Source organism: Pangasianodon hypophthalmus, chromosome 19 (genome assembly GCF_027358585.1).
Source record: "Pangasianodon hypophthalmus isolate fPanHyp1 chromosome 19, fPanHyp1.pri, whole genome shotgun sequence".
NCBI classification, from domain to species: domain Eukaryota; kingdom Metazoa; phylum Chordata; class Actinopteri; order Siluriformes; family Pangasiidae; genus Pangasianodon; species Pangasianodon hypophthalmus.
Window position 1 is genome coordinate 15,674,642 of NC_069728.1, and position 144,179 is coordinate 15,818,820.

General features: G+C 37.2%; 5 protein-coding genes across 7 annotated transcripts; 1 reads left to right on the plus strand and 4 right to left on the minus strand.

The window, feature by feature from the left end:
• Nucleotides 1-4,624: 4,624 nt before the first annotated feature.
• On the minus strand, nt 4,625-6,906 carry LOC113531927 (fatty acid-binding protein, brain-like). The gene is made up of 4 exons (XM_026922912.3): nt 6,780-6,906; nt 6,520-6,692; nt 5,676-5,777; nt 4,625-5,579 (listed from the first exon to the last, which is right to left on the minus strand). The coding sequence occupies exons 1-4, from the start codon at nt 6,847-6,849 to the stop codon at nt 5,529-5,531; spliced, it is 396 nt and encodes a 131-aa protein (XP_026778713.1). The 5' UTR covers nt 6,850-6,906; the 3' UTR covers nt 4,625-5,528.
• Nucleotides 6,907-16,563: 9,657 nt separating this feature from the next.
• LOC117599773 (fatty acid-binding protein, brain-like) lies at nt 16,564-17,671 on the minus strand. The gene is made up of 4 exons (XM_034313825.2): nt 17,514-17,671; nt 17,246-17,418; nt 16,879-16,980; nt 16,564-16,786 (listed from the first exon to the last, which is right to left on the minus strand). Exons 1-4 carry the CDS (start codon nt 17,581-17,583, stop codon nt 16,736-16,738), a joined length of 396 nt encoding a protein of 131 aa, XP_034169716.1. The 5' UTR covers nt 17,584-17,671; the 3' UTR covers nt 16,564-16,735.
• Nucleotides 17,672-31,696: 14,025 nt separating this feature from the next.
• On the minus strand, nt 31,697-65,069 carry LOC113531926 (fatty acid-binding protein, brain). Of its 2 annotated transcripts, XR_008305295.1 has the most exons (6): nt 64,731-65,069; nt 37,380-37,551; nt 33,556-34,835; nt 33,276-33,448; nt 32,336-32,437; nt 31,707-32,242 (listed from the first exon to the last, which is right to left on the minus strand). XR_008305295.1 is itself a non-coding variant. In XM_034313824.2 (4 exons), exons 1-4 carry the CDS (start codon nt 33,623-33,625, stop codon nt 32,192-32,194), a joined length of 396 nt encoding a protein of 131 aa, XP_034169715.1. In that variant the 5' UTR covers nt 33,626-34,750; the 3' UTR covers nt 31,697-32,191. The 2 variants fall into 2 exon arrangements, 1 of the variants encoding a protein (XP_034169715.1); XM_034313824.2 differs by lacking the exons at nt 37,380-37,551; nt 64,731-65,069 and having other exon boundaries at nt 31,697-32,242; nt 33,556-34,750.
• A 10,619-nt stretch (nt 65,070-75,688) lies between these two features.
• On the plus strand, nt 75,689-83,136 carry serinc1 (serine incorporator 1). Its single transcript, XM_026923226.3, has 10 exons — nt 75,689-75,831; nt 79,132-79,293; nt 79,440-79,633; nt 79,923-80,002; nt 80,125-80,262; nt 80,624-80,793; nt 81,324-81,414; nt 81,503-81,644; nt 81,739-81,963; nt 82,097-83,136. Exons 1-10 carry the CDS (start codon nt 75,793-75,795, stop codon nt 82,233-82,235), a joined length of 1,380 nt encoding a protein of 459 aa, XP_026779027.1. The 5' UTR covers nt 75,689-75,792; the 3' UTR covers nt 82,236-83,136.
• Nucleotides 83,137-84,531: 1,395 nt separating this feature from the next.
• Nucleotides 84,532-95,500, minus strand: hsf2 (heat shock transcription factor 2). 2 transcript variants are annotated; one of them, XM_026923586.3, is made up of 13 exons: nt 95,284-95,500; nt 92,872-92,980; nt 92,643-92,770; nt 91,467-91,591; nt 91,263-91,338; nt 91,097-91,158; nt 90,831-90,909; nt 90,378-90,493; nt 89,207-89,464; nt 87,672-87,774; nt 87,514-87,569; nt 87,291-87,351; nt 85,109-85,272 (listed from the first exon to the last, which is right to left on the minus strand). In XM_026923586.3, exons 1-13 carry the CDS (start codon nt 95,374-95,376, stop codon nt 85,261-85,263), a joined length of 1,278 nt encoding a protein of 425 aa, XP_026779387.2. In that variant the 5' UTR covers nt 95,377-95,500; the 3' UTR covers nt 85,109-85,260. The 2 variants fall into 2 exon arrangements, with proteins under 2 accessions (XP_026779386.2, XP_026779387.2); XM_026923585.3 differs by lacking the exon at nt 87,514-87,569 and having other exon boundaries at nt 84,532-85,272; nt 95,284-95,499.
• Nucleotides 95,501-144,179: the final 48,679 nt, after the last annotated feature.

A 144,179-nucleotide genomic window follows, 5' to 3' on the forward strand; every position in this document is an offset into this window, starting at 1 on the left:
CTCTCTTATACTGACTTGTTTATGTTTTAAAATCTATAATAAGATAAGACTTTATTCATCCCCGTGGGAAATTTCTTGCCAACAGTTACTCTATTTACAGTATATATATATGTATACTCATATACTGTATATACTTCTCCACAGTACTCAATATATATTATATATATATATATATATATATATATATATATATATATATATATAGATAGATAGATAGATAGATAGATAGATAGATAGATAAATAGATAGATAGCTACAAAGATAATCGTGGACTTGCAACCTGAAGGTGAACCTGAAGGTTGTGGGTTTGAGTCTCAGGTCCAGCAGGGATTGGAGGTGGGGGGAGTGAATGACCAGCGCTCTCTCCCACCCTCAATACCACGACTGAGGTGAGACCCTTGAGCAAGGCACCGAACCCCCAACTGCTCCCCGGGCGCTGCAGCACTGCTCTGTGTGTGTGTTCGCTACTGTGTGTGTGCACTTGGATGGGTTAAATGCAGAGCACAAATTCTGAGTATGGGTCACTGTACTTGGCCACAATTCATTTCACTTTATATATATATATATATATATATGTACTGTATATTTACAGTATTGTGCAAACATCTTAGGCACATGCAAAGAAATGCTGTAGAGCAAAGATGCCTTCAAAAATAATGAAATTAAATGTTTCTACATTAAAACAAAATAATATAAAGAGCAGGAAACAGTAATAAATGAAACAAAGTCAATATCTGGTGTGACAATCCTTCACTTTTTTTTTTTTTTAAATAGTAGTCTCAGGTACAATGTGTGCAGTTTTTTAAGGAAATGAGCTGTAAGTGTTACTGAGCATCTTGCAGAAGCAGCCACAGTTCTTCTGGAGACTGTCGACTCGCTTCTTATTTTTGCAGCAAAACCCAGCAGACTTCATTATGTTTTTTTATCTGAAAACTGTCTCTTATGTAATATGCTGCTTTCTTTACTGACATACAAACATTTTTCTGTAACATTTAATTTTGTGCTGGAAAACTAATGTTTGGAAATCTAAAATGTCAATAATGGAAAAGTCATAAAATAAAAATCTATAACAAATTTTGTACTAAAAAATGAGTTCTATATAGTTACAAACAGAAGAACCAGAAAATTACTACAAACAGAAACAAATCAACAAATCTAGAAAATAAAAAAAATAAAAAAATGAATAAAAATGGCAATAATAAAGACAAGACAAAGTAAATAAAATAATAATAATAAAAATGTATTGATAAGAAATCTAGTGTTATTATACTAATTTCAAAGCTATAAATTTAATAGTGACAAGAGTAAAGTGCACCTTGCAGATTTTAGTGTTGTCTCTACTTCCAACACATCTGATTCAAGTAATCAGCTAATTAACAGTGCTCCCTGAGTGAAAGTGGGTGTGTTAGAGAGGGAAATGCTAAAATTTTAGAACAGAGGGTGCTCCAGGACCAGGGTTGGTCAAGTCGGTCAAGTCAAGTGTGATAGCCTCTCCGCTTAATTCTGTTTGATGCTATGTCTTTATTAATGTTGTTCTGCCTCACTAAAATGTATAGTCACAAGCCAGTGACGCTATAGTATTGAGTATAGATTGTGCTTGAGAACAGACTGTTCTTACTGACCATCTGCTCATGTCCTGCACTGACATTTTCAGTCACCTGAAGAACAATAGATCTTCTGTTCTTCCCTTACATACCACGCTAATGAGCATCATGGTCATTGTCTGTGCGCTTTTCCATAATTTCCAACCCTGTTTACTGATAACCCTAGATCTATATGCAGATGTCACTTTAGACGCTGTTCATATTGAAACACAGCCGGTTCAGGTGTGTTTGTGACTGAAGTTCCTGGCATGCATTCCCCATGCGAAATTTGCATACGTGACAATTACCCACAACTATATTATAACTGATGTGCCAAATGATCCACAGTGTGCCAGTCATATCAGTCAAACCAATTAACATAGATCTGAAACATTTGCAAGCTGGAACTGAGAACGAAAAAAGACTACTTTGGATTAATTGTTTTGATTTACATAGTATCCGTGCTTAAGGGATAAGCCACACAAGGATAAAGAAGGGCACTGAAACCGTTCTGAGTAATCAATAAATAACTGGACTCTGACTTAACTAAATCTATTCAAATACAATCATTAAAAAGGACCATAATATAGTAGTGTACTTGACTTAAGGTGTAGGAAGTATGTATTAGAGCTGTAGCTGGAGAGGGAGGATGGTTGAACTTTTTATGACAGTTCCAAATGCTTCTTTTGGTTGGTTAATATAACACACATACAGAGCAGCTGGATATATATGGTTATATATTCATCAATTAATAGTGTTGGCACAGTAAAAATGGTATAATAATAGTCATAATAGGTCTATGAAGCCATCATTCTATATTTAATGAACGCTGACATCAAATGAATACATCCATTAGTTTATTAAATCATATTTTACAAGGTGCGGTGGTGAGAAACATGATTAACCAATCAGGATCATGCATTTTCCCATTTCTGTTGGAAAGATACTAGCCAGCTAGTTATAGCGTCATCAAGGTGATTACTGATGTACTGGAGGTCTACTGCAAGAGGAGGAAAAAGAAGGGTAGATCTAGTTTTATAAAGTAAAAACCTTCTCTCTTTTTGCATTCAACCCCAACTGCTGTCATAAATAGCTCTTTGTGAAAACAATACCAGCCTGGTTCCATTTGGTTATCTAGGGCAATGGTAAATTAGGGAGTCCACAGTATGCTCATGGGTGTAAAAAGATTGCAACTCAAAAGTTTGAAAAGAAACATCTCCCGATTACTGCAGGAGAAAGACTATCTTTTTATCTGTCTGCTGCCATTCCTCCTGCGTCCTATGCTTGCTTGAGGTCTGTTCATCCACTGGTCTTGTAATTTCATTTTTAAATTCTACTTATTGTTTGTGTTTTTGATTTCTTCTTTGTATTGTGTAATAAACATTAATGGATTTCTCCCTTAAGCAGTCTGTTGACTTTTTTATATAAGACATTGAACAAATGCCCAGGCAGAGTTGAGTATAATGTGCTGCTAGACATGTTTAATGGTCCTTTCCAGGACAATTCATATAGTTTAACTCCTGATCCTGTGGCCATGTCCATACATCCCTTCCCCTCAAAATCATTTCATTAGCTTCTTTTGGGATCCATGAGCTTCTCATGGATCACTTGGAGAAATTAAGTTTTGCTGAAAGCACCCTCTTGAGTCAGAAGGTTGAATTTACAGGTAGGGTTGAATGAATGAGTCTTACGAATCCTCTGATAATTAATTGATCATTCACGTTGTCAATAATGTCACTCCAAAAAGGACACAAATGACCCTAACACCCTACTTTCAGTACCACATTCAAGTTTGAGCTTTCATGCTTCTACTCTCAGTTGGCTGTCTGTCTGTCTGGCTGTGTTTAACTTCAATATAAATTGTTTTCCATACCGCCTCCTCCAGGTACTAGCAGTGGCAGTAACACGGGCCTAACCTGTCCAACAACCAGATGGTACCCCAGACAATATACTATATGCACCAGGATCCTTTTTAACCTCTAATTAATAAATTTATCCTGGACTTTAGATGTGCATGGTAAAATGGAAATAGGCCTATAATTTGGATCAGTTTGATCACCACCTTTAAGAAAGGGATGGACAATGCCTACTTTCCAACCAGCATCTGTGCAGTACAGATTGATGCAATAAAAAGATTTTTTATAGGACCTGCATTGGATTAAGAAATATATCTAACACATCTGATGCAGCTGGCATTTTAGGGTCTAACTTCAGAAGACTTCATCTTTAAAGATGACCAAAAAGGGGCTGTAAGTGAGCTGAAATATGAGCGTGAGTGTAAGAGACTTAAAGATGTCTAGACTTCATGAAGTGTTGATTGAAAATGTCGACAATATGATCACTATTAGTAACCAAAACATCATCCAGTCTGACTGACAAAGGTGTAGTTGAAGATTTGTTTTCTAATGTTTTTTCTAATAGTCTTGTTTTCTAATAGAGTTCCAAAACTTCTGTGGATCAGAATCACAGAGTGTTAACCACTTTTTCAAGTAAGTAGCTTTAGATTAATGTGCTTCCAGGGATTTACAACAAGCCATTTCTTTATACCTTCATTGGTTTGTTGTAACCCTGACCCCAAGTAATGAGGGAAGCAGAGACTTGTTGTGGTTCTTCTTCTTCCGACTGCTCCCGTTAGGGGTCGCCACAGCAGCTGGCATATTTGATTTGACACAGTTTTTACACCGGATGCCCTTCCTGATGTAACCCTCCCCAATTTTATCCAGGCTTGGGTCGTGTGCAGCCCCAGTGGCTGGGGTCGGGTCCCTGGCCAGGAATCAAACCTGGGCTGTGGCGGTGAGAGCGACGTGGCCTAACTACTAGTCTACCCATGAGAGACCTAGAGACTAATGCATTTTTATTCATCTTAAATGGTGCATGCTTATTAACAGTTCATTATTACATGTTATTACATTAATAACAGAATATAAATACATGGTCTTCTGAGCATCATTCACAGTGGGGACCAATGTGTCATTTGACTTCAACCAGGTCATGTATATATATAAAAAAAAGCCTGATTACTCAAGGTTTTTTTTTTTCAATACTTTACTGATTATACCATATAGTTTTATAAAATGGCTTTTGCAAATACATGCTACAAACAATGGTGAGATCATTACAAAATGCATTAGAATAATATATATGGAGTTTGTAAACACCAATCAGAGTAGCCTCAGGGGCATTGATATAATTTGCTGAAGATTCAAAGAGTCAACTTTTTAGTTACTTTCTCAGACGGTTTAAGCATATCACAATTACGTTTACCTAATAAAACAAGCTGATGGAAGGCTGGTACCCAGCTACTGACAAAAAAAAAGAATTAATAAAATACTATTAAGAAGCATTAACTCAAACTGTTTGGGAATGGACTTTGCTAGAACAACTGAGCACTGAAGATGTTCTTTAAGGAAAAAAAACAGCCACCTCTCCACCCTTAGACAACCTATCTTCCTGAAACTGCATTATATACATGAGTCTAAGCAACAGATTTATGCAACCATTGATGTTTCTTTGACCATAACAACCTCCGGATTAGAATTTCAACCCATAATTTACACTCGTCCATTTTAGGATAAGGCTCTTGTACTGATACATAAAAACCTCAGTATTTGTGACACCAGCAGTGAAAGGACCAGAGTGGACATAAACAAAATCAGAGAGCATAAGCAATAAAGCAAAAGAACAGATGGAACACTAGATTGTGGTTTAATAATAATTTCTGCAAAAGCCAGTGGGAATTGTAGTCATTTGTCATTACATAGAAACAGACACATTTTTTAAAAATCTGATGTGGCCTTTATTTTTTTCTTGGTCTGTGATGGAATAAATTTAGCTATAATTGTACTAATAACACCTCTCATCTCTATATTTGGAAACAATCTCATTTTTAGGACAATTGGATATTTGCATTAAAACATGCTTCTAGACTGGTTAGTGGTCCATTGTTTATACCTTCTTATAGGTGAGGGTGGATACAGTGTTCTCAAAGCTCACTGTCTGCAAAATACAAAGAAAAATATATTACTACATGCTACTGAACAGCCTATTACACTCTCCGCCAGCTCCACAAATGTGAATTCAACACATTCTTACCATGACCATGTCTGCACCCTTGATCTCACGAACAAATGTCATTTGTTTACCGTCCCACTTCTGGACCTGTACAAGTTTGCTTCCGTCCAGGGTTATGACATTCTAGAAAATAGTTAGGCTTGTGTTTATCTTATGGAGACATTTAAAGCACTGATTATTTTACTATACACTGCCTTGCATATAAGTATTAATCCCCCTTGAACATTTCCACATTTTATAGTGTTACAACCTGGAACTGTAAAGGATTTAATTGAGATTATGTCATTAATCTACAGTCCCTTCTCTGATTAATGCCTGCTTTACTCAGTCACTGACTTTTGCTGGATGATCTCCTCCAGACACCCTAAACCCTTATTGATACCCTGACTTTTTTGATAGCTCCTTGGTATTAATGATGTTGTAGACTTCATTCAACTAATTATGTGACTTCAACTGATTGCACCAGAACTGGTTTACGGACAGGTACAACTGAGCAGTCTTGGTGATGCTTGGATTTGAATTCACTGCCCCAATGAAGGGGAATACTTATGCAGTCACAACTATTGCATTTTTTAATTATAATAATTTAGATAACTATATTGATTTTATGTTGTGATGATTCATGACATATAATCCCAGTTAAGTCCATTTCAGTTCCAGCTTGTAACACTTGAAAATGTGGAAAAGTTCAAGGGGGAGTGAATACTAATGCAAGGCAATGTTCAATTATTTATGGAAGTTTAATGAGTTAAAACTCCTATTCTTAATATGACAAATGCACAAAATGTCCCAGATAATTATCTAATGACTAACAATTTGGAAATTAATTTTTAATTTTTATTAAAAATTAATAATTAATTTTTACCTTGCATTGTCTGCCATCCTTGGTTACCTCAAAGTACTCTTCACCCAGCCTGAACCAGACTTCTCCAGTATGAATGCTGGTCTCTGTTTTAAGAACTATAAATTCCCCATCTTTGTAAAAGGTTACAGTTGGTTTAATTATTTGGGCAACATTGATCTCTTCCTCTCCAACACCTGTGAAAGCAAGACGTAATTCTGCATAAAAAACTGTGGATGTGAAAACATTTGATTGGTTTAAGAATCCGATTTAAAAACCCTTACCAAGTGCTGTCAAGTATTCACTGAAATTTTCAGTTTTGACAAGTTTCCAACTTCCAAAGAATCCATCCATTCTGGTATTATATTGTTTTTTGTTTTTTTTATCAAAGGGGCACAGAAATTATGTGACTATCCTCTGAATTTTTTTACAGTCATGACTGATTATTTATACAGTATGTAATGGGAGGAGACTGTACCTTTAATAGCTGTTAGATAATTCCCAGACACCTTATTTGTTTTTATTTGTTTTAAATTGTGTAAATTTAAATGAGTCATTACAATTAAGTAATCTCAATGGGTGTCAACACGTACTGATGATCTCTGGAAAAAAAATTTTTATAAAAAAATAACCACAAAATAACATAATAGTAGAAAATAATCATGAGTTGGTCAAGTTGGCATACAGTATGTCTCTATTCATAGTTTGTATTACACATCGATCTAATACGACTTCAATTATGACTTAATTAAGTGAAACCTTGAAGCCTTCTTTATCTTGTTAAAATTCCCAGTCAGTCTATTTCTGTAGTAAAAAGGAAAAAAAGAATGGCTGATATTTGATATGTGAACCACTAAACCACTAGTAATAGGCCTATGTCATCACATTCAATATTAATTTTAAGTGAAAGCTTAAACAACTTATACTTGCTTTCTGCTTCATACCTAACCTCTATCACAGGACTTCTCAAAATATTTACAGCCAGAGACCCCTTTAACAGTAAAAAAATAAATAAAAAAAAACAATCATGTCCCCCCATACAGATTTGTTTTACAGACAGTGAAAATAAATGGAAACCATTTTTATTAAAATTATCATTAGACTCCAGTTGACATTATTTATAAGCATAATTACTTTGAGAATAGGGGGTGTGGTTTCCACCACTAGCAAAATTAGAAAATCATGGCCCCGGACTCCACTTTGAGAACCCTAAGCCATATATATATATATATATATATATATATATATATATATATATATATATATATATATATATATATATATATATATATGTGTGTGTGTGTATATATATACATATAGATTGGGTTTTAATAAAACACACAGGGATTAAAGAGAAAAAAAGCTTTATGATCAACTCTGTGTGACCTTTTCACTGATATTAATTTATTGCACACAACAGTCTATGGCTACAGACTGTTTCGAAATACTGATGAGATATACAATATGAAAGTGTGGCAGGGGATGGCATGGTTTAGCATGAATCTGCTTTGAGAAGGAGGTGTTTGATTGACCGCTTAGACGAGGGGAGTCTGCTTTATGCCCAAGTTATTTTTTCCCCAAGCAGCTCCTGGATATTGACACCACACAGTAGACTGTGGGTAAGAAAGCAGGTGAGGTTTTTTTTGTGTGTGTGCTTGTGGCCTTGGCACGGTAGTCAGACAGTAACGTCAAATGATTTGCAAAACAAATAACCTTGGCGCTTTCCAGTTCACTTGCCGTTTATTCTGCTTGGTCTCAGGTTTGCTCTGCTCACAACCACAGACAAACATGAATATCCATGAGACAACGGCTCAGATGTGCCACTTTACTCATTACACCTCTAGGTTGTCACCAGTGCAGACCCATGCTAAACCATGACCCCTACCTGCTACAGAAAGCAAAGAATGTAAAAAGCTGTCAGTAAGATTATTTCTAAAAGTCCTACTTAGGCTAAAAATTAACTCTTAAAAAAATTATTAATTATGCTAAATTTGAGACCACAGTTGTCTCCATGGTGTCACTGCCAACAACAGCTTTGCAACAAAGTACGAATGTTGGTAATTTTGGGTGTCTGAATACATTTTTTCCAATCAATTATGCTTATGAATACATACCTTTTTATTAATATTTATACAGTCAGTACACCCTCACTGTAAGTATTATTTTACATTGCATTCAATGTATGTGAATAAGGCCCAATGTTTTTCTTAATATGCTTTTAGCCCACATCCTGTCACAACTTCCACATGTTGTGCTGGGTACTAGAGCTTTGAAGTGGGTGTCGAGAAAGTAGGTCATGTTTAGGTGGAGCTCCATATCTATGCTTGTGTTGTTTTCCTGTAATTATGTCATCAGTGATGATTTTTAGGTATTGCTTCGTGAATGGGTCCAGTTTGGCAGGCTGTTTTGAGTAATCTATATAATGCCACAGCCCTGCATATAATTTATGCAGTACTGGTCCTGACAGAAATGATTGATCTATCTAATCTATTTATCTATCTATACAAACTTGCACATAAACTGGTGCTTTTGCACACCAGCCTTCTTTGTGCTTTCTTGTATTTTCTAAGTCTGAAGAGATTAAATTATATAAGAGGAACCACACTGGCTCTTCCAGTGTTGAACAACAGTTCTTCCTTAATAAAAAAATTAATTCTCCTTATTGTTTTCATTTTATATCTGCTAAGATGTGAGCACTTGGCAACCCATTGACCATGTACCACCATATTCAAGTTCAAAACCCTTCACCGCCTGGTTAAAGAAATACTTTCACTATCTAGATGAAGCACATTATTCTTCCCTATATTTTAATCTCAGATATGATTATTAATGACCTGTAAAAGCAGCACAGTTCATGTGCAACTATAAGTAGATGCATTATAAGCTCTACTGACATACAGAAAGAAAAGCAGGAAATTGCATCATATCCTGCCCATATTATGGACTGAACATTAAATTACTTAAAGCTCAAGTCTATTCTATAATAAAAACGCAATACACTTTCAAAAATTCGTCATTTGATGTTGCTTTCATTAACTGTTTATTTCTTATTTGCCATTACAGTGTTGTCAATCTAAACAGCTTTAGATGCTACAAAGGTCTATATTTTTTGACTACTAGGGACCTCTAGTGTACACTTGAAGCCTTAAGAAATAAATTATTCCACACAGTTGGCTGGAAAGGTTCTAAGCTTCATAAAACCTGTGTGAATTCCAACTAGGAAAAACAAAATAACAATGCCTCCTGTACTTAGTATTCCTACTTGGAAATTCAGGAAGGTGTCCTCAACTCCCATTTTAGCACATGACTCTATAACAACATGTCTGCTCACACCATAAAATATAAATTCTCTACTTTTAAATTATAAGATTACGATAGTGTTTGCTTACAATCTACAACATGCTTTCTGTCTCTACTGGATTATCTGTGCTCTTCAGGAAGTAGAAGGTCTTGGGATGTTAAATCCAATATGGCCAAAATGTTGTATGGCACGTGTTTTTGTTTGGAAATCTTTGCTGATTTTGAAAAGGTAATGATAGGAATAACATTTGTATTGTCACTCTTATTTCAAAACAAATATTAATGTCTGGAGGGAACTAAGTATTGCTTAATATTTAATTTTTTTATTTATGTTTTTTTGTGTGTAGTAAATTGTATTGAAAATGTATCAAATCATTATAGTTATGCTGAAATTGGCATTGAACTACATTACCCATCAGCCCCAGCATGTCACATGACCATGTCACATGTTTTTAATCACTCACACCTGTGTCTTGTTTCACACTGATTAGCACCATTATATAAGTTCCTGTGTTTTAGTATCTCATGGATGTCATGTTCATGTGTTGTTGTGTGTTCCACAGTCTCATTTATTGCCTGGACTTTTTGCCTAGTATTCTCTGTTCTAGTTACAGTTCTTGTTTTCATGGTCTTGGTTATCTGGCCACTCTTTATTTAAATAAAATCTGCACTTTATAAAATATGCAGCAGGTATGTAAGTAATTTATAAAGTAAATCTCAATTGCTGTATTCCATTTCAAGATTTATTGAGGTGTTATTCTGACCACAATAAAAATACAGAGTGTTTATCATTAAATTAAATGAATTTAAGATTGAAATATTATTTTAATGAGATCTATTAGGGGTAGAAACTGTTATAGTTATAAGCTTTTTTATTAAACAGCATGCGCTATCCTTAATTATTTTGTTCTTATAATTATATTTTATTGTTGCCAATGTATACTCATGCATGTATTCTCTAAATTAATATATTTTGGGGTATATTTTTAGATAGTAAGAAAGTACAATGTTCAGGATGATGTGAAAATCTTTATGGATGGTAAGACAAGTGACATGGAGCAGTTAGGGGAAGGATGATGAGGAATGGAATATATTGAAGCAGGCTCAGGTTGTGATGCTGAGGATGAATTGCAAGATAAAAGCATAGAGCAAGCAAGGGGAGAAGTAGAGAGCCCAACAACACAGGGCACTGCAAAGCAGTCAGCAAGAGTCAAAGTGCAAAGAACATGCGAAGAACGACGAATTGTGGAAACTCGTTCCATGGTTACAAAAACTAAGGGAAGGGTTACTTCGAATACATCCTGAGAAACATCAGACAGTGGGGGGGATTTTGACATTTGTCAAGGGGCAGAAAATCCAAACAAAGAAAATTTGATGTTGGTATAAGTGGAGACGTTGTCCTAAAAATGACAGTACTCTTCCAGCAGGAAAACATCACAAGTTTTTTGCAGATAACTGTTTTACCTCAGTTCTACTAGCAGAACACTTAAAAGAAAGAGGAATCTACTACATTAGAACAGTAAGAATGAACAGGATAAAAGATTGCACCATGATCTATTTAGGTGGTGTGACAACAAAGCTGTGTATCTACTTTCCTCTTTTGTTTGCATCAATCCAGTGCGCACTGTGTGATGGTGGGACTGGAAATCCCCAGGCCAACTATTGTGGGAACCTACGGCAAGTTCCTGGGAGGTGTAGACCCCCTTGATATGATCTCTTCACTTCTCAAGTTCCAAAAGCTTCAAATCCCAAAAAATGATACATATACATTTGGTGGCACACCGTGACTGTGGCAGTCATAAATGCTTGGATCCTCTAGAGAAGAGACCAGAAGAAAGTGGAGCCCCAGAAGAATGCCATGCACCTGAGAAGGTTTCAGGCTGCTGTTGGCACTTCACAAGTGCAGGAAAGGTCAACATCAAGTGTGGCAGACCACTATCCTCTCCAGAACAGGCAACAACTGGTCCCCAGCTAAAGGCCCACCTCCAGTGTGCCACCTGATTTGAGAAATGATAGGTTCGATCATTTCCCAATATGGGAAACCCAGAAGAGATCCAAGCATTACACAGGCAATCACTTCTCACATGCCTGTTGTGGGGAATGTCAAGTCCACCTGTGCCTAAACAAAGACTAAAAAACGTTGCAAATAGGTTCCTGGAGGAATTTACAATAATTAAACCATTAGAAATGCTACAGAATATCTAAATGGAAGGCAAAAAATACATTTTTGTTTCTAAAACTATAATATGTTCTGATTTATAAATGACTATAAATACCCGATCTATCAACTTTTTTCATATTTTATCAAAAGGTTCAATAAACATTGCAAATTTTAAAAAATCAGAATTTTCTGTGTATTATTTCATGTGTCAGGCTTTACAGGTTTAGGTCTAGTTTTTACAGGTTTACAATTATCCGGCAGAAAAAAAAACCAGTATAATTTTATTATTCTTTTTGAACAAGTTTCCAGGTCAGTGAAAGAGAAGGGACAAATGAGAAGGTAGGTTGTCTGAATTTCAAGCCTTCTCAAAAGGTTGCACTGCCACAGCATCCTGATGTGTTAGTGTCTGTAATGTATAATGAAAAGTATATTACAAAATAATTTAAAATATTTTAAATCACACCCAGAAGCAACTTTAAACACATTCTCACCTTTATCATCTTTCCCATCTCGTAGATAGTCATTGATTCAGGATCACCAAACTTTGACACTTCCATGAGTTTGTCTTCTTTTACATTCACAACCACCTAGCAAACAGGCTTCTGGTTATCTTATGCTAAACAAGTTTCATATTAATGATCAGTTCTGCCTCAATGGCACAGTTAAGTGTGCTGAACATTTCCATCATACCAGGTTTATAGGATTTCGAAGGCTATTGGTGATCCTCAATTGCCTAATTAGCTTTGTTTTATGCTGCCAACTATAGAATCATACCAACTAAAAATTGCACACTTATAAGGTTAGTTAATAAATACTAAATTTGTAATTAATTCTAGGTTCTTACTTTGCAATCTCTGCCATACATTGTCCTGAAGACTCCCCCATATTGGAAAACTTGCTGATCATTACAAAGCACTGACAATGGAGATAAATAAATAAATAACATAAATAAATAACCATATCTTTGCAGATAGCGTAACCATTTCAACAATTTTGGTTAAAAGTCTTTGTATTTTTCCTGTTAGAGCTCTGTTGTGAAATGCCTTTATTTTTATTTTTATTTTTTATAATGGAGCGGGGGCTTGCCACCTGAATTCAGGTGTGAGTAACTGATAAAATGACTATATGCAAGCAGTCATTAAACTGAAATGTGAACATCTCACACCTCATTCTTCTTCAGTGGTGAGAGGCAATTGTTTCTGCAAAACTGTTAGATTTTGTGGAACACTATAACACCAACCCAGGACACTACACACTACCCTGCCAGAAGAGGGAGGGAGAGATCTCTGGAATTCTAATGCTACATTTAAGGTGAGGTTGCAACTTGTAATTCTTTGCCTCCAACCAGTAAAAGCCACAGAAAACTTTAAATTTCAACTCGTCACCTTGTCACTTGTTATCACTCATATAACTAATGTTAGCCGGCTGGCTTGCCCAATAGCCACTCATGCCTGTAACTGTAAAAGTGCAGTTAAAGTAGAATTTTATGAGCTTTATGAGCTCTGACAAAGAAAACAAAAGAAGCCATCCATGTTTTTCCCACATTGAACATACTGAGGTGGGAAATGACGTCATTACCACTTGCAAATTACTTACACTTACACTTATAAGGCACTTACAATGCAGCATAAACACACCTCTCCATTCCACTTCTGCTTCACTTCCTGACTCTGTAGTACATAAACATGCAAAAGAACATTCATTTACTCATTGCAAAGTCTTGCTAACTTTGTGTTAATTCTAGTTTATATTCTACATAATGTTTTCTTCAAATAGCTTTAAAATTCTTAGCAGTTGGTGTATGCCTCCCAAATTTTTATATGATATCACATCCAAAGCACTAGTTATCTTCTATATCTCTGTAATATTTAAATGTATACCTTACTGTTGAATATTGCTTGGAATTCTCTCTAAGAGGTACAACATCATTCTGTGTCCCTGGTATGTTATGTATGAGCTTTTCTTATTTCAGGTTAATAAGACTATAATTACCTGGTTTCCTCCCACTATCCAAAAACATGCATGGAGGTGGACAGACTAGGGAAAAATGCCTCTAGCTGTATATGAGTGTGTGAATGTGTGAACGAATGTTGCTGGATCAACTGCGATGCTGACCAGGACAAACAGTTACTGAATGAATGAATGAATGAACACACAGTACCTTTCTTGAGGAATGGTGATAGTTGTTTAAACTGCAAGCAACACTTTTTAATTCAACTTTAACCTTTGTGAAGTGTTTGGTTACTGTCATTAGAGGGCAGTGTACTCATTTCAGTCATTTGCATGTACTCATTTGGCAGATGCATTTAACCAAAGAGACTTACATTTGGGTTGAGCAGCTAAAGGGCCAAGCTCAAGGGCCCAACAGTGGCAGCTTGCCATTGCCAGGATTTGAGCTTACATCCTTCTGATCATTCACCCAAAGCCTTAAACCACAGGCATATACAACATTATATAGGATCAGCAACACATTGTAACACAAGCAAATATTACATTTTCTTTAAGAATTTATAATTGCTCACATTGCAACGATATTTGAATATTAATTTAGTTTTTATTAATTCATTCATTAATTAGTTAATTTATTCATTTATATATATGAATTGAAAGTTCTCAAAATTTTCAAAAATTGGTCTACATGAGTTTGATTATCTGACCATGACTGAAAGAGATAAAAAAAAAAGTGCACCAGATTGCTCCATTAAAAAAAAAAAAAAAAAAAAAAAATGGGGAGGGGGCCCTGGGACCCACCATTAAATGTTCTGAATTGACCAATCACAGTACTGGTAAGAAATACATAAAGATATCCATCAAGCGCTAAAGATATCCTTTAGATGTACAACACACTGAAACATTAATGCAATGAATTTACTTGATTGAAATGTGTACATCATTTCTGCAGTACCAAAAAATTAAACATATTACATCAACACATTTTTAGCTTTCAGTTTGCTTGGCTGTAATAGTTTATTGATGTGGAAATTATGTATACATTTTGCAGTGAATTTTATTTTATTTTATTTTATTCATAGGCAATGTCCTTCCTGGCCCAAAAGCGGAAAAATTATGACCATGATAGCATGATGAATCCAGCCTTGATATGCTTCAGCAACTGTATCACCACCACATGCTTCTTCCATTGCTTGTAGAAGGGGTATGCACTCATAATGACTGCATTTATATACCATCCAAGGTAAAAAACCAAAAAAAAAAAAATGGATGCAGTCAATGACAGTATTCTTTGACAATTCTTTGACTCTTTCTGAGTTTCTCTCGATTAGCACCCTGTAGATGGTTTCACGTCAATATAATATAATATAATATAATATAATATAATATAATATAATGGTCAATATTTTGAAATATACATTGATCCTCTATAATTTCACTTTGTATTTGCTTTATTGTTATTGTTTGCTATAATCATTTTGACTATTTTAGTCTCTACTGTTAAGTGGATACTGTAATTATTAAAATAATTGAGTAACAGTACTGTACATTGACAAAGTAGGAATATAGAATTTCATACAAACACGAATACAAACGTTGCTCTGCCTGTCTCTGTAAATTTGGCATCCGTTGGCCCCTTTTTACTGCTAAAGCTATAATTGCTAATTGTAAAGCGAGATGTGCTAGCCCATGTGAGAAGCTCATGGTGTAACTGCTGGTTTAAGTTTATCATTCTGAATGGCAGTGTTTTCCACAGTGTAAACACAATAGATTTTATCAATGTAGATTATGCCAAATGTAGAGAATTGTGTGTAGTGTTTTGCAAAAAGTGTGGTTTAGAATTGCAAAATGAGTGAGAAGCAGGAGCTTCACATTTCAGGTTTTGGTAATTGTATCTCAAGTACAAGTGTTATTGTGCAAACAATTAAGAAAAACTGTAATTAGGTAAATTCACTGCGGGTGGTGCAGTGGGTAGGATTGTCACCTCACAGCTCCAGGGTCCTAGGTTCGAACCCGTCACTTTCACATTACTGTTCACATGTTCTCCCAGTGTTTGCGTGGGTTTCCTGGGTTCTCAGGTTTTCTCCCACCTTCTAAAAACATGCCAGTAAGTGGACTGGCTAAAATAAATTGCCTATGTGTGTGAATCTGGCTGTGCATGGTGAATTTGCAATTGACTGCCATCCCATCCATGGTATATTCTTGCTTTGCCCAGAGTAGACTCTGGATCCATTGCAACCCTGACAAGGATAAAGCACATAATGAAAGTGAGTGAGTAAATTCAGTGTATCACTTTCAGGGTCAAAAGAGAGCAGGGTCAGCCATGATATGGCACCCCTGGAGCAGAGAAGGTTAAGGGCCTTGCTCAAGGGCCCAACAGTGGCAGTTTGGTGGTGCTGGGGCTTGAAGCTCTGATCTTCTGATCAGTAACCCAGAGCCTTAACCACAGAGCCTTAACCTTTTGTTTGTTTCCTTGTTTAAAATGTGATTTTGCATGCATTTGAAAATTTTGTTTGGTTTTTAACTTATATTGAGTAATTTTGAAAACATTACGTAAGCAGGAAAAAGTGGACACAGTATTGATAAATGCATGTAACTAATTGTTATAAAGAGTAAATTAATAGACATGAGCAGTTATTGAGCACGTTGCATGATAATGCTATATTTTCCCCACTTCTTTATTAAGTCTTGGTTTTGCAGGTGTACAATTATTCTCCAGAGAGAAAAAAAACAATACAATAATCTTTCTTCTTATTCTTTTTGAACGAGTTTCCAGACTGCAGCTTAGTGAAAGAGAAGGGGCAAATGAGAAGGTAGGTTGTCTGTATTTCAAGCCTTCTCAAAGGTGCGCACTGCCACAGCATCCTGATGAGTTAATGTCTGCAATATTTAATGAAAAGTATGTTACAAAATGCTATAGTTGATCACACCTTAGAGCAACTTTAAAAGAGTGATAAAAGAGTGATTCTCACCTTGATCAGTTGCCCATCCTTGATCTCATAGAGAGTGCTAGACTCAGTATCATCCCACTTTGACACCTCAATGAGTTTGTCTCCATCTAGGCTCACAACCACCTAGCAAACAGGCTTCTGGTTATCTCATGGTAATCTTTAATGCTGAAAAAGTTCCCTATTTATTTATCAATGCTGGATAAATGGCACGATTAAGAGTGCTGAACATTTCCTTCATACCAAGATTTCTAAGGCTATTAGTGATCTACAATTGCTGAATTAGCTCTGTTTTGTCCTGCCAACTATAGAATTATACCAGCTACAAATTACACACTTTATAATGTTAGCTAATAAATAATCTTTTTAAATATTAATTCAAGATTCTTACTTTGCAATCTCTGCCATCCGTTGTCTTCATATGGAACTCCTCACCCAGTTTGAAGGAGCCATTTCGGCTACCGATAATGGTCTGTAAATTAATGACCACCGTGTCACCCTCTTGGGAAATGGTGAGGCTTGGATTAATAGCATGTGCAACAGCTCTCATTTCATCTGTAATACCTGTGATAGTATAAAAAAAATTGTCAGTAAAAATATATATTTGAATCATATGCATAAGTGTCACCAAAGCAAAACCGAAGGAGAGCAGAACTTACCGACTGCCTGCATGTAGTCTTCCAAGTTTTCTGAACCAACATGCTTCCAAGAGCCGATGAATTTATCCATTTTTATCCAAGGCCTATTTCTATTTGATGGGCACAAAAACAGTGTATTTGCTCTTGCAAGCTATCCTTACTTCTTCCGTACGTACAGTTGAATAAGATTATTTATACACTATCTGAGGGGAGGAGATTTGCTATTAGGCAAGTTTCAGAAAACTAATTTGTTTGTAAGATTATGTTAACAGAAATGTCACATAATCACAATGGGTGATTATGGGGATTCTTGCTGAGATGTTATTGAAACTATTACTGTATTAAGTAGCTATTCAGTTAACAACTATTAGCTGTAAGTACTGTGAGTACAGGAGCACTGGCAGTACATCTTCAACTTCAACAAATGATCTACTTTCAGCGCAATTATATACGTGTATTATTAAAATGTACAGTATGTCTGAACAACGAAACACTGATTATCCTCTTTAGTTGACATGACAAAAACATGCAGCATACTAATACCTATGCCTGCTTTGTGATCGAAGGAATAAAATACTGATAGGTGCAAAACTGAAATTTAATGCAAAGGAGACTTAGCAAAATTGCCCAAATTGCGCTATTATAGATTTTGACCTTTTTAAGAAAGCTTCTTCAAATTAATTAATTTCTTGTCTGCAGAAATTTCTGGCCCAGAAAAAGTTTGACATGAAGAGTTCATCTGACATGAAGAGCTCATTTTTTTGCTCATCTGTTTGCATTTTTGGAATTTCCTGCTTACTGCTTCCTGTTTCCAATTGAACAGGAAAACCTTGATAACATTAATTGGAATTGATTTGATAGATGAAATATAATTTAACAGCACATCTAATATTGCCAAAAGCAAAGCTGTATTGTCTGTGTGTTGATAATAGCTAGTTGAAGCCATGGGATGAAATGATTTAATTAATTGCTTAAATTTAACCAAAATGCATCAAGCCTCATTGGAAAAAAACAGTTTGCCAATAGGCAATAATGCTAAAACATAATGGTCAAGGGCCAAAAAAGAGGAATGCTCTTGACTGTCCTCTGGAGTTGAAGTTATCTACACTAAGTTCCAGCATAATATTGTGATTGGGAATTTTGGAATAACATCATTCTCACAGTTCTTACAGCTGTGTATATGCAAAATATACAAAGTGCATGAAAAGTGGTAAAGAAATAAATTAAGTATCAACAGCAAGGAACCCTGGGGTTACCCAGCATTCACTGCACCACAGTGACAGATGAACATTATTGGGTTCACTTGTTCCCTTTGAACATTTGAACCAGCGAAAGAGCCCAAAATTCTCACAGAGAGGACCGGTCTTGTGTGTTGCACTGCAGCATATGCAGCAGGTTGGTACTTTGAATTGAATCACAGAAGGGCACTGAAACTTGCATCCCATACCTAAGTGCTAGTGGTACTAATAGTTGGGTTTGTCATTTTAGTTGGGTTCACATATTGCACATAACACATATATTGCATTTCTCATAATTAGTATAAAACCTAGTATACACCAAAAGAGCATCATTGCCCATGCTTGTAGGGGCGTGGAGCGTTCAACTCTTCAACTCTTCATTTTCTGCACTGATTTAATAAATATAACATTCAAATATCTTTAAATATGGTAGCATTCATTACAACTGTATATGATCACAAAGTTCAAATGAGATTTTCAATTTTATACTATGTGGCAGTTAGAATTTTCAAGATTTAAACTCACACCTGAGCATACACAGCTGCAGTAGGCTACAGACTGAAATACTGCCCTCATGATGATCGACATTAGGGATGTAACCAAATGCAAATACATTATTCAGAATGAATACATAATGTCTTTTGTGGTAGGTGTGGGTGTGTTTTTATTTATTTTTTACATTTTATTTTACTTTTTTTTTTTTTTTTTAGTCCGAGCAATGCCAGTGGACCTTTGTGATTGTTAAAGTGGCTGTCTGTGGGGGGCCCACTGTTTCACTCCCCTAATGTTGCAGACATTTGTGTTGCAGACTGATGCATCAGACAGAGGACTGTAGGCCATTCTGTCCCCGGTGGTGGAGGTTGGAGGATCTCCCAGTGCAGTGAAGGTAGAGCAACAAGAAGAAAGAAAGTCTAGCTATCATGTGGATGGTCCTCACTTTGCAGATTTAGCCCCCCTTTGCTGTTATAATAACTTATAATATCTTATATATATATTATGTATCTATATAATAACTTCCACTCATCTGAGAAGGCTTTCCACTAGATTCTGGAATGTGGCTGTGGGGATTTTCCCATTCTCCCATAAGAGCATTAGTGAGGTCAGGCGCTGATGTAGGGTGAAGAGGCCTGGGGCGCAGTCAACGTTTCAGTTCATACCAAAGGTGTTCAGTGGGGTTGAGGTCATGGCTCTGTGCAGATCACTCAAGTTCTTCCACATCGACTTTGGCAAACCATGACTTCATGGAGTTCGCTTTGTGCACAGGGGCATTGTCATGCTGGAACAGGTTTGGGCCTCTTAGTTCCAGAGAAGTGAAACTGTAATGCTGCCACATGCAAAAACAGTCTAGACAATTGTGTGCTTCCACTGTTGTAGCAACAATTTCTGGAAGACCCACTTGTGTGTGATTGTCAGGTGTCTACATACTTTTGGCTATATAGTGTATCTTAGGCTGATCCAGAGAAAAATAATAAGGGTGGGCAGTATTGGGATTTTAAAAAAAACAGTCAGGAAACACCCCCCTACACAAATGAACACCTACAGTATGGGAGATTTTGGACCAACTTTTTAGATGCTCTCCGCCACCATCATCAACGCGCCAACACAACACGATGTTCCACCAAGACCAGTAAAGTTCCACAGACTTGTAGAATCTATGGATTTTAGTACATTGGTACTTTTCCTCCTAAAACACACACATGCAAAGATTTTCCTCAATCTAAGCAAATGCATTCCACATGCAAATCTCAAATGAACTGTTTACATGAATTCTAAAGTTGCCAACTGAGGATACTACTGTTGTGGGTCTCATCAGCAATAATGATGAGTCAGCTCACAGGGAGGAGGTGGAGCAGCTTGCAGAATGGTGCAGAAACAACGGTCTATCTCTGAGCATCAATAAAACCAAAAAGATGATTGTTGACTTCAAGAGGACATGAAGCAGCATCTTCACTTCCTGCGGAGGTCAAAGAGAGCTAACCTCTGTCTCAATTTCTAGCATGGGAACTACATACTCTCAGACTGCAAAACCCTACTTACTAAAATACTACAACAGTAGCATTTCCATAGCCTAATAGCTAATGCCATTATGCCAGTAGGGCAGACTCTGTAACTGCCTGTTGCTCATTTTAAGATTTTTTAGATTTTACAACAAGGCACAACCTACATATAAGAAATAATGTAAGAATAAAATAAAGATAAAATGAAAATATAAAAATGCATGCATACCATAGATGTAATATACTGTAAATAGTAAACCAATATATTATGCATCATATACATCTATAGCTATACTAAGGTGCAAGAAGTACAGTATATTCTGTTGCAGTTCTATACAGTGTTGTAGTTATGTATACAGTATTACCCACAGATGAGGTATTATCCACAGATGTGGTATTATCAACAGATGAGGGAGTTACAGTTGCCATATTGTGTCCAGTGCAGGTAATTCATAGATGTACAATGATGCATGGATATAAAGATGGATTAGGGTGCAGAGTTGTACAGTCTGATGGCTGCAGGGAGTTGTTCAGGTCCCAAACAACTTGGGAATTCATTATGTCCTTTGTCCAACTCCAGTTGAGCTTGGCAAAACCTGCCCTGAATTACACAAAAGATTGGGTTAGTTGACATTTCAACAGTTCACACTGTTAAATATCAATTTAAACAACAGGCCACATGTTCAGCAACACAGTTGATCATGGCAAAATTAGGAATAAATCAATGTTAGAAATACCATCACCTACAGTGCACCTCAACACACTCTTTGTCTATAGTGCAAAATTGAACAATAAAAAGATTAACAAAAAAGGATTAGAGCACTACACTCAACGTCTTGAATCAATTTAATGAATTCCTTGACAAAGATGAGAATGGGAAAGAGGATGAGGGTGACAAAACAGAGACCTTTTTGGCTGAAAAATATGGTCATGATCACAAGGTGAAAACATTGCTATTACCATTTGTACCATGGAAACAAGCAAATGGGAAAACTCCACTCATTTCAAAGGAATGAAAGTAAGTAGAACATATTTTCTACCGGCCACTTTAATGGGAACATCTGTAAACATGCTCATTCATACAATTATCCAATCAGCCAATGATGTGTCAGCAGTGCAATGAAAAATAAATAAAATCATGATAAAATCATTAAGACACAGGTCAAGGGCTTCAACAAACAGCAAACATCAGAATGGGGAAAAATGTAATCTCAGTGACTTTGACCGTGGCATGGCTGTTGGTGCCAAACTGCCTGGTTTGAGTATTTCAGAAACTGCTGGACTCCTGGGATTTTTATGCACAGCAATCGCTAGAGCTTACAAAGAATGCTGGGAAAAACAAATGAACAACAGCAACAAAAAAAAGCATCCAGTGAGAATCAGTTCTGCAGGCATGCCAAACGTTGAGGAGGATGGGCTATTGAGGAGGATGGGGACTTTGGGTTTCACTCCTGTCAGCCAAGAACGGGAATCTGAGGCTACAGTGGGGACAGGATCACTCAAACAGGACAGTTGAAGATGAAGAAAAACAACATCTGGGGTCTTATTTATCAGCTGTACATATGCGTGGTTTTGTGGGTAAAGCATATACAGTACATGCATGTTTCTATGCATAGAATGTGATTTATCAAGTTTTGCTTGTGCATGAGGATGTGCATATATTTCAGCACACTCCTGACCATGCCTATGCAGGAAGCTGTAATGGTAGAAAAGTGTAATGGGGTAAACTGATTATGAGGAGCTTCCATTCCACTTACTGTCAATAATATGAGCATACTTGAGAGAGTAATTACTGATTTCGATGCTCATAAGATGCAGACAGATGACACAGCTGGAATGTAAAGTAAAATCGTATAAAAGACATATCATTTATATCTTAAAAGATATAAAAGACCTAAAAGATAAACGATCATAAAAGACAGTTTTGGTATGATGGCTTAGGACTGCAATTCCCACAAACAGTTTTGCACTCAAGTCTCCATCAGTTGATAACTGAACAGTTGATAACTTCAACACAATAGACTTCATGTTAAAACTGTAATGAATTTTTCTGTTTACACAACATTTACACAACATTGCATTTTTTGATCATATAGTACAATAGATATACAGTATATCTGTTGTCACCCAGATGAGGATGGGTTCCCTTCTGAGTCTGATTCCTCTCAAGTTTTCTTCCTCATATAGTCTCAGTCACCACCGTCACCTCTGGCTTGCTCGATAGGGAAAAATTCATATATTTAAAATTTATATCCTGAATTTATATATTTCTGGAAAGCTGCTTTGTGACAATGTCCATTGTTAAAAATATTTTTTTCCTTTAAAAATAAAATTGAATTGAATTGGAATTTGAATATCTAAATATAAAAGATTGATTATTACAGATTTCTACTTCTCTCTTCATTAAACTTCTTGCCCAGTTTGAAACAGGTTTCTTTGCTACCGATGCTGGTCTGTGAGGTAATGAACACATTGTCACCGTTTTGGAAAATGGTACAGCTGAGTCATGTCAGTAATCTGCGGATCTGTACCAGACAATAAAACATAACTTTTCAAATGCTTTGAAGTATTCTGCCAGGTTCTCTCTACTGACATTGTGTAATTGCTCTTCCAAGTAGACCTGCTTCGATTTTACAGTTAAAGTATAAGGTTATTTATACATTTAGGGAGGAGACATCGTTTGTATTTGCTGTCGGGCAATAGCTGATTTGTTTTTTTGTAACTAAATAGTACAGTTCCTGCAGAAACTATGAGCATGTTGTGACTCAAACCTTCACAGTTGGCCAATTGTTTTACACACACACACACACACACACACACAATAATTCTTCACTTATATTTTTAATATTTTAAATAGCATATTTATATTCAGATTTGCGGCTTTTACAATTAATGTGGTTTTTTTTAGGCTTTTGGGGCAATTAGCAGTCAGAAGGGTATTTATGTTTGAGGTTAGGGCAAATAGAGGTCCCTAGTGTATTTATTTTTTGGTTTTGGGGAAATTAGCAGGCAGAGGTCATACAGGAATTTATTTTTGGAATTTGCAGCAATTATCAGTCAGGGTGGTATTTATATTTTATTTGGGGCAATTAGAGGTTATGGGGCTTTTATTTTTGGTTTGGGCAATTTAGCATTTGGGAGTGTATTTATTTTGGGTTTTGGGTGTATTTTGCAAGTATAGTATTTATTAGGTTTAATGGTATTTAGCAGTCATTGGGGTATTTATATTTGGGATTTGGGGAAATTAGCAGTGGGGGGTATTTATTTTTGGGCTTTGGGGCATTTAATAGTCAGCAGGTGTTTATTTTTGTATTTCGGGCAAAAAGCAGACAGGTGGCATTTAAATTTGGGTTTGGGACAAACAGAAAATTAGGTGGAATACTATTACTACTACTACTACTACTACTACTAATAATAATAATAATAAAAACAAATAAACAAATAAGTAAAATCAGAACAATAAATCAACAATAAAATCAGAACAATAATTAATAACTGTGTTTTTCTTATTTCCTGTACAGAAAACATACATTTCAACATCATAAATTTGATTGATTATATGACCAATACAGTATGTTGGTGGCATGTAAGTATTAAACACATTAACAAGCCAGAAATGCAACAGCAAAGCTGAAAACACAACAGCATTAAATCAAAACAAAAGTATGTCTTTATACGTCCATACTCATTGCTGCAGCCTGCATCAGTCTGGTAGACAGTCTGAACACACACAAATACACATTAACACACTTGAACCTTTTTTTTTTTTTTTTAAATAATAACCAGTTTGGGTATGGGAGATATATACTCACTTGCCACTTTATTTGTTTATTTTATTACTTATACAGATCTGGTTCCTGGGGAAGCCACTGAAGTACACTAATCACATTGTCATGTTCATGCATCCAGATTGATATGGATTGTGCTTTGTGACGTGGCACATTGTCATGCTGAAGTCATTATAAGACTTGAGGGTAAAGTGATGCACATGGTCAGCAACAATAATCAGATTGGCTGTGATATTCAAACAATGGTAAGGGCCCCAATGTGTGCCAAGAAAATATTCCCCACCTTATTTATATTTGGATTTACATTTATGGAATTTGGCAGATGCCCTTATCCAGAGTGATTTACAGAAGTGCTTTAAAGTCTCTATCAAGAAATACAGCCTGATACTGGTTCACTAGGTCAGACACTAGCAGTACTATCAGTCTTAAAAACTCTGTTAACCACCAGCCTGCCATGTATTCATGCTGTTGATACCAAATTCTGACCCTACCATCCACATGTCACAGCAAAAATCAAGATTCATCAGACCAGGTGATGCTTTCCCAACCTTCAGCTAAAAATATCCAGTATTTGGTATTGGACAAAAAGTAAATACACCACTTTTATTTAAACCACAAATTAAAAATTTCTCAAATAAATACAAACAAACAGCAGACAAAAACTTTCATAATACAAAAATAATAATAATTCAAAACCCCAGATTGATTTAGTAACATACACAAATAAACCCAATGGAGCAAATTGAGATATAATGTTTATGGGCCTTTTAAGTAAGTTGGTTCAAATCATTCAGTGGACAAGGACAAGAGGTTCTGCCCCACACCAATTTTTTTTTTTTTTTTTTTTTTGACCATTTGATAAATTAAGTTTCATTTCATAAAATGTTTTGAAAAAGTTAATTAGATAGGCCTATCATGAAACATAATTCAAAAAATATATACAACAATGGATACTACTCAACTTTTAATGTATTTGTGTATCAGATTCAAATCCCTTTGCTATGAATATTCAGAAGATTTTTTTAAACTAAAATTTGTAATTTACTTGAATTATGATTTATATATAAACATCACTATACTATTAAATTGAATTGATTTTTTTTTTTTTTGCCTATTATAAGTATAAAGTGGGGTTTTACAGTGTGTATAGCATGCAAGCTAAAAATAAGGCTTTGCATTTATTTTCACATGCTTTGTGTTTTGCAAATCAGCAATGGTTGGAGCACTGAGAGAACACCAATGTCCCAAAATTGCAACATTCATGTGTCAGTTTAGTCATAAGTATTTTCTTATATCCAAATGATCCATGAAGACAAAACATTGCAACTTTTTGGGATGAACTAATATACTGTGCTAAAATCAGTTTATTATATTTATAACCTTTAACTCTTCTCTTATATCTAATAAAATCTCAAAGTAAGCAGTTTCATCAGTGAAATATTGGTCATTTTGACTCAGTAGTTTCATAGGACAGATATTAGACAGGCAGGCAGGCAGGGAAGCAGATATACAGACAGACATTAGATAAACAGATTTGCAGGCAGGCAGACATTGAAAAGCAAGAAATGAAAATAATAAAATGAAATATGACCTTTATGAAGTATTCAAAACATTTACTATGACACATTTGCTTTGAGATTTCCATCAATCATTCATAAGATGTTTCTAAAATTTGAGTAGTGTTCAGTTATAATAAATTCAGGTAACTGGACATGATTTATAGGTCTATATAAAGCCCCACAGCTGCTAAAGGGACTGGTCATAGATCTCCAGAATTATGTCAAGGCATAGATGTGAGGAAGACTACTGAAAAAGCTTTGAAGACCCCAAATAACACAGTGGCTTCCATCCTTCATAAAAAGCAGACCCTCAGAACCACCAAGACTCTTCTCCACCAAAGCAAACAACCAAACTGTGAAGAATGGCTTCAGTCAGGGAGGTGACCAAGAATGCAGAAAGATGGGAGAACTTGTCAGAAAAACATCTATCTCTACAGCATAACACTACTCAGGTCTTTATGGTAGACTAGCTACATTTATTCTAGCTCAGAAAGTAATGTCATACATTCCATATTACACATGGTTGTATGTTATAATGTATAGTCTCCTCCAAAAGTATTGGAATGGCAAGGCCAATTCCTTTGTTTTTGCTGTACTCTGAAGACATTCGGGTTTGAGATCAAAAGCTGAACATGAGAGGATAGATCAGAATATGTAATCAGATGTAAATATCAGGGGGGCATGGTAGCTTAGCACATTTGCCTCGTACCTCCGGGGTTCAGGGTTTGAATCCTGCCTCTGGCCTATGTGCGCGGAGTTTGCATGCTCTCCCTGTGCTTCATGGGTTTCCTCCCCTACTCCAAACACATGCGTTGTAGGCTGATTGGCACTTCCAAATTGTCTGTAGTGTGTGAATGTGTGTGCGATTGTGCCTTGCAATGGGTTGGCACCCTGTCCAGGGTGTCCCTCGTCTTGTGCCCCGAGTTCCCTGAGATAGACTCCAGGCTCCCCTGCGACCCTGTGTAGGATGAGTGGTATGGAAAATGGATGGATGGGTGGACGTAAATAAAAAGAAATGGAAGCTGAAATTCTGATCTACCGTAAGTATCCCTTTACTACTTGTACACACCCTGGCTTCATATGGCAATATACTATTACTTACTTACTGAAGCCACATAGTAAAAAACACAAACTCATTGGGACTTTGCTAAAAGGCAAAAAAAGGTATGTGATCTTCAGAAATCTGTTATCTTGTTTAACCAGTTATTGTATACAAAAATCTTTGTCTGCAACTTACTAGGTTACAACTCCAGTTATTCACTAAACAACCTTGACTCAGAAAAAGTGTACAATGCAATTTCAGGAAAAGGAAAAAAAAATCAAATAAATTACAATTTTAAGCTTGAAACTAACTGTATTTATATTACCAAATGGACTAATATACTGTGCTAAAATCAGTTTATTATATTTATAACCTTTAACTCTTCTCTTATATCTAATAAAATCTCAAAGTAAGCAGTTTCATCAGTGAAATATTGGTCATTTTGACTCAGTAGTTTCATAGGACAGATATTAGACAGGCAGGCAGGCAGGGAAGCAGATATACAGACAGACATTAGATAAACAGATTTGCAGGCAGGCAGACATTGAAAAGCAAGAAATGAAAATAATAAAATGAAATATGACCTTTATGAAGTATTCAAAACATTTACTATGACACATTTGCTTTGAGATTTCCATCAATCATTCATAAGATGTTTCTAAAATTTGAGTAGTGTTCAGTTATAATAAATTCAGGTAACTGGACATGATTTATAGGTCTATATAAAGCCCCACAGCTGCTAAAGGGACTGGTCATAGACCTCCAGAATTATGTCAAGGCATAGATGTGAGGAAGACTACTGAAAAAGCTTTGAAGACCCCAAATAACACAGTGGCTTCCATCCTTCATAAAAAGCAGACCCTCAGAACCACCAAGACTCTTCTCCACCAAAGCAAACAACCAAACTGTGAAGAATGGCTTCAGTCAGGGAGGTGACCAAGAATGCAGAAAGATGGGAGAACTTGTCGGAAAGACATCTATCTCTACAGCATAACACTACTCAGGTCTTTATGGTAGACTAGCTACATTTATTCTAGCTCAAAAAGTAATGTCATACATTCCATATTACACATGGTTGTATGTTATAATGTATAGTCTCCTCCAAAAGTATTGGAATGGCAAGGCCAATTCCTTTGTTTTTGCTATACTCTGAAGACATTCAGGTTTGAGATCAAAAGCTGAACATGAGAGGATAGATCAGAATATGTAATCAGATGTAAATATCAGGGGGGCACGGTAGCTTAGCACATTTGCCTCGTACCTCCGGGGTTCAGGGTTTGAATCCTGCCTCTGGCCTATGTGCGCGGAGTTTGCATGTTCTCCCTGTGCTTCATGGGTTTCCTCCCCTACTCCAAACACATGCGTTGTAGGCTGATTGGCACTTCCAAATTGTCTGTAGTGTGTGAATGTGTGTGCGATTGTGCCTTGCAATGGGTTGGCACCCTGTCCAGGGTGTCCCTCGTCTTGTGCCCCGAATTCCCTGAGATAGACTCCAGGCTCCCCTGCGACCCTGTGTAGGATGAGTGGTATGGAAAATGGATGGATGGGTGGACGTAAATAAAAAGAAATGGAAGCTGAAATTCTGATCTACCGTAAGTATCCCTTTACTACTTGTACACACCCTGGCTTTATATGGCAATATACTATTACTTACTTACTGAAGCCACATAGTAAAAAACACAAACTCATTGGGACTTTGCTAAAAGGCAAAAAAAGGTATGTGATCTTCAGAAATCTATGTTATCTTGTTTAACCAGTTATTGTATACAAAAATCTTTGTCTGCAACTTACTAGGTTACAACTCCAGTTATTCACTAAACAACCTTGACTCAGAAAAAGTGTACAATGCAATTTCAGGAAAAGGAAAAAAAATCAAATAAATTACAATTTTAAGCTTTAAACTAACTGTATTTATATTACCAAATGGAAGGTTTTTATTTTTATTGTGATAACAGCATAGATAAGATACTTTCTGGCAACTGCTTTTTTTCACTGATAATGCACTCATACTGTATATTGTATATGAAGATGGGTGTTAGAACATTCTATTCTAGGAAAAAGATTTCAATGTTTCATACTGTAATTCTTAACAAACTGTTGTACTTTTTATCCTGTATAAACTATGATGTTATATCTAATAAATCTAATATGATCTTCAGGTGATGCTGATCTGATGATGGTTCATTTGTGTCTAACTATCCTAACTCCACCACAGTCTCCTAGTGTGACATTGTGTAATAGCATCTGCTAACACTGTAATTTATACAAGTGTATCTAATAGTATTTTTAATTAATGAATGGCATGAGAACAACATATTTTACATAATTCTTTATTGAGTATGGTTTCAAAGGGTTTATAATGGACCTATAATGGATCTTGAAGTGCAAGATATTGAAGGTGTTTCCTCTTTTAGAAACGTTTCCAGTCTGCTATTGAAAAAAAAAAGGTCCTAGCAAAATAGATGAGAGGTCATCCAAATTTTACACCCTCGTAAAGGTTTGCACTGCTGTGATGTCCTTAAAAGGTATTGTCTGTAAGATTTTAATGCAAATATATGTTATTATTATCTTTCAAATAGCTGATCACATATGACTTTTAAAGAGGTGAATTCAGCCTGTTCTCACCTTGATCAGTTTCCCATCCTTAGAGATAGACGTAGTTTCATTATCGTCCCACTCGTCCACCTCTACGTGTTGGTTTCCTTCCAGATAGCTCCTGTTATCACTTATATTATAGCAGCTGTAAAGAGTTAGTCCCATAACCAGTCTCTCTTTTTTTCTGATAAAATAGCAGTGTATAACTTAAAGGTTCAAAGTAAACTCTGGCAGTTATAAAGAGCTCACAGTTGAGACTCCTTCCAAAAATGTTAAATAAACATTTCACAATATCAATGATTATATGTATATGTATATATATATATATATATATATATATATATATATATATATATATATATATATATATATATATATGTATATATATATATATATATATATATATATATATATATATATATATATATATTTTTTTTTTTTTTTTAAATTTGTTTATGTAGTACATCTATCATACAAATCCCTGTGTAAGTTGTTACTGTAGAAATGTTAACTTATTAGACCAAGCGATACATTATCATACATAATACATATATTATTATACATTATCTAGGGGGAGGAGATTTTTACAGCCTGTTAGGCAATTCTCACATATCTGATTTGCTTGCAACTAAAAAAAAAAAGAAAAAAAAAACATTTTTGTAATCACATTGGGGGTACATCTATACCGACTGATTCTCTTGGATGAATGAAGCGAAACCTTTTACAGCAATGGCGACAAAAACTAAGTACAGAGTTTATTTTACAGAATGCCAGCATTTGGTACATTGGTGCCACAGACAACAATGTGGTTTAAAAAAATACATTTGATTTTGCAAAGCATAATGAGAGTAAAAGATTCATTCAAACTTACCATCTCCATGAATGTGTTTTCTTTTGATTTGCTTTTAGAGCACAGAGGAAAAAAAAATAAAGAAAAGTCGTGACACCCCCACATCAGTGAAAACTGATGCCTACAGTGCTTGCAATACTATGACATGAAGTGTAACATTCAACAACTGTTGATAAGGACAATATCAAGCCAAGATACATAAATGACAGTTCCATATTTACTCATTTCAACTTTGACAAAAAGTTATATCTAATAAATCTAATATGATCTTCAGTTGATGCTGATCTGATGATGGTTCATTTGTGTCATCTACACGTTGCACGATTTATACTCATCCACATCAGTAGAAGTCTTTAGATTTTCAGTTATAGTGAATTATCCTAACTCCACCACAGTCTCCTAGTAAAAAAAAAACACTCAGAAAAAGTGCACAATATATATTCATAGAAAATAAAAATCACTTAATAGGTGCTCAACCACATTCTTATGGTTTAAATTATACTTACAAACCAAATGTAGTTTAATTAGAAAAATAAATCAAGTGGTCCCTTTTTAAACTAGAAAAATAATGTCATATGGTTCTCTCTAAGACATACAGAAGCCATTATTCTTTGTGCCACATGAACATCACTAAGGTGGGTAATTTATTGATTCTGTCAAAACAGAAGGATTTCCAAGAGATGATGAGTGTGCTGCTCCATCAGCCTACATCAGAGTAATATCTTCCAGTTTTTCAAAGAAAAAAGAAAATAGATAATAAATCACAATTTTAAGCTTTAAACTAACTGTATTTATATTACCAAATGGAAGGTTTTTATTTTTATCGTGATAACAAAGATACTTTCTGGCAACTGCTTTTTTTCACTGACAATGCACTCATACTGTAAATTGTACATGAAGATGGGTGAAGACTCTAGTCTTGGAAAAAGATGTCAAAGTTTCATACAATATTTCCTAAGAAAATGTGGTTTCTACTACTATACGGGTTTCTATACCTAAACCCTGTATATACTGTATGTGCAAAAACCCATCAATCCTTTCCAAGTTACCAAGGTATGGACCTCTGTGTCTTCATATATATATATATATATATATAGTTACAACCTTACTTTGTAGCACATTCTTGTTTAACTGATTCCTTTGTTGTTTGAATTCTGTAACTTAATAATTTAATTCACCTGTTGTACGTTTTATCCTGTATAAACTGTGACGTTATATGTAATAAATCTAATATGATCTTCAGGTGATGCTGAGCTGATGATGGTTCATTTGTGTCATCTACATGTTGCACGATTTATACTCATCCACATCAGTAGACGTCTTTAGATTTTCAGTTATAGTGAATTATCCTAACTCCACCACAGTCTCCTAGTGTGACATTGTGTAATAGCATCTGCTAACACTGTAATTTATACAAGTGTATCTAATAGCATTTTTAATTAATGAATGGCATGAGAAGAACATATTTTACATAATTCTTTATTGAGTATTGTTTCAAATGGTTTATAATGGATATTTGGACACATGAAGTGCAAGATATTGAAGGTGTTTCCTCTTTTAGAAACGTTTCCAGTCTGCTATTGAAAAAAAAAAAAGGTCCTAGCAAAATAGATGGGAGGTCATCCAACTTTTACACCCTCGTAAAGGTTTGCACTGCTGTGATGTCCTTAAATGTCATTGTCTGTAAGATTTAATGCAAATATATGCTATTATTATCTTTCAAATAGCTGATCACATACATCTTTAAAAAAAAGTGAATTCAGCCTGTTCTCACCTTGATCAGTTTCCCATCCTTGACCTCATAGATAGACGTAGATTCTTTATTGTCCCACTTGTCCACCTGTATGAGTTGGTTTCCTTCCAGATCTACAACAACCTAGCAAATGAGCTTGTGGTTATCTCATGCAATTTTTTAAAAATGACTCAAGTTCCAAATTTATAGGGAAATAATGGCTAAATGAGACAAGTAAGAAATAAAACATTTGGTGGTGTGCTATTATAGAAAATAATCAATGATGGGGTGCTGTGATGTGTCTCCACACAAGTTCTTGCTACCACCCTGAAGCTGATTATATTCCTATAAGCAGCACATCCTGAAGTGTTTAATTTGTCTTATACTACAATTACATTATAATTTTCAGATTATAATTTTTATTTTAGCAATGAACGACACATCATTTTATCCATTTATAGTTACATTTAATGCTGTGAATCACCCATGAAATAAGTTAGCTCCTGTTGTCACTTATGTTATAGCAGCTGTAAAGAGTTAGTCCCCTAGCCAGTCTCTCTTTTTTCTGACAAAATAGCAGTGGAAAACTTAAAGGTTTAAAGTAAACTCTGGCAGTTACAAAGAGCTCACAGTGGAGACTCCTTCCAAAAATGTTATATAAACATCTCCACACAGAAGCCTTCACTATATCATTGATTACATTTTTTTTGATTATGTGGAGCATCTGCCATACAACCCCATGTGTAAGTTGTTACTATAGAAATGTTAACTTATTAGACCAAGCACGCTTATTGCCTAGAAGTTTCTAAACATGGTCCATGACCTACTGTGCTGAATGTAGCATCTTAACAATGCAAAATGCACAAACTTTTCTATTATTCATTAATTTATCTACATTAACCAGTTTATCCTGGTCAGGGTTGTGATGGAACCTAGGTAGGCTAAAATATAACAATTTCTAAAATGGATTATAGGTTCTTACTTTGCAGTATCTGCAGTCAATTTTCTTAAGGTAGAAAGCTCTACCCAGTTTGAATGAGAGCTCTTCAGTACCAATGCTGCTCTGTATTTTAATGACCACAATGTCATCTTCTTGGGAAACTGTAACAACTGGTTTAAGTACATCTGAAACAGCAATCACTTCTTCCTCAGCACCTGTGACATTATACAATCAATGCATGAAATATTTTTGTAAAAAATAGTTTCTAAATGATATGAGTATGTGCCAACAGAGTAAAGAAAACTAATAAAAAAAGATTTACCGATTGCTCTCAGGTACTTATGGTAGTTCTCATCTTGGATAAGTTTCCAAGTACCGATGAAAGCCTCCATTTTTTATTATTAAGCTATTTTATTTTGAAGGGAACAGAAATGGTGAAGCAGACTTTACCTGTTTAATCTGTGCAGCTGTACACCATTATTTATACATTATCTAGGGGGAGGAGATTTTTACAGCCTGTTAGGCAATTCTCACATACTGTATCTGATTTGCTTGTATGATTGTGTGGTTAAGCTAAAAAAAAATACAAAACAGTTTTATAATCACAATGGGAGTACATCTATACCGATTGATTCTCTTGGATGAAAGAAGCAAAAGCTTTTACAGAAACAGCCACAAAAACTAAGTACAGAGTTTATTTTACAGAATGCCAGCATTTGGTACATTGGTGCAACAGACAACAATGTGGTTAAAATAATACATTTAATTTTGCAAAGCATAATGATATTGAAAGATTAATTCGAATGTACCATCTTCATGAATGGATTTTCTTTTGATTTGCTTTTGAGAGCACAGAGGAAAAAATAAAGTCGTCATCACCACATCAGTGAAAATTGATGCCTACAGTACTTGCAATACAATGACATGAAGTGTAACATTCAACAGCCGTTGATAAGGACAATAAAAAGCCAAGATACATAAATGACAGTTCCATATTTACTCATTTTGACTTTGACAAAAAGCACTCAGAAAAAGTGTACAATATATATTCATAGAAAATAAAAATCACATAATAGATGACCAACCACATTCTTACGGTTTAAATTATACTTACATAACCAAATGGAATGCTATTTTTGTATATAAACTAGACATTCTTTTAGTTTAGTGACAATTAAAAAAAATAAACCAAGTGGTCCTTTTTTAAACTAGGAAAATAATGTCATATGGTTCTCTCTACGACATACAGAAGCCATTATTCTTTGTGCCACATGAACATCACAAAGGTGGGTAATTTATTGACTCTGTCAAAACAGAAGGATTTCCAAGAGAAGCTGGGTGTGCTGCTCCATCAGCCTACATCAGAGTAATACCTTCCAGTGAAGCTGATCTTGCATAGCACAGACTGCAACCATAACAGTAGTTTGGTCATGGAGGCAAAAGGAGAGATTGTTTGTGGTGCTGTCTCTGTTAACTTTGCTGTTCAGTTTGGTTCAGGCTGTAATGGGTTAAGTTATGTTCCCTCTGCCTGGTCCTTTCCCCCTGCAGTGTCCTTGGCCGTGTCAGTGGAGGATGAGCCTTCTCCTCCTTGCTCAGCATCATCTGTGAAACGTATACCATGGGCAGATATGTAACACTGTAACAAAACTGTAACATGTCTTTGCACAATGATATAAGCTGGTGGTGAAAACTTTAGCAGAGGTGCAAACACCTCTAAAACACGTCGGGCCACATTACACCAATGCCGTGTTGATTATTTTCCAAGAACAGCATGCCTTGGTATGCACACACACCCTATACAATCAGACAGGCCCCAGCCTGTGGACCACCTAGAACTTAAACGGCTGAACTGCAAGTTACCAACTAGTGATCGGCGCATTGGCACCCTTCATGCAGTGGAGCCATTAGAACAGGGCGTAGTCCGAAGTTTGAAGGCCTGTCCCAACATATAGTATCAGAGGGTGATGACTGCCCATTTGATGGCTAGATACTCCTTTTCGATCATGCTCTTTATCCATGCTGTCACTCACTGCATCCCAGAACACTCATAAGCCAATTTCTGCACAGGTGTGTAATCCTTAACACTCTAACACTTTACTTGAATAAAAGCCTGCTGGCACGACTCTGTCCACTGGACTGGATCTGGCAAGTGGAAGCCCAGGTACCATACTTCTTTGGTTTTGCTGTGAGTCTCAGAGATCTCAGGACATTTCAGGCAAATTTACACACTGCATTGATTTTCTAAAGTCCACACACAACCAGACAGAGCCATCTGACTTGGGAACCAAGACCACCGGACTGGACCAGTCACTGTGGGACTCTCTGATTACACCCATACTGAGCATGGCCATGAGCTCCTCCCGAACGACCTGTTTTTTGTGCTCGGGCAAATGATAGAGGCAGCTGTGTACCACCACCCCTGGGGGTGTCTCAATGTGGTGTTCTATAAGATTAGTGCAACCAGGTAGAGGCGAGAACATAGCGAAAAACCCCACCTGCAACTTGGCAACCTCCATGGCTAGTAATGGGTTATGGTGGTGAGAGGTGATCTCCACAAGGGACCAGGGTGAATTAAGCCACCATTTTTAGATTTACCTCCAGTCCTAGCTCCTACCTATCCGGAACAACCATCTGTAAATCTGCCGTGTGACCTCGAAGGGTCCTTGCCACTTGGCAAGTAATTTGGAGCTCGATGTGGGTTATAATACAAGCACTTTATCTCCCTGGGAAATTTTCCATAGCTGAGTACCCCTGCCATACAGTTGGGACTGATGCAAATTATCCTGTGTTAGGTGACTCAATGTGTGGAGTTTTGTCCTCAGGTCCAGAACATATTGAATTTCATTGTTACTGTTAGAAGGCCCCTCCTCCCAATTTTCCCTAATGACATCTAGGACGCTGTGAGGCTTTCGCCCGTACAATAATTCAAATGGGGAAAACGCCATGGAAGCTTGTGGGACCTCTTGAACTGCAAATAACAGGGGCTCTAGCCACTTATCCCAATTCCAAATCATACATCACAAATCATAAAACCTACAAATCATATTCTTAAGCGTTTGATTAAACCGTTCGACCAGTCCATCCGTCTGAGGATGGTAAATGCTGGTGTGAATCGGTTTAATCCCCAAGATATCATAGAGAGGGAGGGAAAACACGTGTTTGGGGAACTGGCTTCAGGGGAAATGGTCCCCGTTTCCATGGTGCAGGGACAGGGGAGGGAGGGGAGAAAGAGGGGAAGTACGAGAGTGAGAGATAGAGATGGAGGGGGGACGGAGCGACTTGCCTGCCCCCAGATACACCGCTAAGTCGTCTTCTGCCAGCTGGACCACCTAGTCTAGCAATGCCAGACGGTGGCACTGGACCCTTCCGCTGTCCATACCGGTAGTCAGGTGGCAAACTGCTCCAGCATCACGAGATCGACTACTTCTTCGGTGCCTTCTTCCTCTGCCAGCATCCACCTTCGACAGGTGTCTCAGAGCTGTTGGGCAAATGTGAACATGCCGCCAAGCTCGCTGAGCATCAGCAAGTGGAAGGGTGCAGCCGACCCTTTGCAATATTGCCTGCTTCAGGTCTGGGTACTCCAGCAGGTTCTGAACCGGAAACTGTTGGGCTGCTATTGTCTGGGCTTCCCCCAATAATAGCGGCAGCAGGTGGGCCGCCTACTGAGAGTCGGGCCTGCCCCATGCTTCTGCGGCACGCTTGAAAAGTTCCACAAACTCATCCATCTTCTCCATTGTGATATGGGGCATGGCCACGGCCTGCTGGTCCTCCACCTGGACCCAGAGCAGGGCTTGGTAGCACTGTGGCCAGTGGTGAGGACTCCATGACAGCGGATCTTCCTAAGTCGTTGTCCTCAGGTTTTGGCACTGACAACTTTTTAGCTGGGGACAACTCAAAAGGGCTCTTTATTCTCTTTCACATTTACTTTTGCTTTTCAGTGAACATATTTTACTTTGTAAAGACACACACAAAAAATTTCTGCCATATTGACTGTATGGTCTGGTACCCTACATTGCAGACAGCCCCATAATAAGAGATAACAATGAAAAACAAAACCACTCTCTGCAAATTGTATCTCTAATATCTTTATCTGTCTTTATCTCTCTAACTTTCAGAAACATTAGTGTGACAACAGTAGTAAAGTACCTCCAACAGCAAGATCAGCTAATTTGTTTGGAAGGTCTGCCGCTTCGGTTCCTGCGTTGGAACCTAAAATATCTGGCATGGCGTTTCGTCGGCCAGTCCTTCCTGTGGCAGCGAAGTCAGTGACAACAGTCTCCACATCAGTCATCTCTGCTCTTGCATTTCACATTATCATCTGCAAGATATAAGACAGTATTTCGTTTATTCTTTCATGGAATGCTTTCATATATGTATATATATATATATATATATATATATATATATATATATATATATATATATATATATGACAAATAATCCTATATAGTACATAGGCAGTAATACACAGTACTGTAATTAGTCAGAGGTGCCAACATCTATAGCATTTACGATTTTTGACTCTTTGCTATGGCCATCTGGTAGACACCTGAAATTTTTGAGATTTCTCAGGTAAAGTGGCAGTCATATCTACTGTGAATAAAAATCACCTGGCAGAAAAGCCAATTAACTGAAAGTGAATTGACATGGGATGTAAAGATGAATTAGCTTCTGGTTATGGTTACTTTTGCTTTTTGTGCCCATTTTATCTAGTTGAACTTTGACCTGTGAATTCACAAGGCTCGGTCTTGTGAGCCAAATGAAAACAAGTGGGCATGGTCTGTTTGGTGGATAAAAATGGAGGATCTGCTAATTATTAAGTAGCAGACCCACTGGATATTTGCCTCACTGTTTTCTTAATGTTGCTTGGCTCACATCTGGAAAAAAAATAACTATTATACTCCAGGGTTTTTGTTTTATCTCTCTGCCTCATAGGATTTTCTTATCAATGCTCGCACATCTGATTAGTAGAGCTGTAGTCAAGACCGCCATATTTGATTCCAAGCCAAGTCTAAATCCAGGACTAGCTGAGCTCAAGTCAAGACTGAGTCTTACTGTAAGTTGTCAAGACCAGTACTACTATCTATCTATCTATCTATCTATTAATACTACTCTTTTAAAGACAAATTCTTCTCAAAAATATATATGTATTGACACCCCAAGGAATATATTAAATAAATATAAACAAATTGTCATTCTTGAAAAAAAAAACATTATTTTTCATTTGCTTTCAGTCCCCAGGAACTATTTAGCCGTGAGTTGTTTCTCTAGGGAATAAATATGAGGTTGCGCACATGTAAAATTGCATTGCCATTCATTACCATGGGAAAAGCAAAGAACTATTAACACAGAAGAGACCTTAACAAGTCAGGTAATGGATATAAAAATACAATTTTAACACAATTAGGGCCATAACAAAAAGTTCCAAATGTCTGAAAGAGTTTGGACTCATAAGCACACTGTCACCCCACACACTGGTGAAGATGATGAAGGAAGGTTTAAAAAAAAATAAAAAGATCCCAGATATCACAGTTTTATAATTGCACACTTTAGTTCATTCTTGTCTTTGTACAGATCCTAAATGAACTGTTAAACACCACTTTTATAATAACAAGCTGTTTGGAAGTGTTGCAAGAAAGAAGCTCTTCCTGAGCGAATCTCACAAAACAGTGGCAATAGCACTGTCATTAATTTAATTAGCATCATGTTGTGGTCAGATGAGACCAAAATCAAACTGTTTGCTCATGCATTATCAGCATGTTTGGCAACACACTGCACAATATGGTGGTGGGTCATTGATGCTTTGGGGCTATAAGTACCAGGATATTTCAACCCAAAACCTTGTTGCCTCTGCCAGGAGGTTCAGACCTGCCCATAGATAGAGTTTTCAGCAAGATGGTCAGCCAAATATACTTCCAAATCAACCCAGAAATGGTCAATAAAATTAGTGTTTTTCAAAGACTATCTCAGTTTCTGGATTTGCTGAAACCCTGTGGTCCATCTGCACAAATCTAAGAATATATAACAGTTTAAAATGTTCTTCATGGAGGAGTGGACCAGAATCTCCAGCCTTGTTAGTCATTACTGGAAGAGACTCAGTGCTGTTTTTCTTTCCAGGTCAGGAATCACAAAATGTTAACTGTAAACGTGCAGATAATTTTTAAACCAGTGTTTTGTAGAAAAAAAAAATCAATACTTTTAAATGAAACTCTTGTCTCTGTATGTCTCTGTATGTCTGAGCTCTCAAAATATAAATTATTGCATGTTATTATTTTTATGTATTAATTTTTGTGCATTTTCATGAAGGGTGCCAATAATTCTGGAAGGCACTGTAAGTAGAAGGTCACACTGGATAAAAATTTAAGAATTTCAGTTTAATGTAAATGAGACATTACTGCCAGTGAAACGATAGAGGTGTGAAATGTGATCCTACTAACAAAATACTAAGAATGAATGAAAACTCCCTCCATGTTGGGGAAAAAGGATGAGTGCGAGTTGTTTTCCAACAGAGTATCACTATGCTGCAAGATATAATGATTAGTAGCTTATTAAAGCAATGTTATGTGTATATAAACAGATCTATCATTTTGAATGTATTACATCTTTATATTTTAGGAAGCTGTACGAGATAGGTATACAGAAGTACATCTACTAGAATCCATTTTTTAATTAAAACATGTCTAAAGTTAGAAAGTTCTGTTAATGCATGTACAATATACAAAATAAAGCAATTAAAACAATTATTCAATTCATTTTTATCTGTATAGTGCTTTTAACAGTAGACGTTGTCACAAAGCGGATGTAGATTTAGATCCCTATTGAGCAAGCCAGAGGCAACAGTGGTGAGGAAAAAACTCCCTGAGATGACTTGAGGAAGAAACCTTACGAGGAACCAGACTCAAAATGGAACCCATCCATAATTATAAGTGATATTTTCCAGAGAATACATTTTGTGGACTGGGGTCTGAAGACTATTCATACACTCATCTTCAGTAACCCCTATATCTTGGTCAGGGTCACGGTGGATCCTGGGAACACCTGACATAAGGAGAGAATACATCCTGGATGGGATGGAAGTCTATTACAGAGCACCATGAACATACACATTCACACACCACGGTTTTGTGAACATGTGAAACTCGGCATAACTGGTAACCTGAGCTCAGGATCAAACCAAGGATCTTGAATCTGTGCCACCATGCTGAATACTAGACATTCCTTTTTTACTCAAACAGCCATTACAAGTGCGGGATAGCAAGGAGCTGTCGGTTAGCAAGGAGCTAATGGAGTCAGATGAAAGGGGCACATTATTAGTGAAGATGATTGACAGATAGATAGACAGGAAGACAGATTTGTAGATTCATTTTCAGTTTGCTGGTTTTTCGTAGTGCATTTGTGTGAGAAACCTGATGTGGCAAACGTTCCACAGTCTTCCAAATTTCCCAGAGGCACTTTTCTAATCAAATAAATTTAGATTTACATGTATTTGTTTGGCAGACAATTTATTCAAAGTGAGGCAGAATTCACTCCAGCCTCCTAGCTGTTAAATGTATCACTATTAAACATTCTGCTCCACTTCCTTTTCAAGACTGCTCCAGTCACACTTCGGCCCAAGAAGCCCAATTATATTGCTAAGTACAGACCTGTTTCCCTCCATCCATTTCATCTGGATACAAGGCAAGTGGTCTACAGACCCCAGTCACTAAGGCGCTATTCTATGAAATATTTGGAAAACTCTGTCCTCAATGTCCTTAGATTTTTGACTTGCTAGCTGCCTTTGCTACTGCGAATCATTAGATACTTGATTCTCACACTGAGAGCTAAGCATTCATCTGTTTTCACCATGTCTATATTATTATTCAATTCAATTCAATTTCTTTGTATAGTACATTTGTTAAAAGACATTGTCACAAAGCAGCTTTACAGGATGTAATGGATGTAGGCTTAGATCCCCAATAAACAAGCAATAGTAGCAAGGAAAAACTCCAGGAACAAGAAACAAAAGGGAACTCATCTTCTTCTGGATGACACCGGATAATGGGAATATAAATCATTACTCTTCCACAAAGGTACAGTACTGTGCAAAAGTCTTAGGCACCCCATTTTTTTAGTACAAACTTTATTGTATGACTTCTACATTTATCCAGTCAGCACAAAAACATTTTAGATTGTCAAACATTAGTTTTCCAGCACAAAATTAAATGTTACAGAAAAATGTTTGCATGTCAGTAAAGAAAAAAACATAATGAAGGCTGCTGGGTTTTGCTGCAAAAATAATGAAGCAAGTGCGACAGTCAAAGTCAGAAGATCTGTGGCTTGTTCTGCAAGATGCTCACAAATTTCTTCAAACCAGTATCAACAAATACAACCATTTCTAACTAGTGAACCTGCGCAAATGCTCATACAGGCTCTAATTATCCCCAGACATCTCTATTTGTCTCTCTATTTGCAACTCTCTATTTGTCTTCCTTTGTCTGTTTATCTGTTCAATGACAAGATTTAGAGTGTTGCGGCTTGCCTGGTTCATGACCTTCAAACATTTTCTCTTGTGTTTTCTCCAGTGAGATCATTTAATCATCTTTCTTTTAAAGAAAAAAAAATCTCTTTTGCAGTAAAATTCTAAACTCTTGTCCTTGCATTCCAGACTTAAAAACTCTGCACCACATTATCTACATACCACCTGTACACCAACTCAGTTTTTTTATTTATTCTTTTCAAGAGCATGGAGGAGATACCGGGAGATGGGCCGTTACATGAGGAGAGCTGGACAGGGCCGTAGAAGGGCAACAACCCAGCAGCAGGACTGGTATCTGCTCCTTTGTGCAAACAGGAACAGGAGGAGCACTGCCAGAACCCTACAAAATGACCTCCAGCAGGCTACTGGTGTGCATGTTTCTGGCCAAACTGTCAGAAACAGACTCCATGAGGGTGGCATGAGGGCCCAATGTCCTGGGACCTGTGCTCACAGCCCAGCACCGTGCAGCTAGATTGGCATTTGCCAGAGAACACCAGAATTGGCAGGTCCGCCATTTGTACCCCGTTCTCTTCACGGATGAGAGCAGGTTCACACTGAGCATATGTGACAGACGTGAAAGAGTCTGGAAATGCCGTGGGAAATGTTATGCTGACTGCAGCATCATCCAGCATGACCGGTTTGGCGGTGGGTCAGTGATGGTCTGGGGAGGAATATCCTTGGAGGTTCGCACAGACCTCCACGTGCTAACAAACAGTACCCTTACTGCTGTTAGGTACCAGGATGAAATCCTCAGAGCCATTGTCAGACCTCATGCTGGTGCAGTGGGCCCTGGGGTCCTCCTAGTGCATGACAATGCCCGGCCTCATGTGGCCAGTGTGTGTAGGCAGTTTCTGGATGACGAAGGCATTGATGCCATTGACTGGCCCTCACGTTCCCCAGACCTGAATCCAATTGAGGACCTATGGGACGTTATGTATTAAGCCACCAAGTAGTACCACTGACTGTCCAGGAGCTCACTGATGCCCTGATCCAGGTCTGGCAGGAGATCCACCAGGACACCCTCTGCCATCTCATCAGGAGCATGCCCAGACATTGTCAGGAGTGCATACAGGCACGTGGGGGCCATACACCCCACTGACTTACATTATGATTTGCCATGATAAAATTCATGCAAGTTGGATCAGCCTGTAATTTCAATTTTTTACTTTGATTTTCGGTGTGATTTTGAATCCAGCCCTCAGTGTGCTGATGACTTTGGCTTCCACTGATCATTGTGACATTATTTTGTTCTCAACAAATTACACAATGTATATAAGTAAAGATTTTCAACTTGAATATTTTGTTCATCAAGATCCAATGTGTGACTTTCGTGTGAATTTTTTTGAGCAGTATACTTCAGGGCACTTGATATCTGCTTCTGCTCATGAGGCAAGATTTTACGTTCTGAATGGCCTTGTGTCTCCTTTCCTACTGAAACAGTTCATATAATGTACAGGAGTATAGCACTTCTTTGTATTTCTCTGCACTGGCCTTTATTGGTAACACATTTATGTACTGTATTTAGGTGCTTCTTTAGGTGTTGAGGCTATGCTTTTCATTTGTACAAACCAGCATTAAAATTGAATCTTTCATGTTATGAATCCAGGTTTTCCAAGTATTTTGCATCTCAATGCCTTTAGTGTTATTGTAAATTGCACAGGAAGAGTTGTGTATATGTATCAGATGGTATTAATCACATAATATACCATATGTGGTTACATAAATATTCTTTTCATTGAAATAATCAAGTTTGGTTAAATTCTAAGTTTGATTTTAAAGCAAATGCATAACTTTATCTAAAATAAGTACCCTTCAAAAGGGCTGATTCTAGTTATATTCATGTTGCCGTGAATTAAGTGATCACGTCTGAGGCTATGATTTGACTGACAAATAATTTCTTTGGGAAACAATTATTTTTTATGGAAAATATTAGTGTATTTGGTCTACAACCCATTAAACATTTTTTAAGGGCTTTTTGTTTTAAGTCTTCACTTCCAGGGTCTCATTTATCAAAGCGTGAATAGAATAAGTTCTAAATTTTTGTGCAAGAACCACCAGTACACACAAGAAAATTGGTATTTATCGCATGTGCATACACACAGCTGTACGTAATGGCTGCTGAGAAATCCCAAACATTTGAAATTGATGTGCTCATGCATAGCCACAGTCATCTGCATAAAGAAAAGCTGCAAATTGCCATGTATATTAGACATGTTCCCTTTAGAAGCCAAGCAATCAGCTCATGGCACTGCTTGTTACGGATGACATTGAGCATGCCAAACAGTAAGAAGATGAACTTCACAGACAATGAAGCAGAGATACTGTTGCACGAAGTAGAACAAAATAGAAATTGTTTATTTGGCTGTTTTACTAGTAGTTTGTCTAATAAAAAAATAAATGTGATTTTAAAATTTTTTATGAGTACACGTGCATTTTATTGCCTCAATTACATTTAGAAACTCTGCAATGGTGTGAAAATTCTTCATTTTTGCAGTCTTTTCTGCTGCTGGTTTTGGAAATGCAATGTATTGAAGGTAAGGTAAGACATGTCATTATTTAACTCGTATTTGATTCAGAAATGCCAGACCTCCAATTTCTCTTTGAAACCTGCCCATAGCTAAAACCTGTAGAATACAGCTAAAATAAAACTGCACTGGGCAAACACTACTGCACTTTTTTACCACTAGGTGTTTGCAAAAATATATGCACATCCTCATGCACAAGTAAAACTCGGCACATCACATTTTGTGCATAACAACATGCGCATGCACAGTTTACACACAAAACTATCCGTATGGCAGTTTATAACTGAGACCCCAGTTAAGGAAAGTTTATTCAGTCAGTTTCAGATTGGGTAACCAATTTGGCCAGTCATAAAAATTGGCCTTGAAACATGTGATAGCAGTATTGGGTTCTGCAGCAAGATGTATCACCATGTACTTGGTATTAAGATGTGGTTTGATCTAAGAAATTGAAATGCATCTGGACCCTTCAGAATCCATTTGTACTTACTTTTGGGTCAAACACTAATACGGTATTTTGTTCTCTTCCAAGTTATTGCTAAGCTCACCTAATGTTTTGCCACATATACTGACTGTCTCTCTGACAAGTGTGGTTATTTCTCTTATGCATAAACTGATCATGTAGCAAACACAGAAAGTAAGAAACTATCATTTTCCAAAAAGTTTCATCAAGGTTAACCCAAACTCAACATATTCCTTTAATTTCTATCATAGTTTGCTTTTAATTTTAGTGTGCTAGAGTACAGAGCCAATATCACAAAACAGCTTGAGGCACTGCAGTTTTAAAATAATTAGTCAGGAAATCTAATACAGATCAAGATAAACAAAAAACTTGTATATAAAAATAGTTGTATACTGTATATTCTCTGAAATTTGTATATATTGTTTTGCAGTATATTCTGCTTTGGTCATTTGATTGGTATCTAAGTAAGAATGTGTGCTATCTGCCTCAGCTACTGTAAATCTTAAATCAATTTACTGTATCTGACTTCAGGTAGCAAACCAAATTAAATTCAATACTTTTTTGTTGTACAATGTACAAAAGATGTCAAAGAGATGGCTTTTACTGCATCACTGCACCCACCCAAGATTTCCAAAGAGCAGAATAACAACAGTATACATTTACAAAAAGCACAATATGTACAAAATATATTTATAATATTTTTATATTATTTTTTAAAAATATTTTTATAGTTATTTGAATACAGAAGCTCATCTCACCTGCCCCTGAGACACAGTCTGGTAAAGTCTATAATAATAATAACAATAATAATAATAATAATAGTAGTAGTAGTAATGATAATAGTAGTCGTATTAGTAGTGGTAGTAGTTGTGGCAGTAATAGTATGTAGTGTGTTATTATTCTGAAGCTTAGAGAATTTGGAACAGGAATCGGTCTTCCATACTGTCATGAAAGCCCTGGGGTCGGAACAATTCAGGCATCAATCTGAGATGGGACAGACCATTGTAACAGCAGAAAACAAATATGCCTATGTAACCGTTTTTCTGCTGTAATACAGTAATCTCCACTAAAAAGCCACTAGATTATAATACATACTTACAAAACATCTCTCTGTCTACAACAGGACTCGTGTGTGCATGGCATTAGTATTAATATCTGTATTAGCTGGGAGTGAAAACTTGTTAATCATTCAACAGATGGTTCTTCATCCCAAGCATATAATCACCTCCTGGAAGGAGAAAAATCTAGAATTTAATCAAGGCTCATCAGTTAAGCAGAGCTATATTGAGAGAGCCAGAGCTATTTCTGGAAGACCTCCACTAAATGCATGAGTTAATGGCGCCAGCATTACACCACTCAGGTTTAACTCTGCGCCCCTGCAGGGATCATATGGCATTAAAATCAACGTGCACCCTAATTTAGAATGACTTAACAAAGTCTATTGGTATGTCCCTAAGCTCTGAAACACTATCATGTAACAAAGCTCCTGAAACTAATCAATCCTGACATATCTCAGCTTGTGCTCCTGTACACTAAAGAAGAGCTCTTTAAAGGCTCAGCGTAGGCTTTACTGGGAGCTACGCACTCTTCATTGTTTTTCAGGGAGAATCATCCTGCCTGCCTCATCTTCATTCATTACCTGCAGGTCCAGCAATTTCTCTCTCTTTCTCTTTCTCTTTCTCCCTGTGTGTGTGTGTGTGTGTGTGAGTGTGTCTGTAACCAGAGCACATGTCAAAAACAGCACTGCTGACACAGGAAACCTGCACTCATATTTTGTCAGGCATCATTTAATAAGTTTACTAAAAAACCTCAGACACATGAATGTTGAAAAAGCTGATTTAGGTGTATAAAGTGCATTTATCTGTACTGTTACAGAACCTGACAACCTTTACGCGGGACCATAGAAGCTCCGCGTAAGTAGACAACATGTAGATAGATTGTGGATAAAATGTGACTTGACTATCTATTACTATTATTCAAAAAGAATAGATAGATCAAAAGAATCACAATAGCCTAACTGCACTTAATGCTGATTTAGAAAGCAATATTTATGCTAATTTTCCTAATGAGGCACCACTTCAAGACCATGAGTGCTCACTGAATGTATATTAAAAGGATATTTTGATATGAAACAAAGTAGCAAAGAGAACAATCTATCATTATTAAGATGAAAATTAGGCCCTTATGCTTTTTTTAGCATTTGTGTAGACTGGGAAGGATAAAAAAGGCAGTGCTCAGTGAATCATCTCCACTCTGAGGACCAAGTAGGAGATCTTGGTCATCTCTTTCAGCCAATAGATACCAAAAAAAAAAAAAAATCTAGAAGCCCCCAATCATTCAAATCTAATCTTGTACATTGTATGTCTCTTTCCCGCTTTGCTGCCCTTAAAGTTACAGAGGAAAACCTTGGGTCTTAATAGCTCTCACTATTACATGAAAAAGCTGCTCATGAAAAAGTAGCCATCAAAATAGTACCTTAAGTGGTGCCTATTTTTTCCTTTCTTTTCATTTTGGTTTGTATGCCAAGTTCAAAAGGAAGGTTTAAGCCATGATGCTGTGTAAATGTCACCCTAACACTGAGAACCTGAGCTGTTCAAATCACTAGTCCCATGAGTGCGGACCATGAGGCACACAGAGATAGATCAGTGGAGGGAGCTTGCATACATTGCAGACATCGCTTCTTGTCTTAAATTCAAATTCAAATTTTATTGGTCACACACACAACCATACACAGTACAACGTGTAGTGAAAAGCTTTTTTACAGCTGTCCATGACATAAAATAGAATTTACAGTATTTGTCTGTTTGTAACAGGTTTTTTAGTGTGATTAATGTTGCCGAAAGTCATTAATAAAAGCAGTCTTTTGAAAGGTCGAGCATTACAAAGATAATCTGCAAAGCATATCTAATCTGTCTATATCTGATATTTATAAATCTCACCTGGTCCCTAATTCCTGAAGCAAAATCGGTCAAGAATGGCAAGAGATTTGCGGTCATTTCATGTAGACTATTCCTATGTGTATTTAGCTGATTTTGTACTTGTTTCTTTTGCAATTTAGTCCATTAGTCTCCTAATTTTATTTATTGCCATTTCCTAATCCTGTACTAGCATACAACAGCTACCATTCAGTGAAAATTCAAACACACAATAGTCAGACCAGAATTTTTTTTTTTTTTTTTTTTAAATGCTGCTCATGCAATTTCAAAAGGCAACTAAACACAAAGAACCACAGTTTAATATCTAGTGTAAAGAACTAGACAAATCTTTAAACATTGCTCTAATTAACTTGACATAATTCTAAATCAGCCATTTTCAACCACAAGGTGTCAGGGTAACAAAGATGATCCAGAATAAGCAACTCAAGTTTGCTGGAATTCCAAACCAGTACTTCATTATTATTATTATTATTTTCTAATTGGTAGTGTAATTTGAATATTTATTACTATTTGTGCTTGGATGTTCAATTTAATCGGGCCACGGTGCAGTTAATGGCCCAAAATGCATTTGTATCCAACATTTGATATTAAAGGTGTTTTAAAAATGCACATTCTTTCCTTTGCGTACACAGAAAAGCTATAATCAGAAAGATTTTCTGAATTTATAATTATGCCACATTACCATATGAAATGTAATTAACGTTTGCAGCCCAGATTCACCTGAGCAGAAGTGAGCTTGGATATTGCTAATAAGCAGTTGGTTTAGCTCCAGCTCCAGAACTTTGTTGAAGAGGATGATAATTGTAGCTCCTGTCATACTTCGACATATGATGATTTCAGTGTCCAGAGTTAATCCATCTGCAATGCAATGCAAATCTGTCTTCATGTGTTCTATACTGTAATTAACATACAGAAATAGAGACAACTGGTGCATTTATGCATCTGCTAGATGGGATGAGTCGAAGCTGTGAACCATGGGGTGTATTCAGGGATCTTAAGGCTAAATGTATCTCCTAACTGACCAATTTAGAGGAAACTCTTAATCCCAATATTAAGACTTCAAATTTTTTCTGTAATTCACAAAACATATTAGCACCAAAAGCATACTGTATACTAAACCAGCGAAAACCTATAGGTACTCCATAGTCCATACCTAGGGGTAGTCCATAGAAGAAGACGAAATCCTTTATTTGTCACGTATACATTATAGTACAGTGAAATAAGATTTAAAGTTGGAGTCATTTTAGCGTGTTCAAAATTTTGTTTGCCTATTGGAAGCTGGTGCACTATGTGCACATAAGTGGAAGTGCTGACGGCCAATCAGCGTACAACCTTGTGAGCAGGATACATAGACACTCTTTGGATTGCAGGTGGAGCTTTGTCTACAAAAACAAAGTAGAAAATTGGGTCAGATAATGCACCACACTCCTGTGGTAATAACTGGTGGAAGCACCTTTTGTTTGAATTACGGCCACCATAATTTGCAGCGTGTTTGAGGTCATTGTCATATTAAATTTTTCTCCATGCATCTTCTCTTCCATCCCAGTGCCCATATGAAAAGTAGCGTGTCTAGGGAAATGAAGAGACTAAAACAGAAAGATAGCACGAATAGTTTTTAATCTTCTTGTTTTGGGTGATGTGGCTTTTTTTAGAAGCTGTCAAGCAGGCCAGATTTGTGGAGAACTTAAGAATGTTGTTGCAATTGTATTCTTTGCATTTGTAGTCTTTGCCATTTAGACCTACAGCTTCTTTAAAGTTGCAATCAGCCATTTTGTCAGTCATTCTCATCAGACTACTTCTTGCTTGGTTTTTAGGGATGATCATGTCTAGAACATGAATGGTTAATATAACCAATTTCCAAAATCTGAAAAATAATGATATTTATATTTCATGGTGTACACATTTATAGGAATGTGTAGGGTTTCTCAGTGATGTGGCCTTTTCTTAATTGTCATTCATTCCTTTATAATCTCAATTTCCTCCTCGTCAAACAATACCCTCACTTGATGACTGATGGCGGACAGTTGGGAACAGGAAGTCCACCAGTAATTCAATATAAGCATACCTAACATCTACTTTTGTCAAAGATAAAACACATTTGGTTGTGATGCATACCTAGACCGTAATCCCACCCCCTCCATGATTTACAGTGGCCTGAGTGCTTAAGCTCTTCTTCTAGCATTCTCCTCACATAGACTCGACCATGAATTCTATGGTGAAGAAAGTTGGATTCATCACTAATCCAGGCAAAAAAGTTTTCTGGCAAAATATTTTCTAGCTTGTTTGTTTGCTGCTTAAGCTTTGGTTTCCCTCTTGACTTGCGATCATCCTGTCCTCTCTCAATTTTCTGACCAAAAAAGACTGTTCTGTCTTGTAGTGGTCTTTCTTTTCCCTCCAGGAATATCTTTGTTCTTCACTGACTCACTCTCTGTTTGTTTCTTCAGCATGCCACTCACAGTCCTCTGACTAAAACCATCACAATTCAATACAAGCAATTTCTCATTGTGAATCTCCTTCCTCTGCCAACACAACAATTTACAAAGTAATTTTATCATGATTTTCTAGACTTATTCTTGGTTTTCCATTTTGTCACTTCTGCTCAGCACCAAATCAATGTTAAAACTGTTTCTTAACACCTAACAACTGTACTTTCAGACCTCATGTTGTACTCTGCAATGAGCAAACCATCACTCAGTGATCATGGCACCATGAAATCATTTCATGGCTATTAAGCATAGAGTGTATCCTACCAATGCAACCTATAAAAAGACCCTGGCAACCCCAATAATAACAACTACCTGACAACCAAACAACACTCTTCAAACAAACATAAACCAGTCTCTATTGCTGTGATTTTTCTCCTTTACGGCTGCACATTACCAGATGACACAGATCCATTTTTCTGCCTGAATGTGACACAGATCTGAATTTTTCAGGACTGTGTGGACACGAAAATCTGATCTGTTCAAATCAAACCTGAACCACTTTCATATGTGGTCCTAAATCAGATACATATCTGGTCGTCAGCATCCAACATCAGAAGTGTGGCAAAACAACAATGTATGACAACAACAGTGGTGATTTTAGTGGAGATTGTTGATTTACTTGATATTTGAGGAATTGATACGAGCAAAACTGAAAAACTGGAATCTATTCAAATCGAGTAAAGTTCAAAACAGTTGCCTAAGAAATCAATGTGTACAATATGTGCACAGCGGTTCAAGGGACCCAAGCATTCAATTTAAAAGCAGATATGGGTTACTTTTAGTTAGGTTCAACTGTATTGTTATTGTGCAGAGTACAAGTATAGAGCCAATGAAATACAGTTTTTTGCACATCCCAGCTTGCTAGGAAGCTGGAGTAAGAGCACAGGGTCAGCCATGATACAGTAACCCTAGAGCAGATGTGGTTAAGGGCCTTGCTCGAATGTCCAACAGCAGCAGCAGCAGCAGCATTTAACCATTCAGCCACCACTGCCGCCAGTAGACCCATACTGCAGGACCTTAATGTGCAAGCTGCGGTGCAAGTGTTCAAAAGCTCAGACAGATACAGGGAGGCAGATTATGTAGTGATATAAATTTAAGAAGGAATTGTGTACCTGATAGAGAATGACATAATGTAAGCCAAGCACTTCGTGTGACTGAGGGCCCAGCATCTGAACCTTAGTTGTTGAGCTCCAGGGTAGAGTAACAATTTAGCATTCTCCATATCATCAAGATCTCAAGTTCAAATACCAACAGTGCCATAGACATCAATGGCCAGTGGCCCAAGAGAGCAAACCTTGCTGTGGAATTCCTCTATCCTGTCAACGACATTGCAGGAGTCTGTGAGTTGGGTATATGAAAGTCATTAGTCATTAGTTCTCTCTTCCAAGCATGATTAGCTATGACATTGCATAAGCAGCAAAAAAGAAAATGCAGAGGCTGGCAGCATATGTTAGCCCTCACCCTCCCTGGATGATAGCTGTTGTGTGATAGGGAGGAGAAATGGGGTAAAAATAATAATTAAAAAAGAAACGGTTGAGTTTTTTTTAGTGTTTTTTAGTGTTTTTAGTGTACATCACAATAAAGAACATGTAGCCACAATATGTAATTGAGGGGGAGAATACACTCAAATATATATATATAAGGGACCAGTAACTGAGCCTTGAGGGATGCCTTGAGGGATTCTTTGTGTGACAAGTATGGTATGTGACAAATGCCATAAATGTAAATGTAGCACATTTATATTTATCAATAGGTCCATTGAACTGGAGTCTCTCCAAGAGACATTAGTTAACTATCAAAGAGAAAAGAGTTCAATCCCATTGGAAGAAAGAACAGACAAGAATCAGACTGCAGAAAGGTCCAATAGAATAAGAATACTAAGGGCACCAGAGTCAAACAGAAGAGGCTAATTAGTAACCCTTTCAACTCTCAGTGCTGTACTGCAGAGACTATAGAAAGACTCCCAAATGAAGGTTATAAAAGAAATAGATCTACCATTACAGAAATCAGAGGATTTAAACCAAGTTTCTTAAGAACCGGTGTGACCAGAGCAGGTTTAAGGAGTACAGGAACATAATCAGAATAAGGGGACTGTGACGAAGTGGGAGATGTGATGTGAGATAACAGATGAGCTGACCTTGATGAGGAAGGTTGGGGCAGGACCCATCTGGCAGGTGGAGGAATTAGATTTAAAAATAAGTACAGGGTATGATCCAGGGGGTACAATGTGAGTCAAGAGTGCAGAAAGATTCAAGCAAAACAGAAGATTGAGGGGACTGACGAGAAACATAAAAGAATTCGACACCAATTTTTTCATTGAAGAATCTAAGGAAAACTTGAAATTGTTTCACAGAATTAAAAGCAATTATAATAGATTGCTTAAGAAGTTTAATTATAATGTCAAAGAGGGTTTGGGGCTCACCACTGCCTTACAATAAGATGATGGAGCAACATTTAAAAATGCATGTCTGTATTGGTCAAGGTCACGGTTGGACATGAAATTGGAGATGAAAATGAATGAAATTCACCGAGCAGTGGTGTGAGTGGATTGGACTATTCATGTCTTAAGAGTCACAAAGTCATTGAAAGTGCTAGAACGAGTATAGGAAGACTACATAACAAAGAGATTTAAGAGATTAGTTATACCAGTAAAGGGGAAGGCAGTAGTGCTGCCCGGAAGGGGAAAGGGTCAATGGATTAAGTGTTACAAAAAGATGAATGTTTTCTTGCAAGGTGAGGATAGAGGAAAGCTGAGATTAAGCTCAATGAGGTGATCAGTAATACTAGCATGAGATCTAAAAATAGAAAACCCTGCCTTGACAAGCTCTACAAATGATGCTTAGTGTGTGTCTGTGTGTAAAAGTGTTCAAATACAGAACTGAATTCACTGCCAAGCAGATATTAGGATTAAACATGTATGTTAAAATCCTTAGATAACAGCAGTGCTAGCATATGTGGCTCAGAGCGTTCAGTGATAACAAGCTCAGGTTCCATGGTAGAGGTCAGATTAATGCTAGAAAGAGTGGAGAATTTGGAAGTGGAACAATTTTTAGTGGAGCGGAACAATTTTTAGGGCTAAATATTTAAAAGATGTACCATATCCCTGCAACTGCAGTTAGCTACGTGACTGAAGCCAACAGATTGTCACTGAGTCACTACGAAGTCTCTGTGAGGAGGTTCATGATGAGGTTGTTCTCAGTAATGAAACAATAATAATTCACAATAATAATAATAATACAATAATAGTAATAATAATAATAATAATAATAATAATAATTTAACAGGCGGACATTGTTGGTTATAGAATGGTACAAATACATATTGCCATGTAATGGTGTAGAATGTCTAGATCTGTTGGTGCTGTGAGTGTAATTCCTTTGTCATAAGTAAGAGAAATCTGGATAATGGTTATTGATTATAGAGAATGGCCTGTTTCATGAGACTAAACTAGTGGGCAAAGTAATAAACAGCCAGGTAGAGTAATGTAGATGCCAGGGATACCAAGGTAGAGTATTCATAAATGGTTTAAAAAAATAATAATAATAATAAAGAGATTATAACAGATGAACAGTCGCACAAACTATGGATGCAGCAAATAGATACCTTTATATTACACATTCCCACCTTATGCCCAGTGATCCCAAGATAGGCTCAGGTTCAACTGCAACCCTTAAAGCCGTTATTAAGTATGAGTGAATGATTGAATCTTAGATGGCACCAAAAATGTGTTATATCTTCTTTCAGTTTATTTTGCTGGCATTAAAACAGTTTCTGCACAGTGGATGATCTCACAGGAATACTGTAGATTTGTACCTAAGAACTGTTGCTGTAATCACAAAGACTGACCTGTGCTCATTCCAGGACTCATATTGAAAATCCTTTCAACACACTTAGTACTGTACTCCCTACTCAAGGTAGGGAGTTTCTCCTTGCCATTGTTGTCTTTAGCTTGTTCATTAGGGATCTAAATCTACATCCATATTTCTGTAAAGTTGCTATGTGACAATGTCTATTGTTAAAAACAATATTAATAAAATTTAAATAAACTGTTATGATCACTTCCTTTAATAAAGCTCTATACACAGGCTACAGTCACCCACAAAGAACAGGTCACATAAACTCCATTTACCTTTGCCTCAAAACTAAGCAAAATTTGGTGTGTGTTGTGGCAGAGACATTGCCATTTTAAAAGAATTGACTAAAATAATCTGATAACCAGCACCACAGCATAGCACAGAGTTGTTAAATAGAAACATCAATGAAAATGACTTGTCTTGAGAAAACCTGTCATGACTAGTATACACAACACAATCAATGAAACACTCGTACTCGACTCCTACACATTATTATTAGTACTAAGAGAGTGGCTCAATCTCTTGACTCAGAGAGTATGACTTGCAGTGGTGCTTGATTGGTTTAATTACCCTGTTGAAAGAACTCAATGTTTTCATTTTTTTCTATATGCTTTATGTATGTGATCAGAAAAGTCACTGCATTGTTCAGTTAAAAAAAATGACTTGACACTCAAATTTTTCACTCATTCATTCTTCAGTAACTGCTTTATCGTGGTCAGGGTCATGGTGGATCTGGAGCCTATCCTGGGAACACTGGGGACAAGGTGGGAATACACTCTGTAGGGGGCACAAGTCTATTACCAGTCTATTCACATACTTATTCACACCTAGGGGCAATTAACTAATGTTTTTGTGAGGAGAGATGAAACCAGAGAACCAAGAGGAGGAAAACCATGAAGACGTTCGGAGAAGATGCAAAACTCCATACATACAGTAACCTGAGCTCAGGACTGAACTGAGGATTTGAGAGCTGTCAAGCAGAAATGATACCCACCATGCCACCCACATTTTCAATTACCCCTAGCCCTATTCATATATTACAAGTATGTTTTTTTGATTGTTTTTTTATGTTTTTTTGATGATTTCATAGATTTCTCACTCCTTTTATTACAGTGAACGTGAGAAATGATAATTCAGTCAGTTACTGGGGCTGTCAGTCACTCATTTACCTTACATTTGTTTATTTTGTCATGTGATGTGTAGTGGGCAGAGCTCTAAAGTCTTTAGGCAAGCTACAACCAGTGCACATGTACATGTGTATTTGTGCATGGTAAACAGAACCAATTAGTTTAGCATTGTGATACTGGCTTAGGCTATCTCTATAATTAGGTGATAAGTGATTCACTGCATCAGCACTTAAAATAACTGGACACTGAGTACATACACAGAGAGAGAAACACAAACATATTTAGAGAGTGGAAAATTAAGCTGAACCACATGTTGGTCAGATGAAAAATAAACCCTTTAATTTATGACCATTTATTGCAGTTGCTAATAGCTTAGAAGCAATGGTATACAGCCCATACTGTACATGCAGGTTAAGTGTACAATGCACAGATGACATATGATTTGCTGTTGAGTGCTTTTGAGTGCTTGTATTATGTGTACTATGCACTGGAAAAGTAAAATAAGATGAATGTAAGTCTGCCAAAGGACCATTCAAAGTGAATCCATGATAACAGTGTTGAGAACGTAACGTGATGGTTTAGGGAGCTTTTCTGTACACCTATTTGTCTGTTTGTAGAGTTTGCTGTTAGGTTAGGTTTTACAGCAGAGGGCCGTATAGGGCCGAAAACATACTTTTTTTACATAAAAAAAAAACATAAATTTTTTCATTCATTGCTCAGAAATGTGGAAATGGAAAACGGTAACAAAACCTTTACCAAATGTGTACAGAGATCACAAAAAAATCACCTGTACACTGAGAATATGGAGCTAGCAGTCAAATTATTAAATTATGATATAAATAGCTAGTATAAACAATTTTTGTATCACATCGAGCGTTTATTTCCTCTTTTGTTCATCAGTCCAAATGTCCAGAACACAGCTCTGTCCTTTGAGTCAGGTTGTGCCACACAGCTCACTTTAGCAGTTCACTTCCTGTAGTCGGGATGATTCAGAATTTAATTGCTCTCTCACTGTGATGGGATTGCACTAGAATTTGACTGGAAAAGGTACTAAACCATCTGAGTGGTCTGGTTCAAACTGAACTCTGTTTTGGTCTACACCCGATTGTGATTGCTGTGTTCTCACCTAGCTAAAGGGTTAAATTCAAACAGACTAAAGCACCTTTACTGTTACACCCTTCACGTCAGGCATGACGGCCACCAAGTTGAATGAGCAGATGTGCAAGTACAGTGCCTGGATTGCAAACAATACCAGAGGCTCAAAGCACCAGCTACTGACAAACAAAAGCGATCCACCAAGACTACAAGACCAGACAAACTACAAGAAATCATCTAACTCGAGATGCTAACAGTCTTCATCAATATCAATACTAGCTGGCAAGGACAAACATAGCATACATTTTTCATATTTTCATTAATTCCCTCAGCCAGATCATAAAAGTGGTTACAGATGGAAGATCAGAGCTACCATTATTCTCCTTCACATGGATATACTCTCTATTGTCCTCTGGCTAGCTTGTTGCTAAACAACTCACTATTGCTCGCTGTTTATGCTGCACTGCAATTTCAGTCCAAAATGCATGAATGTTCAAAGTTCACTATAGTAGAACAGAACCAGTAGCCAATCAGGCCTTTTTATGAGCTTTATGTGCTCTGACAGAGCAAACAAGCAACACGCTTTTAGGGAGGTCTCCATGTTTTTTTTCCCTACTTTTTCATGCCGAATGTGCCAAGGTTTTAAATGATATTAGTAAAACTTGCAAATTATCACTTACAAGGCACCACAAACACAGCATAAATCCCATTGTAAAAATATCAGCAGGTAGGCATTGTGGGTAATGTAGGAAACCCAAAACACAAACAAAACCAGGGAAAATAGACTAACTATTTCCATGAAAATAGTTTACCTAAAAAAGTCAATTCTGAATTTCATTGCAAAATAAATCTGAAGATCATGTTAATTATAAAGATTGATATGTAAATGATTCAGGTTTGATTTTTGTCCTTGAAGGCAGCATTATGCTGATTAGTGTCCAGTGCCCATGTTTTTTATAAAACCCCAAATACTGACATAGCTGTATTTCCTTACATGTTTAACACCTCCACAACATGTACAGTAAATAACACCTACAACCTCCTACATTTAATATTAAAATGGTCAAAAATATCTAAAACAGCAACATCTCCCCATAAGCATACTAAATCTTAAGTACACATTGCAATTCCTTTGAGAGGTATTGATCCACCGCTCATCATTACTACAACACCATCTGAGAATGCAGTCTAGGTGATCTGTGTTTACAAAGCATTTGTATGATACCTCCTGCCTCAATTTTCCCCAAAAAAACTAATAAATTATTCACCCCTTTAGCCAGAGAGAACTCCAGGATCAGATCGATCGTGAGCTTTTTGTGAGCGCTGCACCTACCCATTTATTGCCCCGTCCATCCTGTCAAAGACAGTTATCAATGTAAACAGAGGCACTGCTGGACAAAAACTGAGAGTTGTAAAACGTCATTGTTACCTCTGTTTACTCAACGTCTGTGGATGTGAACATAGACAATAAATGATAGCATGCTATGTCATGGGTCAATTCTTGTACAAAATGTCTTATTGATAGAGATAGGTTTATTTTTAGCTTCAGTGAGGGCTTGCTCGGATCTGGAGATTTATGACGGCACAGCAGGTTGCTTGGCACTGTCATCTCTGAGACTTCGACCTTAAACAAGCTCCAGTATGGTAGCTTATGATCTGGCTTTATCCTTCTTGTACTGTGTGGTCTTTAAGGCATCCACACACTCTGAAAGAAATCAGAACAATGCTCATGCCCAACGGTGAGGACTATAAAAAGCAATGCATATTTATCAGTGTGCACCTCTGCAAAAAAACAGCCGCCAGCTGGTAGGTCCAGGTGGTGTAAACAATAAAATTACACATGATAAGCCCTCATAGACAGATAAGGCTAGGTTTAGACACATACAGTACAGATTACAGTGGATATGCATGATGCCTTGTTGGGGTTTCATTTCTGATCTTTTGCCTCTGTGAGGTTCGGTATGCAGTATGATCCGTATGTTGCACAACACTACGAAAGAACCATTCTGGCAGATCAGGTAAATTCTGAACGGGAGGGTTGAGAAGCACTTCTGGAACTCTGTCAGCAAACTAACAGCAGAGAACTTGTGAAACATTCATTAACAAGTCATCAAGTTTGCATTATCAGACTGAACCTCAGTTTATCAAGGTCAGATTTTCATTTTTAAATTGTTAAATGTTGTTAGTGGGGCATGGTGGCTTGGTGGCATGTTTGCCTCATACCCCCAGGGTCGGGGGTTGGATTCCTGCTTCCCCCCTGTGTGCGTGGTGTTTGCACGCTCTCCCCATGCTTTGGGGGCTTCCTCTAGGTACCCTAGTTTCCTCCCTCAGTCCAAAGACATGTGTTGTAGGCCAATTGGCATCTCTAAATTGCTGGTAGTGACTGAATATGTGTGTGGTTGTGCCCTGTGATGGGTTGGCACCCTGTCCAAGGTGCCTTGTGCCCTAAGGCCCCTGGGATAGGCTCCAGGCTCCCTGCAACCCTGTGCAGGATAAGCGGTACAGAAAATGGAGGGAAGGAAATATTGTTAGCTCACATCATTTAATAAAGGCCAGTTTAAGCTGCATTCACACTCGCAAGCAGCAGCCGACCATTCATTTTCTGTGTAAGTGCAACATGGAGACATTTGAACTGAGATTTTGACTTTTTTTGCAAATTAGCTCTGATGTGGTAAAGTAACTAATCCTACAGCAAAAATGATCCACTGTCCCCAAAAATCTCTCATTTTACAACTTCCTACCTGTGTCTTCCCTCCATTCAACCACATTTGACAATCCAAAATAGAAGAAAAAAAACATAGTTTCATATTTCTCTGGATTAAACTATAAAATACTAAACTGTAAAAATAAAAGCACTGTAAATAAAACACAGGGGAATATGTTATAAAAAAATATAATTAACAACAGAGTGGTGTGATGTGGCCCAGTGCGAATGCACAACATCTTCTATCCTGAAAACATCTGTGTGGCAGAAAACTTACCTATTGTTAAAAAGCACTGACACTAGAGACTCCTTCCGTAAATGTTAAAAAAAAAAAAAGGTTCCTAACAGAAAGCCATATTGAGAATTATGGATAAATTATACTCAAAATATCCAGCCAACACTGGCCATGTGGTCAGTAATGAAGGGTAAAGGAAGATATTCCTATAAGGTGGACTAACAAGGTGTCTAATAAGGTGCAGTAAGTGTACACCATATTTAAAAGAAAAAAAGCAAACATGGTGAACCTGATCCCATTTTACCAGCACCACAGACACTGCCATGTCAGTCATGTCACTGATGGATGGGATAGAGGAGGGCTGACAAACTGTGCATAGCAACAGATTTTAGACCTACAAAAAGTGACCTATATGGCAGGTTTGCCTCATTAACCATCCACTGAGTATAATAATACTGTGTAAAGATCACAATTGAAGTAGCTGCAGCGAACTTTGCACTTCTGCTTGTTAAAAGCTTTTCACCCAAACTATAAATGAAACATCACGAGCTGTTGATGGCACCAGGTACGTGATAATGTGTTATGCAAAGGAGATTTTGGAATATAATGAGCTAGGAAACCAACTGTGCACAGAGAAATATTGCACAGCACTAATGACTATGTCAAGTATATGTGAATGTAGGAACAATAAATTGGGCCTTTTGCTACAGTTTAGCCCTTTGGGTATAATTACACTTTCTAGCAGGTGCACACAGTTTCTGTGATAATCAACAAGGCCAATTAAAAGCTGACTTCCATTGGAAGCAGCAGGAATGGCCCGGCATTTAGAAACCCATATTAATCTAAGACTGATGTGGTCATCATTTTTGAAGGTATCTGCTTTATGAATAAGGCTGGGCAATACGATAATATAATATAAGTATCATTATAAATTATGTGACAATATGCTTTTCTGAGATATCCTAGATATCGTGATATCTTTTTTTTTTTTTTTTTTTAATTTCAAACTGACTGGAAGCAACTGATTTAGTGTTAAAAATGTGGACTTAATCTTAAACATTTTTAAATTTTAAATTTTATCTGATTTTGTTTTTTTCTCCCTTTCAGGGTTTTTTTTAATAAAGAATATATAAAATATTCTAAATATAAAAAATGCATTCATATAAATTATTGAACATCGGATTAAAATATGCAACACTATATTATACTGTATTACTGGCAGTTCGTGAGCAATATCATGAGGCATATCATGTACCATAGAAACCATAGAGAAGATATTTTTTCCAATGGCCTACTCATATTCATGACCTACCAGTATTAGTTCGAATACAGTATAAGACCCAGTATTAGTTGGGAGAAGATATATCACTAAGATAATACACAGTGATAAGAAATTAGTGATGTATTTAACTTTATACTATACCAGTACAGATGGTGACACCATAAGAGTTATTTGCAGGTTTGCAGTCTGTTTTTTTAAAGAAAAATCATACCAGGCAAAAATTGTGCTTTTATAGGAAAATAATCAACAATGGAGTGGTGTGATACAAAGCAGGTACAATGCTGAGACTGGAGACTCCTTCCATAAATAAAATGTCTCCTCACAGAAAAACTTCACCATATCAACAATTAAACATTTCTTTGATAAATACCAGCAAATTTTCTAATTCTTTCTGCCCAATCAGAATCAAGACACTGTGCCATATAAGACAAGGCATAATATCCACAGAAATCTATACCATAATAGTACAATAACTGTGATATTTGACATTAAAATGAGCTTACTATTCATGTCATTAATACTGAAATCAAATCATTTAAGAGTAGTTACGTATTAGTATGATCATTGCTATTTAAGTAAAGTTCATCCAGTTAAATTTCAAGAAATGCAAAAAAAAATCTTATAAAAATAAAAATAACAATTTCTTTCTGCCTTGGAAATTCCCCAAGATATATAAAAACTCTTTATGAAACCTTATGAAAAGAAAGTGTTGTTTTATGACATGCAAAAGCCATTTTTCTTCAGTGTGTGTCAATATATATAAAAAATACTGCAGTAAAATAGGATTTTATATGGTGATTTTTCTGCCTATTATGCAAGAGGATAAAGGCTAATTTCATGTCTCATTCAACCCTTTTCTGGACCATCCATTACTGCAGTAAAATTAAAGGCCATTTTTAAAATGTCTCTTCACTGACATTAAAAAAATCCTCCCAAATTCTCCCTGGAGTATTCTAATGCTGGTGACAAATCATTAATAATGGTCAGAATGAAATGTTCTCTCTATAATGCAATGCATTTTATTTACCAAAAAATACCTTTCCTGAGAGGCTACAGGAGAAACGCAAGGGCAATGAATGTATTTGTGTAAAAGCTGCCCAGAGAAAATGGAGCGAGCTGCTATAACACCCTCAACAACTTGAACTGCCATTTTCCATTTATGTTACCATCTCATTTGCTTTTCCCTGATGTGCACAGGCATTTCTGCAGAGCTTATGTTTCTGATTAAACACTGTAACATAGAGAACAAATGTCAAGCATGGTCCTAGTGAAGAAGTACAATGTTTATCACACTGTGTAAGAGGACAGTTCTTGAACATTTGCCCATCAGTAATATTAAAACCAGTTTATTCATTTTCTCTTTGCATTGAGCCACAATGGTAAGACGTGATACAGCACTCATGACCAGTTATTCAAAGTAGAATTGCATGATATCGTAGGACTGCAGGAAAAAAACATATAAAAGTCCTGAGCTCCTTTCGCTTCCTTTATTTGCTTTGGCCAATGAACAAACTCTTTGTACTACATGACGTGCCACATACCCCTGAAGTATGGCGAGTCTACAGAAGAAAAGCAACATGGGAATGCTGAGATGGAATTTATTTCTGTATTATTATTATTTTAAAATGTCCCAAATGCCTGCTTGTAGTGAGAAAGAATAATATTATACAGTATGTTTAATACTATGTACCGAATGTTAAATTCACAGTTACTACACAAACAATGATTTAACATATGAAATGACTGAATGGGGCGAGTGATTCATGGCTGCACACACATCTCACTCAACACTAGCCAGTGACGCATTACACGTGGAGGAATTAAGTCTAAATGTTACACAGGGAAAGTTACGCACATTAGGAGTCAGGTTACATGCATGCTTAAATCGATTTTCTGGGTGTGCTGTTCAGGTTATGGAAAGTACCTGCATTTTTCTTGAGTAGAAGCATCAAGATTACAGCCTTTAAATGCATGCACTTGCCTTTAATCCCTAAAAAAATCAGGGATAAAAAATTTGGACTGAAAAAGGAAGCTTTTTCTTTTGTCAATACTCACTCGAGCCAATATCACACAAGAAAAAAGGTCTTAAAGTAACGTCAGAATCATACGCAACTGAGACATACCTCTATTTTAGGCAAACTCCATCCCCTGTGTGTAACTCTCACATACTGCATAAGTCTGTAGTTATACATTATATGTCCAAAAGTTTGTGGACACCTGACCGTCACACCTATATGTGCTTGGTGAATATCCCATTCCAGATTTAGCCCCACTTTGCTGCCGTAATAACCTCCACTCTTCTGGGAAGGGTTTCCACTAGATTTTGGAGCGTGGCTGTGGGGATTTGTGATCATTCAGCTACAAGAGCATTAGTGAGATCAGGCACTGACGTTGGGTGAGGAAGCGTGGTGCAGTCAGTGTTCCAGTTCATCCCAAAGGTGTTCAGTGGGGTTGAGGTCAGGGCTCTGTGCAGGACACTCGAGTTCTTCCACTCCAACCTTAACACACCATGTCTTCATGGAGCTCGCTTTGTGCACAGAAGCATTGTCATGCTGGAACAGGTTTGGGCTTCTTAGTTCCAGTGAAGGGAAAATGTAATGCTACAGCATACAAAGACATTCTAGACAATTGCGTGGGTGTGATGGTCAGGTGTCCACATACACCCACAAGCACATATGGGTTGGATAGTCAGGTGTCCACAAACTTGTGGTCATGTAGTATATACAGTATATATTGTTCCTTACAAAATTGGTAAGTAAGAATTATGATCTCAGATAAAATCAATTTAAATTTATAATCATGTAGCTCTATGGTACAGACAAAATGTCATACTGCAGTTATATTTAGTACATATGCCTGCAATATGCCTAGTACAGAACTCTAAACTGCAAGTTATTTCAACTTAATATTTCATAATGTTAACTTAATAGTGCATTATTTAAAGGTTTTATGTTGTTATTTCAACTTAATATCTCATTATTCCGTCTTAACAATTTATTTTGAGTTGTTATCTTCTGTTATTTTAACATAAACATAAGCATGACTACAAGCTTATAAGTCTTATTCTGTAGAATTCCTAAGTAAGCCATACACTGCTGTAGTGGAATTCAGTTGACCTATATACATGTAATGATTGGAAATTCACTTAAACGCGTTCAGGGTTGGATCAGTTTTTAACACTTATGCTGACGAAATTTCCATAATGTTCATAGCGCTCATTTTGACCATTTGCATTTGACAGGCATAGATATATTTATTTTATGATGCCAGATATAATTGTGTAGACCATTCTCAGCTCAGCAGTGACATTTTTTCATAATATGTATTCTTATTATACATGTCTACCTCGGTCCACTTTGCACCATGGGGCTGAGAAATTGTGCATAGCAACAGATGGACTACATTCAGTAACTGCATACCTACAAAATGCACCTGTATAGTAGGTGAACATGAATCCTTGCTGTAACACCGTTCTGATTTTTTTTTTCCTCTGGATTGATTTAAAATGCAAACACTAATCTGGACTAATCTGATATATGTACTGATTTCTTACAAGGCTTGTTCACTATATTCAGACCAGCGCTGTGGTGCATTATTAAATGATTATATATCTACTGGATAGTACCAATCCCTCAATAAGCATAAATAGACCTAAAACAATATGTTTTCAGTGCACAACACCTCAAGGTCAATAGGATGCATATGTTGTTTTTTTTTTCCCTGCCACAAATAGAATCTAGGTTACATCCATTAAGCACATTATGTCTATTTATAGCTGAGGTCAAGCTTGGCTTTCTGTACTGACAAAATAAAGCTGGATTTATTCTAGGATCAAATGTAGACTTTTTTTTTTTTGGTCATCATTATATTCTGTGAATTTTATTTTTGTTATTCCTGTCCAGAAAAAAATCAGCTTTTTGTCGAAGAACCTTTAAAATTAAAATGGTGTGAGATGTGAATTATAACAATGCTCTTTTTGCCTGTCTGTGTATCGCATGTCACGTGCTGTCGGTCTGCACCCGAAATGAACGGGTAAGGCGCGCGCGCGCAACGAGAAGGAACAATGCCACTAATACATGCTTAGGAAATCTGGGACGCTGATAAACTTGTGAGGCGTGTCTAGTGTATTTTTCCATGACTGTAGTGGCTCATCGTGGTCTGTTATTATTTTTTTCTGTTATTTTCTCTATAATCTATTGTGTGTACGACAACAATAACCGTCGCTGAACGAGGAACTTTAAACACAAAGCCGCAGCTGAGAGAAACGTCTGAACTTACCGAGCAGGCTACACGAAAGGTTTTTCCATCAGCAGAGGGAAAAGTCCGTGCATTCAGAGCATCCTTCCTGCTCGGGATTGTCTCTCGGTCTCTCGCGCGCTCGGACAGTTAACGTTAATTCCAGTCCGCGTGCATCTGCTGCGACGTCACGCATTCGCGCTTCATTGGAAACGGTAACCAGGAAACACTGAATTACTTGTCGATTCGATACCCAGCGATACCAGGGCTAGCATTCCGATACCGATACTGAAACCGATACCGATATCGATAGAGGAGACTGGGGTCAGTTGTAGCACCGTTAGGTTCTCCAATCAGCAACAACATAAATACAGCATACTACTGTACATGATCAGTAGTATTCTTCGTGTGCTCTGCACCCGCGTCCTGTTTCCCACTTGGACAGTCATCATGATCAACATGATCGATAATTTGTATTCAAGTGAGCAGATCAGGTTAGCTATCTACTTTGCAATCTTCCCAAACCTAAAGAATAAAATAATAATTAAGAAGCAAGTAAGAATAAAAAATGAAAAGCAAATTTTGTTTTTTTCCACTTGCAACACAATCAGGTAAAATGTCAGGTATGTTTTGGGGAACCACAGGTGTCTGTTATTGAAATGTACACCGATCAGCCATGACATTAAATCCACTGACAGGTGAAGTAAATAACATCGTCTATCTCGTTACAGTGGCACCTGTAAAGGGGTGGGATATATTAGGCAGCAAGTGAACAGTCAGTTCTCGAAGTTGATGTATTGGAAGCAGGAAAATAGGCAAGCGTAAGGATCTGAGTGACTTTGACAAGGGCCAATTTTGATGGCTAAATGACTGGGTCAGAGCATCTCCAAAACTGCAGGTCTTGTGGGGTGTTCCCGGTATGCAGTGGTTAGTACCTACCAAGAGTGGTCCAAGGAAGGACCTTGGAAGAAGGCGAGCAAGCGGAGGCAGTGTGATGCTCTGGACAAAGTTATGCTGGGAAACCTTGGGTCCTGGCATTCATGTGGATGTTAATTTGACCTTTCACCACCTAATTAAACATTGTTGCAGACCAAGTACACCCCTTCATGGCAACGGTGTTCCCTAATGGCAGTGGCCTCTTTCAGCAGGATAATGCGCCCTGCCACACTGCAGAAATTGTTCAGGAATGGTTTGAGGAACATGACTCCAAATTCCCCAGATCTCAATCAGATCGAACATCTGTGGGATGTGCTGGACAAACAAGTCCGATCCATGGAGGCTCCACCTCACAACTTGCAGGACTCAAAGGATCTGCTGCTAACGTCTTGGTGCCAGATGCCACAGCACACCTTCAGAGGTCTTGTGGAGTCCATGCCTCAAGGGTCAGAGCTGTTTTGGTGGCACAAGGGGGACCTACACAATATTAGGCAGGTGGTTTTAATGTTATGGCTGATTGGTGAAAGTTTTGTTTGTGTTCTGTTTTGTCTGTTGCTCTTTATCTGTTTAATTCTCAGTCTCTCCTCATGAGTAAGAGCATCAAAAGACAGATCCAAAATCAGGTGGTCTCTGCCATTTTGCACTAAAACGCAGCTAAGCTGCTAACTAGTTAGCTAAATTTCACTGATGAAAAAAGGTAGTGACAGCTACCTAGACCTATAAGCAAAATATTTCCAAAAAACAAATACCAAGCAAAAAACTCCATGTGAGGTTTGAGCACACAAACACAAACACATACACACCATAAGGAGCTCAAAAGTTGGCTAGAGAAGCCAGAAAATTACCAAGTTGTACCAGAGAAGAGTGTGCCCTAAAGTGTTGCACACCCAAAAGCAAAGCAAGACTGTCTCAAGACTGAGCACTGAGTGACCGGAGAGCTCTGCTTACACAGACCCAGGCACAGGTTGGGCTGATTGCCACTGATTATAATTAAGAATATGCTCTCCGGCTCTCCCTGTTAGCAGGAGATGGTCTGGCAATGTTTCTGGTTGCTCTCTGCCTCCCTCTAATGATGGAACAAAAAATAACTTCTTACGATGGGCCTCATTCATCAAGCTGGATACGATGCGTAAATTGTTCGTGCAATCGATTACACAAGAAATTTGATATTCGTGAAAAGCCTGTAAATTCAGAACAATGTTCGTATCTCACTCATGCTCCTGAGGGTGTGTAAATTTACACAAAAGACTAACTAATGTAAATCTCAACTTTATTGAGGTTCAACTTCAAAATTTAAAGTGAAGTTTATATTCAAATCCAATTATTTTCATGGATTGCTGCACTTTTATATCTGGAAACTACTGTTGAGTTTAAATTATTTATTTTTATTACGTTTACAGCATCTAGCAGATGCCCTTATCCAGAGCGACTTGCAGAAGTGCTTTGGAGTCTCTATCAGAAACACACCCTCATGCTCGTTCACTAGCTCAGGGAATAAGAGTACCATCCAGAATATTTTGTGAAAAGCAAAATTAAAGAATATAAAAAATTAAGGAAGTGAGCCAACACAAACCCCTAAATTAAGAGAATAAAACCTAATCATTCACTTATGACAAAAGAAATGCCACGACAGGGACAGGGCTGTTTCTTGCTATAAGCTATATAAGCGGTCATGGTTCAGTAAATATGAATTCTAAATTTTTTTTTAAAAAAAAAGAACATTATTATAATTACTTGCTTAATCACTTAATTGTACTAAATTAATTCACATAAATATAAGGCTAAAACCTAAAGTGTGTATTTTACTTACTTTAATGGGTTAAATTTAAACTAGAACTAGAAGCATTTAATTGAACCAATTGCATACTGACCTGAAGGGGTGTTTTTTTTTTTTTTTGGCATTTGCAGAACTTTAAACTGATTTAATTTTGAGTGTAATGGACAGGTTATTTTCAGTATTTCTTGTTTTGCGTTGGCTTTAAGACCCAAGGCTATTGTATTCTGAAATGTACTGAAAGATGACGCATTGAAAGAATGTATTGAAAGATAAAGTTTTCTTGGTTCACCCTCTTTGTGTTTCTCAGCCAGGTGTGTGTTCTCTGTTCACAATTCAGTTAAGTAAACATCCTGAGTTCTGCCAGATCAGGCTTTATGAAGGCTGTTGTAAGTGCAGTTTCCCATTTGAGTGCTAATTCTGGTTGAACCAATTTAAGGTGGTAATGGCCTTTAAGTAGTAATGATAACTTTTAAAAGATGTAGAACAGATGAAAATGTAAGCGCAGAAATTAAAGATAATTTAAAAAAAAAAACATTTTAATTTACAAGCCGACACAGGTAAAAATCTCTCAGCAAATGTTTCGAAAACAGGAAATATGTCACAGGAAACCATCAGTGTCAGCCTGTCGGTCTTGCCCTCAGCCATCGAATTTCCTGTGTAATACAAATAAACAAATAAACAACAAATAAATAACAAATAAAACAAATAAATTATTTTGCATCTATTTTGTTAAATGTCCCATTGTTCCACTGACTGGAAATACAGAAAGGGCCGTATTAGCATACAACCAGGCGTAAGCATTGCAGGCCACTCATTAGCAAGCGCAAGATGGTGGTCAATAACACTATTAGTTTAATACTGTGCTCCATCCTTAGGCACTCATGTGAATATATTGATGAATAAGCCTAAGTAAAGCATAAAGCCACCAAATTACGCTCCGGATTTTATCAACAGAAAATTGTCAAAATTGTATCTACTGTACTGTATCATCTAATGCACAGATATTTGTGCATTACAAACAGATAAACACATACACTTTCTGGAAAAAAAAATGAGGCACTACTTCAAAAGGGTTGATTCACAGAAGCAAACATCAGGATCAATAGTTTAGTATTGATTCACTTGTCCCAGAAGGGAAAACACGAAGAGACGATTTTCACATCAGTCCTACTTCATACAATATTTTGTATTCAAATGGAACTAAAGTTACAGCATCCTACATCATCCTTCTGTGATGGACTTCGAATTCCTTTTGTGATGGATTGCCCTCATTTTTTCATACATATGTCCTTTTATGTCCGTGCAATGTCTGCGTATCTGTATCTATGAGAAGTCCTGATCACCTCTATCCAAAGATTTTAGTGTTTAGACCTAAAATCAGTTCTCATTAAGATTCATTGTTTTGAGTGCTTTTTTTCCTTTCTTTACTCATACAGTGTTGATGAAGAAGCCTTTATTGTTACATACTGTATAAATATGTGAAATTATTCCCATATCATAGCCTGTCTGAAAGCTGGGGTCAGTGCATAGGGTCAGCACCCTGAAGCAGAAAGGGCCTTGCTCCAGAGACGAACATTGGGGCTTGAACTCATGACCTTCTTATCAATAACCCAGAACCTACATTTTAACCCTTATGTTAAAAGAGAACCTTTGCATTACTAGGAATATGTCCCTTTAGTTAACCCTGCTTGCTGGTGGCAGGTGGATGATTTTAATTGGCCTTTATAAATATCCTGTTCCTAGACATGCTCAGATGCAAGATAGAGCCATTAGAGCTTATCATTTCTCTGCATTTTTTAAACATTTCTTGTGTTGTTGTTGTGAAACTGTTAGCTTTGTCTATGTGGCAAGCATAAAGCCTAAGGACAGAGTATGAGCTAAAAACAACACAAGATGCATTTTTTGTTCACAAATAATATCACACCTCTCTAGATACAGTATAGATACAGTATATTTCTCTCAATTAAATACGTCACTTTGCATTCGTAAACAGCCACGCTAATGAGCACCTCAGTTCTTTGGTCATTCTTCCACTTGACCCACTGCATGTTTGGATATCTCCTTGGCCAATAATAGATAATTTTTGCAATTTTGTTCATTGACTCTATGTTTAAGATTTCCCATGTCCCAGGTCTGTGACCCTGCTGTCACTGCTGTGATTTTATATCATGTAAAGAAGAGCATATATTATTTATATACATTTAGCCTGTTCTGTGTGATATATTCTGTGTAGCATTTTGTAATGTGATTTATGTATTAATCTAATATAGCAGGTGACCAGTCAAACAGGCTAATCACGATAAGACGTCAATAATAAATATAATAATGGTGGTTTGTTTCCATTGCTGTAACAAATTTTTTTTTTAAATCACAGACCCCCCCCAGGTATACTTCATAGACCCCATTTTGAGAACCATTGATCTAAGAGACAAAGATAACTCCTCTTATACAAATTGTTAAAAATTACCACCTGTGACGTTACATTTGGTGGTTGCTCCAGTATGAAATGGCATCCAGTGGTCTTGATCTTGACAGGCAGAAGCTTGCTTTTATCCCAGTTAACTTGTATCCTGAAATTTACTAAAGCCTTCAATCCCATTAGAGTGTGTAGGTTGTATTAAAAAGAGCATGACATTATAAATGTAGAGAGATATTTTATGAATTTAATGCAAATAGTAAAGGAGATGAGAGACATTTCTGTCGCATACCCTAGTAAACAGGAAGAGCTCTGGATAGCACACCATTTGTGTACTATTTGTAACATTATCACATGTGTTTTGATGGAATAAATTTGGAAATGTTTCATACCCTTAAACGATATGGCCAAAAATTGGACATGTTCTCTGGAAGGGATGGCATACTCTGTCCCCCCATCAATCACAGCAACACTAGTCAATCGTGGGGGTCCGTGAGCTCATGTATGTGGAAGAGCATAGATAGCGCTTTCATCCAAGTGTGTTACACTTCCCTGTGACACAGCATGAGCAGCAGTTCAAACAGATGTGGTTGGCTGGCTTGATGTGTCTCAGAGGAAGCACATATTTAAAAGAAAAAACTATGCCCCGGCTACTCCATTAAATACCTTCTCAGCATTTATCGGAACAGCAATTAATGTCTGTGTGGGTTGCTTCTAAAAAAAAGACAATTGTTAGACCTTCTGTTCCTGATAAATCTTGTCTGATCAACATTAATTAATGAGTAGAGAATTTTCTCAAACCTAATGGCAGGAACCTTCTTTAGTATCTCTACATCAATGTTAATTAAAGAGGGGAGGCCTCAGTAAGGAGGACTTTGCCTGGTATAAAGGATATCACAGCTTCATGGAGGGTTGCATGTATCTCAGGTTTTCCAATAGCACACTGTTACATGATTATTAATATGCCAATCAATTCTTCAATCAATGCTTTGAGGAATTTTACTGTATAACCGTCTAAACCTGAAGCCTTGCCTTTATTGACAGCCATCTTTATACCACAGTGCTGTTGAATTCTCAAATCCAATTGGTCAGATGATGATGATTAATTTTCTATGACAGCAGCTCTGACAGTAATTCTGGCTACAAGACAAATCACAGGTTTATATTAATGTACGTTAATGTGCTTGTAATACATTATCATTTCTATAGTAACAGCTAATTCACAAGAAACTTATGTGGTGGACACCACATAATCTCAGTCTAATAATAAAAGCATAAAAAAAAGTTATTTAACAAAGAAATTGCCGACATGTTAATATTTTCAGATAGGAGAGCTTTATTTAACAGTTATGGAAGGAGTCTCCAGTGTCAGTGGTAAAAGAGAGGTTAATGAAGGAACTACTGTTTATAGCTGCTATAGTAAGTGATAAGAGGAACTGTTCACGGACATTCCACAACATTAAATGTACTGATATAGGAAAATAATAAACTTCAAGGTGGGAACAGTAAAGGTGTTGATTATTTTCTTATAACAGCATGTCCCAAAGTGTTTTATTCCAAACATACTTTTTTTTCAGCAAATTAAGTAGAGTTTCAGATTTTATTACTACATTTTACTCAGATGTATATAATTGTTTATAGAATTTTCTGAAACAGTTATTCATCTCTTAGCATTTTTAAAAACCTTGTTTTAAAAAGTTGTTATTTACTCGCAATTTGTGAGCTTTATCGCCCTGTTTATACTATAGCTGTATACTCGATAGGTCTTTCCTGATGTGTTTGATATGAGTGTTCTGTTCACCTGTAGATAAAGTTCTATTGTGTTCCTTTTCTAATTGCATAAGATAACATGCTTTACATATGTTGGAGTTCTATGTTATCTTTGAGACATTTTTTGTCCTCACAGCTATGCTTTTAGAGCCATTATCTGTCCTCTGGCATAGGCTTTTAGTTGGTCTCAAAGTATCATTAGAGTTGTTTTTTTGCTATTACACGCAGTGAAACCATGGCAAGCAGAGAGGTGAGGTATGAGCACTGAACATGGCAGAGAAAACTGACAAGAAGCAGGAAGCTTAATGGGTGATGGTGAGCACCTGGCTAGGAGGGATAAATGTTTTTCCATTAAATCCTGTTTGTATGTTGGGCAATAAGGGCTTCAGCTTGAGATGATGGAGACAATGGGTGAGAGGGTGGGAAATCTGAGAGCGGTAAGCATTCTGAGTTTGACAGAAGTCTAAAGTAAAAGTACTCACAAGTGACATTTTTCTTTGTCGTTTTTTGGCCCTGGGTTGTTATTAAGTAATGATTTCTCAATAAACACACTCAGCTGCTTTTTGCACAATTGGTCCCAAGGACCAAACTACTGTGGTGCCAAAAGCAAGCAATCATTCGGCCAGTGGTCATGGAAACCTTACTTTTGCACTTACTTAATGACCCACAAGAAAGATGAAATTAAGCCTAGATGCAAAATCCATTAGAGGAGCTCGCCAGAGTGCAAGTGAAGCATCAACCTGTATGGGCCTCCTTCTGGAAACATGGGCCAGATAACCGCCAGAATGATCTATAAGTGTTTATCAACCTCTTTGAATGGACTGATGGCCTGTGAGTGGCCCAACAAATTTGACCACTTTTCTCAATTACTCTTTTGTCAGGGGAACTCAACTGGCCATGCAGAGTGCATTCCTTCTTGTAGACAGCCATTATGCAGAGAGTTGGCTCACACTGAAAGGACACTTCAGAGAACTCTGGTAACAAGATGTAGACTGGCTGTTCTTGTTTATGCAGCAGCTTTTTGAATCTTGCAGGAAGTGTCTATGACCCAACATGAAGCCAACAGACCCAGTTCATTGTCAGCCTCCTGAGCATCAAAGCAGCAAATGACCAAGATTCCTTTGGCTGTTTGTCAAGAAACAAGGAGATCCTGACTCCCCCTTGCACCAAGACCCAACACTCAGTAAATCCCCAACCCTGAAATTCCCAACTCCTTTAACACTATATTGACTAACAAATTCACTTCATCTTCCTGCCAGCAAGGATCCACAGTGAGAGCAACAAAGAGACTGAATTATTATAGGTGACATTATTATAGTGATTGTTATAAGATTATAGTTATTATAAACTGGATGTTTAGTCAGAACTGGCCTGATATACTAACTTTACCTATACATAGGCTTTACATATACATACTCGTTTAGAATATGTCAGTTCAAATGCAACAGTGAGACAGAATTCAATACAAGCATAGAGCTGTATATTCGTGATAGTAAGATCCTTGCCTAATAGCCCAGGAATGTCTCTCTGGCAGTCTTGAGATTTGAACAAGTGAACTGAATAATTTCCAGTCTCCAGTACAGAACCCTAACTACTAAACTACCAGGGGTCTCTTCCAGAAAGAGAGATTGAAAACTCTAAACTCACTTTCAAATTCTGAATTAATCAAATGCTGAAACAGCTGATTTGACGGTTTGAGGGGGGAAAAAATATATATATATCTATATATATATATTACAGTTAGCTAACGTAACCCTGTATTGGCTGAATCAGGATTGTTTGCGTTCCATAGCTTTCCCATAAGATTCAATAAGTATAAAATTTACAAAAGCTACAACATTAAAAATAGTTCAGTATGCCTTATTTAGATAATATTTTGGAATACTGTATTAGTATTCAGTACCTTTTTAAAGTGTAACTCAGTTAATCTCTATGTCTGTACAGTGTTCAATAAAATGGCAGGATATTTATAACCATTTACAGAGCTGAAAGTCTCAGTATAGAGTATGTTTACTCTATACTGAGACTTTCAGCTCTGTAAATGGTTTAGTTGCAGTTAGGCTTAACTCTGCTAAACCTGCTATTTTCCAGGATAGGTTTCGAGCGTATGTTACCCTGGTAACTGTGTCTTGAATTTGAGTAATCATTCTCTCTGGAATGTAAAGAAAATATGGATTTTCTTCGACTTTGACTTAAATTATAAGGCTAATTCACAACTCCAACTTTCTGGAATGGGCTAATAAAATCTAGGATTATTTGAACATTGTTATAACCTTGGTTTAATTAACACTAATACAATCCAGGGGCAACATGATCCCACTAATTCATGACTACCTGCAGTAAGCAAGGCTCATGAGCATGTACATGACATTTAAACAGCCATAAAAACTGAGAGAAATAGCAAAGTGTCAGTTCTAGACTGCAAAGAAAGAGCTTTTCTCTTCTCTGTCAAGAAATTGTTAATTAATCTTTACATTAAACTCAACAAGATATAATTATGAAAAAGGAAACCCACTGAGTATTTAACTGAGCCTTTAGGACAGAAACAGATATTACATTTTGGAAATGATCCGAATAGGGTCAAGGTCACAGCAAGGTCAAATGTCTGAATAGCTTCCTTCCTGTTTGAAGTACACTTTTAGGTTATTTCAAATGTACAACTTAGTAACTAGTAGAACTAGACTTGTTGGTGATGGAAGCTTCCCTGTCGATGCTGTTGGTATCAAGTTCTACTTTTCTTTAAGAGCACTGGTGATGCTGTTGCACTTGGGTTCAGAAAAGTCCAAAATAATCCACTTTAAGACATTTGTTAACAGCAAATAATCTGGTGTGGATGCCAAAAATGATTTTATATAGATTTTTTTGTATATCTTTGGAAGACTGAAGGGCTTAGCCCTGTTAGGCCATTTACACCAACTTCCCCTCCCTGCTATACGAAAACAAAACAAAACAAAACAAAAAAAAAAAACAGAAAATCACAGAAATTCTAATGGTTTCCACTACTAATACCATTACAAACCATCAGCTAACCATTTAAACCATTACCATTATCTTAATGGTATCCAGTAATCCAGTAGACATAACATGCCGCTAATAGGCAACGAATTACCAGTATATACTGTGAATGTGTGTGTGTGTGTGTGTGTGTGTGTGTGTGTGTGTATGTATATATATATATATATATATATATATATATATATATAGTGAAGTGATATATATATATATATATATATATATATATATATGTAGAGAGAGAGAGAGAGCCGAACCAAAAGTAATTTTTTAATGTCTCAGTTTTGTGCCCCACTAAAATACACAAAGCAGATGTCAACATTTAGTCTTTTACTTTGAAATGCTGATACTGTGCTGTTTTTGGCACAGAAGGCAACAAGTACAGTTTCCATTAAAACCAATACAACTCCCATTATAGCCGTTAAAATCATTACAAATTCTGTGAGGGTTTTTTTTTCCAGCAGGGCTGTCTAGCAGTAATGAAATAAGCAGGGCCAAGAGCCAAGAATAATTTTTTAATGTCTCATTTTTGTTCCCACTGACATACACAGAGCAGACGGCAACATTTAGACTTTTACTTTGAAATGCTGATAGTGCGCCGTTTGTGCTCTGTAAACACTCCGCATCCATCTTCAGTATTTGGACTTTAGTAGACTTTTATTTTGAAATGCTTATAGTGCGCCGTTTGTGCTCTTTAAACACTCCGCAGCCATCTTCAGTAGTTGGACTTTAGTAGACTTTTATTTTGAAATGCTGATAGCGCTCTGTTTGTGGTCCGCAAACACACCGCAGCCATTTTCAGTATTTGGACTTTTATTTTGAAATGCCCATGTGCGATGTTTGTGCTCTGTAAACACACCGCAGCCATCTTCAGTATTTAGACTTTTATTTTGAAATGCCCATAGTGCGATGTTTGTGCTCCGTAAACACACCGCAGCCATCTTCAGTTTTTAGACTTTTATTTTGAAATGCCCATGTGCGATGATTGTGCTCTGTGTACACACCGCAGCCATCTTCATTATTTAGACTTTTATTTTGAAATGCTATAGTGCGATGTTTGTGGTTTGTAAACACACTGCAGCCATCTTCAGTAGTAGGACTTTTATTTTGAAATGCCTATAGTGCGATGTTAGTGGTCCGTAAACACACCGCAGCCAGCTTCAGTATTCTGCGTCAGACTCCGCAGTGGAAAGATGGGGTCTGTGCTCGGGCTTTGTTCTATGGCGAGTTGGGTACGTTTTCATATTTTAATCCGGATTAATGACATCCAGAAAATAGGGATGCATAACAATAAATCCTTCGTATCACTGGAAAACGAATGATCTTTATATAAAATAATTAAAAAAATAACAATAACAGTAATAATAGCAGTGTAAAATGGTGACTTTGTTCATCGTGACTTGCATTTAAACTACATTTGTACACTTTTAAACGCCTTGGCGATTTAAAAACACTTTCAAATAATTGTATTCTTTCCATTTTGTCCATCTTTTTACTACATTATAGCAAATCTGCGGCTGTCAGTCTCCGTTAGTGACAGGTTTATGTGTTTACTGGGTGGTTCCTCGGGCCTGAGAACATCATCAGCTAAAGTTATTAACCTTTAAACTGTCACAAATGAACACAAATAACAAGCTGATATTTAAACTGTATCATATTTAATCATGTCATTTCATATTTAACCATGTAATTTCAAATGTAGTTATGTAATTAGGTGTGTAACCCGAGCTAACCCGTGTTGTTATTGTGATTACGCCACTCTTAGCTTAGCTTAGCTTAGCCTAAATTAGCTTAGCTTAGCTTGTTTTGCTGAAGTTGGAAGTGTTGCGCCACAGCAGTCAAAACAAATATCAAGTGTCAGGTGTGAATAAGAGATAAACAACCACAAATATCTCGTGCACAAGTAAAGAAAAGAAAATGTGCTTGTTTTTAGTTTCACTTTAGCGAATATTTATGTTCATTTATTCCGGTTTTAAAGGCGACATTTCCGGTTATTTGTACCATGACGTCATGTTGATAGCTGCACATGTGATAATGATTTATTTCAATATTATGGGAACAGTTTGGTTATTTTAGAAAGATTAAATGTTTAGAATAATTTGTATTAGTCAGCAGAATGAGAGGAACGCTTGCTTGTTATGTGATGTGTTTTTATGGCTGGATTATAAACAGATTTATTTATTTATTTATTTATTTACTGGTTAAAGAATGCATTTCTGCAGACAGAAATCACAGAAATCACAGTTTGATTTACAGTCTACTTTGCTAGACAACCTGATACCCCTCATGTGTCCTGAATAATGATGCACTAGTCTGATGAGTAGCAGTAGTCCAGCAGGCTTAAAGCTCTGGATCCATTTCAAGATTTGACATTTGGCATAAAATATGATATAACACATCTCATCTTACGCTACTTCCACATTGTTATAATGTCACATTTTCACAGTTAATCACTGCGTCACCTCATTGTTGGTTTTTTTCAAAATGCTGATTAAAACCTATTTGCGTCTATGACCGTCTGCTTGATGATTTTCCTTACCAGTGTTTTTTTAATGAATATATTATAGTTTTAAAGATTTAATACAAACTTTTAACATCAAAAAAGTTGTTTCCGGTCAGAGTTTTCTTAAAATAAATAAATAAAAATGTGGCATATATCGTACGACAAATCGATAACATAATTATCGTGAAAAAGTTACAATGTTATCTACAATAATAGATAGATAGATAGATAGATAGATAGGTAGATGGATAGGTGAAAGTTGGGTGCCACATCAGCAAAGGACATTGATGTACAGACGAAGTTATAACATTTAACATTTATTAACAATGAACACAGTGCAAAGACAAGCAGCAGTTTGGTGCAATAAGCTGAGATGCAGAAGTTCAGCATCAGAAAAACAGAATATTGTGGGTGGTTAAGACGTTGGACTTCTGATCCGAAGATCCTGAGTTCAGACCCCAACATCGCCAAGCTGCCACTGCTGGGCCCTTGAGCACGGCCCTTAACCCTCAGCTGCTCAGGTGTATAAATGAGATAAATGTAAGTCGCTCTGGATAAGAGCATCTGCCACATACTGTAAATGTAAACGAATAGGTGCAACAGCAGCAGACATTCACAAAAACCACCACAAGCAGTGGTGAACCTGTACATGCGTGTGTGTGTATGAATACATTCTGTCCAGTTATTTACTCATTCTGAGGAGCATCCTGGTGGAAGGAGATGTTGTAGAACCTGGTGACAGCCGGTAGAAATGACCCCCAATAGCGCTTCCTAGTTTCTGTTGTGGCGGAATAGAGTGCTGCAGGAATGAGTCCTGAAACCAGAACCATCAGAACCATCTATCTCAGTTTCAACCCTCACAACTCTTTGACATTGTTTCAGATATGAAGTCCACAAACTGTCCTACAGATGTTCTGCCTTCAGATATTTTTAAAGAGGCTTTCCCAGCTTTAAGTCTGGTTGTTACAGCTATTATTAATAGCTCCCTGGAAAATGGAGTTGCACCGGCCACTTTTAAACATGCTGTAGTCCAGCCGTTCTTAAAAAGGCATAATCTCAATCAACATGCTCTGAATAATTACAGACCGATCTCCAAGCTATCTTATATTCCAGAAGTCTTGGAAAAAGTTGTTTATTCTCAAATCTCTTTAAACTTGAGTACTTTCAACATTTTTGATGCATTTCAGTCTGGTTTTAACGAACTCCACAGTACTGAATCTGCTTCGTTAAAGGTCACCGATGATATTTTACTCTCTCGTGACTCTGGCTTCTGCTGTCTTTTAATCCTGCTTGATCTAAGTGCAGGTTTTGACACAGTAGACCATGAGATCCTTTTAAAAAGACTGAATCTTGTCGTTGGGTTTCAGGGATCTGTGTTGAAGTGGTTTGCCTCTTACCTTAAGGGGAGAGCCTTTTCAGTTAATATAGGGAATTGTTCTCACCTCCAAATATCTTGTGGTGATCCCCAGGGTTCCATTTTGGGACCTCTTCTGTTTGCTCTATATATGCTTCCCCTTGGCTGCATTATCCAGAAGCATAACTTATCCTATCATTGTTATGCTGACGACACGCAGCTTTATTTTCCTGTTAGGTTCCAGATCTATTTGAATGTCTTAATGACATAAAATGCTGGATGGACATGAATTTTTCGCAGCTAAATAGTGATAAAACTGAAATAATCATCTTTGGTCCACCAGTCTCATCCGCTGGTATTGTTAATCAGTTAGTTACGCTGTTTTCCAATGTGCGTGATTGCGTCAAAAACCTTGGTGTTACTCTAGATCCTTCAGTGTGTTTTGATAAGCAGATTAATGCTGTTGTCAAAAGCAGCTTCTTTCAGTTGAGATCTATTGCTAAAATCAAGAAGATGCTATCTAAGCAGGATCTGGAAACTGTTATTCACGCATTTATAACATCAGGTTTGGACAACCGAGTGCTAGAACAGCCCCAGTAGTCTGCTAGTTTATCACAGTATCGATATTATATCATCATATTGCCCTGCCCTAAACTCTGAAATTTTTCTCTTTAGATCCCCTGCCTTTGTGGCAGTGCTCCTTGCCTTCTGTGCAGATGTTGCCCCAGTGGAAACAACTCCACGGTCACGCGGCTCATCTATTCCTTCTTCCTGCTTCTGGGAGTGGGCATCGCCTGCATCATGCTGATGCCCGGCATGGAGGGGCAGCTCAAGAAGGTGTCCACCCTGTATTATTATTATTTTTTTTAATGTATTATATGTTTATTAATGTTATAAAAATCATTTGCATCTGATCCAACTGTACTGTCCACCGAGAAAGAGTTCATTAGTAAATATTGAGAATGTGTTGTGATTGACTGCAGATTCCAGGCTTTTGCGAAGGAGGAATGGGAACCTCAATCCCAGGCGTAAAGGGTCACGTGAACTGCGACGTGCTGGTGGGCTACAAGGCCGTGTACCGTGTGTGCTTCGGCATGGCCATGTTCTTCCTCTTGTTCTCTCTCCTCATGATCAAGGTTAAGAGCAGCCAAGATCCACGAGCTTCTGTGCATAACGGGTATGTGAGCTACCTAGCACATGAGCCTGTAAATAATGATGTAATTCCTACACCTTTCATCCAATTCAGATTTAAATACTTTCAAATCAAAACTGAGCTCATATTCATTCTTTAATTTCAACTCCACTGTAATGGGGTAGACAGTTAAATTAATAACCAAAGATTTATGGACCTGACTATAGATCAGAATGTCCAAGAAAATATATATATATACATATATATATATATATAATATAATACTTTCGTAAGTAAAAGCCTATCTGATCATTTTCTTTCCAATTCCTTACAGGTTTTGGTTCTTCAAGTTTGCCGCTGCTACTGCTATTACTGTTGGAGCATTCTTCATTCCTGAGGGCCCTTTTACAACCGGTAATTTCAGAGTATTTCAGTCACGATGTTCATAATTACATAATCATTGCAACATTTGCAGGAAGACCTGTTTTCTCCAGTGTACCGGGAAACTAACACTGTTTCTTGTGCTCATCATTTAGTGTGGTTCTACGTTGGCATGGCTGGCGCTTTCTGTTTCATTCTTATTCAGCTGGTGCTCCTGATTGACTTTGCTCACTCCTGGAATGAGTCCTGGGTGGAGAAGATGGAGGAGGGAAACTCCCGCTGCTGGTATGCAGGTAAGCACGAGAAGCCTCTTTTGACTCGTGGTCGTCTGACGTGAGAATGCAGTACGTTTGGAGAAGTACTAAAAGAATTTTTTGAATGTGGGTGCAGTCCAGGAAAATGATTTCTGGCCCACTTGAAAACAATGAGCTGATATTGAGCTTTGGGTGAAAGCATTCCACTGTGTCAAAGAGGAAAATAAAAGTGCTGTTAGATATATGAAAGAAAAATCAAATCAAACACAAGTGTTTATAAATTAGAAACACTAGAATTTTATGTAATGATTTATTATTTTGTACAACATTAAAGCTGTTGCAGTGAGTTGTGGTAACTAATGCTATTTTTTGTTCTGTTTTTGTTACGTGTGCTCTGTAGCTCTTCTTACTGCCACAACCTTGAACTACATCCTGTCCTTGGTCTCTCTGGTGATGTTCTACGTGTACTACACCCACACTGACGGCTGCACTGAGAACAAGGCCTTCATCAGTGTCAACATGTTGCTGTGTGTGGGAGCCTCCGTCATGTCCATCTTGCCCAAAATTCAGGTAACCGACTTGGATTAAACGAACAGGAAGTCATTGCTTTGTATTTAGTTGGTGCAGTAGTCTCACTGGCTGCTTATTTGCAAGGTGTGAGAACAACACTGTTCACTGAGAATTATTAATAGTAGTTTCGTGAAGCTGGAAATTTGGAAAACAAGTCTTTATAATATCTGTTTATAATATCTGTGTATAGTTGATAAGCCCTATCACTTTTCCCTAAACAACTCTTCACAAGGGTGTTTCTCATTTCTTTAATTTTGTTTGCTTGTTTCATTTCCTTGTTTCCCTTTGCTTGCTGTTCAACTCCTCCCTCTGAGGATGCGAGGAAACTAAACAGGAAGACAAAAAAGAGAAAAAGCGTAATGGCCAAATTAGAGTTCCAGGAAGCACCCTTTGTTTCAACAGATATGGTGGGGTCAACTGGGAGGAAGGAGAAAGATTGTTAATCTTTTTTGTTGCATTTGAATTTCACCTTGAAAGCAAACAAAGAACACTAAAAAAAATCAAGTTCTGTCTTTTTCTTTTTCATTTAGGAGTCACAGCCCAGGTCTGGTCTCCTGCAGTCCTCCGTCGTCACCCTGTACACTATGTATCTGACCTGGTCTGCTATGACCAATGAGCCTGGTAATGTTCCTGTGATATTTTATTACAAAGCCATTTGCCACTTGTTTTTAAAAATATACTGAATAAATATGGCTTGCTTTGTTTTTAGACCGCAAATGCAACCCGAGTCTTCTGGGCATTATTGGCCTGAACAGCACCACCCCGGCTAGCCAAGGCCATGTGGTTCAGTGGTGGGATGCCCAGGGCATTGTGGGATTGATCCTGTTCCTGATGTGTGTTTTGTATTCCAGGTAAGTCACTGTTTGTTTCTAGCATCAGAAGCCACACTCACTTTTGCTGAAACATACATGACCGTTTTGCTTATCAGTGCTTATGTCTTTTCAGCATCCGCAATTCCAGCAACGCTCAAGTCAACAAGTTGACGCTGACTAGCGACGAGTCTGCTCTGATCGAGGATGGTCCAGCGCCAGAGAATTTCGATGAGGGAGACAATTCAAACCGGGCCATTGACAATGAGAAGGATGGCGTCACATACAGCTACTCTTTCTTCCACTTCATGCTCTTCCTGGCCTCTCTTTACATCATGATGACTTTGACCAACTGGTACAGGTATGCCAGAGGTCTAATATAGTTTTCACTGGCTCTGTTTGTATATTTCCATTTGCCACTGACAAGACAATAACTACTAAACTTTCTGTGAACTTTGGTTTAAATTTCATCTGCAAACTGTAAATATTTTCAGCCCCGACTCCAACTATGAGGCGATGACCAGCAAGTGGCCATCGGTGTGGGTGAAGATCTCATCCAGCTGGATCTGTATCTCGCTATACGTCTGGACCCTGGTGGCTCCGCTCGTTCTTACCAACCGCGACTTCGACTGATGAGGCAGAAGAAAGAAATCTTTAAGCAAACCCTGTCCTTCATCATTGTGAATATCCGCCTGTAAACGAAGTGCAAGTTGGTTCATAATTGTAAATAGCTGAAGCTGGTGCATTCCTGTGTGGTTAACCCTCAGTTATGGTTTAACTGTTGCATGTAATGTAGTGGTATTTATTTGTGCTGTATGTTACAAGGAGGTCAAAACAATTAGACAGACTTGTTTTTAAGTACAGGATTATTTACGGATACAAGATCAGGAGCGATTCTTGGAAAACCTTGTAAAATTATGATTTAAGTAGCTTGGGCTTGACAGTACTGTTGAAACATTTGTCGTAAGTTATTCATGGAGCTGTAAGAACAAAACACATCATTTTATTAAAATTTCCTGTAGAATGGGCATAAGAGTTCAGTATTGCAGATTTAGCAAGTATCATTGCTAAGCAGTGTAACTAAGTTTAGATTTGCTGTGTTTTTTTCATTCCAGATAATTTGCATCAAAACATGACATTTAAGATATGATTTACGAAACATAGCTCATGTGAAATACTGTTTTATTAACATATTAATTACAAGTGTTGGCAGTTTGGTGCATGTTAATGAATTTCCAGGCTTTTAGTTAGGACTGTAAAATGCCGCAGTGCTAATCCTTTTGCAGCTTGCACAGGTTAGTCGAGTTCTGAGGTTTTATTGTGTTTGAAATGTTTTTGCACTGATTCATTGCTTTACAAACTCATGTTAGGATGATATAAATTCATACGTGTACTTTGCTTCTATGCTGGAGGTAATAGTCTAGTAGCTGCTGTCAAGTAAAATTACAAGCGTTGATACCTTAGTGTATTTTTTGTCCTTTTGACATGTGCATTGTAATCTATCTTGTCCTAATCATTAAAGGTTTAAAGCCCCCATCACTGTCCTGTGATTATCATAGGCTGTTTATTGTAACTGTTTCAATGACATTTCGATTTGGACACAGCAGTAGAAAAATGTGGGATGACTTAATAACGTAGGCCCCGTGTCTTTTACTTCCTCTTTCAGTAAATAATACTACCTCGGCTCAGAGAAAACACCCAAACAGTATTGTGATCAACTAACTGCACAAGAGTCCAAAGACAAACAAGTCCAAATATTGTTGACCAACACAATGAATATCAATGACCACTGTATTTATCTATTGCACACACTGGAATAGTGTGTACAGATGTGTGCATCTGTACTGGGATCCCAGGACAAAAATAGGGCTGTTTTTACTCTAAACCATGTGGGAACGGGTGGTCCGATAATGAAGGTTATGGGAAAAACAGAAGCCAGGTTTATTAACATGGATGAGTGTAGTGTACCTTCAAGGCTATTACTGCATTCATTCATCTTCAGTATCTGCTTTAACCTTTTTAGGGTTACAGTGGGTTACTAATTTGTTTATATTTTGGTAAACAGAATAATCTTAGTAAGTTTATCAGAAAATATTGCAGGTGTAAACAATAACCAGGGGATGGAGTGAGATTGCTCAGACTTTCTGCAGGAGCAGGAAGGATGGTCAAGAGTGTCTGCCAGAGAGGGCAAGATTGGTCAAGAGTATCTGTAGGAGCAGACGGGATATTCAAGAGTGCCTGCAGGAGCAGGTGGGATTGGTCAAGAGTGTGTAGGAGTGGGCAGGATGGTAAACGTAAGAGTGTCTACGGAAGAGGGTGGGATGGTCAAGTGTGTACGGAAGAGGGCAAGACTGGTCAACAGTGTCTGCAGGAGCAAGTGGGATTGGTCAAGAGTGTGTAGGAGTGGGCAGGATGGTAAACTTAAGAGTGTCGACGGAAGAGGGTGAGATGGTCAAGAGTGTCTGCAGGAGCAAGTGGGATGATCAAGAGTTTGCATATGAGGGCAATGAATGGTCAAAATTATTTGCGTGTCTGTGGAAGATGGCTGGCTGGTCAAGAGTGTGCGGAATTTAGCGGGATGGTTAAGAGAGTGTCTGCGTAAGATTGCGAGATTGGCCAAGAGTGTCTGCGGGAGCAAGCAGAATGGTTAAGAGTACCTGAGGAAGAGGACAGGATTGGTCAAGGGAGTCTGCGGGAAGAGGAGTGGTCAAGAGTGTTTGTGGTACATGTTATATTTACAATAATGACAGCCCCAGTTTCAGTGAGTGATGGCTGCTCCTATCAGGTAGCTTTCAGAAGCTTTCAGATAATACAGCCACCAAATCATACGAACTGACTCTAATGCAAGTCAGTTTAGGTCTGTGACTTTACAAACAGTTTTCTGATTTTAGGATTTGCACAACAACACAGCAATGATGATAGGCTTGAATTCTTTGCAATTTTTTTAATATCATTGACAAGCTTGGGATACTGACAAAGCATAAAGAGAAAGGCAAATCACTGTACTTTCAGAACATTATTGAACTAATAAGAGTACTGTTATGTACAGAGATCTGAGCGCAGGCACTTCTATACCATGTCACATGACTAACCCAAACCAATCTCGAAGTCACAGAATTCAATATAAAAAAGGACAAAGAAAACACAAAATAAGAAAAGCTACAATCTCATGTAACAAACTTGCTGCAATGTAACCCTTGTTTATTTATTAACAGTGAACAAGATCAAAAAGCAGATGTGACATAATGGAATGTCATAATTCAAGGTGACAAGAAATGTACCAAAAATTGCATCAAATAAATAGATCATCATTTTGATGAATATGTACAAAAAAAAAACATCATCTGGTCCTTTTTGCTTCTTTCCCTTCATTAGACGTCGAGTTGGGGCGGGTCAGCAGGAGGCAGGTCTGAGTCCAGTTCACACAGATAGAAGAGTGTGGCTTCACTGGCCTCTGCCTCAGTGAGGGGCTCTAGGCGGATCATTGAGCTGCGAGGAGCCTCTTCTGTCTGCAGGGATGACTGCAGGAGGTCCACAGTGTCTTCTGTGTTCTGCCTCACTGAAGCCTGGTCTAGACCTTCAGGCTGTGGTTCTGCAACCGAGGGGAGAGGACTGCAACCATCCAGGAAGGCCAGCAGGGGACAGCTGGTGTACTGAATCAACTGTTTATCTGAAACAGGAGCAATTACGTTTAAGGTTCTATGCTGATCATCATCAGGTTATGAGTTAAAATTCCAGCACTGCCTAAAGATCACTTTTGGCCGTTAAAGTGATATTTTGGCCAAAATGAAAATGTACATATTTTCTTTAAAATGTAGTCAGTCAGCCAAGATGTGTTTACTGCCTGACGTTTTGCCTTGGAGCTATTAGGCTTCTAGCAACCAAGTGAAACAAATCCTCATACACTTGCCTCATATGGTGTTGCTTATCTGGTTTCTGACAATGGGCCTCATTTATCAATAGTTTATCAATAGTGTGCACAAGCCAAAGTCACCCAATCACCCACAAATTAGCAGGCACGTGTACAGCACAGCTGATCTGTATTTGGTGAAACCTACAGAACTCCCTAAAAGGCAAAGTTCACACAGCCAAAATGAAGTTAAGAGGAAAAAAAAAAAAAAAAAGACTTTCTCAGAGGAATAAATGAAAATTATTTTGACTTACATCTACACACCTGAAATGGCCAAAATCTGAAGCCGAATTATAGAAATTAAAGATGAATTAGATGTGAATTAAGTGAATTCCTTAGTTGACATAAAACTAAGGAAAAACCTAGCATACCCAGGTGATCGTGGACGCCAAGCACATAACGCAGGGAAACCACTTCTTTTTTTTTTTTATTGAAAGTAAAGTATCTTGGAGGCTGAAGGCCAGAATGCGCCGATGAGCCCTCCCCAGTGCCGCGTTGGGCATGTGAGTGTCATAGGAAGCCTTGTGATGGCACACTAGGGGACATGCGGCACACTACAGCTTGAGACGTACCATATCACATCATTGTCCACTTAGTGTTGGCTCTAATAAAGTGCTGCACAGCATTAAAAGAAGATGCCGTGGAAAACAGAACAGACTTACACACCGCCCGAGTCTTTGCCACCTGCCCTCCTTTTATACAGCACATTCTTAACTGAATGACTCGTCTTATTTGTATTAATTTATGAATTTATGTTTGCTTGCATTCAGTACTTTTTTTATATTTAATATTACCTGAATGAAAAGACTGGGTTTCATAAAATATTCATTAGATGTGTGTTAATTAAAATTCATAAGCTATATAAACTTGACAGCTTAAAATCCCTATAACAGCTTAAACCCAGCTTTATATGATTTGAAGTCAGTCAATCAAGGTTTACATTAGTTAACCATAGGACACAAACGTTTTTCCTAAATTACTAGATTTTCATGAATACCAAATTTCTTCTGTAAATGCTTACATGAACAGTATACGAATAAATTCAGTTGTATCCAGCTTCATAAATGAGGCCCAATGTCTCAGGATGTCGTGAGAAATGATTTTGGAAATAATTCAACTAATGCATTTACAATAGTGATGGGAATTCTGACTCTTTATAATGAGTCAAATCATTTGGCTCAATTTACCAATAAGAGCCGACTCTTTCAGCTTTAAATGGCAAGTGATATTTTGCAATATTTTGACAATTGATTGTTCTTATTTGCTTAAATATGGCAGAAATCTGGCTCTACCTTCTAATGAAATTTTTTTTACATCAGACTAGAGCTAAAGTAAAGTAAAATCATCCAAGTAACTACTCGAGTACAGGTAGTTATATAAGATTTTATTTATTTTTTTTTTAAAGAATAACAATGTAGGTCCAATGCACAAATAAAAGCAACATTTAGACACCCAACATGTCTAAGGGGGTGTAAATTTAATTTTGGCCCAGTGATCACTTTAATCCCAGACTGTTCAGCTCTATACTTGCACTGTATTATGTCTCATTTTGTATGTCGCTTACAAGAAAAAGTGTCTGTTGAATGAACAATTGTAAATACAAATGCAGGTTCTGAAAGGCCACAGCACTGCAGATTTAAATATTTTATGCTGCACCAGCCTTTCCAGTTTAAATTCATGACACAGTTCATTCGTGATGAGTTGATTTGAAAAATAATATGAAAGATAACAGCCTTTGGCCAGAGAAGGCTCCAGATGAGGAATATGTTAACAATTACCTGCATTGTAATTCTCAGTCTTGGTCTTAGCAGAAACATTTCCACCTTTTGAGCTGGTTTCCTGTAGCAAAGATCACAAGCAGATGATAAAGATGAATCGGTAAGGTCATGACATCAGAAGCACACAGTGACTCATCAGAAGCACACATCACTCAAATTAAAGTTTGGTTTTTTTTTCATGCTGGACTTCGGTTATATGAAAAGCCTAATGGACAGGACTCACTGTATCAGAGCAGGCGACGAAATCATGAGATCTGTACACAATATGAAACTGTGACACTAAGGAAAATGAAAATGAACAGAGAGGTGCTTCTAACGGAAGTGCAACATAAGAGATGATTGGACAGATATCAGCTCATAAGCACCATCACAAACACAAACCTCTAGAATGCCGGAGTCAATGGAGAACTGCTTTCCATACAGCATGGCCTGAAAGTCTTCCAAGCTGCAGTCAATACTGTCTAGGTAGTCCATCAGCTCCACTCTGTTCAAGAGATCATATCGTTTTATAAACAATGCTATACTTACTGCAACTTAGCATTTGGATTCAAGTTAAATTGGTAAATTATGTTCTACAAGCCTGAAGTAAAAAACTCCTTCACTCTTATCTGTTTGAATTGGGAGAGAAAAACACCTTAACATGTGTCAATGTAAGAATCTAATAAGTCAGGTGTTTTCTACTGACATCTTTACCAACAAGTCGACTGGCTCCTCTTCTATTGAGGTGCGGGACCTATGCTATGCAGGCATCATGCTGAGAGTTACACGCTGCCCCATTCATATTTTACATAGTTGCCCGTCTCTACTCATTTTGGGCTTCATTTATCAATTAGTGAAGTTGCATGTAAATGTTTGCATAAGCCAAACCAGAGTAAAATTTTGTGCCGGATTTAACAAAAGTTTTGGAAATGCTGATGTCCTTCTTTTTCACGTGAGTATGTTGATCACCTGTAAAGTGCAAAGCACATTCCTGACACAGCTCATCTGAATGTAGTGACGCCCACAAATCTCCATAAAAGTGCCCAGACAGCTGGCAGCACAAAATGAACAATTAGGGTAAAGGCAGAAGTGGACGTTATTTTGACTCACTTCTATGCCAAAAATATACTTAATAATATATAATATTAATATTAATAATAATAATAAGCAAGAACTGAATCTTCCATCAACTGACGCATTTGTTTACAGCTTATGGCTACACGCGGACAGACTGGCCTGTCCTCCGTTTATACAATTGTTATAATTGAATGATTAGATTTATTTGTCTTAATTTCTGGCTTGCTTTCTTTAGTTTTCATTTTCCTTAATTAATGCCAATATAAAATAACTGCTTTTTTCAAAATTTGATTGATGGTACTCTTAGTCCCTGACCCAGTGAACTAGCATGAGGATGTGTTTTTGATAGAGACTCCAAAGCACTTCCACAAGTCATTCTGGATAAGGGCATCTGCTAAATGCTGTAAAAGTCATAAAAATAAGTAATTTAATTTAAACATATATAAAAGTGCAGCAATCCATGCAAATTATATGATTTGAATTTGATAACGTGGAGGTACATGAGTTATTCTTCTTATGTGTAAATTTTACACACACTCAGGAGCATGAACAGATTTCCGAATTTATGGGATTTTTTCATGAATAACAAATTTGTTTGTATATGCTTGTACAAACGAATACATCTGTTCGTATCCAGCTTGATAAATGAGGCCCATTGTCTCTGGTATGCTTTAGAAATCTTCCACATCTGATTGATGTGATGTGTGATGGTTTGGCTCTCAGAATGGCGGGGCAGGTACTACTGGGTTGAGAACCAAACCGTTAAACAGGTTCACTAGTTTTCTGAACAAGCCCTGGCTCTGGCACAGGCGAAGGTGTATAAAGCTATCTGTAATGGATAAAGTCTATTTCTGACTTACTTGCCCAAAAGGTTAATGTTCTGAGAAATGGTGCCGCTCTCATTGAGGATGGAGTCCATCATCTTCACAGGGTCCTCCTGACTCAGAGCTGAACAATGGTTTAACTGCAACGCGCTGCAGGTTGGTTGGATGCCGACCGAGCTTCTGGATGTTTCACCTTCAGTTTGAAGAGTATTGTCTGTTGATATTTGTCCATTTGTGCTCACCTTTTCCGTGGTCTCGCTGTTGTCACAGTCTACCTCAACTATTTCAGCATCCCTACAGAAAAAAAAAAAAATTATATGTATATATATATATATATATATATATATAATTACGCATTTGTAAGTGACAATGTGACAAACTGACACTTATTTTTTTAACGCAACACAGAGCTGCGATTATGATGACTGTCACAACTAAAATTTGAATTGAGATTTTTTTCAACTTTATGTAGGTATGACAATGAGTAGTAGCTTCATTTCTAACCTCTCATTTTAAACAAAGTAAAACATCTACACTCCTGGGCAGAAAAAAAAAATGGGCCAAGCCCAAAATGGCAAAATATTAAGCTTTTAATGGTCTTAACAACAAATCATTGATCAGGAAATTAGCAAGAATGAAACAAATAGATAAAGGAAGTTAGTATGGGAAGCTTTTCCCTTTGATTTCTTTAAATGTTTAAGCCTTGTGGCTCTGGATGAGCTGCATCAGTCGTGGCAGGTAACCAAATAATGACTAATCTTTTAAAGAAAAAAGAAAAAAAAAGAAGATATTTTTTGGAACATTTTGTACAGCTAGACGTGTGTTAGTGTGAATTTTACATCAAACATTTCAATCATTATCCTGACGTTACCTTTGCGTACAAGAAAACTATATAAGTGAATTTCCCTGTTTCTAGCTTTTCCACAAACAGTTCACTGCAGCAAAAGTAACACAGGAGCAAATAGTAGCACAGAAGGTCTCAGGAGTGCATCCGTTTAATTCTTGATTTATTATCATTTTCTGACCAATGATTTGTTGTTAAAACCATCAGACTCTGAGGATATGTTTTTGATGGAGACGACTTCTGTAAGTCGAGATAAAGTTGTCTGCCAAACACAGTAAATGTAAAAAGATAAAGAGCTGCATTTTGATTTGGAATAAACTCAAAATACACACACAAAGACACGCACAAACACCCACAGCTTACCCCTCATCTACCACTCTCGTTGTGTCCACTGTGACTTCTGCGTCTCCGTTCGTGATATCACAGATGATGACGTCATCGGCAACGTCAGTGTTGTTCGTCAGACCACTCACTGCAGACTGATAGAGAGAGAGAGAGAGAGAGAGAGAGAGAGAGAGAGAGAGAGAGAGAGATGATAATAACTCTCGCCACTTAAGTCTTATGCAGGTACAAGTCAGAAATCTGAAAGTGTACAATAGGGTTTATTATAGGGTTTATTAAACTCTTTAGGGTTTTATATTAAGGCTAATTGTTATTTTGCATTTGCAGAGCCAATTCGTTCCTTCAGCATCCTGGAAAAGTCTCCAGTCCTCATGACATAGTGTTTTACACAGTTAAAATCATTATCAAAACTTGTGCCACTTCAACTGCATGATGTGAACGCAGCACAAGACAGTTTGGTGGAAGGATACATACGTTGCCGTGGTCCACTGGTTCCTCGTAGATCTGCGAAATGAATTTTGACTTCTTTCCATTGCTGCTCAATAGCAGAGGCCTGGTTGTGACAGCGAGAAAAAAAGAGAAATAAACCAGGAGTCTAGACAGAATACACTAAAAAAACATGTATAAAAGGTCTAACTTTCTTGGTAGCAGGCAGAATTAAGCTATAAAAGAAACAAAATGATATAAAATGATATAAAAGGATATAACAGGATATAAAAGGATGTAAAATCTAAAGCTACCTCTTGCGTTTCAAGTTTAGCACACGGTTATTCTGGACCAGCGTGAGGATGAACTGCACAAGCTAACATAAAGAAAAAGAAAAACATGATAGTCTGAACATCATGCACTTCATCCAATCATACATTTTTTAACAATTTCCAACAATTCTGATTGTACTTGATGTACCTCTTTTATAGCATGTTGCTGTTGCGCATGCTTCTGCCTGAGATCTGACATCTCCCTCCACAGAGCCTCGTTCTCACTGAACAAAACGATGACACGAAATAATAAGAGACACGCTCATGATGATTATTATTATATCATGGTACGCTTATGCAATAATACATGGAATTGCATGGAGAGATTCATTATTACAAAAAGTTTATTTACCGTTTCAAAGTGGCAAGCCTGGCGTCCATGTTTTCCTGTTTGTCGTGCACAGTTTGAACACTAGACAGAATTTTGGACAGATCCTCTTGCCTCAGTTTGCTGTCTTCTGGCCTGGTATTGGACACCTAATACATGGATGCAATGTTTGGACACAGAGTAAGTGCACAGACTGTAAAACCTACATAACACAGTTTACTTTGTCCTCAGCTTAATCTCAGAAGCATATGAATGAACCACTCTCTGAGATGCATTTAACTGAGTTTTGCATACGTAAATTAATTCCTTGCATCAATGAAAAAAAACAGTACAAGGACCTTCATATTTCCTAGCATTTAAAAACATCAATACGACTATGGAGGGGGGAATGAGAGGCTAAGACAGCAAAAGCAAACAATATTCAGCAAATAAGGTCATTTATGGAATCCAGTTTCAGTGCATGTAAAATGCAGATTTAATGCTGTAACTTTGAATTTTCCAACATGGAAAAGTGCTCAGGATTGCGACGTTGGGCTTTGCAGTTATTCTGTAACATGACAAGCTGTGTTTTTTGTCTTGAACCTCAACAGTGAGAAAAGAGAAGAGGCTGGTGAGTGATAAACTGTTCATAGCTGCTCTAACGTAGGCAACAACAGGAACTAACTTGTTTTGAGAAGGTTCCATAACTTTAAATGTAGTTATAAATGTATAAGTATGATGCGTTATTCTTTAATAGATCAAAAATGTGAACTGTTGGCAAACGTCTGTGTTGGAAGAGGAGTAAAACACTTTGAGATGTGCTGTTATAGGAAAATAATCAACTGTGAGTGGTACCACTAGCTTTGTTCTATGTTGGACCACTTTACATCCTGTTGGTGATTACTTTCCTGTAACGGCAGTCCTCTAAGTGTTTTATTTTTGGTAGTACTTGGTAGAAAGAGAACTGATCAAATCTGCATATTTCTACACATTCTGAACATTTCATAGAAATTTTTTGTTCTCTCTGTCAGTCACCTCAGGTTTTATTGGGACTAATACTGCAACTATAACTAAACTGGCTACTAATCAAGAACCTACTATAATCCATTTTCATACGTTAGATATGCCGAATCAATCTCAAGCATCACCGGAGATAGCTTGTAAATTAATATTAACTCGCTTATAACTTCCATGAATTCAACTCTAACACTCCTAACCAACCTTTCTCTTTATGTTCTCCAGTAAATCGTCTCGGCCGTTCTGAAAGTAAGGATGCTGGAATTCAACCGGTCCATCCCGTTCTTGCTTCACTATGCCGGTGTCAATGTGCATCACCTTGCGAAAGCCGTCTGTGGAAAGAAATCAAACTTAATGTTTTTTATTTTGCCTGAATTACAGACAACACAAATGGATAACATAATTACAGTGCACACTAAGAGAGTTCCCTTACACATGTTCAGCTGTCGGACAAAACTGGCCATGTTATTGTGCTTAAAAAACTTTGGCAGGATTTCTTTCGCGAACCGTTGCTCATCCAGCACGAGGAAACTGTTACCCTCCTGTAAGAAAGGAAGATCACGTCTATTAGTAAGCAAAGCAAATCTACACACCCTGGTCAGCACTTCAATTACAGTTTCACCCGAATGAAGTTTAACAAACCCACACTTGCTTAATGCACTTCCTATGAATTTCAGCAGTAACTTAAATATGTCCTGATACCTGTTTTAGTGAAATAAAGCATGATGCCACCACTACACTCCGAGATTCGTTCATGTATTTGCTTTAAGCCTGTTTAACTGTCATTGTCCGATTACAGTGACTTTTAAGATAATTACTCAGCACACTGTACAAAATGTACGTTTTTACGATAATCTTCTAACGTTAAACCTGAGATTAAAGGTGATTACTAATTTTGCTTATGTCATCAATCAGCCTGATCTGGTATCATGCAGAAATCGGACTCGCGTAAACAAAAACATTATTCAAAGTGAGCTTGATGATACTATTCTTTCCATCAACACATTTTTTTTTAAGTTTCATCACTACCATTACAGTATTTGTAGCTGTCCCATGAGTTTTTCAATTCAATTCAATTCAATTTTACCTGTATAGCACTTTTAACAATGGACATTGTCACAAAGCAGCTTTACACAAATAAACAGATTCAAATTAAATTAAACCAAAGTTTAAATCAAAATTGTAAATATGTGAATTTATCCCTAATAAGCAAGCCAGAGGCGATGGTGGTGAGGAAAAACTCCCTGAAACGATACGAGGAAGAAACCTTGAGAGGAACCAGACCCAGAATGGGAACCCATCCTCATCTGGGTGCTAACGGATAGTGCAATTATAAATAAATCCCTTCTAACTGCGTACTATAGTGACAAATAGTGCAATTATGCAACCAGTAAATTCATCACAGTTTTCACGAGAAGTCCAGTTTGTAAAACCTATCCACTGTCCACTGATGGAGTCCTGAGTACAAAACTGCTCGTGGCAACCGCAGCCTCAAAGCCACCACAGCAATCGCAGCAATCGTCATCCCATGCAGTCTTCCTATTGGAGGATTTGTTTCGAGTGTTATAGCTGAGCTCACACACAGAGAGATTAATAAAACTATTTCACACTGCCGGAACTTTGCCATCGGCAGTCTCTGGGTGCAGTGCCACTGAATCACCTGCTGGTGAGCACGTCACATTATACGTTCTGAAACTATTCGTTTCAACTCTTTTCCATGGAATTCTTTTATGACGTGTAATTGTTGTCTGCATCAGAACTGGCATCCATGCAAAAGATTGCTTCACGACAGTCAAAAAGAAAAGAAAAAAAAAACTGTATAGGGTACAAAGTCAACAAAAGTGAACAAGCTGTAATGAGTAAATAAGGTCATGTTACTTATTAATAAATGATAAGAATGAGCAGAAAGTTAAGTTACTGAGTTACGTATAGTAGAAATGTTGAAATCACACTGCTCTTGGCTGTTATATCAGGATAATGATAACGATCCACGAATAAGCCATTATTAATATTTATGATTGACTGTATTTCCGAGTGCGTTCACACATGCAGTATTTCAATTCATTCAATTCTATTTATATATAACACTATATAATATACGTTATATACATATATTATATAGCATATAACGCTATATGTTATATACACTATATAACACTTTTAACAATGTCCATTTTCACAAAGCAGCTTTACAGAAGTATATAAATAAACACTAATCTGGAAATCTGGATCTAAGTTTTATACTTATAAATACATAAATTTATCCCTAGAATTTAATCAGATTTTATAAACAACCGTCTGAGGGAGGTTGTCTCAATCCCAAACTTTCCTATTTCTAATATTTTCTATTTAGATAAAGCTCAATTTTATTCAATTCAAAGTGTTTTCATGTAACAAGTTATGATATGCAAATGAGCCACTGAATATGTAAATTAGTTTATTGCGTAACTAGTTTCTTAGCTAGGTAGATAGCTAGGTAATTCATTTCCCTTGTAATGCAAAAACTATGACTTGGTAAGCTATAAAACAGCAAAATAAACTGAATAAGTTAAAAAAAAATAATCATAATAATCATAATAATAATAAGAGGATACATTAGGCACTTTATTCTGTGTATACCGTTAGCTAGCTGGCCTGTTAGCTAGCGCAATACAAACAAACATCATGTAAATAATCGTTACTAGCTAAACGAGCTAAGAGAAAAAGAAATTCGCAGCATGCAGTGGATTATTGATCCGTAGATAACTGATGTTAGTAGATAAATATGTGGTATGGCTTAGCTAGCAGCTAGCAATGCTATAGCTAACGGTGAAGTTGCTCTCCTCAGAGAGCTGTTTAATCTAACCTGACTCCAGCAAATGAATTCATTAGTGTCGGAATCTTCCACCAGAGTCCACAGCTTGGTGAGAAATGCAGGAACATTAGAGTTATGTTTCATTTTGTTCCCTGAACAGACCCAAAAAATCCCGTGTTTTTGTTAGCAGGCTAGCTCTTTTTTTTTAAGGACAAAAACACTAGCAGCAGTGAAAATAACGACGCACACATTGACACCACTTCCTGTTCAGATTTGGAGGCGATGTGATTGGTTATCCGCGGAGTGACGTCACGGACGCGTGCATTCCACACGTGTAGGTTGTGCAACTGGGCTTGACTCTGCAATGATGTGTGGTGAAGGTGCAAGTCACAGAGACAGACACACACATAACACACACATATTTCATCAATATTTTATTCTTTTAATAGCTAAATTCCATATCCATAAGGAAAGAAACCATGATTTTCAGTGTTTAAAAAGGAAGTGATACATTATGTTGAATCAATCTGGCTCTCAAAAAAACAAAAAATAAAAAATAGAAAAAATCAGAAAGCTACTCAGACTGTTCAGGCATGTACTTTTTTCATGTCTTTGTGTAATAATATTTATTACCCTTAACAATTGTATTTGTTAAACTGTTTATACATCCTTATACTGTTTATGTACATGTTACTCAATTTTTTAAAAATGGAGTCGGGTGAAGTCGAGTGATTCAGCAGCTTTCAACAAATCCTATAAAACTTTATATAATTAATGTCATAAAATGTGTTTTTATTAAATCAGGTCTTCTCTGTGATTCTGTGGATTTTACAGTGTTTATGGCGTACAGTTTGTGAGTGGTGGCCTGGGAAAACCAAGATGAAATTTTGACTTTTTTTTAATTTACTTTTTTTTTTTTGCAATATATAGTTCTGAAAACTACAGACTTTGCTGAAATACCTCTCTCATTTGCATATATTACAATGAAAAACCCAGTTGAAATTTTGCTGACTGTGCTGAAATACCTTTCTCTTTTGCATATATCATAGTCAAAGTGAAGGTTTGAATATTTTAGTGAAAAGGAGAAAACCACTTTTAAAGGTTTCCACTGAAAGACACTGTGCCCACCTTTATACGTTTATAACCTCATCTATTTACAGAGAAACAAATTTTAAACAATTATAAGTTTGCAATAGGAAATGAGTCTCATTTTGATCATCAGCATGCACATCATTCTCACATCAGCCAAATAATCATCTCTTCACCGGATCGATCTCTATCCATGCTCACATCGGTGGGGAACCAATCACTGAGTTGTATTGGCTAAATTTCTTGTTATTAATCTCTTTTTATTAGATCATGTAATCATTTTAAAACTTTTCGACACTTTTCTGTTTTGGTGATGATGTGACAGTGCAGGAGCATCACTGACAGTTTGACAGCTGTTACCTGATTATAACTAGAATTATGTCCATTCACTACAGCACATTTTTGTTTGTTTGTTTTGGTGGGGTCATAGAATCACCTGATCAGCAAGAAGAGCGGAAAGGTTAGGGCCAAGGCCCAGAGCCAGCATGCAGTTCCCGGTAGTTCACAGACTCCTGTGTAGAGGCTTGTACGCTGAGCACACTGGCACCAATGCTCTCATCTACTTGACCACCACACTGTAAGGGGGGATTAGCTCAAGTGGTAGAGCGCTCGCTTCGCATGCGAGAGGTAGTGGGATCAATGCCCCCATCCTCCAACTAACCTTCAAGAAGTTTCCTTCTTGGTTGAAAAAAGTGCCATCTTAGCTATCTAACAACCAGATCAAAGCATGATAGTCATTGTGTCAAAACAAAAACTGCACTTAGCAGCCTTGTTTTAGACATTTTTACACAGACTGCCTTTTTATCGCTGTTTTTGGCCATTCTCAGCAAATTTCAGTCTCAGTGACATGACTTGTTTGGTTGCTCCTAGCTTCTGTAACATCACTTCAAATTATTGGTGGCTTAACTTTCATTGTGATGTACAGAAAAATGTTCATACTGTGTTGTCTGTGCCTAAGCTAGGACCATCGCTAGTCAGTTAGTGCAGAGTATAGGCTAGATTACAAAAACAGTGTGAGGAATGTGAAGAGCCAAAGATGGTTAGTTTGGAAGCTCAAGCTCAGCTCAGTTAGTAAAGCATGGGTCTCTTGATCCTAGGCTCATGGGCCCATGGTGGGTGCCAACCCCAGCCAGTGGGGGTGCATATGCAGTGCTGTTCTCAAGCCTGGGTAAATGGGGAGGGTTGTATCTGGAAGGTACATCCAGCATAAAACCTGTCACAATGGAAGGTGATCTGCTGTGGCAACCCCTAATGGGAGCAGCTGAAAGGATAATGCTGCCATTTTGATTACCCTTTTAAGGGAAAGTTGATAATCATGAAACCCACTATATAACTGTATTGTGAAGCATTAAAGGGCAGCATGGTAGCGCACCAGGAAGCCCTGCCATCTCACAGCTCACTGGATTCCAGTTTGATCTTGAGCTCAGGGCCCTGACCAGGTTAAAGTGGTCATTGAAGAATAATGGATGAATGGACGTATGCAGCAAGCTGTGTCACATGATATGAATGAATGCTTAGACTTGTTGGTATATTTTACTGACAGATAGCTTTTTGTTAACAGCTATGTTTATGGGTCTGCACCTTACATCCTTATTTTCACACCTACTGCAGCACTGTGAAAGCGTCATTACATAAAAGTAACACTAGAGGACAGCATTGGATAATATACTTTCTCAATAAGCAACCATCTTCAACTGTATATCAGTTTATCAAGAGTCAAGAGTCATTTATTTGTCATTTGCACAGTTACACTGGGTACACTGGGCATTGAACTGCTCGACGAGACTCAGATTCAGACATTGACAGTACAAGCACTTATTAGACATGAACAAGCACACATTTAGACATGAATGGTTGAGATGATGTTGTAATAACGTAAATGAAAACTGGTGGACAATGGCAGAGTGAGGTACTGAATGAAGTTGGGGTATTTACCAATTCTAGAGAGTAATGGCGCAGAACTACTGCTTATCTGCTAATTCTCTCTTTGAAATTGAATACATTTAATAAATTGTTACTTCGATAATACAGCAATCATTTACTTTTACTTTAGATGCATAAGCACATAAACTGTATGTGTAATTTTTATAGACTTAATACCCATGCAGATGCCCCAGAGTTGCCATGTATGTTTGTCTTTATATATTTACGCCATCCAGATAACTTTAAGAACCAGAGATATTTCTATGAAAAACCTAAAGTCTAGTCCACTGGTTAAATGCTGTGCCTTTACTTTCCTTTACTTTAAATCACTCTTTCATTCATCCCCAGTAAGCACTTTATCCTGGTCCTTTTCTGGGCACCATAAACACATTTACAGGTAAAGGGCAATTATCATAACTCATTCACCTACTGTCATGTTTTCTGGGAGGTGGAAGAAAAGTGGAGACCCCATGGAGTAAACTCCATGTAAACATGGAGAGAACATAGGGGTCAGACCAGGGACCCTGGAGCTGTGAAGCAACAATTCTACCTGCTGTGCCATGGCACTGCCCACTTTACTTTGAACAGCAGGTGAATCTTTAGCATGTAATCCTATGGGAAGTGGCTGCAATTAAATAAGCTCTGCTTCCTGAGTCTTTGCTGCCTGAGTTTTGCCCCCTTCCAATCAGGTTGCAAGTCAGGAGCCAAGCAAGAAAAATAAACCAGGAGGACAAAGTGCCCGTGAAAAGTTAGTCTTGTTAGTGAGCAAATATGAGGAGATTTATCGCGTTGAAACTGAAATAGAAAATATTTCATTGCCAATATTACAACGTTGTAATATAAGTATCTGTATTACTGATAATAATTCATCTAATCTACAGGGTGTCCCAAAAGTCTCCATACATAGGGGACGATGTACGCCAGCACCACATCGGTCGTGCTTTTGTCAGTGGCTTTTCATGGATGTCCACTTCCCGGTTGGTCTGCAACATTTCCAGTCTTTTTGAATGTGTTAATAAGTTCAGCAACAGTGTCGTGTGTGATGTGCTTGCCATGTTTCCTGTTAAAGTCCATCACAACCTTCACCACCCAGCCATGAGAATGATTTCAATACGTTCTTCTTTTGTCAAAGGCATTCTTAAAGACATCTGAAAAACATATATAAACTAAGTATGAAAATTTTTGAAGACATTTTGCTAAAAAGTGTTAATTCCCCCTATGTATGGAGACTTTTGGGACACCCTGTAGATAGCAAAGCTAGTTAGTTAGCTGATATTAGCTAGGATCGGTTGTTATGGTTACAGTGGCCGTGTTGCATGAGCCTTTTTTTTCATGTGAACTCAAAGGCACTCTGACCAACACTTTTTTTCTGGGCAAAAAAAAAAAAAAGGCAAGTGTGAAAGCAGCCTTAATAATCGAGGCCTCCATGAACTGCCTTTGCTGTGTTAGAAGAAAGAAACACACAAATCTCTGTAGGTTCTCTCTGGAGTTTGACACCCCAGTCCTAAAACAGCCCTCTTAAAAAAAAAAAAAAAAAACAGAAAGATATTTTGTTCAGACTAACCCCTTCCCAGAAAGAGGTATCCACATGTCCACAGAGAACTCACTATTTACCTAATTTAATAAAGCTTAACTCAATTTAACAAAGCTTAAAGAAGAGAACTGCGAGACCATTAGCCACTATGCTCGTCTGTACCGTTTAAATGTGTGTGAGGAAAATGAGGTTGACAAGTGCACAGCTAATCAGGACAGACGGTAATATTACATCAAAAGATGTCACCGAGTCCTTTTTAAATGGCTGTAATTAGGATGTTCTTAGATTCTCAGGCAGAGAGATTATGGACACGAGGATTTCAGTGAATTTGGATGGGAGAGGGGAATTTCCAGGTAAAAAGAAAGGTGCTATTCTTCAGTTGACTTTTTTCAACTATTCTCTAAGACAGTGGATGAGAAAAATATTTGCTTTCTAACAATTAACTGAAAGGCCCTTTGTTGCTGGAGTACTACAAAGCATATATAGATGTGAAGCACCACATGGACCTGTATTTCTGTCTAACTAAATGAGTCTCTTACTGATTCATTCCTCACTCATCCACTCATTCATTCTCTCTCATTTAGTCACTGACTCGCTCACTGAATCAGTGATTTGTTCATTCACTCACTCACTCATTTACTCTCATTTACTCAATGAGTCAGTCACTGACTCAATCACTCAATCACTGACTTGCTGATTCACTCATCTACTCATGCTTTCACTTCAGCTTACTCAGTGAGCCACTCACTGACTCACTCACTAACTCACTCACTGAATCACTGACTTTCACTCACTCATCCATTCATTCATGCACTCTAATTTACTCACTGACTAATTTACTGAATTACTGACTTTCTGAATTAGTTATTCACTCATTCACTCTCATTTACTCAGTGAGCCACTCACTGACTCACTCACTAAATCACTGAAGTTCTCATTCACTCACTGTCTCACTCACTGACTCACTCACTGAATCCCTGATTTGCTGATTCACTCACTGTCTCACTCACTGACTCACTCACTAAATCACTGACGTTCTGTTTCACTCACTGACTCACTCACTGACTCACTCACTGACTCACTCACTGACTCACTCACTGAATCCCTGACTTGCTGATTCACTCACTGTCTCACTCACTGACTCACTCACTGAATTACTGGCTTTCTAAAAATTTGTCATTCACTTATCCAATCACTCCCTGAGTCACTGACTTGCTGATTCATGCACTCACTAACTCATCTATTCACTTATTCACTTTCATTTACCCAATGAGTCACTCACCGACTCACTCATTGAGTCACTAACTTGCTGATTCACTCACCCATTAATGCAGTTTCAAATTAAGTTAATTTCTCAAACATTTTCAACCCACAACGAAATGCCGTTAATACAAAATGGCATGCTGGACATGCACAGTGAGTGCTTAACCTATGACCTGTACATACTTTTTTGCCATTTTCATTTCTTTTGACATCATGAACATAAACAACATCACAACAAGTCCTGCCCTTTTGGAATTATGGTAACCACGTCAATCATACCTGAGCAATTATCTACACAACGGTGGTCATAAATGACAGAAAAATAACTGTTACAAACCACTGACACTGGAGACTCCTTCTATAAATGTTAAATATATGACTCCTCACAGACAAATTCACCATACCAACAATTATAGGATTTTTCTTTGTTAAAAAAACAACACAAAATCTGTTTATTATTAAACGTAGATTACAAGCCACAGTTGTGTATAGGTCTCTGTGAATTGGCTGCTGATATAGAAATCATAATGATAATGATTAGAACAAGCACATTAATATAAACCTGTGATTTAAATTACAGCTGTTATAGAAAATTAAGCTGACCAATCAGAATCGAGAATTCAGCAGCCCTGTGCTATAAAAGGGTTTATGTGAAGTAACATTTAGTGGTTTTAAAGCAGGGGTCATCAGGTTCAAGTCTGATTATAAATCAAACCTGCTCATTTACTAGTGAGCTGAATCGAGTGTCTTTGAGAGGGAAACTCACTAAACTATGCTGACCAGCTGGCACCGGAAATGCTGACTCCTGCTTTAAACACTTCAAACCCCAGATTCCTCTCACTGCTGCTGTAAACAATTCTTGGTTACTTTTTCTAGAATGGTGCCATTTCCATCAAACAACAATGTGATTCCTTTTTAGATTTCTTTTAGCAGTGTCTTAGACTCACTTCTCACAACTCAGTATGGTTCAGTAGTCAGAAGCATGTTTCCATACACCCATACAGAATGTGGACTAATACTAATTCACTAATATGTGTAAAATAAGTTGCACTGTAGACTGATTTTGGTATCTTTGCCGCAGTAAAGCTTTTACTGAAACATTCTTTAATAATGCCTACTCCTTGGTTCCAGTGTGTTTAGGTATTGGTTGCAGAGCTGCATACTCACTTTCTGACTCACTAGCAAACCCTAGCAAAAAAAAAAAAAAAAAAAAAAAAAAAGGCTGGAATGAATCGATATTTTCCATTGGATGCAGAACTTGGACACTCGTTTTATTGTTGTTGTTCACTCTCATTATTTGATTAATCTTGAGGTCTAAGACCAAGACCAAAGAAATATATATTATTTATTAAAAATATATTGCTGCTGAGCTGAGCATTATTATTATTATTATTATTATTATTATTATTATTATTATTATTGTTGTTATTATTGTTATTAATTTCATTTCAGAATTTCATTTTATTGTGTTCAGAAACATTTAGATGAGGAATGCTGGTGCAGATGGCATGTATTCGCCCAAAGGAGAGAGTTTCTAATACCGCTTCAAACATCTCTGATTAAGTAAAACTGAAGAAGCTGAATGGGCCTGTATTAACATGATTAGCATTTCTATATTACTAATAAAAAATGATCTAATCAAAGAAGAAACTGCAACACTGTTACATTTGGATGTAAAAGACAAATATTCAAATGCATTTGTTTCCTTTAGTTCAAGGAAGTTTTTTTTTTTTTTTTTTTTAATCCACTTCTTCTCCTTCAGCTTGGTGAGACTTGGAAACAACTAGAGACAACACACAAGCCAAAATCTATAAAAGATGTGTGTGCCCATTTACGCTCATGTTAAAGAGCCTAGAGCTTGAGAAAACGGAGTGCCATGTGAACAAGCACCCGAGATCAAATTCTGAGGAGGTTGAAGGATAAGGTTGTCAGGGCAATGGAGTAATTCTTTCCTTTGGGAAAGTTAATACATGCGAAAAAAAAAAAAACCTCATAGCTGTCTGATTATTAAGATTGAACAAGAGGTATGATATTCAGATTTGCTTGAGGATTTAATTCATAGCACAGTGTTGCTGAATTCTCAATTCTGATTGGTCAGAAGCTTCTGGTTTGTATTAACACGACAAACTGTATTAACTTCATGAGGAAGAAAAAAGAGAGGCTGGTGAAGGAACGTCTGTTTATAGCTCCTATAACAGTGATAACAGGAATTAACTTGTCTGAGAGGTGTTCCACAATAAATAGTCAACAGCATGGCATGTCATTCAATAATAAATTAAAAATTGTAATCATTGGTAAATTGCTGTGGTGTAAGAGGAATAAAACACTTTGGAACATGCTGTTATAAGAAATAATCAACTTCGAGGTGCTAACAGCAACTCTGCTGAGTAACATCACACTATGCTGTCCTTGATTACTTTCCTATAACAACAGACTCCCAAGTGTTTTCTTTTTTACTCACAGAAGATCTACTGAAAAATAAATTTTCTCATCAACTTTGTCAGCTACAGTGTTGATTGTACTTAAAGGAAAATTTTGTTGTTCAAAGGCAATTTCTTTGATATATTACACAATGTAAAGGAATGGTTTGGCCAGAAATGCACCTAAGTGTACCTAAGAACTGCTGCTTTAATCATAAACACTGTCCTGTGCTCATTCCAGGACTGTTATTCACAATATGGACATCCTTTCAACACATTTAGTATTGTTTGTCCTTACTCTTTACACCGAATGATATATAATCCCACTATCCAGTGTCACCCAGAAGAGGACGGGTTCTGTTTTGAATCTGGTTCCTCTCAGTGGAGTTAAGGGTTAAAAGTGCAGCCATGTTAGGGTTGCTTTTACACTGTGATTTTTTCCCCCCCCAAATGTTCATGCCATTGCTCAGCTCATCTATGTGGCAAAATGTTGACTCTAGAAGTTACTGAAGCAACATTGGGCCTCATTAAAATGTTTAAAATGTTTTAATTTTATATTGCAGCCAAAGAGCTTTATATCAAATTATAATCTGTAAATCTGTAAACATGCAAGGAATAATGGTTATAATATAAACACGAGACCCAAATTGCTTTCAGGTGCTAGGTGCTTGCATACGACTTGGCTTGCTAGTTTAAGTGTTGGTAGTTATTGCAGTTTGCTAATGAGCATAGAGAGTTGTTCTTTAATAGGATCTATCCTATTAAGGGTTTACGGTTTCTATCAAAAATGGTATTTGTTCGCAGAACTGAGACAGACACTGCTACAGGTGAGCATCTGGTTTGTATTTATGTTATTAGCAAGTCCGTTCAGGGGGGTATCTGCATGCTCTCCCACAGTGTGAAGCCAAAACAGTGATTTGTTCTCGATGACACCAGGCTTGGAAAGCTGATATCATTCCTGAGATACTGTATCTTGTAACACCTGCTCTGTCTGAAACCTCGTTAAAGCATAACGCAGGATTGCAGTGTGATATTCACATGTAACCGTTTCAGTTTCAGACGGGTGAATTACTGCGTATTGCACACGCACACGGTGCATATGATCTATATGTCTGAAAATTTCCCTCTGCAGCTTGTTTCAAGTTTCTCACAAATTTCTTCCCTTCAGCGACTAAACAAAGAGGCAAATCAGCCTGCTTGTACTTTGCTTCAGTCCATAGTAAGGCCTGCATCCCAGCATGCCAAGTATAATAAAAGTAAATAAAGAAATAATGCAGCCAAGCTTTCAGCACCACCTGGAATATATGTTAATGTGCTCTTGGATCAGTTTTTTCCTTGTGTTTTATGGCTTAGAAAACACTTAGTGGTGTCACTAGGCCACAGGGACATGCTGCTTAACACTGTTACATGACTCCAGTGTAATAGAAATGGGGGGGAAAAAGAAGAAGAAGAAAAAGAAAAATAAGCTGTTTTTTTTGCCACATGCCTTTCTGGTGATAAAAATTCCATGAAAAAAAAGAGTTTTTGGAAGGATGAAGAGCAGCCCCTCACACACACACACACACACACACACAAGAAGAAGTGGAGAACAGAGTTACAAGACTTTACCTTTGCCAGGTGGTTCTCATTGTGGTTATAGGGAAGTAATATGCATCTCCTCTCCATTCAAAGATGCAGTACAAAGAGCGGATTCAGAAGCAGGCATTTGGTGATGCCAGGTTTAAGACTCCCGTCGTGTCTTGATGCAAATTCAGCACTTAGCCATAAACACAGGGGTTGTAAATACACAGGAATGGCCAACCGACTACAGGCTATAATGACGAAAACGTCTATGGGAGACCGCAAACCGAGAGCCGTGTGTGCTGAGTATTGCATTAAGTATTTGTGCAGGTAGATATGATGAAGGTTTCAGACTTCTTATTAATCTTAGTAAAGTGTAGACAGTTCTTAGAGTAGAGTAATCGTAAAGTAATCTTAAAGGTCGATCTTACAGTAATCATATAGGTCGATGCCTTTTTTGCATAGTTTGCATAGTTTTATATTTGGGTAGGGCTAGGTGATTTTTTTTTTCAAGGGTGTCAGCTGATTGTATAATAAACTAAAATTAAAAAGTTAAAAAAAAATTAAATTAAAAAAATTCTAGATGAAATTTTGACTTATCCGTCATCCAAGGAAATTGGACAGCAAATAAATAAAAATGCAAAAGCTCAGTAGAGTGCTTGTTTATACTCTTGAAAAAATAGGAAAAATATTTTTACTGTGATAATATGAGTGGTTTATTTCCTTTTTTCCCCCCAGAACGCCAGCCATGAGTCTCTGCAACAAGACAGAACATAAAGAAAAGTTTCTTGCCAAACAATTTATGTAAGTTATTCATTAATAAGTTATTCATTTTCTATAACAGCAGCTCTAACAACAGTTTCAGCTGTTCATTTAAATCACAGGTTTATATTAATGCACTCATTCTGATATGTTATCATTTTTATAGTAACATCTAATTCACAGGGACTTGTATGGCAGACATGCTACATAATTTGAGCATAATAATAAAGATTAAAAACTGTTCTTTGCAAAAAAAAAAACAAAAAAAAAACCCAAAATGTAATCATAGTTATGGTGAAGTTTTCAATGAGTTATTTATATAGCATTTATGGAAGGCATGTCAGCATTAAGTCAGCACTTTGTAAGGCTATAACTTTTGGTTTTCCACCACAGGAAAGTCTTCAAGACAGAGGGCTTTGCACAGCTTCTCAGTTACATGACATGCTGTGTCTTATTGAAAAAGAGAGGCTGGTTAGGGAGCAACTGCTTATAGCTGCTATAATGTAAGTGATAACAGGAACTAACTTGATTTGTGGAGTTCTACAATGTAACTAAAAAAGGATAGAAAATAATAATAAAAAAAAAAATTAAATCCTGCGGCATTAGAGGAATAACACACTTTGGAATATGCTGTTATAGGAAAATAATCAACTTCAGAGTAGTAACAGTAACTCTGCTTCGCACATAACACTACACTGTCACTTTCCCTATAACAGTACATCCTCGAGTGTTTTATTTCTTACTTTATAATATTTAAACTTTGTATTTTAGATACAGTGTTTATCTCAAATATTCATTTACCTGTATATGAAGGCTACACCTCTTTGTGAGTATTTGCAGAGAAATGTGACATTCTACATATTCTTTTTATCATTGGTTGAAATGTTTTATGTCATATGGTGCTTGGCCCCCTGAGTTGCTCCTCATATCTGCCACTACAACTTTAATCCACCCAGAGTTGCATGCCCTGGCCTGCTCAGGGAAGAAGAGACTCACATTTTCACATAATCTCACTCATTCTAACATGCAGCAATATACCTCCAGCTCACATGGATATCAATAGGGGAAAGATGATGATATGTTTTGCTTAGTTTGTCTTACAGTGAACATAAACCCACAAGAGATTTCTGTAGAGTTACTCCAATTGTTAAAAAACAAAACAAAACAAAACAAAACAAAACAAAACAAAAAAACATGCCAATTAATGTATTTTTAATATTAGAATATATGACGCCTGTTCAATGGGAATGTATGAAGTACTAGCAACCACTTGAAACTGCTTCCACATTGTGGATTTATGTTCTATAGCAAGCTGTTTTTAAAACTGTCTTTTTGACATCCAACTCCCTTAGGGTGTTCTGCTTTCTCCAATAAAAACCTGTTTTAGGTGCTCACATCCACTTGGGTGTCCTCCAGCTTTAGAGGAGGAAACTCAGCCACTGTTGAGCATCAGGATATAAAACTGTCCACACAGTTTTACACACCAGGGCCATACATCTGGGAGGAGAGAGTGTTGTAAAGCAGCATCAAAAGAAACCCTTTTCCTTAAATAAAACGTCTCTAGTCAGTATCATTCAACATCACATGATTTGCCAGGGTCACTGTAATATCTGATTATGTTAATTAAACCTTGTAGCTCTCTGAAGTGGGCCTTATTATGTCAATCTCAACACCATTAGAGAGAATATTGATTTATGAAACACCTTCTTTAGGTCAGTAATAATAAAAAGGCTTAAATTATTTTTACACAGCTAAAGTGTGTCCATTCTTGTTATACTACGTCTCCACATCATTTCCTTACGTATAACCTGGTAATTTATTTAACCAGTAACTACATGATGAGATACAGTAATTACTGTAATTACACGTGTGACAAAATTAGTCAAGTTTATTTATAATGATGTTTAAAAAAGAGCAGACGTTGTCCAATGAGGTTGAATTAATTTAAGCTAAAAACAAAAAGGACTTGGACTGAAAATGAAAAGGACAAAAACGACAATGAACCAAAAATGAACTACTTCAAAAGCACCACTTACAATAAAAGATGGGACACTATAAAAGCACAAAAACAACCCAAAGCACAATAAAAGACTGCACAGGAATAAAATAAATGAGTTAAAAAGACATCGCACCACAGAAGACCAGTATTTATATGTAGAATTAAAGGAGTAGAATAAAATGAGACTGAAGGCAGGGTTTGAAAGTGTCAAGATCTGATCCTGTAAAAGGATAAACTATTCCACAGCCGTGTGTCTATAATGCACAAAAAGCACAACTGCAATTTTGCCATGAGTGCGGAAAAGAGAGGACAAACTGTTTTAATGCCCAATGAGGCCCAGAATTTTTTTTTGTATAAGTTGTCTTTAGCCATATTTAAACAGGATTAGTTTTACAAAGGAAGTTGTTATAATTATTGTGTTAATTATTAGTATTGTATGTCTGGGATATGACTGTATGTCACAGACTGTGCCTTTGTGCCTTTCTGCATCGGGAAAGATTACATTGTCATTTACTTGCTATAAAATAGAAATAACCCCAGGTAATATATATATATATATATATATATATATATATATATATATATATATATATATATATATATACAGTATATATATACATACATCGATAGATAGATAGACAGATATAGAGATATATACTGACAAGTTGGTCAATATGTAGCAAAAGATTCTGCCATGTCCTACAGGAAAAGAGACTTTGAGCTTTTTTATATATAAAGACAATCCAAGAATAAAGACACTCCAGGAAATGATGTTTTCTATCACCTCTCACTAAAACCAAACCAAACCAAAAAGACAGGAGGCCAATGAGGGTTTACTATTCTGTTGTTAGAAATAATTGAATTACAAACTTAAATTTACAGTACTATACTAAAGTGCTAGTAACACAATTTTTTTAATATATATAATTTGTCTTAAATCCTCTTCTGAATTGATCAGTTTTACATGGGAAGGTGGTGTAATGTAATTATTAACAGTGCATATATGGGATTTTAATCTTGTCCATACTTCTGTACAAATAACACCAGTAATATAATATATCCATTTGAATTTTTGGTAAAAATTCCATTATATCCCATGGGCACAGAGGCTTTACTCTTTTTCATCAGTATAAATACACTCTACATCTGTCATCTCCTACTGAAACCAAACCAAAACCAAGTAGTGTCCGAGTTTAAAATGCAGCTCAATAAACTGTAGACGATGTTTAAAAGGACCTGTTAGAAAAGCGACACTTCTGGGGCTTTTAGGTAGGTTATTGAGTCTTAGCACAGGTTTAGGCTACGTTAATGTTATGGTCATGTGACCTACTAATGATCAAATGCTATTTGTGCAGCCATAAGACCTAAACAAACACAACCCTTGGTGTAACAATGATGTGTTCATTGAGATTTTACATAGACCACTTATCTCATGCAAAACAATTGAGTGACACTTTACAATAACAGTACATGCATAATCATGCACTAATACCTGAATTAATACTTACTTAAATATGAACTAATGATGAGTTAAGGCAATTAATACATTAACTAACAAACATATACTAACGTGCTTTAGGTGGTTGTTATTCATGCATGAATTCATAAGACTCACATCGTAGTTAAGGTTAGCTCTTCATTAGTTCAGTTCATGATTAGTACATGCCTTAACTCATCATTAGTTCATATTTAAGTAAGTATTAATTCAGGTATTAGTGCATGATTATGCATGTACTGCTACTGTAAAGTGTTACCAACAATTGTAATAACTACAGATGTCCTCTGGCAACAACAGACACGTGTCCTTAAAACATATCCCATGTGAATAGTACTTTAGATGTGTATTTTCTTTCTATTAGTTTTTGTGAAGTCTTGCCAACTCTTGAGCTTTGTCTCTAGTGACAATATTAATAAATATTGTAGTGACTTACACACAGTAATTATACAGTGATTGTTATATATTAATACAATATATATTAATGTCCTCTTTAACCCCTAAAGTCCCAGTCTATTATTCAGAATTTATTTATATGCATCTGAGATGTCCATACAGTATTATACTTAAATATGCTTGAGGGGCTTGAGGGATAAATCATGTAGGGATATGTTAAAAAAAAAAAAAAGAACAAACCTCTCTGTATTGTGGCAATATAATGGACGTGTATACAATACAATATGATACAAAGAGACAGGTTTGAGTTCTTCTATAAACAGCTGTTCATGTTCAGGCATTTCTGCACATAGACTAAGGCCGGTCTTATACTAAATCCCACTTCTTACTCTAGAAGACTTCAGTTTATGGTTTGCTGGTTTGGAACTTGTGCTTCTAAGCAATGTAGAAATCCTAAGACCCGTCCCTCTGGTTTGAGGATTTTCATAATTACACATGCCCATATCCTCAAAATAATAACAAAGCATTTGGTTAATTTTTATCTGTCCAGTTTCTGCTTACTGGAGATTTCCTCAGTCGCCTCTTTGTTTCGGGAAAGATACAGTGACAGAGAGCTTTTCATAATATGGCCTCGAGCTTGTCTCTCTTGCGTAGTTTAAAAAAAAAAAGGAATTAGTAGTTTCTGCAGCATTGCACCTGCTATTATGATAGCACGTTATCAGTTTCAAGGTTTGGAGACACTTATCAGCAAACCCATAGCTTCTACTTCTAGGCTTTGACCATCATACATAAGGTACGATAGTGTGTCGTTTGCACATAGGCTGTACAGATCAGTCTCAGATACATCATTTCATTATGTCTGAATCACATGAGCAAGCTCTGTGCATACAGAAGTATTAAACTGTTAACGTTGCCTCATCTTGAGTATGAAGACTAATTCATTTTATTAGTTTTAGTAATATAATGGTTGAAGGAATGCCAAGAGAGCATGTTAGTAAGAGAATGAAAAGAGCCTAACTGGCTACATATCTTTATATACGGTACTGTGCAGAAGTCCTAGGCACATGTAAAGAAATACTATAAATCAAAGATGCCATCCAATAAGACAAAATAGTATTTAAAAAAAAAACAAATTTTTCTACATAAAAAAAAAAATCTACTACAAAGAGCAGTAAACAGCAATAAACTAAACAAAGTCAGTGTTTGGTGCGATGAACCTTTGCCTTTACAAATGCATCAGTATTCTCAGGTACACTTCATACAGTTTTAAGCATGTTGGAGGATCTGCCCCAGTTATTGTGGAGGCTTTGTCACACTTGCTTCTGTTTTTCCAGGTAAACTCTTCGTTATTTTTTTTTTTTTTGTCTGAAAAGTGGTCAATTATGTAATACGTTACTTTATAACAAATATAGAAATATTTTTCTGTAAAAATTATTATTATTATTGTTATTTAGAAAAGGTAAAGTTTGTAAATTTGAAAATTCCTCTTTTACTGCAATAATGCAGAAGACCTAAACATCTAAGAGAAAATTTGTATTTAAAAAATTGGGCACCAAAGACATTTGCACAGTAATGTGTGGTAGTGTGAGAAAACCCCTCGGATGTCACTGTGGTTGAATTCTAGAAGAAAAATCAGGTTTTGGCCAAATGTATACATATATATATATATATATATATATATATATATATATATATATGCACACACACACACACACACACACACACACACACGCACACACACACATTAATATATACTGTAGTGATATAATGATAATTTTAAAGTGAAATCTTCTATTTATATATCATTTTCAGAAATGAGGACTAACAGCAATTCATTTAATAAGTCTGTCTTATATAATATAATATAATATAATATAATATAATATAATATAATATAATATAATATAATATAATATAATATAATATAATGTTTGCCTCGCACCTCTGGGGTTGGGGGTTCGAATCCTGCCTCTGCGCGGAGTTTGCATGTTGTCCCTGTGCTTTGGGGGTTTCCTCTGGGTACTCCGGTTTCTTCCCCCAGTCCAAAGACATGCAGTGTAGGCTGATTGGCATTTCCAAATTGTTTGTAGTGTGTGAATGGGTATGCAATTGTGCCCTGCGTTGGGTTGACACCCCATCCAGTGTGTCCCCCGTCTTGTGCCCCGGGTCCCCTGGGACAGGCTCCAGGTTACCCCGCAGGTATGGAAAATGGATGGATAATATAATATACTACGAGTTTTCCTAATTAAATAATGTAATACTTATAACAAGGCATCATTGCCATATTTTTAAGTGTGAAATTGTAAGCAGATGTTTTGTTCCATTAAAAACTGTGGTTTTGTATTGTAAAGTTATCACATCACAAATTCCCATCACATTGCTACACACCACATATACTAGTCTCCATATGCTCTCTATAGTTTATAAGACTATACCTCTCTCTCTCTATAATACTATACTCAAATATTCTTTATGGGTTTTTTTTTTTTTTGCATCATTTTGCATTTTTGCGAGGTTTCTGAAATCTGCGAATATTAAATCTCTGGGGTTAAAGCATCAAGTTACAATGCACTTGTTTATGGCAACCATAATGTCCTCAGTAGAGTGTTAACCTTTCATTTATTCTCACATACCACGTCTGTCTGACCACATATAAGCCATCTCTGAAACGATTCTTGACCATGGAGAGAAATGCGTAAAACTGGAAATGCATCAATCTGAAAAACTATGAGTAAGTGCATGTTTCTAGCAAAAGTGGCACTGAAATGCTGTTTAACGTTGTGTGTGGTAGGAAAAGTGGTTTGCTTCATTTATAACAACCAGCACATACGCAGAACGGCCTTTAACTCTGTAAACACTGGTGAGCGGGTCTGTGTATTCATGTGGTGAGACTGTGGGAGAATATATACTAGTCTACAAGTGGCCTGCTTTTTTTTGTGCCACAGTGAACGGTGCTTTTTAGCCATTGCTCTATGCATGCGTGATATTTATATTTATAACTGCCTCAATTTAATCACGTGAATAATGATGTCACTGTGCATTTATGCAGACACCTTCAGCAGTTCAGAACAATAAAGTACTTCCTGCTTAATACCTACATATCACATGCTAGAGATTAATCTAAATCTTATTAAGAATTTACAAATCCTGCTGCATATGGTAACGAATTAAGGATCTATTGCTCTTCTAGCACAGCTTATCGTCTATCAGTGCCATCTGTGGCTGGTAAAGGCATTGTGTGTGAACATTCAGGTTTGTTTGTATGTGAGAATACCTGTCTATCCAATGGTTTAAAGGGATTTCTTTATTAGTAGTCAAGCTACAGCATAATGACCAGCTCCCTAGGAAAACTGCTAAGTTCAATAATTGACAGTAAACAACCAGGGAATGTTAATTATGCAGTAGCGCAAGCTTAAAGGACAAAATGTATTTGACTTGTAATTTTGAATGGTGGCAAAAGCCCACACATGGTTGCATGGAACCAGGATAAATTTCAGGTTTCACAGTGTAAGACGAGTTCAGGCCTACACTGGAAATTGATGTTTTGGTCGTCTCTTGTTTACCTATCCACAAAGGTATACTTTCGCAGAGCATGATGTCGTCTTTTTCGCAATCTAGATAGTCCTCTGAGATTGTAATGACTGTAATTCTTGTTAAATACAGTCTCAGAATCAAGTATCTCACTGCTGTCTCTCTCACAAACCAACTATTAGAGTAACCATAATGCTGACGGAAGCTGAGGAGCTTGTGTGGGAGGTCAAAGAGAAAACAACTCAAAAAATGATATGAGAACTTTACAATGTTGTTAAGAAGGCTCTCTTGGGGGCAGTCGTGGCTTAATGGATAGCGAGTCGGACTTGCAACCGAAAGGTTAACCTGAAGGTCATGGGTTCGACCATGACTGAGGTGAGACCCTTGAGCAAGGCACCGAACCCCCAACTGCTCTCCGGGCAGCGCAGCAAAAAAGGCTGCCCACTGCTCTGGGTGTGTGTTCACTACTGTGTGTGTGCACTTGGATGGGTTAAATGCAGAGCACAAATTCCCAGTATGGGTCACCATACTTGGCCACAAGTCACTTCACTTCACTTAAAACAGTGGTTCTCAAAGTGGGGTCAAGGGACCACCAGTGATTTTTATTTTTTTTTGTAATGTAGCTACTGTGTTGGGGGAGTTGTGGCCTAATGGATAGATAAACGGACTTGCAACCCAAAGGTGAACCTGAAGGTTGTGGGTTCGAGTCTCAGGTCCAGCAGGGATTGTAGGTGGGGGGAGTGAATGACCAGCACTCTCTCCCACCCTCAATACCACGACTGAGGCGAGACCCTTGAGCAAGGCACCGAACCCCCAACTGCTCCCCGAGCGCCGCAGCAAAAAAGGCTGCCCACTGCTCTGTGTGAGTGTTCACTACAGTGTGTGTGCACTTGGATGGGTTAAATGCAGAGCACAAATTCTGAGTATGGGTCACCATACTTGGCCACAAGTCACTTCACTTCACTTTACTTCAAATCACAACCCACTATTATCAGACACACTGCACTTATTATTACATTCTTATAGTTAATAGCTTGTTTGACTGGTCACTTGAATTGAATAGGTTTAATCCAATAACTGAAAAACACGTAGCCTATAATTAACGTCACTTTGGACTTAATGAGTTCTTTCAGTGGAAATTTAGAAAAAGAAAGCTCGGCCTTTAATAAATAGGCAAAATAATTTTGTTAAATAAATCTGTACTGAGGGATTCAGTGAAATCTATTTTAGGGAAAGTTACAGTTAAAGTAAATTTGAGAGCCCTTCCTCCAAAAGATGCTCATATTCATTAGCTTCTTTTCCTTCACAGGGCTTGACCATAGCTACATCTGTGTCACTTCATCTTTAGAAATGGAGAAAAAGAGGAGGAACTACTGAGATGAAAAAAAGTCCAAACATGTTCTCAACCAACAATATTATGAACATATTTGTATATCAGAATAAGAGCAATGTGGCTTTAATTACATTATATAATATCCCAGTAAATTAAACTAAGCTGTTGCTGCAAATCCACTTGAAGTCTGTTCAATAACAGATTTGGCGTCCAATGTTTGTGTCAGGGTAAGTATTTGATTTCACAAGAAAAAAAAGAAACAACATTTTGTGTATCTGAAGCCTGAACAGTCATAATAGTCATTGCCTGATTTATGTACAAATTAGAATCGGAAGAACTGACAGCAGTGAAAATCTACTGAAAGACACTGAAAACAATATGATTCAGTGGTTCTGTGATTTTTACACACACACACAAAAAAAAGAAAATTAGTAGAATTACTTTAAACTCGGTACTAAATTATTTCATGTAAATATGCGGCTAACGCCCAAAGTGTATACTATATTTTACTTACTTTACTGGGTTAAATTTAATATTATTTTGCAATCGCTCATAAAACTAGAAAAAAAAGTAATGTTTAATTGAACCCGTTGCATACCAATGTAGGGGCGTGGCTTTTGAACTCGAATTGCATATGCGTTTGAAAAACTGATTTAATTTTGAGTGTTATGGATGGGTTGCTTTCAGTATTTCTTGTTTTGTGTTGGCTTTAAGACCCAAGGCTATTGTATTCTGAAAGTGTCTCAGTCTGTGTTTTTCAGTCAGGTGTATGGTTTGTGTCTGTGCCTACAAGTCAGTTAAGTATTCATCTTGGGTTCTGTCATTTCAGTCTTTATGAAGGCTTATGAAGGCTGATGCATTTTCCCTTTGGAGTGCCATTTCTGGTTGGATCCATCTAAGGTTAGTGGCCATTAAGTAGTAATGATAACTTTAAGAAGATATAGAACAGATAGATGAAAACGTCAGCACAGAGATTAATGATGATAAAAAAGTTTTAATTTAAATGCTGACATAGGTGTTTTGAAAACAGGAACTACATCACAGGAAGCCATCACAGCCACACTGGCGGCCTTCACCCTTGGCCTGCGCAGCACCGGCTCCTCGCCATAGGTCGTAGCTGTGGTTGCAGCCAGCTTCGGGCATCCGCCTGGAAACCTCGCCCTCAGCCATGGCGACAAATACATGGCCAAAAAAATGGGCGATATGGTAGAGGTGAAAAATAATTACATCCCAAGTTCTTATTGAACGTTTGATATTTAGTCACAAGAATGGGAAGCTTCCAGCAGATGTCCTTCTTCAGCAATTTTGTGGTGGTGGCTGATGGCAGTTTTAGGTTACTACAAAACCCCCTGAAAAACTCTTACACACATCCAAACTCTTACACTGACTCACAATTGTGTAAATTCTAGGACTGTGATATGATTTTGCATGTGTGAGGAGAATGTTAAGAGGAAAGCAGATTCTCACCTGCTCTGTCATCATGTATAGCCTTGCTATAAAATACAGGAAGGAAACAAAAAAATAAATAAACGTTCTGTTCTGGGTCACTGCATACACTGCATGCTACACTTGACTTCAGTGTGTCTCCGTGACTGAAGTGTGAGGATGTGTGTGTTTCATGTTGTGTGTGTTTCTATGTCTGAATATTGTGTAACAAAAAACCAGAATGCTTGTTTTATCATTTGCCATTGAGATCATTTTGTTGAAAGGTGTGTAGAGAGGCTATTTTCATTATTTATTCCCTGAAAGTTGTGCACCTGTTGATATGCTATCAATGTCGTCTTATCAGAAGCAGCTGTCAACATCTGCCTGTGGCCTCCACACTCAGTTACTGTATCACAACTATTCTTCCTGCTTGGAGTTTATCTTGAGAGACAGATATGTGTAGATTTGTAAAGAAGGACATGCTTTGTTTAATTCTCTCTAAAAATTATAGCACATGTCATTCCTAAAAGTATACACTTTGTGTGGTTTGAATATTTTGATTTGTTAGAGAAATAAAGAATATCAAGAACAGATTTTTACTACAAAGGCAAAAATAATATTCCACCAATATAACAGTTTCCCTAACAGTTTTGAACACCACAAAAATGTTTCCATATTGAATGATGTCAAACCAATGTTATTAGACAACAGTTATTAGCACAAAAGAACTTTTACACTAGATTCTATGAATATGCAAATAGAAAATGCCCTTCCCCTTGCCTTGGGAACTCACTGTTTCAAGATCTGAATCTGCATACAGAAACCATATTGGCTCTTTCATGTTATGACTTAATAATACTTTGGAAGCACATGTTATAATGCTGGAAAACATAACATTTAGCATCTTCAATAGCTCGTTTGTTTGTTCCTCTTTGGGAACCCTTAACATGTGTTCCATGTAGAACCACAGAACAGAGGGTTTCCCTATCAGAGAGGGTTCCTTTTAAGACTATACAAAGAATCCTCGAGGAACACCACTTATTTCCTAGATTGAAACTTTTCTAATGAGATTTTAAACATCCAGGCTGTTATAAAAATAAAGTGGCAAAACATTTTGTAACATTGCTCACTCAAAAAGTAGAAAATGTCAAGTGGAAACTAATGAATTTGACCAGTGCATGTGTGTGTGTGTGTGTGTGTGTTTGTGTGTGTGAGATGTGGCAGCTTTATTTACAGACAGATAACAAATTAAGGAAATAAACAGTGGCTCTATTTAGCCTGGAGGGGGCGTTTATTTATTTTGCTGGGATGATTTGGGCATGATTTTGAGCCAAATGCAAATCAAAACAAAGTTTTTTCACTTTTATTCTATGATGAAACTTTTCTATCCTGCTAGGTAGGATATCCTGCAGAATGACCCTGCCCACATGATGAGTGCTCATGAGTGCACATGATGAGTGGTTTGATGAGGATAAAAATGATGTTAATCATATGCTATGACCTCCACATTCACCAAATATCAACACAATTGAACACTTACGGGAGATCATGGGGTGAAGTGTTAGACAGCGCTCTTCACCACCTCCATCAAAACACCAGCTCAGGGAATATTCTTTGGAAGAGCGGTGTTTATTGCTCCAGTACATTTCCAGATACTCATAGAACTGATGCAAAGGTTCATTGAAGCTGTTCTGGTGGCTCGTCATGTCCCAGCACTTTACTTTTTAATGGCCAACTGAGAAATAAGGCTATACTGAACATATCTGTCCAGACCAGGTGATGGTGCAATTTTCATTCCCTTCACTAAAACCAATTTGTCAGTCTTAATACAGTAATTACAACTTTCAGTAGCAGATGTTTGTTGAACAAATAATGTATACTCAACATCTACAATTAGCCATTGTTTATTCTATCCAGAACTACCATAAACTAAGACCTTGGTTAATCTTCCTGTTCTTACTACTATCATTATTAACTTTACAAAACACTGCTTTAATAATTCAGTAACAGTACATAATGTTCTTTAACTAATTAAACCACCACATGATTCATTTAAAAAATCTTATTTGCTATACTGTAATTCCTTTTGATTTTATTCATCTTCCTGTTAGAATAAAGTGACATCACACCTAATCTTTACCACCCATCCATTCCCCACAGTCCACCGGATGGGACTTGTGAGTTTGTTTTCCTGTGTCACCTTGGCCGGTCTTCAAGTTCATTAGAGAGCTCTTTTGTCTGACGTTATATAATTCAGTATCCGTATATAATGCAAGGACATTTCCAGCACCTTCTGTTCCGCATGTTTAATTCATTAAAAAAGTTCCTAACTGGTATAATTTTTACAGGGGACAAAGCTGTTGCTAAGCTCGGGCCTTGACTAGTGCAGAAATGCACCGGCTCTCCTCTGGGCTCCTCAACATGCATGAGAGCAGCTCCGGGCTTCGTGGCTTTGTGCCGCTGTTTTGGCTGTTCACTAGAAAGCCATTGCTGTGTAGTTTGGGGACTAAAGCTTCTGTGGAGCATAGATAAAAGGAGAGGAAAAGCTCAGGGAGTGGGTTGGGGGGCACAAACCCTTAGTGTGCCCTCTCTGGTGAACCAGGGTGGCCTGAACTGGCACAGATGGTTCAGTGTGTCATGGAGACAAAGGAGCATTCACATAGATCTCACTCTGATCTCACACAGGCACATGTGAACGCTCTGCCCACTTCCACGTGAGCATCCTCAGTGGCCGTGACATATTCAGGTAGCTGCGGTCAGGTGATGTAAGCAGACAGTTTACCACATTTGTCACTGCCTTGCCGTGGATTGTTTCTGTTTTACTCCATTACCGTCTACATATAAGCAAGCCACTTGGGTACGTTCAGCTCCATTTCACCTGAGCAGTCTGGAAAAATGATGCATTACTCAATGACGTCTACAGCAAACTGCATAGCAATCAGCAGCTAATTGAGTCAAAATATTGAAATAACCACATCTGTTAATGTTCGGACAGCACTGACACATAACTTCACCTTGGAAAGGAAAAAAATACATATTTTAGGTTAATGATACATTTTAATGATTAATTTGTGCAAAAGCATTATTTCAAAATATCCAACATCTCACAGCAGTGACAGCTGGTTGTAATATGAGATGGAAGTCTAAGTCTCATCAGTGGCATAATAAGAACAATGTAAGGCAATTGTAAAGGCAGATAGTCTGCATTTGTGATTTGTAAGTGTTTCAAATCTGTAATGCTCGACTGGTGTTTGGGCCATATTTCCTCCAATATTGAATATTGGTGTGTGTGTGTGTGTGTGTTCACTACTGTGTATGTGCACTTGGATGGGTTAAATGCAGAGCACAAATTCCGAGTATGGGTCACCATACTTGGCCACAAGTCACTTCACTTCACTTCACACGTCACTTCAAATACCAATCATGCAAAACAGAAAAGTTGTAACCCTTTCATTCAAACCAGAAACACTAAAATTACATTCCTGTCATCTGTCCTTTTGTGCAATGTAACAAGTTTAATAAATGCCTATTATTAAAAGTGCTGTACATTTAAAATTGAATTGAAGTCAACTTCCTTGTTAGTTCAAATCCCAGCACTACCACGCTGCCATTGCTGGGCCCTTGAGCAAGGCCCTTAACCCTCAAGTGCTCAATTGTCTAAATGAGATAATTGTAAGTCACACTGGATAAGAGCATCTGCCAAATGCTGTAAATTTCTCATTGCAGCTAAATGTAGCAAGCTAATTCGTGTATTTATTGATGAATAAAATACTCTGACTTGATATGATACTGTATCCCCTGTGGTTAAAATAAATTCCTGAGAACATGACAATGCAAATTGAGATTGATGCTCTTGTCTACCTGTGACAAATGCTAGCTAATTTTCATGGAGCAAGCTAGTGGGCTAGATGTTAGTTAGTGGGCTAGCTTACATAGCTAATGTTTAGGATGATCAAAATGATGGATGCTATGCTATATTTTGACAGGTTTGACTACTGCTAAATTAATAAAAATGACAAAATAAAATTCATGTCCATTCATGTCATACCTGCTAGCTGGTTTACTATGAGCTAATTATCCAGATAGCTAAGTTGACCAATGATATTAGGCTATCTGTGATGACAGCAGGACTTGGGGGTGTTTCCAAATTGTATATTAAAGTATAAAAATTTTTCAACACACACCCCTGAGCAGAAAAAAATGGGCCAAGCCCAAAATGGCAAATATTAAGCTTTTAATAGTCTTAACAAAAAATCATTGGTCAGAGAGTTAGCGAGGATTAAACAAATGCACTCCTGAGAGCTCCTGTGCCACCATTTACTAGGAAAGGCTAGAAACAGGGAAATTCACTTATATAGTCTTCTTGTACGCAAAGGTAAAATCATGATAATGATTAAAATGGTTGATGTAAAATTCAAACTAACACTTGTTTTGGTTTAAAAAATTTTCCAAAAATATCTTCTGGTTTTTTTTTTTTTCTTAAAAGAGTCATTATTTGGTTATCAGCCACACCTGACGCAGCCCATCAAGAGCCACAAGGCTTAAACATTTAAAGAAATCAAGGGGAAAAGCTTCCCATACTAACTTCCTTTATCTATTTGTTTCATTCTTGCTAATTTCCTGATCAATTATTTGCTCTTAAGACCATTAAAAGTTTAATATTTTGCCATTTTGGGATTGGCCCATTTTTTTTGCCCAGGAGTGTATACTGTTGTGACTAGTATATAATTACATGTTCTAGGGTAAAGCATCATGTAGCTTTGGACTATAAAATCTTTGTATGAACTTGTGCATATAGTGAAGCTTCTCAGGAGATAGGAAGGCATAAATACAATATACACACACATCATAATTACAGTACACACACATGTTAATGGAAGCTTTTTCTACAGTGCATAAAGTGGATTCTCTAAGATTTGTGACATAGTTTGTCCCAATGAAAGCTTTGTAGGGAGAGCATTAGGTAATATCTATTTTAGGGGTCCAAGGCTCAGGTCATTATTTGTGACCATAAAAGTGCAGCTTGTATTTTATGTTCCAGTTTCAGTGATAGATAAGGTTGGTAGGATATTTTTGGTAAAATGTGTGTAGAAGAAGTAGTAGAGGAAGAAGGTTACAGTAGATCTGATACCAGAAAAAATCTTTTGCCATCTATTTTTTTTTTCCACTGAGCCAGCACCATGTAAAAATAAAAGAATTACAGCAATACATTGCTATTTTGATTATTACTGACAAATAAAAGTACTGAATTCATATCTACTTTGGATACGCCACACCCGAGCACATGTGAATGCGACTGTGACCAAAGCTATTTAAAGTGACATTGTGTGACCTGACCTAGATCTGAGATCAATAAACCAGATAATTTGAGATGTCAGTTCTTCATATCTTCAAAAGCGCTCTAAGATTTTGGACCCAATACACAAAGAAGTCAGGCAATGTGTGAGTTTTTGCCAGAGGAAAAAAAAAATCATCAAAAACAGAACGAAACAATGCTGAAGAATCCATGATCAGCACACAAGAAGCAACACAGTTACGGTTCAGATCAGTGATTTGAGGAGACTTGTGGAAAAGTTTCAGGGATGATCTATTCATCTCTTGTAAATTTGCGAAGCACAATATCCAGTTACTTTAACAAAAAAAAACAAAAAAAAAACCTGACAACGTGGTCTGTGTAGTCTCGCCAAGCATCTCTGCTTTTCCCCAATAGCTGGCAATAACACCATAGCTTACCTTGGCAGTTGTTTTTGGAAAGCTTCACCCCAGGAATAGAGATGATTACTAGAGAGGAGTAGATGTATGTATGGAGTTTACTCAGATTTGGAATCAGCTTAAGAATTCATATTGCAACTTGATTAAATGCTTTTATTTCTATGAGAACAGAAGGTTTTGTTTTTATTACATTTACTGCTGGAAGCCTGTCATCAGGATTCATCTTATTACTCTGGTTCACTGCTAAAGCATAGTGATAACGGAGAACATAGGGTCTAGCATTATCAAATTTAGCAAAAACACTTAATTAGCAGACACACATTTGTCAGTTTATCAATGTTGAATGTTGTCAGGCCAGACCATTTGGCTGGTACTTCAGTAAAGGTTTATTCAAATCCTGACACAGCCAATGTTGACTAAAGCTTCTATATTTTGTGAATGTAGATCCTGGTTTTCTTGAACCTTATTTGCAGTTTACATTTATTCATTTGGCAGACACTTTGAGCCAAAGCAGCTTACAACAGGGAATCAAACTTACAACCACTACAGGCCACCAGTCAGTAAAACATTTGTAGGACACTCTAGTGTGTTACTTTGATGAAATAATTTTTTTGGGAATTGCTTGTGTACTAGTGCTTTGACCCCTATAATCGCTATGTGCTGCTGTATTCATTATGTTTGCTTCTAGTATTCAGTAAACATTACCTCACAGAGAGGTGCGTAAAATAACATAAGTGTAAAATAACATAAGTGTTTGTGCACCTTCTCTTTAAATTAACATCTTTAGTCACATCACAGTTATCTGTAGAATGGTCCTTGTAAGAGTTATTCATGTTCTGATGAAAATGACCAATATTGACTAAAGGAGCTCCATTCTGTGAAGTCAGCAAAACATTTTAAGTACACATTTGATGAGTGTGTTGCACTTTATATAAATAACATTTTTAGGAAATTGTTTGTCTAATCTAGTTAAACTTTTGTATGTTGCACATTTGTGCTAGTCAGTGTGTGGGCTTTTTTCCTATTTTCTACCTAAATTGTTCATCCAGCTTTTTCCTTTCATATGACAGCTACCAACCTGGGGGGTGAAGGCAGCCATCCAACTGGATCTTCGACCTGATGCTGATGCTGCGTCAGAGGGCAACGTATAACACATAACACATACATGAGCTCACAGATACCCACAATTGGCTACTGATGCTGTGATTGACAGAAGAGAGTGTGTGCGCTCCCTGCCACCTAGTGAGCATGGCCGACTTTGCTCCCCTGAGTCCCGGCGTCATTGGCATTCGAAATCTCGATCTCCTGATGATAGGGAACCTGTATGTTTTCTAAGGACAAACTAATTTGAAAAACATGACTACCGTCTTCCACTATAATTTTAGTAATTTTTAAGGTTAACATTGGTTTGTCATACATCAAACCTAAATAGTATGACCATCTATGGACTAGTGGTTGCTAGAATTGTCCACTGGTGGTGCTAGTCATATTACACAAATGAAAAATGACTGTATCTCTTACAGATTTCTGCGTATAGACAGACATTTGAATTTATGTATTTCAATAGTAATCATTGTTGTTGGAGATTGTTTGGCTAATATAGTGCACAGTCAATTAGATATGAACTCATACTGATGTAATTTAAAATATATGTACACAGATTGAGCATAATATTGATGGAGTGAGATGTAACTCTTTTGGCTGAACAATTTTGCTAATAGCAATCATGGTTAATTGATTTAGAGCTATTTTGAGTCAAGCAAAGACTAATGATAATTTGATCATTACTAAGATATACACTCCTTCAGTGTGTCCTGTGGGAACAGAGCATATACAACATTGACCCAAGGGGGTGTATGGAAGGGATTGCAAATGTAGGCCTGCTTGCATAGTAGTGCTTGGACCCCGATGATCACTACTTGCTGCTGTATTTATTACATATGTTTACTGTAAAATATGTTTATGAACCCTATCTTTAAAGTAACAGATTGATTGACATTACAGTTACCTGTAGAACGATCCATTTTACTTTTAGACTTGTTTAATAATATTTTTTCTATGTATGTTCAGCAGTGAAGAAAAATGTAATGCATTTTATTTGACCTGAAAAGGACAATGCAGTGAAAGAGCTGATGACCAGCTTGCTCATAACATTACATCACTCAACATCAGTTACATGAGTACTTTTTTCCCTTATCTAGTCTCAAAGATGTTTATGTCGGCAAAGTGTAGTAAAAGTAATTACCCCTTTGCTTTTGCATCTCCTTTCTTTTGGCAACTTCAAAATTCTTACCACTTTATAATGCTACAGTAAAATACCCATGAATGCATTCTTTGCTTGAAAACTAAATAATCAAAATCCGACCCACAATAAATGTAACATCTCTTGCATTCTAAAACAATCACAGTTCATTCTGAAGCTACAAACCATTGATACTGCACAAAAAAGGCCTGGAATCTATTGGCAATAGTATAAGCTCATGTACAATTAAAACAAATTGCTTCCAGAGATTTTCACATCCAATGCCAATATTAGTCATTCACAGATTCGGGTTTACCCTGAAGCTTCAAGAGCAAGTGATGGATGTGGATGTGACATAGTGGTCATCTGGACAGGCCAGTATTTTCCACTGGTCATCTGTTGTACTTTAAAGTCCACTCAGGTGAAGAAACTCAGCAATTTCATTATGAATGGAAAATACAGACAAGTGTCTTCTGCAAAGTGATACCTACAGATCTTTTTCGGTCTGATTGGGGGTATCATTGTGATGGTATTGGGCCACAAACGCAGTGAACTCCATGCCCTGCAAAAGGCAGTGGAAAACATAAGGTATTTATTAGTATGGATTCCAGATGATTAGCAGGAACAGCGCTAGAGAGGAAGGCTTAGGAGAAGGAGGAGAGGATGGGCATCAGTCTGCACTCTCTTTGAGACCTGCTTTCTCTTTTCCCCAAGGGCTTCTGCGGCAGGTGGTTCACATTTTATCCAGCGTACAATCGAATAATAATGCTAGCACAAATTCGGTATGAAATGGAAAAATTCATCCCGGCAACTTAAAAGCAAAGTTGCCAAAGCAACCAAAATGATTCCACCCATGACTGAACTTCATAACATCAAGTGAGGGCTGGAATGAAAGGGCTTGTGGGTAATAAATCCCGATGCTCTATCTCACCACTGCCGCAGTGGAATGTGGCTCTGTTTGCAGAGAATGGCATCAACTCAATGAAGGTGCTCTCTGAGTTTCTGTAAAAGGTCTTTTGAGACTCCTGAGCACAAAGTACATCACACACGCAGTGAGGATTTAATGTCGAAATTGTGCACATCGGTATTCAGACCTCAGGCGTAAATCCTGAGCACAATTCAGAAATTACGCACGTGGGGCGGAGATGTGATTCAGTTTCTGACCTTGGACTTTTTTTCTTGCGCACTTTGGAGCAAAATTAAGTCCAGTACCATGGTCTGACCTAACCACAGTATGTCATTCTGCAATTCATGTTTTAGCCTGAAAATACACAAAAAATATGGAATGCCTTTTGAAGCCAATATTAAAAACATAAATATGACAGGTTTTAATAAATTAATGATATCATCCTATCATTCACAAACAGGATAAGAGACATTGCTTATATTAAAGACAGAATTATTTATAAAATTATTAATTATCTTAAAGTGAACTGTAAGTGCAGCAGATGAGAGCTTGGTCAGTATTTCCTTTAAACCATATCCAGTGTGGATATTGGGCAAGTTTTCTTTAAAGCTCTTTAATATATGCTTTCTTAACATTTGTTTTTATAGTCCTTTAGTGGGCATTTTCTATCCCTGAATGAAAGATATTGTCTTGTATGAGCCTGCTCAAAAATCTGGCAACCTTGGAGGTGCACTACATGCTGGTGATTTGTATAATCTTACTGAGGAGCCCCGATGATCAACATAAGCATGTGCATAACCACACACTGTGAATATGTGTAACTTTCCCAGTGTGGATATTGCTATAACTTTTGGACTTAATTTGTCAGCTCTAAATGACTCTCCTTGTAGCACCCAAAAGTTCCTAATTTGCTCAAAGCTTTGGTAGTATGTTATGGTAATGTGCTCCCTGTAATCACTGTGATAATTTGTGTTAAAATCTAAGAATAACCTAGCTTTGTTTCTCAGCCACATGCAAAAAGTTTTGTATTTTTTTTTCATGAAAATATAAACTGTTCACTTTCCAAATGTGGTATTTTTGGCCTTAAATAAAACAGGTAAGGGTCCAATAAAAGTACCCAATGTTCTCTTGTAAAATTGCGAATAGCTCAGTAATTAATCAATTTTATTACATCAACAGCATTTTATAGCTCAGAGTTGTCCTGTATTTACAGATACTGGAAACGTCTGTGACTGAGCCAGAATGCCCTACCGGTTGCTTCAAAGCGATGCCTTGATACAAAGCTGCAAATGTTCAACAATAGATTAACATTGTTAATGAGGCTATTAAAGCTGCATGCATCCTGGGAATGAAAACAGTGAAATGGCACTGTGAGGTTTGTATCAATCCCTGTTGAAATAAAAACCTTCTGGATGGTTGAGTCAAAATAATCTCATTCATGAAGCACATGGATGATTTAACTGGATAATTTCGCCATATTTTTATGGTTGGTTGGTTAAAACCTTATAATTTCACCATATTTTTATAGTGCACCAAAATGGCTATGCTGATTATATTGGCTTCTTTCATATTTTGAAAAATGGCTAAATTTTTTTTTTTGTTCTATAAATAACAGCATTGTTTGTTTTCCATTTTTAAATGTAATTTGTTTTTAACACATTTCTGGCATCATTTCCTCATTAACTAGCAGGCGAACTAAAGGCCAAAAACTTGTGCATCTTCCATCATCCTTTCAAAGTATAAATCATGCAGCATTCTCAAGCAAGCCAAGCATTTGATTTGTCTACTTTAGAATAAAAATGCCTTATTGGACTGTACGTTCTTCAGCACCTGGTGAAGGTAATTACCTTATAAAAAAAAAGATCAGGTGTTAACTTTAATCATCTGCAAGGGGCTGGTTGGCTCTCAGGCATATCTATGGTAATTGTAAACAAGGACATGTAATGAAGTAAAGTTAATAAAGAATGTATATTCATGAAAATGATCTAACTGGTGACTTTAAAGACTGTGGATTATAATATAAAATAATATACAATAATAATATGAAACAAGAACCAACCAAACAAACGAATATATACAACATAAAATGTAAATTTCTTTCTGACATTTATCTTTTGTTAACATTTGTTTACCTTAATTAAATTATCCTGTGTAAATAGATATATATAGTAAGTACTGTAATAGTAATAGTAACAATACTAGTAATAGTAATATTAGAAATAATAATAATTTAAACATCTTTTTCAGGTAAAATAAATAATTTAACTAATCCCCACTGTTATCCTGTAGGTTATTAGCCTCTAAAATAACAAGCTAATGACTAGCCAATTAACTGCAGCCAAAAAGGTGTTATATTCTCTCAGCTTGCAAGATGGAGACTTGCAAAACCATTGCTAGGCTCTTAAGCAGTGTCTTTGCTAACGTTCTCTACCAAAAAGCCTAGCTAACAAAACAATTTAGCAATAACCAGCCTGCTTTTAGCAGGAACTGATGTGGCCTCACAGCTCCAGTGTCCTCCTGAGCTCGGATTACTGTCTGTGCTGAGTTCTGCATGTTCTCTCTGTGACCATTTCCTGTGCGGATTTCCTCTGGGTTCTCCGGTTTCCTTCCACCTCCCAAAAACATGCCTTTAGGTGGATTGGCTGCTTTAAACTGCCTCTAGGTGTGAAAGAGCATGCAAGGATGTTCCAGGGAAAGAGAAAGGCTTTGGATCCACTACAACCAAGAGTCTGGACCTACATAGCTTATGGCATTTATGGCACTTGCCATTTAACGTGAATAGTAGTGGTTAGGCTCAGCTTGGCAAAGCTGGATTTTAATACTGCGCCACAGCACATGGAAAATGAACATAACACACTGAGATGTTTACCCGCTAGCCCATGTTTGTTCCTCTTTTCTGGGTAATAAATACTTTTGGCTATATATTTCACCTCATAAGACTGCTTTCGCACTTGCCGTTTTTTTGTCTCAACCGCCAGTGCACGTTTTACATGTAATTCTATGGGAAGCGGCTGCAAGGTGGGTGGAAGGTGGACGTTTTTAAAAGTACTGCCACCGGTGTTTTTCGGAGCTGAAAAAAGTTCAGCTTTCTATAAAAACAGTAAGCAGCGTCAAGCACTTATTGACCTCCTGACTAATCAAGTCGCACGTTGGGGGGCAAGCGAGAAAAACAAACATGGAGGACAAAGCGGCGATGAAAATGAGTCTTGTTAGAGAGTGAATATGAGGAGATTTATGACACAGTGAATCATCTTCAATGTCTTCCAAGGTCACAATATAGCTAAAAATAACACTGTGACATCCCACTTTAACTGGCATACAGTCAAGTCACACAAGCAGCTCAAATTCTTTTGATTTTCCTCTTCCAAATCTACAGCAAAAGCAAGCAAGTTCCTCATCACCAGAGTTAAATCAATATTTACTTCATCTTATTACTGATAATAACCTAGTAATAGCTAAGCTAGTTAGTTGGTCAATACTGGTTAAGACTAGAAGAGCGGTATTCCCATACATTCTTGCTTCGACGTCTCCCATGTACTTCATTTCTTTCTAATACCTTGTTCTCCATTCACAATTCCTCTTGTTTTTTTTTTTTTTCATATTACAGTATAAAGCTTGCTTTTCTCTTACATTTGACTAAGTATTTTATTTGGATGTCCTCTACAGTTTGGTTCCCCGCTGAGGTTTAAACACTTTTGTAGATACAATATCTTAAGAGAAACTGGACAGACCGCATTGACGAACAAGTGGTGTGTTTGGAGACAGCCACGAAATACTATAAAAATCCATGTGGTCACTGGTGTAGGAGGGATATTACAGGCATGCAGCAGTTAGCAGAGACATTGCGATAGGCATGCATTAAAGAGTCTGAGTGGTTCAACGTGGCCGAGTCTCAGAGCAAAAGCAGCCCTTGGAGACAGTGAGCTTTGTAACACTAGGCTCCATGTACTACTCTCACCTTAGCCATACGCTGAGAGAGCAGAGCAGAGCAGAACAGCACCAGCGGCTGCATAGCGGGTGGCCTTCGCACTTAGCTCATTCATGAGGAAAGATCATATTTCAAACATCAGGCAAAGTATTAAAGAGTTCAACCAAAGTATCATTCATATGGACCTAGTTCAAGGCCCTGGCTGTAAGTTCTAAAGGTCTTTCCGCTACCATGAACATTTAGTCAAGGATACAAAGATGACACAATTTTATCTAAGTATATAAGTAAGTAGGTTTAGGGTTGGGCCTTTTTTATGTGCATTAGATTGATCCCACAGCATTGTACATTACATAATGTTTTATGTTGTGCATCAGTATTATCTAATTATCTAAACAACTTATCTAATCACTCTCATGTCTGTTTTTAAGTAATTATCATTTATGCATTAATGGAATAATATTCAATAATAATATGACTGTTTTGTCATGCAGACCTGGCATCCCTGCACAGAGGACCCTATTTTCATACAAGGATTTGTTAAGTAAGGAATAAAACACTTAGATGTGTGCTGTAATAGGAAAATAATCAATGACGGAGTGATCTACAATGGGGTCCAAAAGTCTTTGGCATTCTTTTTCAATTTAACACAAAGTTTTTCATTACAAATGATATTATCAGTAACAACTTGATAACATTTACATGAATTTCAGAGTTTCTTAGTATTCGGTATGTCCCCTTTTTTGCTTTAATGACAGTGTGCACTCGCGCTGGCACTGACTCCACAAGTTTGTGTAAAATCTGATGATCCATGTTAGATCAGATCCATTGGTGTGTCGCCTGAACACATGCTTCAATGGACAGGATAAGACTCATGGAAAATCTGACCCTGTTAAAAAGGTCAATATCACAGATTTGCTTAAATTTAAATAGTAACCTAGAAATTGCGCAACATCATGAATACTGAATATTCAAGATGTTGCACATTTCCTTTTTTTGTTTTGGAATTTTCAAAATTCTAAAAAGTTCTGTTTATTTCCAGTTTTAAAAGTAAAAAAAAAAAATTCCAGATTTTCAATGTGGTCTCAGACTTTTGGACCCCACTGTATACTTTTACTGTATAGACATGCTTGTTGTGCACTCATTCTCATAGGTCTTCATTTATTATGAATGTTTAAGGACCTTGATGATAGAACTGCATGGATATGAGGGTCAGAATTTGACTTTTTATTGACATTTGTCATGCAGCAGCAGTTGCCAAACCTGGCAACCCTGCACTGCTGTAAAGTTTTCTTAGGCTGGGCCAATGGCAAACAGCAGTAAGCGCTCAAATTTATTGTATTGCTTGAAGGAAACCTGAAAACACTCATTTAAAAAGTTTATTTAACCCCATGCTGTGATGTTAATGCATTAGGAATTATGCAGGTACAGAATGGACAGAGCTATTAAGCCTTGCTGGTGATGGCCACGTTATTAGTGACAGTGGGGATAATCTGTGATCCTAGAAATAGTTTAAATGCTTAGCTTTAACAGAAAGCAGGCTTTAAAATCATCAGAAACAAGTTGACTGGCCACAGAAGTCCATTGCACATGTATAGTCCATGTACTAGCCATTTATCAGCAGTAAACTAGCATGAAATGAACACGGGACTGAGGGAAACTCTGCCAAAATATTTGAAATGAGAAAAAGAGATAAGGAAAAAGAGATATCAACTTCCTGGTTTTGGGTCATTCTGCTCTGGACTGTCACCTATATAATGTCAAGCCAAATGATGAAGGTTTTGAAAGAAAGAATTTCAGGAGCTTTTAACAAGAATGACTAATTTACTATTTAAAGTAAATTATTAAATTAAAGTAAATTAAAAAGTTAAACTAAAAGTAAATTAGGGTAAGATGTGAAATCAGTTGGGCATTACTTCTTGTGACAGTCACATGCTGGATTTCCAGAAGTAGCTATATGTCTGTGTGGTTAAAAGTTAAGCAGTCTCACATGGTTGAGAAGACAAATGGGAGCATGGAGGCCTCTTGACAGTGTGAAGCAGCCGAAATTAGACTTTGGCTTGAAATGCAAGTGAGAGAAGCTCCAAGACAGGAAACATTTCCTGTATTTAAAGGCAGCATGGAGCTGTGAGGCCTGTGCTGGGTGTTACAGCGAAAGGCTCAGAGATGACATGGTTTAAAGATTTGAGCTTTGATGCATTGTTCTACACATGCCTGTATTTACTTTTATTCTTTCGGCAGATGTTTTTATCCAAAGCCACAGTAGCAGCTTGACAATATTTGAGTTCTCAGCCAAACAGTAGCCCAGTTATGTACTGTATCATCTACTTAATCATCTATACTCTTCTTCAGGTGGCATGTCCTCTCTCATCTTTTTATAAAGTCTATAGATCAGAACAGCACTATTCTTGTTTCTGCACTGAGAGTTAAACCAATACTATCCTACTACTTTGCCTTAAACTAAAGGACAATCATATTTTTAAGTAATTATACCGTAGTGCTATTGAATTCTTGATTCTGATTAGTCAGAATGTGTTGATTAATTTTCTGTAAGAGCAGCTCTGACAATAGTGCTGTCTGCAAATCACAGGTTTATATTAATGCTAATAAATTACCATTTCTATAGTAATAACTAACACAAGGACATGGATCCCTACAGGGACTTGTATCAAAAAAACGTGCACGGCTCTGTGTTGCCTATGTACATAGAAACTGAATGGTCTCCTGTGGCATGCTAGCATGACCGTGAAGGGTTAAATTGACTGTGATTCATTAGACAGAAGTGATCAACATCCCTGAAGAAGAAGAGCTGCTTCCAATGTCCATTGTATAGCCTGAAATTCAACACTAGGTCACGCAAAGTAACTGTCAGCTGTTGGCAGTGAACATATTGTTTCGGGATGGTTGTGTTATGGTGAGGATGAATTTCAACACGTTGAAAAGAAGAAAAAAAAAACATTCCTCTTAACTTGGAGGTTTTAAGACGGCCTACATAAGGTCCAATGTGTCATTTCCTAGATTAACATCTCGACTGTGGGTAAGTTGGTGTTAAGTTTGGCCTAATCCAGTATTCAAGGCAGACGGAGAATGAGTGAGTGAGTGAGTGTGAGTTTGTTGCTCGGAGCAGTTCTCCAGTTTCTTTTTTTCTTCAACGAATCTAAGCAACACATCAGCAAGGCAGGAAAGAGCAGACCATCACAGTCGAGCCAGACATGCTTTGTTTGCTTCTCACATCCAGTTCAATAAATGTCTCCTTCTCACCCAGGAAAAAAAAGACCTTAGTAACTGTTGGAGAGCTAACAGCACACACAGGCCCTGTGCATACAAATGACTTCAGCTATTCTTCACCAAGTGCTTCAGAGTTCCTCCATGCTCTAACATCATGATTATTGTCAGTGGAGCTATCTAACCATAAACCCTTTCTGAAGAACTCTGTGATTCTGCTTCCGGTTTTAAACTCTCCCAGATGGCTCTTCCCTTGTTACACATAAGTGTCTTTCCATTTTCTTTTACATATATTCTTAGCATGTATATACACAGGATTCACTAGATTCTGCATTTGATTTTCGTTATTAGAAGAACGGAACCTGAAACCAGAACCTTACTATTTTTTAGTGCACATCCATTTCCTCTTAATGTATAGGAACTAGACGTTACTGAGTGGGTAATAGGACAATGTCTTTCGGCTAATTTTTGTGCCCATGTCAAGTTCTGTGCATCTTCAGCAACACAGTTTGCTGATTTTTTTGGGAAAAATGATCAAGCTGGTTCTCATTAGATGGGGTATTTTGGGCAATATTACTGTATATTATTGAGATTTTCACTAATGCTGTGGATGAAGAAGGATGGAGCCAAAGCACATTAAATGTGATCATGAGGTAAGGATGTCCAGGTGAAAGGGATATCCAGGTTCATTGTATTGGCGGTGGATTTGTTTGTTTGTGATTTTGTCTGGCTCTTATAGCAAAATTGTTATATTCATACAGATGGTTATGGTTATGGTTAAACCTAACCCAAGACTCCAAGTGCACTGAGTAATACTAGAGGCTCTTGTAGGCACACACAGTAGCTGAGATGATACTGCAAAAAAGTGCCCTATTTATGTAAGTGCTGAAATTTTAAATGATTTATCCTCTGATTAACATGTACAATTAGGCTAAATATTATCTAGCACATACATATTTTCATAATAAACTTGAACTATAAGAGAATTTAACCTTTTTAAATTGTACTTAGTAAAAATTTGTTCTATTACAAAATGTTTTAATGAACTAGCAGACAATTTAGTAAATTCTAAATTTAAGTTATAAAATTAATAATTTAATTATAATTTCATTATAATTTATAATTTATGCTTTAATTATAATTAAATTTATAATTTCAAATTTATAAAATTTAAACGATAAGAAATACATGCTTAAAGAAAGTAAACTTATCTGCCAGTGCAATAAATCCTGGACCAGGATCAAGCGGTTCCTGAAGATGAATGAATGAATAAAAATATTTTAGACATTAGTTTAAGACAATTTATAGTAATTTTAATGATAATCTCATACGTAAGAAATAAAACTTAACGGGGCATGTTGTTCCCACCCCAAGGTTGATTATTTTCCAATTACAGCACATCACAACGTGTTGTCACAGCAATTTGCTAACAATTGCCATTTTTTATTCTTAACAACTTGTTTTGCAGACATTCTATAAGATTAAATGTAACAATAAACAGATAAAAAGTATGACGAGTCTTTATTCAATTATTACAAAATGTAATTGTTGAAAATTGTTGATTGAGGATGTGCTGTTATAGGAAAATACTCACGTTCAGGGTGGTATCAGTAACACGGGCCACATCACAGCAACCTAGCACTGATTATTTTCCTATAACAGCATGCCCTCAAGTGTTTTATTCCTTATATGCCACAGAGCAAACTTCTTAGAATCAGCCGAGTACTTATTGAAAGCTCTAATAATGTTCTCAGTTAGCTGAGCTTTCAGATTGTATTATAATATTTCCATTAAACGAACCTCCAGGTTTTGGCCTCAGTGATTCAGTAACACAATAGCAGTAGAGATGGCCTCATTCCTCCAGGCTTCTCTTCTGCATGGCACACAACCACACATCACACCAAGGGCCAAACATTTCTCACCTTCATGCTAGGCATTCTTGGGCTAAGTTTAGATCAGAGAATGAGAGCTCACGCTTTGCTTTATGGAGACAAGATGAGAATCAAAGCTCATCCTTTTTCTGTGAGATGAAACAAGACCGACCAACCTTTTTTTTTAGCACCTGGCATGTGTTGTACTTATATCACAAAAAATATACAATAAAAGAGTTGAAAAAAGTGTGACATCGATGGACTTGGTAACCTCTGCAGTTTTGCTAAATATACTGCACACAGTCTGATACAAAACAGCACAAAGTCCAGGTCCAGACATTCTTCCCCAGAACTAATTTTTCAGAGTGTGTTTTCTCTTGCCTCCTAAAAGACGTGGTGATGTCGGAGGTGCTGAAATACTTTGCATTGTCATGTGGTATACAGATGTTGGGTGTAGGAGGCTGCACTCACAGCCTAGTGGAAGAATTAAAGCCTGCAAGGTGGAGGCTGGCGAGAAGAGCATTAGAGAAATGACGCTGATGCCTGTAATGCAAAAATGATTTGGTTCAGAAACACACCCAGTATGTTATCATTTGAGTTTGGGTATTGATTACAGGCACGGGGCTCTAACTGTTTCAGACAGCATAGTTTACCGTTTCTCTCACGCACCTTGTGTTCTTTGTTTCCTTTCTGGATGTTTAAGTGACGCTCGAAAACTGCTTTCTGAAATTTTCAGGAATGTTCAGTGTTGCCCTAGAAATTTTCAAATTTGAAATTCACCACTTTATTGGATAATTCAGTGGACGTTTCAGGCATCATTTCAGTGCCAGGACAACATGTTAAGTTTGATTACACAGACAATTGTGTGTTTAGACACCTGCTGTTTGGTGGTTGGGGCGGTGAACGCCTTGCAGGACCAGACCCAGACAGACTTCCCTCCCCTTCCCCTGTCTTTGCCACACGGGCAACTGGGATGAATCTGCACCAGAGCCCAGATGCAATGCTCTGTGAAGTGTAATTGTACTGTTTATTTTCCTAGCTGTGTTTTCGTACAGAAAAAATATGTAAATGTTTACGCGTGCACGGCTGCTGAGAAGGTAGGCCTGCCCCTCCCAGCTTTTCTCATGCAAAGCTTGCTTTTGCATAGATGATGCTTTTTTTTTTTTTTTTTTTGCAAAGTCACACTGCGATCTGTTCCTGGTGCCTGGAACTGAGTGCAACATCTAGCCCAAGCATTGCACGTTATTGCTAAATCAGTCCTGCATTACAGTGAGTGAAAGAATTATAGCAATTACACGCTCCTTGAGTAGGAGAGCTGCTTAACACTGAGGCGAAACAGAGGTTAGAACAGCCGTCTCAGTGGAACACACGCAAAGCACAGGAGCCACGTCTCAGCTTGTGTTCGCGCTCTAGGTGGAGACACGCAAGATGGCCTCATTGCTCTCAAACTCCAGATTGAAGCTGCAGCTGTCTGCCGAGGTCTGGCTGTTGAAAGTGAGCATGTTTTCCACTTGTACTGACGGGCTAATTGAACAATGTGATGTTGACCAGCCACCATGAATGGTTATGGATTGTTTCTGGTGGTTTTCTTACGTTTACAGAGTGCTCAATGAAACTCCAGGCTTGGCTGCTCACCAGCGTGTATGAATTAAGCATCCGTTCATTTAGAACTTGCTGTCTGCAAGATAATTATGTTATTTTGGCACTTGTGGATGGAGGAAATAGAACATATTGTGGCTAAATAAACATACCCAGACATTTTTTACAGGAAGTTTGTTGATGGTTTGATTGACTGATGGATTATTTGTTAGGATGGAGGGGGAAAAAGAGCATAATTCGTATCAATGACGTGCATAAAGAGAGAGGTTGACTTGTTGTCGGAAAACTTTTTTGTCCTATTCACAGCATGTGTTTTCTAATAACTTCAGGCAAAAGAAAAAAATTCCTGTCTTTTTTTTCCCCCTTGCATTCAAGAGTGCATCTCACGACAGGATGATCAGATCGTGAATGAATTAAAGCAATTACATGCACGCAAATAGAGAGAAAAAAAGAAGACAAGCCAATCGTTCCTCATCTGCAGATGAAAAAGCAAGCGAAATAAAAAAAAAAAAAAAAGACATGAAAGAAAGACATGTTATAATCATGAACCAAGCAGAAAGTGAATCTGTCTGAGCACGTGCGAACAGGAAGTGCAGAATGATCTATTTGTGCTTTATCAGCAAATACCATGATGAGTTCCCCTGAACAGTTTGGCTATTAGTGACCTATTAGTGGAGGGTTCCATCACTGCAGTTACAGAACTTGGAGTTAGAAGTGCAAACATCTGGTGTGTTGCGTGGCAGTGAACTACAGCACTGACCTCTCCCTCTTCCTCTCCTGTCGAGTGAAAACAAACACGAACCCCATGTTTTCAGCTGGTGTGACTGAGCCAGTGGTGTCGTGCCTTTGAGGCCTTTAGCGGATCGCACCATGTGCGTTTGTGACGTCTCTCCGTTCCCCAAACTGGCTGTTAGAGGGTCAGTGGTGCGCGCTGTTTATTGACTAAGAGCATATTGCGTGCTTTAGTAAGGAGTGTAATGTGCTGTACAGCTCCACTTGACTGCAAGGCTGCACTACAGTTAGCTAAATATGGATACCAGCAGAAACTTTTAACAAAATAGAGTAGCTAATGATGAACATGTTTGCTTAAGAATCACAGCGAGTGTATTTTTGAGTGAGTGTATCTGTGCAATGACGCAAAGGCAGCACTGTTTGCAATTTGCTGATATTTATTGCACATACTTTAGAATTAGCGGTCCCTGGGAAAATCCTTTACATGGTCATATATATATATAGTTCTGAAAATGATCAACTTTCCTGAACAGAAATACACACATCAGCCTCTTTATTAGGAACACCTGTACACCTGGTCACTCATGCAATTATCCAATTAACCAATTATGTGGCAGCAGCGCAATGCATAAAATCATGCAGATACAGGTCAAGAGCTTCAGTTAATGTTCACATAAAAACATCAGAATTGGGAAAAATGTGATCTCAGTGACTTTGACTGTGGAATGTTCATTGGTGCCAGACAGGCTGGTTTGAATATTTCAGAAACTGCTGGGATTCCTAAATAAAAACATTTCCATGTCGTTTTGGTAAAATCTATTTATCTTTTCATAAAGTAGAGATGTCAAATTATATTACCGCCAGAAAAAAACTAAATTTTGGTTGAAACCTGATTTTTCTTCTCTTTTTCCAGAATTCAGCCACAGCTACATCCAGTAGGTTATCCCATCCTGCTACATATATGTCCTTTTCCTGGTGGCTTTGGAGAGCAATGTCTCAATTTTATCACACAGTTTAATGTTTTGGGTATGTTTTTATTTCCCCACAGCTGGCAGTGACAATTTTATCTGAGATCCATGTAAAATCCACCATCATGAAGTTAGGCTGAGCTCCAAAAGGCTTCCTCAGTATACTAGGTATAACATAATGTGCATTACATTACTACATTCCCCACATGTTACCCCCAATCACAGATTCAGCCACAGAAAATATCCAGAAAATACATGACTCATTGTGTTTTTGTTGTATTTTTAATCTTGTCTGACAAAATGCACTTGTCTGATGCACTTCTCATTTCACTAGGATTACATATAGGCATCATTGGCTTCATGTGAGGATGCTTGAAGTTATTACAAGAAACTCACTGTATTGCTATTATGAGCAATAGGAGCCATATGAGGTAAATAAATCACAGCCCCATGTACATATAACCTGTTGTGTTAAACACGATAAAAAATGTGAAAATTAGTATTGCTCCTTACTCATCACTAATGCTCACTACCAGTCAGCACCCTACAACCCCAGAGAATGCGTCCTACTTTCACAGGCAATGTTATATAATGGAAAATAATACTAGTACTCAACCAGGTGTGAAGTTTCACATGTTCTCCTTGTGTTTGCGTGGGTTTCTTCCAGGTTCTCATGTTTCCTCCCACCTCCCAAATATATTCCGGTAAGTGGATTGGCTGCACTAAATTACCCCTAGGTGTAAATGATCTAGGTGCCCTGCAATGAGCTGGTATCCCGTCCAGGGTGTATTCCCACCATGCTCCCAGTGTTCCTGGGATAGGCTCCAGATTCACCATGAAAAAGTATTCACTAAAAATGAAAGATTGAATGAAAGTACTCATCCAGGGTTCACTTAGTTCTGGATTTGGGCTGGTAATTAAAATGTTTGGTGCAAAATGAACCAAGGTAACTTAAAGAATGTAGACCAACTGCAATTCAGAGCTGGTCTTGCTTAATTGCCTAAATTATTACATTGAGGTAGGTTTAAGAAAGCTGTCCTTACTGTATATTAAGTAAATGACATAAGTACCTAGAGGACATTCATTCCCATGTCATTATGTCATTACTTTGAGTACATGTTTAGCAACAACATGCAGGTCACATGTTTTATACTGTATATAAGAAATCCTATTATAGAATCAAATGCTTTGTAAGATGACATGTTTAATTGGAATGGGTGCCTGGCTATTTAGTGATCACAGAATGAATTTCTGTTGTCATTACTGGTGCCAGCATTTGCATTAAAAAACCATTTTTTAACACATCTCAACCTTGTTCTCATAGGCAGCCCAATGAGCTGTGTGTGTAATTCAGAGCAGGATGTAAGACATTAAAGGTGTTACTGGACCTCAGCACACTGTAGTCATCCCACTTCAATTAGCTCAGTTACTGAAAGATTTGATTTGATGCTCCACACATGCATTGTAATGAGAATATTAGATCCAGATGGAGCCAGCACTTTGCACGGATGTGAAAATTTTCTGAGATGTTGTGTTAGGAATGCTTTTTGTCAAATACATTGGCTTGATTATGAGTTTAAATATTAGTAGGACCAGCTGGTATAATTGGGCTAGCAGGGCTCTCTTCCCAAAAATAAATACATAAGATATCTGCCATTGTCTTATTTGCTGTAAATAAAGTCTTAAAGTGGATTATTTCTGACTTTTGTTGAACCAAGCGTAACAGCCCCAGCTATTTTTTAATTTTTTTTTACAAAAGTAAAAATACGAATAATGGTATGAAGTTGAGGCTGGGGCTGATTTCTTTCTAACTCAGACTGTAGATTCATGCAGCCTATCAGTGAAAGTTGAATCAAGTGATTACATTTGGTGAAACACCTGCTGGCATTTGTGTGCATTGGGGCTAATTTATTTAATCCTGGATCCCTGACAGTTCAATAATGTTATTAGAAACGACTGAAATGGCACATGTGAAATATAATTGCAGGAGTCATAAAAATGAATAAAGTATTTCTTTCTTAATTATTGATTTTTCAAAATGCCTTTGGATTAGAAATTGGGAAATTGGAAGTAGAGTAAGCAATCATTGTCCAATCAACAGTACATATTACACAAAGGGACAACAACAGAACTGTAAATTTAGTGTTGTTTGAACAAAAGTTCTCGCTAATGGTCAAAGCAACTTTTTACCTCTCTTGCTATTTGAAAGAGACACGGCATGATCCGAACTTAAAACACTTGACTTTAAAGAATAGCAATCACAAATTGTCTTTCAGTGAATCTATTCCTGTGTGTGTGTGTGTAATAGTTTTATGCCCATGATCAAACTCCCATTCATTATTGTAAATATTAGCATATTGTTTCATTAATTAATCATAAATCAACTTTCCCTTTGCTACATCCTATCAAAAATCATACTGTATTGCCACTAACCGTTTTTAAATGTTGGAAGCAAATAGAAAAGTCTAATCTCTAACCTGTCTGTAGTGAGTAGTGCTCTTTATTTCGCACTGGCCCTCTCTGAGCTTCTGATATTTTAACTACCATTAGGGGGCAATCTCTCTGACCCACACGTAGCTGCTGCTCAAAACGTTCCAATATTGTGCGCACATGCTTGTGTCCAGCTCAGCTTAGTCATCTCATAAGGAGAAAATTCAGCAGCCCAGCTCTGTGTGAATAACAAAGTTATTAGCAACACCATAGGAATCTTTTAAGCCTATGAGGTTTACAAAAAAAAAAAAAAAAAAAACGCCACAGAGAAAGAGAAATTGTTTACAGTCTGAGAGGTCTCATGCATCACTCAGATGATTATTGTGGCAGCTGCAATGGAAATGAAATGTTTCTTGGGTCTCCTGTGATTCACTTTCCTCAACTCCTCGTATTCTGGGCTGAGAAAATGCATTAACCCCTTAACCTTTGAGCTTATTGCTCAGTCATTTATTTTTAGCATTAAATCATATTGTTCAGTACCTGCTATAAATTATTCAGTAACTACAGTGAAACTAAAAGGAAAGGTGTGTATTTATGAAAGTGATGATGATCTTATAGATTTTTATAAATGATAATAAAACTAACCAAAATGAAAAGAAATGACTATGTATTACCATTGAATATATTTTACTGTATAATATATTGCTAATATATTTAAGATATATTTTACAATATACACATATTTGCCACTTTTAACCTATAATATATTTATATCTATATATCTATATATATATATATATATATATATATATATATATATATATATATATATATATTATACACTATACAGTATATTTTACATTAAATATTGTCTATATGGAAGAATTTATTGACCATATATTTTAATATAAAAATGTATTCTAAATAAAATATGGTGTATATTTCCATTAATATGACATTTCCCTTATAATTTTGTTCACAAACCTCACATTTAAGGAGTGAGAGATTTAAACTAAATTTTAGAGATTGAGCAAGACCAACCCTGCTCCTTTTTTATTATTAGTATACAAAATTAGGAATCTTATCAATTCTTTATATACATATATTTTATATTTTTATGTATTATATCTGCACATAACATTTGATTTTTTTGCAATTATATATGTAAAATACGTTGAAGAAAATGTACATATATTGACCCAAAACTATCTTATTATTGCTCAGTATTTTGCCGTGTGTCCCACTATAAACAGGCATTCTCCTTACACTGATTACAAACTACAATCTGTTTGTTACAGTGTACACTCAGTCTCTGTCCTCTGTCCCTGTCCACAGCACGTAGTCAGTCAGAATGTAATCCAGTGCAGACATTTTACTTTATTTCTAATTACTATGCCATGATTCAGTTTAGGCTCAGAATCTATGAAATAGCCCAGACATTACAAAGAAGTCTTTTCCTGTCTTGTTCCTGTTTCCTGTCATTTTCTAACCACACTCTGTCCCCATCAAGTGACATCAGAACTACGCCTAGGCTTTCTCGTTGTGAGTATGTGCCCTTTTGTGGAAAGGAAAGGAGGAGGCAGTGGTACGTCATTCACAGTGAAAGGAAGACAACTCCTCCCTGATCTTCCCCCCATATGAAGACGCCTTACTCATTCACCCCTCTTCCTGTTTGAGCAACAGGGAAATGAGCGGAAAGGCAATCACCATGAAAATGTCAGTAAGGTGGCTCTACTGTAGTCAAATAATGTACATGATGTATAGTACATGACCCTTCTCACAAATAAAAGGCAAAAACTAGAAGATTTAAGAAGACATATAAAGATTTAAGTGTTGTTAGGTGATTAAGATGAAAGAAACTTAAGACCAGTTATGAACTCGAGTGATGTAGCTGAGGTTGAGGAACGGTCAAAGCCAGAATTCACACACCATTCTAACACTTCTAGACCCATGTTTCTGGTTTAAGCCTCACCCACGTTGGGTATAAAACCAAATACAGACAGATATGGATATTTGGAGTGCTAAACAATACAGATACATACACAGGTTGTGGCATTGTTTTGCATCCCTAGTTTAACAGCTTACATACGCAGCACTGTTGTTTCATTTTAGGAAGATTAAAAATGGACTGTATTGAGTCCACAAAGAGGACCATATAGAGTCCTATAATAAAAAATAACTGTATGCATTCTTACACTCAATAAAAACCTTCCAAGGTTCATGAAACGAGTTGTTAAACCCTTATCTGTATAGTCCTGAATGGAACAAAAAAACTAACTTTAAGGTTTCCAAATTTAACATTTTATTATTATTTTCATTCAGTCTGATTCTGGGTTCTTGTCACATTTAAAATCCATATTGTAACCTACACTGTAACCAGTTGTCCTACTACCAGGAAGCAGTAAAAGATAACTTCAATGTTTTACTTTACGTCAGTTGAAGTTTGAGAACTTTGTTGGTTTTAAGAAGTTTATCAGATGCACACAGTGGATAACAACGCACAGATCCACTTCCTGAATCGTTATCTCAGTCATCCCACTCCATCCTGTTCATCATGGAGAAAATTGTGGGCACTTGTTTTCACGTGGAAAGAGGACGTGTTCCCTTTAAGCCTGCCTCACAAATGCAGCCTTTGCATATTCCCTTCAAAGGGCATGCTGCGTCTGGAACTCTGGCATGGTTAAACCACTAAGATAACATTAGAGGACCATTAATCCCTTCATGGTTTTATCCAGCTTTCGGTGAGGCAGTAGAATGTACCAGAAATACCATATTCTTAGAAGACTGGCAAAATAGAACTACCAAATAGCACATAAAAATGTTCAAATGCCTGGATCTGCCTTTGATATGCACCCCGGCGCAGGTCTGTGGGCAATTAGGAGATGTTCTTTAGAGATTGCAGCGTGGCTGCTACATGCTAGCAAAGGGAACCGACGACAGATGAATTTTTTTTTACTGCCACACAGAATCAGTGTTTGGTGAAAGAGTCTGGCCAAACAGGCGGCTGGAAAGGGCGAGTGAGGGAGCGGGTGGCAGTGTGTGCGGATTTCCTGCCATGCTTCAGCCTCTTGGAAAGAGCATTCCCAAGGGAGGAATGAAAAGCAGAATGGGCCGAACGTTTCCTCCAGAGCCCTGTTTCCTTTAGTGCTTCGTCAACTTGATGTTGCTCCCTGGATAACCAATAAACCAAACTATGTTCAAGCCAGCACGCCGTCTGATTAATGCTCAGAGGTCACGTTTATTCATACGATGTCTTTTGCTTTTGCAGCAATATAATTATACAATATCTCAACTATAATCAAGATAAACAGTTAACATACCAAGCTGTTGAATTCTCATATCTCATATCAGAAGATCTGACAGAGGCTCTGGCTATAATTCAAATCAAAGTTTTATATTAATGCACTCGTTCTAATATGTTAATGTTTCTATAGCAACAACTCACACAGGGATGTGTATGTTGGAGGCTCCACAAAAGCTAAGGCTAAAGATAAGCAGACTGAAAATGTGTTGTTATCTAACAAAGAAAAACATTGGATAATAATTATTCATAATAATGATAGGATATCATGAAGCCTTCTATAAGAAGGTGTTTATTTACCATTTTTAGAAGGATTTTCCAGTGTCAGCGCTTTGTAACGTTAAATAAGGCTTCCACCATGGGAAAGTCTTCAAGACAGAGGATTTTGTACTTTCCGTTTTCTTAGTAACATGACAAGCTGCATTTTTTTTTTTTACCTCTTTAGCATTTTTTTAACCTCAAGAGAGAGAGAAAAAGAGAGAATGTTGAGTTCCTGTTATCACTTATGACATAAGTGATAACAGCAACTAATTTGTAGCATTCCATAACATGAAATGTATCTATATTTGGATGAAAATATGATGTGTTGTTCATTAATAATTTAAAAACTGTAATTGTTGGCAAATTACAACAATTGTAGTAGAAACAGAATAAACCACTTATGGAACATGATGTTGCTGGAAAACTATCAACGTTTGAATACCCTTTTTTCTCCTGTTTTGCGGAGAGGAAGATACATTTTTTATCCATTTCAGTTTAAATTATTTTAGATTAGTTAGTGGCCCAAAATCTTAGATATATATAAAGCTCATGTCCCACTATGAGCTGTTATATAATAGAGAATAAAACTATATCAGTAAAATTATCAGTATCACGATATTTTAACGTCAATGTTGTCATGGCCCACACTAGATGGGCCGTTCAAATCACAATTTGGTTAAGATATCATTGAAATTATGATTTTATTATAGGAACAACTTAATTTGAAAAAAAGATGCAAGGGGTTGCCACTGCCCTGGCTTACAAAAAAGAACAAAAATCATCCTCTTTGTTAAACCTACATCCATTTTGATTCCCTTTGAATTCATGTCATTATGTGATATTATTCATTCAATCATTCTTTCATCTTCAGGAAGCTCTTTATCCTGGCCAGGCTTGCTGTGGATCCTGGGAACACTGGACGTGAGGACGGAACGCACCCTGGTCCGGATCCCCATCCATCACAGGGAACCAAACGCACACACACACACACACTCACACACATCTAGGGACAATTTAGAATGGCATGTTTTTGCGAAGTAGGAG

What these genes read in the sequence shown, in the direction of transcription:
- LOC113531927 (XM_026922912.3), bottom strand. Translation starts at nt 6,849, where the DNA reads ATGGATGGATTCTTTGGAAGTTGGAAACTTGTCAAAACTGAAAATTTC. An exon ending in AGGATGGCAGACAATGCAAG is followed by an intron (nt 5,778 to 6,519) that starts GTAAAAATTAAT and finishes ACTATTTTCTAG; the next exon opens with AATGTCATAACCCTGGACGG. An exon ending in AGGGTGCAGACATGGTCATG is followed by an intron (nt 5,580 to 5,675) that starts GTAAGAATGTGT and finishes TGTATTTTGCAG; the next exon opens with ACAGTGAGCTTTGAGAACAC.
- LOC113531926 (XM_034313824.2), bottom strand. Translation starts at nt 33,625, where the DNA reads ATGGAGGCTTTCATCGGTACTTGGAAACTTATCCAAGATGAGAACTAC. An exon ending in TTGACTGCAGATACTGCAAA is followed by an intron (nt 32,438 to 33,275) that starts GTAAGAACCTAT and finishes CTCATTTGCTAG; the next exon opens with GTTGTTGTAGATCTGGAAGG. An exon ending in AGGATGGGAAACTGATCAAG is followed by an intron (nt 32,243 to 32,335) that starts GTGAGAACAGGC and finishes TAAATCTTACAG; the next exon opens with ACAATGACATTTAAGGACAT.
- hsf2 (XM_026923585.3), bottom strand. Translation starts at nt 95,376, where the DNA reads ATGAAACATAACTCTAATGTTCCTGCATTTCTCACCAAGCTGTGGACT. An exon ending in AATTCATTTGCTGGAGTCAG is followed by an intron (nt 92,981 to 95,283) that starts GTTAGATTAAAC and finishes CCTTTCTTACAG; the next exon opens with GAGGGTAACAGTTTCCTCGT. An exon ending in AACCAGTGGACCACGGCAAC is followed by an intron (nt 90,494 to 90,830) that starts GTATGTATCCTT and finishes TCTCTCTATCAG; the next exon opens with TCTGCAGTGAGTGGTCTGAC.
- LOC117599773 (XM_034313825.2), bottom strand. Translation starts at nt 17,583, where the DNA reads ATGGATAAATTCATCGGCTCTTGGAAGCATGTTGGTTCAGAAAACTTG. An exon ending in AGACTACATGCAGGCAGTCG is followed by an intron (nt 17,419 to 17,513) that starts GTAAGTTCTGCT and finishes ATACTATCACAG; the next exon opens with GTATTACAGATGAAATGAGA. An exon ending in CGGATGGCAGAGATTGCAAA is followed by an intron (nt 16,981 to 17,245) that starts GTAAGAATCTTG and finishes CCTGTTTGCTAG; the next exon opens with GTGGTTGTGAGCCTAGATGG.
- serinc1 (XM_026923226.3), top strand. Translation starts at nt 75,793, where the DNA reads ATGGGGTCTGTGCTCGGGCTTTGTTCTATGGCGAGTTGG. An exon ending in TGAGGGCCCTTTTACAACCG is followed by an intron (nt 80,003 to 80,124) that starts GTAATTTCAGAG and finishes CTCATCATTTAG; the next exon opens with TGTGGTTCTACGTTGGCATG. An exon ending in ATGTGTGTTTTGTATTCCAG is followed by an intron (nt 81,645 to 81,738) that starts GTAAGTCACTGT and finishes ATGTCTTTTCAG; the next exon opens with CATCCGCAATTCCAGCAACG.